The sequence below is a fragment of the Filicampus tigris genome, chromosome 9 (assembly GCF_054856515.1).
Source record: "Filicampus tigris isolate MCC_2025a chromosome 9, RoL_Ftig_1.0, whole genome shotgun sequence".
NCBI lineage: Eukaryota > Metazoa > Chordata > Actinopteri > Syngnathiformes > Syngnathidae > Filicampus > Filicampus tigris.
The window spans coordinates 7,584,362-7,718,866 of NC_141225.1; the positions used below are offsets into that span (position 1 = coordinate 7,584,362).

The window sequence follows — 134,505 nt, forward strand, 5'->3', positions numbered from 1 at the left end:
TCGGGTTGCTGGTGGTGGTCAGTCGAGGTTGGCAGACTGAAAATGCTAACGGAAGACCTTTTAAAATACTAGGCGGACATAGGCGATTACTATTTGGTCCTGCCGGCCAAAAGGCGGATAGACGGACGACGAAAGGGTACCCCAGATTAGTTGTACTTGTGTTTGAATACAGTACTTGAACTGCTTTTTTGTGGAATACCTGATCTGGCCCAGACCATCTCCAGCAGCCCCCATATAAATTATGATTGTGACCCCTGATGAGTCTTTCAGTCTTTTGATTCACCAAAAAAATATGTTTTGGGACTGTGGTTTTGTCTGAGTGCAGATCTGACTTCAAAGTGCTGCTTCCATGAGTGAAAATAGAAAATAAAATGCTTCTCTTTATGAGGGGGCTCGCTTCTCCCTTCAGAGCCACTCACGTTGTCGCAATTTATCTCCACCCTTCGTCAAGGTAACAACGCCGTGCTCAACATTGGTCCTGCTATAGCGGGAGCAGTGTGAGCACTGGCTCATTTGAATGAGACAGGACCGCTCCCCTCAAAACAGGGCTACAACTCATACACTACAGTGTTCTGTGTTGTGTACATGTTCTGCATGTTCTATATTGCTGTTCATCGTTTGTGTATCACTTTTTTTAAGCGATTGTTTTTTTTTTTTTAAAAAGGTAACTAAACCTGGGAGACAGTAAAACACGGACACACCGAGCACACGAAGATGCTGTCAGCACAGCTCACGGCCAGACACTCACACAGACTCACTCACTGCTTTATATTGCAGTGTTTTCCAATTGTGGCCTACAAGTCTTTTTAATGCAAATATTTATTATAATTACGACGAGCCTGGGTTAGTGATCTACTACAGCGTTTTCTGATCCCCTGTGTCAAGACAAAAAAAAAACAGTGAACTTGCATAAAATGTCTCTTTAAGAGTTTTCTATAATGCACAAAAACTTACATTTGGCTCATTGAAAACATATTGTTGGCCTGTAAAGTCAGAATTGCAGATTCTGTCAGAGTTACAAGATGATTGAGCATCTATTCTTTCTTCTCCTCATGTGCAAAACAATAAATTATTGGTTGACATACCCATAACCTGAAGACTAACCACAAAATGGTAAGAATGTAAAGAATTAAGGGGTGATCAGATTTCAGGGTTACAACTTCGAGTGATGGGTCAAGGAGATTTGTTCTCTACAAGAAAGTTGCCAAACCACAACTCCAATTGAACAGCTCCCACCACAACAGGAAAGCACATCAGCTGGCCGAAGCAGATTCCACCACGACATCGTATAAAAAAAAAAAAAACACACCAAACAGAAAAAAAACAATCCAGTTTGCTCTCTATTCAATAAGGTTAGCCAAGTTAATGTGGCCGTGTCGAGTGCCAAAGCCGCAGCGTTGCTTAATCACTCAGTTTGGACCTACACTCTGTTTAGCAGAGAAAAAGCCACAAAGAAGAACCTTCTATCACATTTTTTAAAAACCTATGTGAACCAATGTACCGCAAGCACTCACTTTGGCCTCTCAAATTTGACAGACTATCTAAGCCTCTGCTAAATTATATTAGCTTCATTATGTGAGTTCGTCAAACAAATGCTGAATAAAGTTGCTTTTATTGTAGCAGATTACCCCTAAACCATCTGGTAGGTTCAGAGAGCATTTTCTCAGTGAGACTGTGACCCAGAAGTGGAGAAGTGGAACCAAGAACCAGTCCCGGAAAAGGTCTTAGCGCCGTGGCCACGGACTTTATCTGGAGGTTGACTCTACAGCTGGAAACTTCAGGCATATAGGGATTCGGCTCGAAGGACCAATTTTAATGTCAGGTTCACACCAAGTGAGACATTAGTAAACAAGGCACACAATGAGGAGAGAAGACACTCGAAACAATATTGTCATTTTACTTGCAAGGAGAGCGCAGGGAAGTGTACAATTCCAGTTCCTAAAACCCTCTGCCCGGCTCCTGCGCCACCTCCCTTTTATTTTCTTAGGAGGCCCTGAATACAAAGATGTTCCAGCTCTAAGGGAAAGGGTAGCGAAAGCAGCTGGAACACTCTGAACTTGTTTTGTCTATGTGTGTGTGAGCCTCTATCATACATATGTAGAAGCAAAGCACACCAAGCAAGTTGGGCCTAGATATGGAAAAAAACTAAAGCTAAAACCACAAGCTAATAAAGCTAACAAGCCTAATCGTGAACAATGTAACACATCAATCATGATATACATTATTATTCTTACAAACACTAAATCAAATTAAACTAATCTTTAGGATGTTATTTAATGCACTTGTTCATGTATGAAATGCACCCATAACTCCAATTATCCAGGGTGGGCCATAACTTTACATACACAGGGTTTGTGTACCTATGATACCTGCAACATCAAAGATGGTATCTGAAACATACATTACTGGCATTTTTTGGGGGGGCAATTTGCAGCATGTCTCAGTCCCTATCCAGTCAATAATGGGGAATTTTTGGAAATCACTTTCCACTTCGCCTTTACATTTAATGTTCTAAATACAGTGCATAACTAAAATGTTACTCAGGAGAGTGCAAGCCTCCATCAAGCTCAGAAAAAAGGGGAACATTCAGCACCACTTCCTGGTTTCCAGATGATGACAGGACTACGTAGCTAAATTTCTTATGACGTTATTCCCATTCACATATTCTCTGTTTCTGCTGTCGGACAATGGACCAAGTATGAAATAATAAATATAAATATAAATAAATCCTTACTTGGGTCTGACCAGTCAGTAAATCTAGCAACTAAGTCATATGGAAACAACTGGGCAGCATAACTGTTCTAATGGAATACAAAATTAATAGACATCATTTGATTGGTTGGTAGCGTCATGTAGGGCGCTGTAAAAAAACAGTAAAGACTAAATACTAGTGATGGGACGAAATGGGCCGAGGCTCCGAAGCTTGTGTCGAGTAATGGGAGGGGCGTTTCCATAAAGCTTGTATCGAGGCGCGCGTCATTTCGGCAAAACCTGGAAAGGATGACGTGTGAAGCCTCGCCGGCTGGCTGAGTCGCTATGTCGCTTCGCGAGTGGTCCGACGTTTGGCGCGCATTGCAAACACAGTACAGACTACGGCATTAATTGGTTGCAAAACTGTCTGTTATATCACATTTTGTGGATTTCGGGCTCCTGTCCTTGTTACACCTGTGCGCAACAGGGCAACTAGTGCAATCTTTTTTCGAGCCTTGTCCGTTGCTTGCGATGGAACCTGGGCGAAAAAGCTGATCCTCCCCTGTATGGAAACATTTTGATTTGATTGCTTCCAATAAGGTAAGGGAGAAAAACTACATTAATATAAATGTGACAATGCAGCTTTTCGCTTGTTCTTGTGTCTAACTTTTGTTATTTCACAGGTGAAGTGTCTGTTGTGTGCAAGGGAACTAGTATACAACAATAACACCTCGTCTATGTTGAGGCATTATCAATCAATCAATCAATCAATCAATCACATTTTATTGATATAGCACTTTTCATACATAAAAATGCAACTCAAAGTGCTGTAAAACATCCAAAGCAAAATATTAAAAAAAAAAATAATAAAAAAATAGATAAATAAATAAATAAAAAATCCGTTCATGCCCTCCCTCCCAACAAACCCAAGACAGATATCCATTAGTACATCAGCAATCATTCACACACACCCACACAAAGTGCCCAACCTGATAAAATGTGTTAAAAAGACATGACAAGGCACAGAGAAACCATAAGAGGAAAGGGTACCCAAGGGGAGCTCTCCGCGCCGATGGGAATGACAGCCCACGGCCACAGGGGCGCCACCACCATAGAGACCCCAGCCCAGCATTATAGAGCCTTGCATGAGAGCATCTGTGCCTTGTGAAAGCTGGTGAAATATTGTCCAAAAAAAGAAACCGTTTAAAGGCAGCCACTGTGGGAAAGCTATTATTTCTAAATAATAGCTTTCCCACAGTGGCTACATGTGCAAACAGTTGCTACATGTGCAAACCAATTGGCTGCAAAGCTTCATTTCTTCATGGGGCTTCATTTGGCCATCCTTACTAAATACCATGATTGTAAAAATCACGGCGAGCTGAGTTAGGGATTTTTTTATTAGGGATAGGGTGATTTTTTTTTTATTTTATTTATTTTTTATTTAACAGGTTGCTTCCTTGTATGAAGAGAGTGACGCAACATGAACCAATGATCTGCTATTACATTCTCAGGCACAGAGAATGTTGGCAAGCGGGTTACTTTCTGGAAAAAAGGTAAATGATAACAATTGGACCCATAAAGCAAAGGAAAATAACTTTTGACAATTTTGCTTCTGAAAATGAAAAAAAATAAAAGACTGTCTTCAAGCCTGGAAAGTACACATTTATTTGCGATTCCAGTAAGAGGAGTCATAAATCGACCCAGTATGCCGATGAGCACATAAATCTGACACAACGATAAAATTTAAATGCTAGACAATCTACTTTAAGTCCTTTAATGTTAATGTGCAGTCATTAAGAAGACGTGGCTTTTACCAGAAACAGTTTTTGTCCTATTTGGGCCAGGTATATTCTCTAACCCTTCAATCTGGAGTCCCATTGTTTTAATTTGAACAGTTTAAAAAGCAATCAACAGGGTGGACGAGAAGCATGTGTTAAGCATGTGTTCAGCAGTTTGGCTTCAGTCCTCAGTTTGACAATGACAGTTGATGATGTTGCTTTTCAGCTGCAATGTAGGTCACACCCGTTACACACGTTTGCACGCACACACACAAAAATGTAATATTGCAGGACTATTATGTATATTGCAAGAAATCTAACTTTGAAATGCATGTAAATACCTTAATCTGAGCACATTTGACCTATTGTATCAACAAACCCAGACTATTGACTGGGAAACGAAATTCCTCCGGCATGTATACACTTTCATCCATCGAACAAACTCCAACCTCATAGTAACAGTAGATAGTAACATGGCGGGTTTATTTGGACAAATGGAAAAATCCATGCTATGTCTGCTTTAAGAAGTCAATTTCTTACATTAAAATGGTCTTTGATGGAAGAAAACAAGTTTAGCAAGTGGCCAAGGTTTTGTTTTAAACTGACATGATGACGAAGTAAATCAGTGTTTCTACAGATCAACTGGGCCTATTTTAACACCAAAACTCTTCACTCTTTGATATAATTTTTTTAAATAATTACACTGCTGTAATTATATACAAAAACACAAGATTGTGCTTTTTTTTTTTTTTTAATCTCATGACATTTTTATTTTTCAATATTGTGAGTTTTTATGCAATATAGTGATCTTTTTTCTTGGGTCGGGCTGTCGGGACAAATGATCACTGTGATTGGCTGTTAGGGCCTAGATATTAGCAAATCGGTGCACTGGACAAGAGCGGGAAGTGACAAATGTGGACAAACAAAATTGAAGCTATTCCTCAACAACTAAATCAAATTCGCTCATTTTGTACATCGGGACATAATGGCTAGCTGGACAAAAGAGCGAAAAAAAAAAAAGGCCGCTGTTATTCGACATCATCGTCAAAGGCTACACCGATCGAGTGATGCAAGGCAACCTATGGGAAGTTATTAAGACGCAACTGGTTATACCAGGTAGGGTTTATTTTTATACTTCAGTGCACATTCATACAGAAACCATTTGCAATTGTTTGGTAAATATAAAAACTCGATGGTATGAAGGGGAAGAGGGGTGTGGTTGTTACTACTTCTCACGCGTGCGCAGAAGGTCCGGAGTAGTTGGCGTCTCCGTCGGCTTTTGCATTGTGTTCTTCTGTCATATTCCGGTCCGACGTGCCAACTTCTAGGCCGACGCGACAGTTGGCCACGACGCCAGATGTCAGATTGGTGTGCAGAGGCCTTTGAACCTCTTACCAGATAATAGTTAGCCTAGCTTCTGTCTTTTTCTTTGTATTTTGGGATAGGGTTAGGGTTAGTTATTAAAACTTACACTGTCTGGCCTGCGGCAGAATGCTGCTTCTCACAGGTCAGTCTTGGCACTACCAAAGAGATCTGGTTTTGTCAGTGGTAATATCGTTGTGTATGTGGTGTGTTGAGATGGTCATCTAGAGCAGTGTTTTTCAAACATTTTTGAGTCAAGGCACATGTATTTCATTGAAAAAAATCCAGCGGCACACCACCACCACCAACAATGGAAGTGTTATATTGTTTATATAAGCATTTTTTTAACATTGAAGAATGACGTTATACGTCTTGAATAGGAATTAAATAAAGAATAAAGTATTTTATAATGTTTCATATTGATGCTTACCGTATTTTCCGGACTATAAGTCACAGGTTTTTTTTCATAGTTTGGCCGGGGGTGCGACTTATACTCTGGAGCGACTTATGTGTGAAATTATTAACATATCATATTGTATCTCTTTCCTTTTCAACATCAGCAAACTATACACCAAAAAACCACAGGAGGGCGTTTTAAGGCTGCATATAAACCTGCATTACATATTGACTTTACAACGGGCAGAATAATATGTATAGTGTATATCATTTCACACCTTATTGTAACCCACATAAAAAAACAAAGATAAATCCTAAAAGCTATTAAAATGCATGAATAATTTAAACGGTTAAAATCTAACATTTTGACAAATAAGTAATTAAAATAGTATGATAAAGACAATTTGACTGTCTATCAATATATATCAATACAAAATAGTGTTTTAAGACACTGGCTGGGGTCTTGCATCAGCCACACGTACGCAGCTGAGCACGGGGAAGAGATAGAAGAGATAATTATGACCGAATACATGGAGATTTGGAAAAATTCTACACGGTCGGGGATAAATAAAAGACTTATTTAATCGATCTACGACTGTTTTGGTGAGTTTAAAGTTATCTTACCGTAACTTTCTTGTATGCTACATGTGGGAATGTTCGCTAAAAGTTACCATCGTAGCTTGGTGGAAATGATGTGTACTAAGAGTACGATTAATTTCCTCCAAAAAGGCGACTTATACTCCAGTGCGACTTATATATGTTGTTTTCCTCTTTATTATGCATTTTATGGCTGGTGCGACTTGTACTCCAGAGCGACTTATAGTCCGGAAAATATGGTACTCATGGGCCTGTTTGGATGCGTCACTAATTCGCTTGTCTCTAAACAAAGACAATTAGCTTCCTGATGCTGCTGCCTGCTGGTATGGAAGAGTACTACAATGTAGTAAAGACATGATTACGCTGCCTGGCGCTAGACCGCACAGGCACACAAATTACATAATTTCCCATGGCACACCACAATATCTCACTGAGACACTGATCTAGAGTATACCACCCACTACGACCAGTAAGAACACACTTGCAATTTTTTTCCTCGTCATGTTTGGGATCTCTCACATTTTAAAAAGATATATATATTTTTTTCTGTGTGTTTTCGCTTAAAGGGGAACTCAAACCAGAAAATGTCCACCTCAGGGGGTGGTCATTTTGCCGTCGACTGAAAATGACATCACAGTTGCTCAGGGCTCAACGACCAATCATGGCTCACCTGTTTTTTGAAGATGAGTAATGATTGGTTGTTAGCAGAGCCGTGAGCAACTGTGATGTCATTTTCAGTCGACAGAAGTGACAAAATGGCTGCCCCCTGAGATGGCTAAAACGTGAGTTTTTTTATGCCATGTTTAGACTAGTGAAGACACATAGAACATATTGCAAATATTTTTTCAGGGCTGACTTCCCGTTTAAACACTAGGTTAATTTAACATAAATCAATAAGTCGACAATTAATCAAAGAAAAGCAAAATGTACAGCGTAAAGTCTGCTCTGTTTCAAGGCAGGGCTACCCTCCGAGGCAAAAAAAATCCTTTCCTTCCAATCTCAATGGAAACATTTGTTTAAAAATTTGAACGTGGCTTGTGGTTGACTTCCTGACACGTTTTACAGGTTTATCCAGATCCAATCGACAAATTGGAAATGCTTTCATGAGGCCTAAAAGTCTGCCAAGTGACATTTTCTTTGTCTGTCTTACCTGCATGGGTGTTGATTGGTAGACGTCATCACCGCCGGAGTCCACCAGGTCTTCCTCATCTAGTGTGGCTCTCTTGTATGATGACATCTGCAAAGTCAGATGCACAAGAGAGTCCCTGAGTGCCTCCATGCTGCTTCTTCAACCCCCTTCAGCTGTCTACTCCGCGGCGGCGTTTGGGGGTTCGAGTTTCGCCCCAGCCTCCATCGCAAGTGAACGAGCTGGTCGTTTCGGTCTGGTTGCGCTAATACCAGTGAGTATTTCAAAGGCATTCCCTGCCGGCTCCCATGGCCGCTGACACCGCACGTCACAACACTAACACCTCCCCTAAATCCTTCAGAGTTCTCCTCTTTTACAACATGCCGTTTCCACCTGGTGCGAAGGACGACGGAACCCGTGACAAAACAGGAAGGACTGATGACTGTGACTTGTGTGTCTGCGCACATTCCCAGAAAGTTTTGGACAGACGAAGGCCACACCTCGTCTCTCTCCTATAGGACAAGACACTCTGAGAAGGAGTTGCCCCGAGAAGCGTGTTCCCCTCCCACGACATGCTCCTATCACCATGGTAACCGACACCTGATAGGCTCTGAGGTGGCCTCGTCTCCTCTTTAAAGCGTCACCACCGAACCGGTTCCCCTCTGATGTCTCTTTTTCTTTGCAGTTCAAATTAAAGTAAGCTAAATACACTGTTATGTCAGAATGAGAGTCAGAATCATCTTTAGTGTCCAAGTTTGTTAAAAACACGAAGGAATCTGTCTCAAGTCGTTGGAGTCGCCCGATAATACTCTAGCAAGAAAAAAAATACTAAACCAACATTCAGTACATAAACCTGAGTGTTCTTCAAAAATCTGAAAAACAATGATCTAAATTAAAATTTCACACAATCTAATGAGCTCTACATCATGAGCTTTATCAAATTAGCATAGCCACTTAAATATAATTGCTATCAGTCCTGGTCGTGGTGACAGTAGTATTGTTATTCAATTAGTACAGTTATGCACATAAGTTTACATACCATAGTTGTACAATTTTGTATATCACCATTCACCACTAGATGGCAGACATACTGTTGTGACAACTGTATACGGTATTAAAAATATTTAGAGCAGCAAACAGTGATAAACAGGCCCTCGCAGCCCATTTTTTATGTATACGAGGATATGAGGAGGATGTATACGAGACAAATAAGCAACGCTAAAGTGTGCTTTTTTTTTTTTTTTTTTTTTTTCAACGGATTCACTGTACATTATTTCCTGTGTGAGGAAAAATGCACAAAAGAACTTGTACTTAAGATGTTCCACTGTACTGTAAATGAAGTCTGAGCCATCTCGTCTGGCTCCCATCTGAACAAGCTCGTAACCCAGTAACCCAATATGTTTACTTGACCCAGACAGCTACCTGTAAACCACAAAGGCCATGCGCTCGCACGCCCCTGATTTGTTGTTCTTCCCTACTTGTTTCGCATAAACACAACGGAAAGGCGGTCTTATCCCGCTGTTGGACATTCCAGGCCAAGAAAGAGAGCCACTTAATTGCTTTTCCCTGGAAAGATGAGGCATGTACCAGTAACACCAGGTGGAAGGAGCTTAAAATATTCATGATGCCAAAGGTCAACATGGACGTGCCTCTTCGCAGAACAACAACAACAACAACAACAACTGTAATACTTTTAACTTTGCAGCCAACCACTAAGCCGTTATTGGTTCATGAAAAGTTTATGGATGAGGGCCATTTTGTTGTAAAATGCACATTCCTCGGGACCGCAACGCAGGCACAGCTCACTCCTGACCAGCCACCTTCCTTTGGCTTTACAATGACAAGCACTTTTCTGAGGAAAATATGCTGGTACACAGAAAGACAGCAAACACGGAGATTAAACTACTTCTTTACCTTGGGGACTAATCACTGATGTCATAAACTTGACAAAGTTTTGTCCTAGAACTGGAATATTTTATTTAGAATGAGTTTAGCTACGATTGGCAGGCAACCAGTTCAGGGTTTTCCCCCGCCTGCTGTCCGATAGGCTGGGATAGGCTGTAGCACGGCCCTTGTGAGGATAAGTGGAGATGATGTATGAATGTCTGAGGTTTGGCGTTTTGGGGGTTGGATTGTTTTGTTTCATGGCAGTGTGTTGGTGTGTTGTGGTTATCAAGTCTGCCTCACGGTGAGGCGATCAATTATCCTGTGGTGTGGGGCGTGTTCAGGCAGTTCTGATCTGCGCGTAAAACAGTCGGGAATGACAGTCTGAAATGTTAAACCTGTTCAACATTTGCATGTCACAAATCATTACAATAATGAAATAGCAATCACAAAAATTACAAGGAAAAGAGCCTGCAATCCAGTTACCAGATAAGATAAAAATTTGCCTAGCTTCTTTGATTACATACTTTATTCACTGCTACTTTTTATGTTTACTTTTGCGGCAGTCTGGCATCATGCTGCATCTGCCAAGCAGGTCTTGGTAATATGAGTGGAATTTGAATGTCGTACCTTGTAACGGCCCCAGATTTTGCTGTGTCTACGTAAAAAAGAGGCTTTAAATACAGCTGACAAACGCAAACAAAGACACAGTTTCTTTGTACAGGGAAAATCATTTAAGCAGCAGCACAATGGTGCCCTTAACAATTAGTACCCGCCAACAAGCTTCAGATTATTTCAAACCCTCAGCCATTGGTCTCACACACACACGCATAGTCCAATTCCTGTACAAAGAACTACACTTATACAGTATAGACACGCAAGACGAACCACAAACGAGACAAACGTACACACAAAATAAGACACTAGAGATAGACCGATGTTTTTTTCAGGGCCGCTACCGATTATTAGTAGTCAAGGAGGGAGATAACTGATATTCGGAGCTGATATCCATTTTCGGCAAAAAGGAAAATATTGGCATCAAAATCTAATTGAAAAAAATAAAACTCAACTTTGTTGAAACGTTGATGAAAAAGGTTGTTGAAAAAGAGGGAAATCAACCCAAACAAATTTTTTCAAGAATATGTTCCCAGCAGGCCCACTAGTTGAAACACGATATTCTGATTAATATTGCGTTTGTGGAATGTGAGTTAAGCAGCAAAATCCACCCGTTTTTAGACATCTCAGTGGGGCAGCCATTTTGTAATTTCTGTCGACTGAATATAACATCACAACTACTGAGGACGAGGGGTGGGCGATATGGGCAACAAAAACAAAAAAACATCTCAATATTTTTTCAAAGAACTCAATGATAATTTGACGATATTCTACAAAAAATATTTTAAATCTGCACTTGATTCACAGACTAATTGTGGATAGACAGCTTTTGTGAACAACATCTCTTTTAAATGCTAAATACAGCTTCTGCAAAACATAATCATATTCTACGACAATATCTAACAATAGAAAAACCAAAAAATATGTATAGACTTACATTAATTTTGGGGAATATTTATGTCATTTAAATGTCTTTGCTGTTATTCCATAATGATATGACATATTGAGCTGCAGTAAGTTCTGGTGTACCACTGCCAACTACTAGAGGAGTCAGAAAGAGAAAAATATGTTAACTACAGCCATCAGAATGAGAAAAAATGTATTTGATATGTGACGTGTGACCAAGTGTCACCCAGCGAGAGAAAAAAAAGATGTCGCCATAACAACACACATTCTCATACATTGGCGTATTCAGAATAAAGTTGAATAACAAAACTGCAATTTACCGAAAAGTGCATTTTCCCACTCATTCATCGCTGTGATGTGTAGACTTGTGACTTTATTCATGTTTGGGTGTATGCTGCCGTCACACTAATAAACCGACGTAGTTTGTGCAAAATGGATTAACTCTTATTCCACAAACGCAATATTTATCAGAATGCCTTGTTTCAATTAGTGGACTTGCATAGAACATATTCTTGAAAAAAAATAGGTTTAGGTTGACTTCCACTTTAAGCATATGTTGATTGAACAATTTTTCATATTTGCATAATCTTGATTTTTTTTGTTATTATTATATATGTTTGCCAATATACATTTTTTGTTGTAAAATTCTAACACAAAGGGAGCTCCCAGGGGCATCAGCATGTCTTCAAAAGTTGAATGAAAACTTAAACAATAGCTCCATATAGTTTTCTACAGTAAATAAAGTCCTCCAAAATTTCAAAATGACAGAACTGTTAAAATCCGTCCACTGATAGTGTAGTGGTACACACGCCTGAGTTGTGTGCGGGCAGCGTGGGATCGATTCCCGCTCAGTGACAGTGTCTATGTGTGCCCTGCGACTGGCTGGCGACCAGTTTGGGGTGTAGTCTGCCTTCGCCCATTGACGGCTGGGATAGGCTCCAGCAACTCCCCGCGACCCTCAATAGGATAAGCGGGTTGGAAGATGAGATGACATGACAGAACTGTTAAAATGTCACTTCTTTGTTTTGATTTCAAACAAAAACAAAAAGTGCAGTGCTCCCTGGGTCAGTGGAATCTCTTATAAAGTTAATAGAAAATTTGAATACATAGTTCCTTGAAGTTAGCACAGTTTTAAATTGATTTATTATTGGCCATCAGATTTTTAAAAAAGGCAGATTTTTTTAAATAATCGATAATCGGTCTATCCCTATAGGACACACACACAAGCACACGAAAAACCTCACAAGGACTGTAATGCAAAGTTACACACAACACACAAAACGTCATACATATACGGACACACTTGTACAAAATAGACAACAAGCACACAGACAAACAAAAAGAACGCCACATCCACACAAAAGACGGACACACACAAACATACGTACTCAGAGAGTACGACATATGTCAGAGAGAGACACACTCAAAGAGGCAGTGTTAGTTACATACAACGACAGAAGACACAACACAAAATGATACACACAGGCAAGTGCACTTGCACGCCATGTGCCACTGTACACTCAACATGAGCTAACTTGTTGCCTTTCTTACGCCACATCACGTAATCGCTTGCTGTTTGTTTTCTCTCCCGTACAGAATGGACACAAACAAACTGGGCCCATGACTCAACAGGCAAACACTCGCGCCCGGCCAGTTCTTGCGCTTCACAATTCGCACGGTCGCGGTCGCTCGGCCTTCTCGAGAGCGACAGATAGCGGCGCGCTTGTCCCAGGGGTTTAACTACTGACCTCTGACGTCAACACGGCACAGGAAAAGGTCACTTTTTTCCCCATCCCGCAGCAACGACATTTCCTTTTCGGAGAAGAAAACACCCTGATAATCATGGAAGTGCAGTGGTAGGCAAAATAAAGCCAGCTAAGCTGCTTTCCCATCAGATTGTAAAGTAATTGAAATAAAAAACAAAACAAAAAAAATGTTTCGGTTTATTTTTAGAAGCATTGGCAGAGTAAGCAACTTGTATTGGCAGCCACGTGGTTATTAATGTGCATGCTGCAGCTCAGCAATTCTTTACATTCCTCAGTGCGCAGTTCAGGTACTCTGCGTGTTTTTGTCTGTGTGCGTGGGAGCGGATTTGACAAGAGTAGACACACACGCATGCACACGCACACGGACGAGCAACATTACGTTGAGTCATTATCAATGAAATGAACTGCATTTGCTTGACCGTAAATGTATTGTCAATATCAACAATGGATGACATGAAATGCAGTCAAATAGGTCAAAAATATGGTATGTAATGTGAAAACCGGTAAGTATATGCATGTACATATATTGACAGTATACCTTATATAAACATAAATGCAGGGATTGATCTCATTATTTAAAAAAAAATGGCATTCTTAAAATCAGAATTGGCTAATTCTGTGTCCTAAAAGCATAGAGGTTATACAGCTGCATATCTGGCCATGAAAATGATCATAATATGCTCAATACTGCATTACAGTAGATGTCACACTAATGGCTCTATAAACATCCGTGCACATTTTCTACTAGTGACGTATAAATAAATGGAAACTACTTTTCTTAAAGTTTAATTTAAATGTAGTCGATAAAATATAAATAATCCAGTATGGAAAGAAACAGTGTTATACATTTACTGTATGTATCTCACTCTCCCTCGTGTGTGCAAATGTTCAATAATGTTTCAAATGTTTTTTTCTTATCAAGCATATCCTAATATTTTGAATTAATAACACATTTTTAAAAAATGGAATTTCTTTTGTCAGTTATAATTTTGCTGCTTTTGCTGATTTTAGATTTTGGTCGAGGTACAGTTTCAGTATCAAGGTACTTTATGCAGGTATAGTATCAAAGTCAAAGTTTTGGTATCGTGACACCATTATACTGTAGCAATAAAAATATTTTTCAGTAATTCTATATAATTCTACAATTTCCAGATTGTCCATCGAGCAAGAAGGACCTTCCCACCGCCATTGGCAGAGCAAAAAAAGGAAAATGTACCTTTTTTTATTTTAGCCAATGTGTGGTACCAGAGGAGGGGACAAGGACTATAGCCCGTTCATCGAAAGAGTCTTCTTCCATAATAACAAGGAGAAAATTTGACTGGCATACCCAGCTGTCTTCGGACAGTAGGCAGGTGAGACATCCCGAATTGTTTGCCAGCCATCGCAGGGCACACAGAGAGATAAACAAACATCCGCACTCACAATGACACCTAGGGGCAATTTAGGGTGTCCAATCAACCATGCATGTTTTTGGAATGTGGGAGGAAACCGGAGTACCCGGAGAAAACCCACGCAGGCACGGGGAGAACATGCAAACTCCACACAGGGAGGCCGGAGCCGGGATCGAACCCACGACCTCTGAACTGTGAGGCGGACGAGCTACCACAGTCCCACCCCGGGTAAAGAAATGTGAAGCTATATTTATTTCCGTACAGTATATTACCCTGCTGGGTAATAAAGCAAAACATCAATGATTTTTCAAGACTTTGGCATGGCCGTTTCGAATGATGACTGATTACTCGAGTACAATGGAATAATGGATAGGATAATCGATTCTAAAAAGATTGGTTTGTGATATGCCTATATTTCACCCTACAGTTTAGAGTGCAACCAGTGCGGTAAACATAGATAGTGTGAGGGAGGTGGATAAAAAAAGCAGAGCTTAAGGTTGTTGTTTTTTTTTTTTTAAATGGCTAGTGGAAATTCTGATCGGCTAATAACATTAGAGAGTCTCCTGCCATTTTGTTTGGTGTTCAAAAAAGTAAATTTAAAACCCTGACAACCAATACCCAATTTCATAGCCATGGAATAGCAGTACTTGATTGGCCGGCGAGCTTGCCTGACTTGTAGCCCATTGAAAATTTATGGAGTATTGTCAAGAGGAAAATATTAGTATTTAGTTAGTATTCACAGTGTTTGATGACTGCACATGGTGTCTGATGATACAAAGCTGCAAAAAAGCAGGACAGCAAAAGAAAGAAACTTGGTTTGTTCCGCTAACCAAGGATGCTAATCTAAGATTCAAGACTTTAGCTCTGTTTTTTTTGGTCTGCCCTGGACATTGCCTTGAGATTCAGGACTTGTGTGTGCCCATTGTGTCCTGATGCTCTTCTTTTCCAAGTCACAGAGAGAAGAAGTCTAGGTCATTTAAAATCTGTGTGACATTGAGGACATAGCATTTATAGGCCCTCGCTTTTGTACCAACTGTTTGAATTGTGAAAAACAAAACAAATCCTTCTTTAAAAGGAGCGGTACACACTGTTGCTTTCAGTGGCTTTCGAGTCATAACACAGACACAAATGATAAGAGGCCCTTCCTGCTATATGGCTGTTTGTTGTGGCTCTTTGCCGCGCACTCTCCAGACGCCTCGCTAATGAATAACTGCTGAGCAAACAAGTCACTTACAAGTCACACTGTGTGTGTGTGTGGGGGTGTGTGTGCGTGTGCGTGTGTGTGTTTGTTTGCGTCTATTATAACACTGATAGATCCCTCTGAGTAGGGGAACTTATTTGTGCCATCCTGTTCTGTGTGTTAACAATATTTGTACGGCCTTCCTGCACATGATAAGGAAGCATGAGGAGAATGAAAATAAACCGCAGTGTGGAACCACTATGAACTAGCTGAGAAATACACTGATTGATGAGCCTCATTTTCGAGCTTATCACTTCCCCTCTATGACATAACACATATGCGACTCGTAATGCACTGTGACAGGATGTACAGTGTTAGAATTTAAAACAGTTACTCTGTCAAGGCTAGTTTACTCCAACATGTAAATATAGGGTTGTTTTAGCCTAATTTCACAGCACAGCAACCTTCTTGGATGACAAGTATTTATTTTATTTCCAGTTGAAGTTTACTCTAAAACAAAACATAAAACAAAGACAATTGCAAACTATAATGTAATTAAAAAATATAACCTAAAAAAGCCTAATGATAACACAAAATGCAAAATGCCACAGGCATGCTAAGGGAACAACCATTGATAATACAGTTGTCATAACCCTTAGCAACACATGCAGACAGACAACATAATAGTCACAAGCCTATGTTCTTTATCCTCTGTAAAAACCAACTAACAATGAAGGTTGCTGAGTCACGTAGTTATGAAATTCTTCTTTATTATGAATGTACTGTATTGTACTGCCCCTGGTGGCCAAAAAACATCACTGTGCCAGTGATTGAGTCTGGTGGATAGTCGCATCCAAGTACATTTCTAAGGCGGGGAAATCTTGAGAAAACTGACAGCGAAATGGACCAATCAGCGAAGAGTGGACGTGACATAGAGGGAAAAAAAAAACCCAACACATGTTCTTTTGAAATAAATGATTCCAGAATTTTTTTATGCAGTGCATTACAGTTTAATGCTATTTTTCTTGTTAAACAACAAGTTCCAAAAACATGTTGCTGTTTATGTGGATCTGGAATGGATTAATGCAGGGTTGTCAAACTCATTTTTGTCATGAGCTATCTAGTAGTTATGGTTTTCCTTGGAGGGCCGTTACGTTTTCTTATATCATCAATTATAGACAACAAAATCAAGGAAAACAATGTTTCCAATCATAAGACAGTTAATTGTTTGCTCAACTATTTGTCCATTTATTTTAAAGAGGGGGATTGGTAACAAAAAAAAAATCTTGCAATATCTCATATCTTAGCATAATTAAAAGTTTAGACAATTTGCAAGAAACATTAAGTTGACGCGCATGGTTTGCCTTTTTGGTCCACATAAAATGCTGTCACGGGCTGGATCTAGCACACGGCCATTGAGTTTGACACCTCTGGCATGGCATTTCAATTCATTTCAGTGGGTAAAATTATTTGAGAAATGAGTATTTTGAGTTACAAGTATAGTCAGGGAACAAAATAAACTTGTAAGTCAAGGCACCACTGATGGTTTGGTTGAGCTGATACACAAATGTAATATTTTGATAGTTTACTACTTTTTTTTTTCGAAAATATAAATAAAGAATATTATATATTATAATTTTAAAATACATAGTCCCTTTTTCAAAAATGATGTCAATTCTGCAATGAGCCGTATATGATTTTGACAGTCGCTCGATCTATCAAGGTTGGTTTACTCCAAAACGTAAGCATAGCCCTCATCAGCCCCCTTGCGTACATAAAGTTATAATGCGCAATTTCGCACACAAACACACCGTTTTTCCTGTAATTTACAAAATGAAAAGACGCTTTTCGAGTCAGAAATGAACATTAGCAGACACATGTGATTTCACGTTAGCGCCCCCACCCCGGAAGTTGAAATCCGTGCCGTTTTTTAATAATTTCCATACGGCAAGCCTGAGAAAAGGTTGGAACATTTGTAAAGACACACATACACACAAAGAAAGTGTACTCACTTCGCCGTCAGATGGTCCACTGGTGTGACTCGGTCGGTGGGTCTTTTCTGACCCGAGAGACGGGAGGTGGGGGGGTTAACACACAGACAGCCCCCTCTCGCTATCCAATCCAAGGGTCCTCTCCGCGCCACGGCGTCAAGATAGTTCACGTCCCGCTGTAAAGTCTACCGGAAGTGGTCGAGCACTAGCGGGTAAACACAGACGCACTTATTTTCGGGAAAATAATACCCCATCGTTTACATAAACTGTTTTATAAATGTTATAAGTCAGACCTGTTAAAAGCCCCGCTGTGGACTCCCCAAGTGGATTAACACGCGCTGATTATGTAACGAAATCCATTTTTGTCGACGTGAGACGACGACACTTCGTTAGTTGAACTGCGTTTATTAGTCTTTGGACGATACATTCACTATTTAAATTGGAATAACTTTCAATCGACTACAGTACTTAAAATACTGTACTTAAAAAAAAAAGTATTTAAAAATAATTTAAAATAAAAAGTAAACAAACATGCATAAAGTACTAGAATTTTATATGAATAAAATGTATAATATTTTAACAATGTATTATTCTTTCGAAATTAAAAGTCATTCCTGTTGAAAGGACCACTGTGGACTCCAAACATTACATGTTGATAACAAATAACCAGAAATTAAGTGACTGATTGTTTGATTTAATGTAAATATCATTATTTATATATTTATATATATGTTTTTTTAAATAATTGTAATAATTAATTGTGTATAAAATAGTAAACAAAAATGCTCAGAATACTTGTTTTAATTTTCAAACATAGAATGCAATATGAACCAATTGTGTGTGCCTACAATTAGTATCTGATTTGATTTTTGGTATTTGTTGCGTTTCTTATTTTTATTTGGATTATTCTTTTGAATGTGAATGTGCTTTCCTATTTTATTTCTATTCTTCTTTTTTCAAACTTTATCACTATTACACTTCACTGTCATATTTTCAAGAATAAAAAGACAACAACTTATGCATAAAACATCATGTACACACACAACCCCCCATAAACCTTCCATTAATACCAAGAGAGGAAAAGAAAAATGTTTTTTTTTAAATGCCCCCCCCCCAAAAAAAAAAAAAAACAGAATAATATATAAACTAGCAACGATATTAGACAGCAACACAAATAAATGAATATCACATAACTAAACCTCGTATTTACTATTTTTGTTTCATTTCTGCTTTTGTTTTTATTTGGATATTTTACAATAATATTTTGAATATAATTTATTTTATTTTTGCAATATTTCATTCGTTTGTATGCATTATTTTTTTAATGCATTTAAATGTTGTTGCAATTTATTTCACTTTATTGTTTTTATTTTTATTTGTACTGTATTATGTGATTGTGCAAGTGTAGAAAGTTAGTTAAAAAAAAAAACGTGCAGCAAGCCGTCCTACAGGTGGAGCTCCGAGGCCACATTGCGCCCTCACAGCACTCAGCTAAGCCTGCTCTTTCTATGATTTCCCCCACCTCTATTGGGTTTACAGACCGTAAAAAATCCTTAGGACAACCTCTCTAGGCCTTTAAAAGCACCGAAAGCGACAAGGAGACGCATTTCAAGGCGAAACATTCAAGTGCAACGTTTGATGAGCCACTTTGTGCAGTAAGTGGAACTACAGACCCTTTTTTTGTTAGTTTGGACAATGAACTCGTGTTTTTTGTTGTATTGATTCAACGTTTTGCTTCTTTCTCTTCCTTTGCAACCTTAAATAATATTTATTACATGCAGCGTTTGAAATGTTGGTTGTTTATGTGCAGCTTTTTAAAGCTTTGCACTGGTGACTTTTCTCTAGAGACACATGGTGCTGCATGCCGCTGGTCAATGTGGGGACATATTATATCTAACGGTTCATTTGTATGGCTACAACCAAGTTGGTTCTTTCATGCAGTGCGCACTAATTGCAAAATTATTAAAAACACAGGATTCCCTCGCTCTCTAATGCGCTTTGGTTTTCATGGAGATATTATCAACTGCTATTGTACAGACGTATTCGGAAAGTTTCTTTGCAATGGGGAAAAGACCCAGGGAGAATTCAACACAAGAGTCTACGCACAAGAAGAAAAAGAAGGGTACATTTCACAGACAATACCAGAAGACCTACTTGGTGGCTAATTGCTTCGCTAAGGCTAAAAAAATCATTCAATATCGATGGAAAAAAAATACCCTGTGGATTTGGAAATGGCTGATGTTTGCCGATTGATTTTACCTTCATGTAATCTCACACACACTCGAACACACACTCGAACGAGACTGAACTGCTTCAAACCCGCCCAGAAATAATTAATTGTGCGCGTTCACAAAATAACTGTCGTTCAAAGACCAGAAATACACATTTAGTTCATGTTCACCCAAAATACGAACAAGTTCATGATAGGCTTGTCACGATACTAGAATTTCAACTTCGATACCGATACCCAGTTCAGTATCGATACTCAATACCATTTCGATACCACACGGAACAAATTAAAGCTCAGGCTTTTTTTTTTTTTTTTACTGTAAAACTTTAGCGCCAAAAACTTAAATTCATTAATCATATCATTAATACAATAGTTTTTGGAGGCATGGTGATTGACTGGTTAGCACGTCCGCCTCACAGTACAGAGTTCGTGGGTTCGATCCCGGCTCTGGCCTCCCTGTGTGGAGTTTGCATGTTCTCCCCATGCCTGTGTGGGTTTTCTCCAGGTGCTCCGGTTTCCTCCCACATTACAGACAAACATGCATGGTAAGTTGATTGGACACTCTAAATTGGCCCCATGTGTGATTGTGAGTGCAGATGTTTGTTTGTCTCTGTGTGCCCTGCGATTGGCTGGCAACCAATTCAGGGTGTCCCCCGCCTACTGCCCGAAGACAGCTGGGATAGGCTCCAGCACTGCCCGCGATCGTTGTGAGGATAAGCGGTATAGATAATGGATGGACAATAGTTTTTTTCAGAGGTAGTGCAAAAAAATAGTACAACTTCAGTATTTAACTTCGACAACCCTCTGTACAGTCAATGCCTGGAACCAATGACACCTTTTAAGTTGTCTGAGCCTGGGGTAGTGCAAAACAAAGGAAGAACTAGTGCAAAGAACAAAACACACAAAAAACAATTATCAATCTGTAAGTTGTCTGAACTAGTGCAAAGAAATAACCATACAGTGCAACACCAATGGCACATCATTTTCAAGTTGTTTGAGGTAGTGAAAAAGAATAACACCCACCACTTACAGTAACATAAATTGACAACAAAATCTGTAAGTTGTCTGAGTATCTAGATTCACATGTTTATCTATTAAGGCAAACCAACAAGTCACAGATAATAATAATCGGAATAATAAAAGAATAAAATAAAATAAATTAAGATACTGTCAGTTATTGGCTATCAAGAACAGTAGCAGGTAGGGTTGGGCATCGTTTGAATTTGGACGATTCCGGTTCCGATTCTTAACAAAAAAAGAATAGAAGGATTTATTTTTGGACAAATCACATGAACTTCTCTGTTCTTCAATTTCATGAACCTTTTACTATTTTTGAACTTTACCACGGATTACTCAAAGGGCTGTTTTTAACGAGTATTTATTTTAATTCCTTTTTTTTGCATTATTATCTAGTAGCATTTTTTCACAAGAGCTTTATGTTTGAGAAGTTCAAGACAATAAAATAATACAGCTGTTACTGAAAACATGCTACTGAACACTTGGCCGATTCTGACTTTGGGTCCTGAGACGCAACGCGTCATTCTATGGCTCGGCATCGGACGAATGAGCCAGCCGGGCCGGCAGGATCAGCCGGCCCGAGCACGATCAGCGACCCCGCGATGGGCGACCGCTGCCACAGCGGCGGCTGCTGGGGAGATCCGTGGGAAGGGCCGGGCGCACGCTCAGAGAAGCCGACGCCGCGGCCCGCGCCTCTACGAAGTGAGCGGAGGGGCTGACCGAAAAGACCACGGCAGCTCGAGTCGAGGGGAGCTTCCGTGCTATTGCGACACAGCTTCGGCTGCAGGAGCCCGGGGCGCACACTTTTTTTAAAATCGGTCGTACTTTGTTTGTAGCTCATGCGCGCGGCTAACTAGGGAGTCGACGAGCAGTCTGCACTTGACAGAGCAGGGAGGGAGGGGCGCACGGGGCAGGCTTCGGGAGTGTGTGCGGGGGCAGCAGACCATTAGGAGCACACGTTGGCAAAGCGCTGTTGGTATCGAAGTCAGTGGTTTGGTATCGGCAATATCGATGCCATAGCAAGCTAGTATTGTATCCGTTCAAAATGTTTAGTATCGAGTAAGTACCGAAATATCGATATTTTTGACAAGCCTAGTTCATGAACCACCCCAGGTCTAATTTTACAACAAGTTCCATGGCCCCGTCGTGCGCCGTGGCCGGTCAGTAAGCATCGGACTAATCCAAGACCCGTTCTATTCTTCTCAGTTTAAACAAGCCATAGTTGCCGCGATTCCAGCCTATGCTGTGGTTTAAGTGTAATAACATACTGAAAAAACACATTATATTATGTTAATGTAAACTTCTGTCTAACCACACCCTTGTACTTAGTTCATGTTACCATTAAACCAGCAGCCTTCAAGTCTGAGTCCCCCAGGCAAAAGAAATGTGAGGGGACGCTAACTTGCCTTGAAGGCGGGATCTTGTCAACCCAACCCAAGTGATGTACCTTTGTTGATGATCAAACCCAAACCCAACATCTTAAACCATTAGTTGCGTTAAGAAATCAATGCATTTTTCTTTGTGTTGTGGGCGCAGCAAATTACCCAACAGACGGTTAAATAATTTAGTCCACTTTTAATCCAGTGTTTTGTTAAACTGACCCAACAGCGTTGACCCAACAGAGAGTAAATGAGATATCGTCCGATTAATCGGATGGGTCCTACTAATGAGTGTGAGATCGACTGTCGACCAGTCTAGAGTAAACCCTGCATCTTTCACCAAAAATGAACTGGGATAGGATCCAGCCCACCTGCAACCCCAATAAGGACATGGTTGTTTGTCTACTGTGCCTTGCGATTGGCGGGCGACCGGTCCTGCGTGTACCCAACTAAAAGTGATCTGGAATTGGCTCCGCATCATGTTGTTCTTTCTTTGGACTGTAAACTAGTAAAGACTGAATCATCTGCTGTTGTCTTTGGAGGTCACCTGAGTCAGTGCTCCAAATCCTAATCCCACTTTCAGGATTGAGCCTGAGGGGAGTGAGAACAGTTGATGTTGGTGCTCCATTTTGACACAAACTGGATTTGATAAACGTTGTGGAATGTACGGTGAAGTCATGACGGAAGCGGCCCACCACGTGATCTTAACCACTGCCCTGTCTGCTCTCCTGCTGCTGGCCGTGGTGGCTTTGCTTTGCTTCTTCATGTGCAGGCTGGCTGGATCGCTGCCTCTGGGTGGACCGGGTACCTTCTGAGTGGGCAGGTCGGTGCAGCACTTTAGTTTGTTGTGACATGCTGAGTTGCAGTTGTCGGAAAGAACGTAGAGCAGCTTCCTGTGTTTGTAAAACACTATATAGTGTTGACAACATAACACAATTCTGACTCTGATACTCCACCTGATTAAAGTACCTTCATTCGATACTGAAATTATAACAGGGCAAAAACCTAAAACATCAGAACGCGTTTTAGTTGTCAGATCAAGGAACTTCAAATTCTTGGCATTTTTAATCATTCAAAACAATAATGGGAATTGGATGATATTAAATGAAATCATGATGTGGATATCATTAATTATTTTCATGATGTTATACAGTAGCCAAGGCTTTATGCTGTTTGGACACAAAATTAGCACATTCTTAATATTAGCCTTGTGTTATTTTAAGTAACTCTGTCTAGTCTCATATGAGAAATGATGTCACAAGGGAGTTACTTGAAAGAAATAATTATCCTTATTTAATACTGTAGCTATCCAAGTAATCAGAAAAGACCAGACGAGGACGACTGAAATTCCATCCATCCATTATCTGTACCGCTTATCCTCACAAGGGTCGTGCTGGAGCCTATCCCAGCAGTCTTTGGGCAGTAGGCGGGGGACACCCTGAATTGGTTGCCAGCCAATCGCAGGGCACACAAAGACAAACATCCGCACTCACAATCGCACCTAGGGGCAATTTAGACAGTCCAATCAACTTACCATGCATGTTTTTGGAATGTGGGAGGAAACCGGAGTACCCGGAGAAAACCCACGCAGGCACGGGGAGAACATGCAAACTCCACACAGGGAGGCCGGAGCCGGGATCGAACCCACGACCTCTGAACTGTGAGGCGGATGTGCTAACCAGTCGCCCACCGTGCCGCCACGACTGAAATTCTTACAGCTAATGTGAAGCTCAACGACGCCACTTGTATGCAATGACTATTATTTATTCAGTCTTTTGCTGTGTCCAAATCCATAGGCTGCGTCACCCTTCGCAGCTGGGTTCTTCGAAGGCTCCTCCTCATGTGGCCTCCGCGGACCACATAAACCATGGCGAATTTGGACAGGCCTAGCATAGAAGTAGAGCGGCATAATGTTGGCTACGAAGGTTTGCTCCAAATTAGCCTATGCTCAGGGTCTCCATGGAAACTAAGGTCAGATTTTATGGTTTTGGACAGCACCGTGCATTCGAGGCACACAGGAAGTTATGTCATGCCCTTCAAATTCAACCTTTGGAGGATGCAGCCTATGAATTTGGACACATCTTTTATTTGTGTAGGCATTGAATGGGCTACTACAGTAATTGTTTTATGATGAGCAATGGACAGTGTTTAGTCAGTGTTTTAGGTGTCCGTTTTAAATAAACTTCCAACAGGAGTAGCAGCGTATTGTGGATTCGACTTTTCTTCCATAGCTGCATCATGTGTTGTTCTGTTGAGCCGGACACTGAAAAATGTATGCTTCAGTCTTCCGCAGTGCGCTAATCCATCCTTTGTTGTTCCTACATGCAATGCTGAACATAAATTACAGGAATGGGTAATAAATAGCTTGAAGTGAGCACACTTGACTTCTTTTTGGAGAACTGAGCACAATCTGCCTAACTGCGCAGATGTATTGTTTTGTGAATTGGAGCTCATACCAGCTGAGCCCCTGCGGAAAAGCGAGTTACACCTTTGACTGGTTGCCAACAAATCACAAGGCACATCCAAAAAAAACAACCTTGTCTTCATTAGTGTCGCAAGTGAGCTGGAGCCTATCCTAGCTGACTTTTGGCGAGAGAAGCGAGTTACATTGGTTGCCAGCCAATCGCAGGGCGGATACAAACAGTCACAGTATCCACGGAAGACCCGAGCAACAAGGCCAGAACCGACATACTAAACCATAAACTCAGACCTGTGAGGCAGATGTGCTATCATGTAGCATAAAATGCTATCAGGCCATGCAAAAAAAGAATCATACCCCAGTGTAAGATTTGTTTTGTATGTGTGCAGTCAATCATTGGGTGTTAATCGGCTTTGTTCTGGCCCTTAAACCTCTTGGCGTTATGGAGCTCAATCCCATTAAAACAACCTTGAAAGCTCTAAAGGCCAATGAAGAAAGAGGGAGGGTGTGGATAATCGTATCTGAAAGCCTGACTGAACAGACCCTTTGTAAAAAGCTCCCGTTGTGACCACTTTCCTGCACAGCGAGGTGACTGGAAAGGCTCCTTTGGGGATGAAAAAAGTCTCACATGGGCCCCTAGAGACGTTACATCCTGCCGGTAGGATATCGCAAAAGCAGATGTTCACAACACTTGGCAGCAGAAGGGCATAGGAAGCCCCTTATTATATTCATTACCTCCTTTTGACCGGCTGGTGCCGATTTATCGCTCTCCAAGTGGCTTTTTGAATTGATAGAATTCTTCTCCATGTGAACCTGCCCAGGAAACGTTTTAATGTAGTAACATTCTTAACACTCACACAAGTATAAAGAGATGTAGACTACTACATAATAAAACTAAAAAAAAAGAAAAGTAAAACAACTACACGGCGAGGCAACAGGAATTAGATTGGACAGTGACACCGTCTAGTAGAGGATGTTCAACTGTTTTACATTGTATAGTTCCGATTTTTTGCAAGTGGCTCAATTGGGATACGTCTTATGGAAGCATAAATAGAAAAGCAAGCATGGAACTGGATATCTTCAGAATCGTCCCACATCCAAATGTGAATTAAAATCTGGTACAAATTGAATATCTGCTATTGCAAATGTAAAACAAAACATGCAGATCACAACTAGTGCAACTACTAAGTAGCTAGCTGAACTACATATGACGGTCTCGACATACGATATTTTGAGGTTCCAAATGGTGGGCACTGAACTAGTTTGCCAGGCGGTGTAATAATAATACATAGTGTAAGGCAATGCAAGACAGTTTTATTTATATAGCACATACATGAGGCAACTCTATGTGATCCACACAACCAAAAGCACAACACCTGAAAACATTTACAAACAGCTGAAGACATTCAAACCCAAAGAGAACAAAGTAGCTTACTCAGAATTATTAAAAGAACGTACATTGACAACAATTGAACACATTTACAAACAAAATATTTAAAAGCATTTAAAAACAAAGAAATAAAAAGTGGCTTTATAAAACTACTGACAGTGAAATTGATTTTAATGCTAAAAAGATGTTCATCAGAGGTATGGAAGAGAAAAAAAAGCATAGTTTTTAAACCTGGATTTAAAAGCATTTTCACTTGGGGCTGACTTCCCTTCTGTTGGTTGATTATTCCTCTTGCGTGCAGAATAACAACCAAATGCCGCTTCACCATGTTTGCTTTGAAACCTGGGTTCCACTAATTGATCCGAGTCCGCAGACCGCATAGCCAGACTGAGTTTATATTCATTCAGCATTTATTTTATTGTATTCAGGGCCCAAACCATACAGTGATTTATAGACTAACAGAATTTAAAAATGTATTCTACAGCTGACTGGGAGCCAATTTAAAGCCTTTAGGACTAGAGTAATGTTGGAATACAAGGAGTGTAATGCATGGTCTTTCTTGGAGTGTAAGTGTTTTTCAAACAAATACTGTAATTATGACTTAACTACTTCATTAGACTACAACATGTTCCAACGGAAATCAATCAGTCATAAAGCGAGGACCCAACGTACTATTTTAATTTTGATTTTTTTTTCTTTTTTTAATGAATCACTTTGTGATTAAGTACAAAACAAACAGCAATATAAAAAAGGAAGACATTAAAGACAGCTGACTGGGAGCCAGTTTGAAGCCTTTAGGACTAGAGTAATGTTGGAATACAAGGAGTGTAATGTAGTCTTTATTGGAGTGTAAGTGTTTTTCAAAACAAATACTGTAATTATGACTTAACTACTTCATTAGACTACAACATGTTCCAACGGAAATCAATCAGTCATAAAGCGAGGACCCAACGTACTATTTTAATTTAGATTTTTTTCTTTTTTTTTTTAATGAATCACTTTGTGATTAAATACAAAAGAAACAGCTATATAAAAAAAGAAGACAGTAAAGAGAGTGCAGGCCTTTTTGTATTCCAAGACTTATTCCAAGTGAGTAAGACTGTTTCAGAGTAATTTTGATGAATTTTAATTTAAATTTTTGATATGTAATTTGCCTAAAGTGACAGAAACAAGAACAAAAATTCCAATAAACATCTTATTTGACCTGCAGCATAACAGGACATAACATTACACATTACTCTTAATGTGACTTTTCAAGTTCTGCCCTCCTTGTTTGCAGATAAGCGTACTCACCATCATCGTCAGAGAGAGCAAGAAAGACGAATATGTCACGTCGATGCAACAAGATGGAGGGGATGGTGCAGCTTGTCGTCATCTGTTGCACTTTGTGGGCTGTGCCTTGTTTGGGCCAGGCAACTTTTCCTGGTAAGTTGGGAAATAATTTGCTGTCAATCGCATGATCACTCTCTCAGCTAATAGACATTCGTCCAATTGGATCAGTGATTGCCAACCACTGTGGCGTGGGAAATTCATTTAATTGGTCTGAAAATTATTTACTAAATACAAATAATCTCTCTGTGCATCTGTCTATGCCAGTGACATAGTGACAGGCTGAACAGTTAAGTGTTCTTCAGTTAGATGGCAAAAGGTTCAGTTAATCTGCGTATACACCTGTTGCCATTCATTACTGCCCCCATCGACAGCGGTGTGTGCCAGTGCAAAAATGGCTTTAGTTACCGTGACCACTAGGCATGGAGTGCCAACTGCGAAGAGTAGGGCTGTTCGATTTTCCCAATTATTTTCTCTCAAACCCGATTTTACGATTACGATTAGTATTTCTTTGTAAAATAATGAAAAATGAAGTATTTTGAATGTCTTTTATTGAAAGTGAATTTTTCTTTCTTTGAACTCAAAATACCAGTCAATTTAACTTAATACACACAGAACAATCCATTGGGATTATCAGCACTTCACTTACATAATAGATTTCAGATCGGTTCTTAATTAAACCAATAATGAAAAAAGAAAGTGCATATACCATCTGAAACTAAATCATCAACATGAGAGAAGGTAGACAAGTCAAGTCTGTAAACCAAACAGTCTGTCAGTAAGTCATTTTGCCAACCAGCTAGTGACCAGCATTTCACCTTTCTCCCTGGTCTTACTTAAACATAAATCAATGATTAGTGCAAAATTGTCATTCAATAGTACAATGCACTCTCAATGCACAGGTTGGACGAGAGGTCCGTTGTAGCAGTAATGGAAATTGAAAGGATTTCCCTTTCATTCTTTAACTTATTCCTCCATTTTCTGTCCTTGACTGACTTCACTGTTAGCTCTTTAACCTTCTGATGTATGTACTCCGAACGCATTAGAGCAAGAGAAGGATCCCAATTTCTGGAGATCCTGGGCCCAACGGACCCTGACCAATGCGCTAATGCTGCAGAAACTCAACCAGAACACAGCCAAGAACCTCATCATGTTCCTTGGAGACGGTGAGTTACGACGCCCCACTTTCACAATCATGATCCCATGTCACATGAACAATTACATTCAGCACTTCAATTTTTCGACACCTTCACACGAGGCTCAATAGTAGCTTGAGTGACTAGCACACTAGATAACTACACTCACTAGATAACACAATAGCACAAACTGACATAACAGCACACCCGGGCAAACAAATATGCACACTAGCACTTTACAGAAATAGTGTTATTCATAAAAGTCACATTTTGGCATTCACAAACGAAATAAAATGTTGGCAAAGTAGACTACACCAGCTATTAGTACTGTAGCTGCTTTTGCAAGATAATCAAAACATGCGTTTCCTATGTTTCACTATGACTTTCAAGGCCTGCTACCAAAACAGGAAATCTCAAACGCTGATGAAAAAAATTCCATCAGCGAATACCAATAAACCTAACAACAACACCAATATTCCATGACACTTTGGCCTGAGCACAAAAACATCGAACAGGTTTTGCAGCTTATAATGAATTTGTAAATGCCAGACCGCAAGAGGTTCACTGTACTAATAAAGTAAGAAACGTTTCACTTAAAAATCTGCAGTAAAGTGGGGGAGCGATTTACAGTAGCTTGGGTTCACTGTGTAATAGGGCTGAACAATTAATCAAGTTCAAATTGACATCACAATGTAGTGGAGTTTATTTTATTGTTGTAATCTGACATTACTCATCTATGTTTAAGATACACAGTTGTTTAGTACAATTTTATGAAGTTGTCATAGTGGACGCCTAAAAGACTGCAAGTCAAAGTGTTTAGTAAGTTTTTTGCCATGTAGTGGTGAACTAATAGAATGCAACGTCAAAAATTCATGCATGCACTTTGAAGCACACGCGCTATGGTCTCTCAGAGATACCGCACTTTGCAAGCCTACCACCAATTTCTTCAGCAGAGGCGCAAGAAAAATGTCATCACAAACTACTTCTTGTATTCCCTCAAGTGACGAAATAAATGCAGTGCATTTGTTGCACATGCTGTAGTCATTGACCCTGCAAACTTGTGACCGGATGATTGTCTCCTTCGGGTATGCGTGGCAGAAAGATTGCGGCGAGACATGTCAGCGTCCTGTAGGGTGACCCATGTAATATTATTAACAATTACTAGAACTTCAATTATATATATTTTTAAATGTACTTTGATGTGACAGAACATATTTTTTTGCATAAGGAAATTAGTACTCAGTTTTTGAACGAACTTTGAAAAATCTAACCATTTTACACACTAATTGAAGTCTTATTCATTATCGGTTCATTTGCCTTGATTTTTACGTAAACCTAACCTAGAAGATAAAAATCTGTATATATAATAAACCTTTTTTTTTTTAATTGAATACCGAATAATTTGTTGCTTGTGTTTGTGGAAAAAATACATGGGAAGAGGAGCTTGAAAAAAATAATTATAATCGCAATAGTGAGGGGGGGAAAAAATCACAGAGATTATTTTTCTAAATAGTTCAGCTCTAGATTGGTTAAGCAGTGTAACTCAGCTCAGACGTTGTCATCTGAGTGTGGTGAATGAACACTGGAAAACCAAACAACATCGCACACTCATCAGTAGAACAATAACTCGAGTCTTTCATCGGGGCCCCAGCACTGGGCTTTTTGGATGTGGGCCACATCATAACATTCCTGTCCAGCACGGCGCACACTTATTCACGTGGAACCAATGAGTAGCTGTCATAAGTTTTCCTATTTAAAAACGGCCAATGGGAAAAGTTATGTCACTTCGAAGAATGTGTAGAAAGAGCAAAGTGGTGCAACTGTGGTGATTTATCAATACGCTTGCTTCTGTAATAGTGGTGAATCAGAGTTGAAATAAGCCTGTTGTTTACATGCTGGAAGATCTTTAGTGTGTGACTCAGTTAATGAATCAATGGCACATGGTTAATTGACTGATGAATTGACTTATTGATTTTGAATTCCCCAAACAAGTGCATTCTTAACGGTTGACCTGTTTGTGGCGTTTAAAGGGATGGGCGTTCCCACGGTAACGGCCGCTCGGATATTGAAAGGTCAGCTGAGCGGACAGCCTGGAGAGGAGACCGTGCTGGAGATGGACAAGTTCCCTTTCGTGGCTTTGTCCAAGGTGATTGGTATTATTTTGTCCAAAACAGAAATGTGTATAAACTGGCTTCTCTGGTTAAGATGTGTTAGTTAGCTTCTAATAAATTCCATTTTTGTCTTAATAACGTAGGACAAAAATTAAAAAAAATATATATGTAAATAAAATAAAGAGGAAAATCCAACCTTTAACTTAAGTGCATTTATTCTGTGGGAAAAAAAATCCCACATTAAGAAATAATTATTTTATATCAAATCATGTGCCCTATCTTGGTTGACTGGCGCCCCTGCACTCGGCGTAAAAACAGGTGTAACTTCATTTTGGTGCCAGCGCACGTCTTATCTAGTGTGTTTGGGGACATGTTGCAGCTTTCTGGGCATTCTGGTGCATGGACTTACCTCGCGCTGACAATTTGGTAACAGAAAGTAGTCTACAGTTGACATAAAAACAGCTGTATGGTCATTTTCGTGTCAGGGCAAAAGTCTAGTTCCCCATCTTTGTGAATTTGTGTTACGCCTCACTGGGTGTTACTTTCGCACCCCCGACACATCTCATAATTTGGTGACAAAAAGTAGACAAAATTTGAGACTCGCTAAAAGGAGGTCTATTGTGCAACGCCGGTGGTGTTATTTGATTTTGGTGTAATTGATTTCGGCGCATAGGCAAACAAATTCGGTGCGCAGCAGACATGTGGTGGATGTCACAAAATTTCATTCATAAATATGAGACCAGCGTGTGACAATACCTCTGAATCATTGTAGAAATCAATCGTGTCACTTTTGGGGGACGAGGCGTGGTCACTCACGGACGCACGGTCGTGCAGGTGCAAGGCGGTCTCCAATTGCTCACGTCACATACACAGCTTGTAGTTCACCGCCAATGTCACGCGCAAACTCCAGCAAGTCTATTTCTGTTTCCACAACGTCAGGCACGTTGTACTCAGGCGTACAGCATTTCGACCGCCCTGATTTTAATGCAAATGAGGGATTCCAACACGACTGGTAAAATGCTTGTTCCATCCGGCAAATGCTCCATTAAACCCAATTCCACCAGTACAAAGTCTCGCAAAATATGTGCTAGATTTGTGGCCAGAATGAAAATAGGGTCCCTGATGTTAATACTTTGTGCACCCCCTTTTGTCAACAAAACAGCGCCTAATCTTCTCCAGTAATGTTTCACAAGATGGGAGAATACAGAAAGAGGGCTCTTCAACACAGTCTCTCAATATGATCCAATGACCTGAGTCCTCTACTCTGCACTCCTCTTGAGATCACTCCACAGGTTTTCAATGGAGTTGTGGTCTGGGGACAGAAATTGCCATCTTGATTCTGTGTCTGGTGAACCATTTCTAGTATGCTTCTGCAATAAAAATTGAATTTATTTTAAGGCTTTTAACACATCTTAACCAGGGGTGCCAATAATTATGTTATGTTTAAAGTTTAAATTGAGAAAAAAATAAATCAATTATACAATAACTGATCAAACATGAGAAGTGTGTTTTTCAACCTTTTATGTTCTTTTTTAATTTTTTGTTTATATGTTGTTTATACAATAAGCAGTAATTTGGCAAAGATTGAAGAATTCCTCAAAAAAGCTTCTAAGCTACACCCAGTTGAAGTTCATTGTCATAGTACCGTAAACATAAAACAGAGAATTACACATTCTATATTTAAAACAACCACACAGGCTTGGATTACAGGACAACACAACAACAGGCAATGATTGCCTTTGTAAGATGTATAGTTGAGGTTTTAGAAGTATCAGGCATTTGAACACAAATGGTGGAGCAACACATGTAGGCAGATAATATAACAATACTCACAGGGACATAGTCTTTATCATCTACAAAAAATGAATAATATTGCAGTATTTTCATGAGACAGTAGTCGTAGTAGTAGTAGGTTGCAGTAGTTTAAGTTCTTTTCAACCACACAACTTTTTTTTTAAACGTTCATCTTAATTGAACCTGCTCAGTCTTTTTCCCAATTTTAATATTTTTAACTGTAGTCCTATTAAAAAATATATATACTGTAGTCCTATTTGAACCAAATGTGCCTATTCTGGTATTTTGCATTCGTCTTTTTTTAAATTGCACCCCTTTTTGGAGCTTTTCTGCATGGTTTGGCATGCATTAACATAACATGTCCCACATGATGCTAGTTGTCCAAAAAAAAAATGTTCTTTCGGTGTGGCTTTGCGACTGGGTGTGTGTGAGGCAGGCAAGTGGTGAGGAGAGAATATTTGGCAGGGAATTATAATGCATTCGATACGATTAACCTCTTTGTGAGAGACAAAAATCCACCAAAATGACTTCTCCTAACTGTGATGTGATCTGCGCAGACATACAACACGGACGCGCAGGTGGCTGACAGCGCCGGCACGGCCACAGCCTTCCTGTGTGGCGTCAAGGCCAACGCGGGTACGGTGGGCGTGAACGCGAATGCTGTCCGCTCCCAGTGCAACACCACGCAGGGGAATGAGGTCACCTCCATCCTCAAGTGGGCCAAAGACGCAGGTAGGCTGTTGACATCTAGCGGTGCAATTCACATTCGAGGGGGTTGACTGTGTCACTTGTTAGTAAAACAATGGGGACAAAGGGTTTGTATTGCTAACTGCACTAAGGCCCTGTCTACACGTAGCCGGGGTTTTTGAAAACGCCCGATATTAGCCTGCGGTTAGCCCTATCACCCACACGTCCCCGGAGTTTTTTCAGTGAAAACGCAAAACTCCGAACGCAGTGGAGATTTGCGGATATCTCCTAATATCTCCGTTCCACATTTTGCTGTGGACAGTCGGACACAGAGATTTACGTCGTCATTGTGCGACAACAATGCTTTGACGTCATTGTGTGACTTGTGTTTTCATGCGAGTCAACATGGATTCTCGCGGCGCTGCGTTGGTTGTAGCCATTCTGGATGCGCTTTTTGCTTACTTATTTGTCCGCAACCAACCACTGCTTCTCGTTGAAAGGTTTAAAAGCAATTCTGACCTCTTGTCGGTTCTCCCGAACGAGTTTAGCGCCGTGTTTTTGCTTTCGTAGAAGTGACGTCAAAGGACGGAAGTTACTTCTGAATGGACAGTATTTGGCTAACTACTGCCACCCAGAGGCTTGGCATGGGTTTGAAAACGCACTTCCGCGGTTTCGTGTGGATGCGTTTTTTTAATGTGTATTCCAACGCAGGCGGTGGGGTGATATACGGTTGTTAAAAAACCCCGGCCACGTGTGGACAAGGCCTAAGTGCATATCTCTAAGCCGCTTTCACACTATTGTATCTTCACGACAAGATAAGATAAGATGATCCTTTATTGATCCCTGGAGGCTGGTTCAGGCCAGGGTGTACCCCACCTCTCACCCAAAGTCAGCTGGGATAGACTCCAACTCATGCTGTATCAACATAGTATATCAAATACAGTCTATTGTGTTGTACAATACTTAAGGTAAGTACAGGTATATTTATATGGACTTGTGGTTAGAAAGAGTCTCTGTGCAGTCAGTGAATGGGGTGATAGATCACTGTCAACAGTCTCTCAAAATATCCACACTCCCGTTTATTGTGGGCTGTTTCGACTCTTTGTGGCAATCCACTTCTTTCTTGACAATCGTGCCATGGTTTTATGGCTCAATAAGAAATCTTATAGTACAGTATATTGGATGTGAAGCCTCAAAACACAATACAGGTTGTGTTTTTTTTAGTGTTGTCAAGCGATTAAAATTGTTTTAACTAAATAATCGCCAAATTTTCCATAATTGATCGTGATTAATTCCATTTTTCAACTACAATTTTTACGAAGCTCGTAACAAATATTTACTTCGGTAAAATCTTGGAATTAATGTGGGAAAAAATATTTCAAATCAAAGACTATTCTAATAGCTTTCTTTTATCTTTGAATACAATTCTTTTCCTGTACAATATTGCAAAGAAAATTGCACAAATTATTCTGGATTTCAATTACACCACAATCAATGAGCCGTCCAGCAACTTTTTAAAGTAAAACTATGTAAAAGTCCCATCTTTTTCTGTCTTTGCGCCAGTGTCTCCTCTATGTTTGGCTACAAAGTGAGCAGAGGTCTGCTGTCACAGGAAGTAACTAAAACTGAGTTGATTGAGTTAGTTTTAACGCTTTAGAAAATTTAAATGAATCTCGAGAGTTAACGCTTTATCTTTGACAGGCCTAGTTTTTCCCCTTGCAACGCATCGGTAGGTGTGTCACTTAACTGCTTGGTGTTCTGTAATATGTCGCCAACCATCATTTTTTTTGTTATGATCCTCTTCAGTCGCATTCACCATCAATTGGTGTGCGGCAGGCCTTTTGAACAAGATTTTTGGACAAATCTTGCTTTGATACTATGCTTCAGATTGTGAACAGCGTAAAGATTGAGATCATTAGCTCTTTTATCTTAGACAGTTTTTAGGTTGTCGTTTACTTGACATTTTTTTGGCATCAGTCTTTTGCCTTCTTCAGAGTGTCACATGATGGTGTGTGACTCGTCTTTATCAGCTGATGTTAAATGAAGGTCTGCCCCACCTGTCATGTGTTACGCCGGCCTCTGTCCTGGAGCAGCATCCTGGAGGGGGCCAACCGACAGCACAGGGTGTGACCCACCTCTCAAATTTGACAATCAATCAATCAATCACATTTTATTTATATAGCACTTTTCATACATAAAAATGCAACTCAAAGTGCTTTAAAACATTCAAGACATCAAGACAAGTGGGTCACGCCTTGTCAGGTTCAGTATGTGACACGTCAGGTAAATGGCAACCTCAAAACCTGTCTGAGATAAAAGAACCAATGATTTCAATTATAGATAAGAGACTGAATTACCTTTATTCAAGCGTAAGGATTGTTTGCACCATGCATCACATATTTCAGATATAGCTAGATGTTACACAATGAACATTTTTCAAAAAAATAAAAATCCTCAATTTTTCTGGCATTTGGCAATTAGAAATAATGTAGGTGATCTAATTGACCTAGAAGAGGAAAAGTTCTTCATGACATTTCATCTCAGACAGTAAGGAAAAAACCTTCTTATAGCGTATAGATCTTTTTATCTAGTCAGTGTATGTAAACGTCTTGTTTCAACCAGAGCTGGGCACTTGACCCTTTTTTGCCAGTCCGGCCGCGACCCTCCACCCTTGACCTGGGTACCCTTCCGGCCGCGACCCTCCGACCATATTCATACCCATTGTAGGCCCCCGCCCCGTTATACCCCGTGACCGTCAGTAGATGCCTCTCCCATCTTCAGTTGTGTGAATACTCAGAGGCACTATTTGTGCAAGTATGCTATGTAGACTCTTCAGTAAAGTATCATTCTTAACATACCACATAATATGCTGTGGCCTACATGTAAAGTATGTGGAATTGTTGGTTGCTGTACTTTTTTTGCACAAGCATGCTATGTAGACTCTTCAGTAAGATTTAATTCTTAACATACCACATAATAAGCTGTGAGCTACATAAATGTACATGGAATGGTTGGTTGGTTGCTGCAATTATTTTCAAACTGGTATTGCGCAGGAGAACATACTGCACTCAGAACACATATACTGCGCCACATACTGCATTCCTCACGTGTCCCCTGCAGGCAAGTCGGTGGGCATCGTGACGACGACTCGCATCAACCATGCGACACCCAGCGCCGCCTACGCACACAGCGTAGACCGTGAATGGTACTCGGACAACGAGATGCCAGCTGAGGCGCTGCAGGCTGGCTGCAAAGACATCGCCAGGCAACTGTTTGAAAATATCCCAAACATTGACGTGAGTTTCACAAAAAGAACTCCAGACTGAAAATGCGAACCACAATTATTGATGGATTGAGGCCACACTGTACTCACGCCTGTTATAGTATATGAATTAAATTCCTACCTTTCAACCTTAATACCACCAAAGGCGCATATTGAGGTGGAGAAAAAACAAGTGACTAATTATCTGTACTCTTGGTTATAGTGTGACCGGTTACACAACTTAAATTGTTTAAGTTCAAAGTGCAAAGCGATGAAGTGTCTTTTCAATGTTGTGGCTGTTCAGGTTATGATGGGCGGAGGAAGGAAGTACATGTTCCCTAAAAACACGTTGGATGTGGAGTACCCCACTGTCGAGAGGCACAATGGCACGCGCAACGATGGTCGGAACCTGGTGCAGGAGTGGATCGACAAAACCAAGAACAATGTAAGAAAAGAAAAAATTCCAAATTAAGGTTTTAACTCCGAGTGAGGCTTTTAAAGTAGGGTTAGAAGAAGCCATGTTTGGGGTTTCAAATTAGAATTTCAAGTCTGGGATAGGGTTTCAAAATAAGATTTGTGTTTCAAGTTGGCCATGGTTAGGGTTTCAAAGTAAAGTTTCGAGGGAGGGTCGGGGTTCTAATTAGGGTTTCAAATCTGGGTTAGGTTTTAAATGAGGATTTCAAGTAAACCAGTGTTTTAATTTTGTGTTTCAAGCAAGGGTTTGGGTGGTTGCCTAATTAAGTTTTCTAGCCTGCGTTAAGGCTTCAAAGTAGGGCTGCAAGCCAGTTTTGGGGCTTCACATTAAGTTTTCAAGCTAGTTAGGATTTTTAAGTAGGGTGTCATGTCTGGCTAATTTCAAGCAAGTCTTAAGGTTTCAAGCTTGGGTTAGGGTTTTAAATGAGTGTTTTTATTCATCTCTCATATTGCTTATCCAGTATACAGTGTGTTGGTGCCTACTGCTCACACGCTTGTTCTCATTACGCAGAAAGGCTATTATGTGTGGAACAGGACCCAGCTCTTATCGCTCAACCCCAACAACGTTGATTACTTACTGGGTGAGTTTTTGGGATTTTTTTCCTGTAACATTCCCCGAGGCTTACCATTGCAGTTCAGTAAGTACATCCTGTGTGACCCCCTCTTAGGTCTCTTTGAACCGTCTGATCTTATGTATGACTTGGAGAGGAACGCTGAAAGTGATCCGTCACTCACAGAAATGGTGGATGTGGCCATCAAGATCTTGAAGAGGAACCCCAATGGATTCTTCTTGCTTGTAGAAGGTGTGTTTGTGCAACCTTTTACAATTGCACCATAGTTAGTTTTAATCGAGCCCCTCTGTGTAAATTCATGACACCTGGACTTAAGAGTAACCAAAGTCATTTTTGAAGTTAAAGTTGTGTTCCATAATTTGAGCTACTATTGACAAAAGTCAGCTGGGATACAGTCCAGCTCAACACAGACCCTAATAAGGACAAGCAATCAAAAATGGATGGCTGGATAGAAACATACAAGGAGTTTTCGCCTTTCTCCTTTCCTGACTGGAAAAAGTGTCAACGTAAGTGATGTGATGGCCTGTCCGTCAGGCGGACGTATCGACCACGGCCACCACGGGAGCTTGGCCAAGATGGCTCTGCACGACGCGGTGGAAATGGACAGGGCCATCGGCCGAGCGGGCCTGTTGGCGAGCATCCATGACACAATGACCGTCGTCACCGCCGACCATTCGCACGTGTTCAGCTTTGGAGGTTACACGTTCAGAGGAAACAACATTTTCGGTTGGCCATGAACTTGATATTCATACATGTTCCTATACTGTCTGCACGCGTTGAGGATATTATGATCCCAGTGCTGTGTCTCTTTCTCCAGGCTTGGCCCCAGAGGTGAGCGATGTTGACAAGAAGCCTTTCACCGCCATTACATACGGCAATGGCCCAGGTTACAAGCTGGTTGAAGGTGAAAGGGAGAACATCTCCAATGTTAACTTTGGTAGGTAATGACACCACGGTAGAATATACACTCCTCACAAAAAGTTGACAGGCAAACGTAATTTGACTTTAAGCTTTTGAATGCAATATTTTAGTACTTTTGGCCAGATATTTTGCCGCTCCAGAGTGTTTAGGTTCGGCCTACATTAATTAAAAAGTCAACCCAAACAATTGTTTTTCAAGAATATGTTCTATACAAGCCCACTAGGTGAAACAAGGCATTCTAACGACCAATCACGGCTGACCTGTTTTCTGAAGCTGAGCCATGATTAGTCCTTACCTGAGCCCTGAGCAGTTGTGATGTCATTTTCAGTCAACAAACATGACAAAATGGCCACCCCCAGAGATGGCTAATAAGGGGTGGATTTTGCTGTAAACGCAATATTAATCAGAATGCCGTGTTTCAACTAGTGGGCCTGCTGGGAACATATTCTTGAAAAAATATGTTTGGGTTGATTTCCCCTTTAATAAGTAATGTCAGCCATTTTGTGAAGCACATTTCACATCCTCTTCCTGCTAAAATAAAAAGTGTAGCGCAGCATGGTTTTGTTGTGTTTTGTGCTGGTCTTGCTGGTGTCACCAGCAGGACCAGCAGCAAAAGCAAAACAAAACAAAACAGTCAAAATTCAAACAGCCGGACCTTTGGTCACTGAGGAATCCACTCTGTGAACTGAGCCGCAGCAGCCCACTAGGGACATCAGCAGGGGCCCTGCTAAGAGCTGGTGATAGCTGGGGACCAGTTGGAGTCTTGCTGGTGTCACCAGCTACCAGCAAGGCTACAAGACCATGTTGGACTTGCTGAGTGGCTGTGGCTAAATTGGTAGATTCAAACACCCAAACCTTGGGTGTTTGAATCTTGTTTCGAATCTTTGCTGCTCTTGTTGTTCTTTTACTGCTGGTCTTGCTAGTGACAACAAAAACACAACAAAACCATGCTGTTACATGCTGGGTTTTTTTTTGTTTTTATTTTTTTAGCAGGGCTCGTATTGGGCTAATTGCTAACTTGCTAATTGCATGATGTGTTCTCCCCACGCAGGGGACATGCACTACCAGGCTCAGTCCGCCGTTCCGCTCAGCTCCGAGACCCACGGCGGCGAGGACGTGCCCGTGTTCGCCAAGGGCCCGTTGGCTCACCTGATGCACGGCGTGCATGAGCAGAACTACATTCCGCACGTCATGGCGTATGCGGCCTGCATCGGCAGCAACAAGGCTCACTGCACGCATGGCGGTTCCATCTTTGATGACGCCACACGCCCCGTCCTCTCCAGCATCATCGCCGCGCTGGCAGTCGCACGATTTCTGTTGTGATGGCAATACGCCATTTGGTATTTTATTGCTGTTGCTCTTTTGCTTTACAGCTTTTGATTTGATCTTTATGATAATCCTTGTAGAATTTTGGGGCACTTATGTCAAATATGGCATCATAACGCCACACATCGTGGAGGTTGCCATATAATCTGAGATTCCCTCTTCCTATGGAATAGCTGTGGCATACCCTATAGCAATGTTTCCCAACCTTTACTGAGCCAAGGCATATACTGTATTTTACATTACAAAAAAAAAAAACCCTCACACCAGAGAACAAAAATGTCATAAAAAGTATGCTAAAATAATGATCCACGCACAATTTACTGAAATCTTGTTCTGGACATAAAGCAATTAAGTCACATCAAAGGCGAAAGTGAATCCACTGTTTAATTCTACCTTATGACATTTAGCGCAAGAATATTTTACTGTTTTGTCTGTCACTAGATGTCGCTGGTATAGATAGATGAACAAAGTTAATATCTCACAAAACTGAGTATAAACCTCACATTTATGTATATATTTTATATACCTGTACGTTTTCATGGAACAGCACTGAAGAAATGACACTTTGCAGTAGTTAGGGCACGACTTGCATAACACTGTAAATGTACTGTCCCCTCAAAGTAACTCAACACACAGCCATTAATGTCTAAACCACTGGCAACCAAAATGAGCACAACCCTAAGTGGAAATGTCCAAAGTGTCAAAAGCATACTACGTTTTGTGAGATACTATATATTTGTTGTAAATAGTCTTCGGGACAATTGAGTGAAATGAGATAACCAATGTAACTAATGTGCTGTGGCACAGTGCTTGGGAATCACTGCATTGTCTGGAATTTGACTAGCCAATAGGTTTTGCAAAGATTGCCTTTGCTGTTTTTGTTTTTTAAACAATAACGTCTACCTCATATGTGTTGGGATGATGAAATGTGGTTTGTGCAAAATGTCATTTTAGTCAACCTACTTTGAAGTCTGAAAAGTGCATCACTAGCTTTGTTGTTTTAATTAGTTTTTTTCCCATTTTCAGCCATTTTGACATATAAAGCAGTAGGTAGTCAGGCACATATAGGCCAAAAATGTGAGATAAATACGTACAATCCTGTACATATCATTTCTTTTACTATTGTGTCAGTGAAAGCATCCAAACTCCCAGAATTATAATAGCACAATCCATCTGTTCATCTTCCATGAAACATGAAGTAGCCTACACACATACTGATTTTTAAAATCTCCACTGATTATTTTAAAATGAGAGGGACCCCACACAACAACAAATATAAAACGTTTTTTACTGCACTTATCGTCTGGTGTACTCCAGATGGCCAACATGGCACACCATAGACATAATGATACCTAAACCGACAATCCTGAGTCTCTTCCCCCAAATCAGATCTCCGGTGCAGTACCAAGACGACAAGTCCTAATTGTCTATCTTTCTGTAGCGCAGCCACACTCTGTATTGATGGGAATTGTGATCGTTAATATTAAACAGGTTTAACATTTACAGATGTCTGCCCAGTTTCTGAGAAATCGGGGAGGGAAAAAAAATCAATCCTAACTCACTTCACACCACAGGATAATTACTCAGGACATTCTTCTAGAGACATCTATAATATCTGCCTCGGGAGAAAAATGCTTATATTGTACCCGATTATCGGTATGTTTACCATGCTTGACTAGAAACAAGAAATGTATTTTCAGTTTGGTCATCTGTTTGGCCTCAGTGGAAGAGCAATGCTTCACTGAGTGATGATCTAATCCTAAATGGACATGGCAGCGTCCCTAAAACCTATACTGTAGTGGCTTTTGAACAGTGCTGAAATGATATTGCTAAATTATAGCGACATTATGATTCACTTTGCCCAGATGTTATTTGTAAAGGGCTCAAATGTCATATAAAATTTCTCCTTTGTTGTACTTTTCCATCTGTTCTATTGTTTCTCTGGAAAGAGACAGCGGGGTTTACCAACTGGTGTCCAATAAAAATCATGTGAGTCTGCATGTTCTCACTTCTCCTTTTTTACACAAAATTTCATCAAGACTTTGTGACATTGCCATTTTTTATATGATCATTGTACACAATAATGGTTGAGTAATGGTAGCCAAGCAATGAAGAAAATAATAGTTCAACCATAGGGAAAGATCCACTCCGGTGGTTAGGAAATGTATGAAGTTTGTGCAAGACTAAAAGAAAAAGTGTAAAATACATACACTTATATATCATTGTTCTCCAACACCTACGTATTATTTATTGTATAGGGGATGTACCATATACACTGTATACAAAAGGTGTAATGTCATGTCATCTTCCAAACCGCTTATCCTATAGAAGGTCGCGGGGAGTTGCTGGAGCCTATCCCAGCCGTCAATGGGCGAAGGCAGACTACACCCCGAACTGGTCGCCAGCCAGTCGCAGGGCACACATAGACACTGTCACTGAGCGGGAATCGATCCCACGCTGCCCGCACACAACTCAGGCGTGTGTACCACTACACTATCAGGGATCCTAGAGGGTGTAATAAAAAATGATTTGAAATGGACAATCTCTATTGATTTAAACGATGTGAGTGCATCCAACTGAACCAAATCCAATCACCGGAAATAAGTATCAAATTTGTCTTTTATTTATTGGAGAGATACATCTTTGAAGGTGAATGAGGATAAGCCAATGACACCTCATGCTATACGCTGATACTGCAGATGAGCGATACGAATATTGATACCAAAATATATAAGGTCTGCGTTGTTAGCTGTAGACACCATGTGTTCTAGATTTCAATTATAATTGGATGACTAATCACTGAGTGAATAGAAGTTTGATTATCAACCTGCTAATGTTACTACAACGGTTGGACGTTGTCTGAATAGAAGGCAGCAAATCTTCATTGCTTTCAAGCACCATGTTGCAGTTCTGGTTCAGACACAAGAAATACATTACTTATGACCTACGACGCAGTTGGAGCTGATGACAAGATCTGGGATTACCGGTTCACATGAATTGCAACACAAGACAAATGTCTGACACTTGGTGGACTGCTCTTAGTTTGTCATAAAAGTTAATACCAATACAATACCATACATTCTTGAGTGATCGCCTTGTTTGAATCATGCCAAGGGTGTAGTTGTTGTTGTTGTTAGGTCATTTTAGATGAATGAGAAAACGACACATAAAAACAATATAATAAACCCTTTCCTACTTGCAAATTTTCTTTCAACAGACTTGAGCTAAAATTATTATCTGAAAACCAGCTGGCCGACTTGACCACAAACAGCAGTGTGATGGAAGATTGCCTAAGCCACACACACAGAAAGAGTTTACTTTATTTCATCATTCTCACAATAGTCACTTCCAGTTTCCCCCCTTGGGCTTCCTCTGAGCTCTCATTCCTCTCTCGATTCCAAAGAGCAGCTAACTCCCTGCCCCCATCCACATTCAGCACCAACATCACAGCTGCATGCACACTGCAGTGAATGCCAGCCCTTTCCCCCTCTTTCTTGGACGAACGCCTGTAGTTACGCGCGGATCAGTGGAAGAGGGAGAAGGCACCTGACTCCCCTCTGCATTTTAACTAAAGGGGATCCTCGATTCACAATCAGTGACACAAATAGTCCCGACATACAATCTTACGGGGCATTAGGCGTCTCTCAATGGCAGACCTTGTGGGAACTATACGTCTCTCTGTATTCAGCAGAAAACTCTATAAGAAAAAAAAAAACCTCTATAAATAAGAAAACGTCATTTTTTGCTAGCTTTCCGCAACCGAGCCAAAATGGGCAGCGACCCACTTTTGTGTTCCAACCCAAGAAAGTCTAGCTGCCTGGGCCTTTAGCCTAAAGGTTAGTGAACTCGATTCCTCATCGGTGAGTCGGTTGCGGCACATGCTCGAAGCCCTAATCACTACTGTTACTGTACAATGGTGCAGCAGTTCCAAAGAGCAGACAAGTATTTGCCACTTATCCAAAGCTTATGCTATTAGTTAATTCTAATGTTCCAGCAAAACCATACTTGGTTGTATAATGGTTGGGCGTGCACTCCAGAGACCCAACTATTTGCTTATGAACCATTAAAAAGTTTATTTTGCATTATGTTTCCAATACCGTGGGCTCAGTCAGATTTCAGAATGTGGACGTTCCGAATATACGGGCATTTCTTGTGTCGGTGAAAACAACATACCGTATTGTGTTGCTTTTGCCTGTGACTAGCATAAAAAAGCTTGCAGAAAATCATGCCTGGCTGGAAGTTGTTGTGCAGTTGGGTATCCCAACCATAACATGATGGAAACTAAATTATCATTCCATATTACTGGGTGGACCGTGAACGTCGGAAAAAGTGGGTAAAAGGAGTGAAGAGAGTGGGACTGGACGGTTCGGAATGGATGCTAACCCAGACCGCAGTGCTTTGTGGTGAGCACTTCTTTCATCCATCTAACGTTAGACCAATTACTATGTCCCCAAAGCATATTTTCAGTTTGAATCAGACATATTTGGGATATATAAATGGAAGTGTTACTTGTAAAAATCAAGTTCAAATCTCTGTCTATAAACATATACGAATAGCAGCAATTATTATTTATTCTTCTTCTAATTTAATGAATTCTCAAAATTGTGTTCCACCATGTTAGTTGGGTGTTTCTTGTTTTATAAACAAAAAGCATACAGCTCCCATGATGGCACATTCAGGAAGTGTAATCACTCTTTTGGTGGAAATTTCAAAGAAAAAAGACAAGTAAGCGCCAACTTCCTGTCTGGCCCTCAGAATGATGTCAGCTGGTATGCTGACAATCAGCTCCTGTGCGCCTGACTGAAGAGCCCCAGATCAGAGGAGTTGGACTCTTCTGTTCTGCTATGTCATACTATATGTTCCCAGACAAAACACAGCAGTTTTAAAGTTCCTGCTGTTTATATACAGTTTTATTTCGAACTAATAGGTTCCACAATAGTGGTGTCCCCCTCAAAAATTCATTATTTATGAATTATTGTGTTTAATGTCGTTGTGCGTTTAACAACATTGTTGAAACTCACTGTGTCATTGGTGATCATTCAACCATTTCATTCACTTTAAAAAATAACATACCAACTTTGTTCAATATTTTGCATGTTTTTATATAAATTTGCAGATATGAAAGGAACTGATAGCATAGGCCAACATATATTTTTTTAGCACATCTATCATTTACCCCTTTAGGTACAAAATTGTCATGGTCCTAAACACTGAACACATGTTTTACCAACAATTCTCATTCATGTATTATTCAAAGAAGAAAATAATCTGATATCATTGATTCAGGGACACATAAAGTGCTATAAAATCTACACATTGTTAGTCACATAACTAACAGTTACAGTACACACCAATATGTCCCTAACAGGGTGTAACTCTCTCACAGTCTGAGGTGTTGTTGTTGTTTTTTTTTAATGCAGTCAGGCTTATTTTGATCCCGGCGTTAGAAGGCTGTACAAACATTTTTAAGAACAATTTGTAGTTGAGGACTGACATACAGTAGATGCTATGCCGCGATGACGCACAAATAGGATTGCCAACCGTACCTTGAAAAACGGAATCGCCCTGTATTTAGGAACGTTAAGTCTGCGTCCCGTATTGAGTTGTAAAGGGTCACACTTACACGTCCCGTAATATCGTCAGAGTAAAAATAATCAGTAAAATGTCGATGGAATTAATGAACAACAGTTCCCTTTGTGTGACAATTTACGGTAACCGTCCTAGGCCCTCCCCTACTCTGTGACCAATGAGCTGACAGCACATTCGTGCATATCAGGATACAGAATCCGCTTATCTTAGGTAATGTCGCTTGTCAAAGTAGATAGCAGAAGTCAACAAAGTAGCATGACAAATTTGTTGTCCACGAGGCAACGCCAGAGATAGATATGGTATGTAAAGAATGTTTTTTGGTTTTTTTTTTTTAACTCACTCGGTTATTATGGGAATGTGCAATGAATGTCAACATTGTATGGACAAACATCCATCCATCCATTATCTATACCGCTTATCCTCACAAGGGTCGCGAGGAGTGCTGGAGCCAATCCCAGCTGTCTTCGGGCAGTAGGCGGGGGACACCCTGAATTGGTTGCCAGCCAATCGCAGGGCACACAGAGACAAACATCCGCACTCACAATCACATTTAGAGAGTCCAATCAACTTACTATGCATGTTTTTGGAATGTGGGAGGAAACCGGAGTACCCGGAGAAAACCCACGCAGGCACGGGGAGAACATGCAAACTCCACACAGGGAGGCCGGGGCCGGGATCGAACCCACGACCTCTGAACTGTGAGGTGGACGTGCTAACCAGTTGACCACCGTGCCGCCCCAATATATTATATTGGATTAATTGCAAATACCAATACTTTATCTTGAGGATCGACACTTAAAATTGAGGACTCTGGATCGGAATATTGATATTCTTGATATCGATATGCCCAACCCTAGTTGAAGGCAGTCAGATCGGGCCGCCCCTGCCGATGAGGTGTCCCTTATTTATTTTTCAGGGAGTTGGCAACCCTCCGCACAAACAAGTTTTTTGGTGGATTAAAAACCGTGATCAGACATGCAAATAAGATGTTTCCAGTTGACAGTGTCATAGTCTGCCTTTTGAGTTTGGTTTTTGACTTTAGTTTCACGTTTTTCCTTGTGTTCCTTTGTCTGTCTCTCGTTAAGTTATTGAGTCCGCCTATGCTTGTCATGCCGGTCCCTTGTGTTAGCCAGCCAGCTCCCTCCTACGCTCTGTGTCTCGTCCAGGTGTTCCTCGTTCTATCGTCAACTTGTCCTTATTTAGTTCCCCGCTTTCTTTCCGTCCTTGTTGGCTCGTTGTCATTTGTCTATTGTCAAAGTCCACTCCAGTCCTGGCCTAGTGTTTGTTTGGTTTTCCTTTTGATCCTTGTTGCCCTTTTTGTTTTCTTTTAATTAAATACTTGACTGCACTTCATTTTTTTCCTCCTGTCACCCTGCGTTTGGGTCCTCCTGTACTTGAACCATGACAGACAGGAGTTGCTTTGTAAGATTCTTGCCGACATTTGAAAGTGCACAGTAATGCTTGACTCTTCAAACACTTCAAATTTATTGAAACACACCTAAGGATTCCCTATTATTAACGCCTTAACCCTAAAACACGCCTGGTACTCCCTGCAGTTGAATAAACACCAAAATACCCACGGCCACTACATAACAAAATATGATAATTTGTATCACGTCATGTCAACAATGTCCTTACATGTGAGTCTGCCTGCCAGTGAAAGGCTGTGTATGAGTAACATGTCGGTGACGGTAAGGTGATTAGTGCGCTAATCGCATGCTAGCGAGGTATGCCACACTTCTGGATTAATGTGTAATGTGCATATGACCCATTAGATTCATGCAATGCACTACAACAATCCAATGAGATCATAAAGACTCTACCTATACAAATATTTGGATTGTATTCTTCATTTATGACAATGATCACACGAAAATGGTCACATCAAGCTAAAATGGCAGACTTTGTGTGTCTTTTCAGGTATACCTTCTTGAGACTTTCTTTGTAGGTCTAGACGTGTCCACCAAATTCCATGTTCCAAAGTACCGGTAGAACTGGGGGCTGAATTCAGGGCGCTTCGGTGGCTGAATTTTGGAGAGGAGCTATTAGTTCTTTTTTTTTTTTTTTTTTTTTTAAATAATGGCAATTCATTAAACTTGACATGCTCTTCCCACGCACCAGGGAAAAGTAAAATGTTCTGCAATTTAGCCTTGCCTATCTGTGCAGTAGGCCATTAAATGCTTCAAATTTGGTGGCAATCAGACAAAACATTTTGGGGACAAGTTCGTCTTTGAAGGATCCCTGTAAGTGACCAAAACACCCATTGAAATGGTTGCTTCAACCCCAAATGGCTGACTTGCTTTGTGTTTTTGATCACGGGTATCTCCGCCTGTCACGTAGAAGACCGGGGTTCGATTCCTTGACAAGGAGCCACAAATTATTGTGGCGTCCAAATCAAATTACGCCACGGCAGGCTAAGACGATGGGAGTTGAATATTGGTGACACGCACTCCAACTGTTGCATCAGTTTGGATGTTGCTTATTGAACAGAATCCACAGTATTGGAAACTGACAGGCACTTACTTGAGTTGTGCCGTGCAAGCGTTCTTTCAGTCATAATAGCTCTTTCCACCATATGAAGGTCCGTTGACGTTGTCTTGACTCACAATTGCGTTTACAGTAGCGTTTCACGGTCAACAAAAAAGTTTTTCCCCCGCACTCACCCCACCACAAGGTCCACCAAACACACACTACACACAGGTGAGTGCACCTACTAATAAGTAAAACCACTCTCCCTGATGACACCACCAATCACTTGTCAAAGTGGAGTGTGCACGCTCCCGGCTCGTGCACAACACACAAGAACACTTTCCAATGAGGAACCCATCCTACAACGGTATTTGATGTTTTTTGGTCATGGGTTTACTCATGATAGACGTATCTACCAAATTAGTGACTGTCTTTTGTAGTAAAACTCTGAGGACTGATTAACGCCCCCCAAAGAATAGTTAGATAAATAAAAATCCCAGGTCAAGCTTGACTTTGAAGCACCCCTGGTCAAAGTAGCACTAGAATGGTCACTTCAAACCAAATTGACAGACTTCCTTTGTTTTATAACTATGGCATCTTGAAACTTCTAGATGCATCCCAAAAAGCATAAAATGTGCCATAAAGTTGGTTTGAGGTGAACACTTGATACAGGGCGACGTGCAAAGAATGTTGAAGGCTCACACGAATTCGTACATGAGCCATGATGAGTCATGTCTGACACTTGAGGAATTCTCTATGTTGATAAGAGATCAGTGTCTCTCACATTAAATTGAATGAATTTCTTTGTCTTTTCAGGCATTGTTTCTTTAGACATTGGGCTTGCTGATAAAAAAAAAATTGTTGTCATGTACCTATTCGATGTTCCTTGGAACTAGCTTCAGGTGGTTGTATTTTGGACTGGAATCTAGAGTTGCATGTTTTATTGCAAGTCATTGAACTTTACTGTACTCTCCACTCACATTCTATGAAAACTTTCTGGGTTTTGTCAAACATGATTTCTTTGTGTTTTTTGAGTGTGCACGTGACAGACATGCCTAAGTAAGACTGATTTCAGTGAGCTGAATTTTGAATTGGATTGAGGAGTGATTCGAGTTTTGCCTTTTAGGGTGGATCATCATGACGAAAATTATGACGTTTGGTCATTTTGTGTCATCAACTAAATAGACAAGATTCAAATTTGGGAGCAATTAGTCAACTTGAGAACAAGTGCCTTTTTGAGTGATTCGGTAAATGACGAAAAAGATCCCTTGAATGGTCACTACAAACCAGTGACAGACTTCCTGTGTGTTTTCCAATATGCGATACTTGAGACCATGTGTTCATGTAGTAATAATAGACATGTCTACATTTTATGTTGCTAAGGAAAACCGATCTTGGGTGACATTTTCTTTAAAAATAGATTTATGTGTTTTTATGGCAAATCGTTACATTTGCCAAGATGAACTCTCTAAGTAGATGCTTACATTAGCTTATCCCATTAGAGTGCCTTAGCTCCGGACATTGTACTACTCCGCAGTGTCAGCTTGACTGCGAGGCCCCATTTTCTTGTTGCTTTAAATCTCCTCATGGATAAAGTACAACAAGCACGGGCTTACGCGTTCATATTGGTGATCCCATCTCTTTTCTTCCTCCATTGTTGCTGTTTTTTAAAGTGTTTCATACTGCTTCATTTTTCTTGTTTTTTTTTCTTTTTCAGTTTCTTTAATTCATAAAGAAACACTGTATCATATGTCAGTTTTTGTTGATTATGGCGGCGCCATGTGGACAAAAACGGTAATGTTTTGACAAAAGCCACCAGTGCGTGTAGTGTCGTGAAATCCTGAGCTCTTGCTGGCCTGCAAGTTGGACTGAATTACATTTCTATTTCCAGTGGCTGTGTGAAAGATGAATAGCAATGAGGTAATTAATCTAATTCTATTCAAACAATACTTTTGTTTTTTTTTTTGTTTGTTTTAGTGCTTCTGCCATGACACTAGTAATAGCGTGTAGACATTCGAATCGACTTCCGTCCTTATAGGAAGTGAGTATGCCGTAAAGCAATTCAGGACGTTTGTATTTTTTTGTGTTCCAGGGTTGCTCCCATCCGCTTCAAAGTTGCTTAGTGCCAGTAAACACGATACAGACCCCCCCAGGGCATGACAAAAGTCCCATTCAACTACTTGTAAGTCAAAAGAGTTGTGAAAAAAATTTATTATGGTCGAATTCTTGCCCAGTGCTGCTTTAACGACTGTGTGCAGAATGCGACGACCTAAACTTGAAGCACACGCACTAGAGTGCCTCCGAGAGAGCACACGTCACAAGCCTACCAACCAATTTCTTCAGCAGAGGTGCAAGCAAAATGTCATCACCAACGACCTCTAGTATTCCCTCAAGTCGCGAAGTAAGTCCATTGTATTTGTTACACATGCAATAGTCATGATGCTTAGGAACCACGTTCGCTAAGTTTGTCTCCTTCAGGTACCTGTACCACAAGTTTGCAGCCTCCTGCAGGGGTTGCTATGTAGTATAATTAGCAATTACTAGACCTACGATGGCGGCATGGCGGTTGACTGGATAACATGTCCGCCTCACAGTGCAAAGTCGTGGGCTGTAAATTGTGATTGTGAGTGCGGATGTTTATTTGTCTCTGTGTGCTCTGCGATTTCCTGGCAACCAATTCAGGGTGTCCCCCGCCTACTACCTTAAGACAGCTGGGATAGGCTCCAGCAGTCCTGTGACCCTTGTGAGGATAAGCAGTATAGGTAATGGATAGACCTACGATTATAAAAAGAAAAATAGATGATGTGATAGAACATATTTTTTGCATAATGTTATAAATAATAGTGTTTTTTTTTTTTAATGAATGACAAATGACCATGGAAAAATCAAAACATTCTACACATTGTCCCTTGAAAGGCTTGAAAATGACAAGACTACGAGGGAACTTGGCATGAACTCTCCTTGTATTCTGTATCATACCAAATCTGTAAGCTTCTTGCTGGAGTGATTCTTTAACAGCAAGCTTAAGTGTTCAATTTCATGCATTAGCTTTACATTTGAGGATTTTTAAACATAATATCTTGTGTATAGATATCTTGCTCCAGACATGTTTGCCAAAAAGAAGAAGAATAAAGAACCCTGCCTAAATCTCATGCTGGGGGATTGACCCCTTCAGTGTCACCTCACATGAACTCTTTAACGACTCAAAAAAGAGAGGGGAAAAATCATAGCGCTCTCTTTCCTTCTCACTTGTACACTGTGTATGTGCACCTGAGTGTTATGTTATCGAGAAAAACATCTGCCCAACTTTCAAGGGAAAATGAATTTGAATGTGAAAAGTCTGCAGGGAAGGAAAGCAAACAGTGAGTGTAAACCGATGCCTATTTACTATTTTTGTGCCACGGCTGAGAAATATTAGCAGCTTCACTTCTCAGCCCTCTCGTATTGCATATTTGATTACACGTCGTTATGTATTTAAAGTAACCCAATGACCTCCGCTGCCTTTATGCTAACATACAATGGAAAACACCATAGACACATAAGCTAACAATTAGCATCTATTTGGCGGTGTTAACCATTCAGCAGTGGATATTTGAACACAAACTGTGCAGCAACACATGTTAAGAGACAATGTAACAGTACTCTCTGGCATTATATTCCTTATCCTCCACAAAGAATGACTGACATTACTGCTGTACTGAGAAGCCGAGAGAGGAGATGAGTCTCCAATACAGAACGTGATAAGTGATCTGAACCGGAAGGAATTGTTTTGCCTTGTTTTGCTGCATGCAGAAGTCGAACAAATTGTAAATCGTTATCATGTTCAAACGTGAATCTTGTCCCATTAAAACGTGAAATTTATCACAGTAAATGTGAAATTGATGACATTCTAACACAGAACTCATCGCAGTAAAAGCGATACTGAACTTTTCTTTTCACTAATTTGGAAGCAATGCACTTCTTTATCTATGAATGTAGAGATGACAAGATTAATCGAAAGCTAATTGATTACCATATTTAGTGACAACTATTTCAATAATCATCAAGGTAATCATTTAGAGCTATCCATCCATCCATTATCTATACCGCTTATCCTCACAAGGGTCGCGGGGCGTGCTGGAGCCTATCCCAGCTGTCCTCGGGCAGTAGGCGGGGGACACCCTGAATTGGTTGCCAGCCAATCGCAGGGCACACAGAGACAAACATCCGCACTCACAATCACACCTAGGGGCAATTTAGAGTGTCCAATCAACACTGCATGCAACCATGCATGTTTTTGGATTGTGGGAGGAAACCGGAGCACCCGGAGAAAACCCACGCAGGCACGGGGAGAACATGCAAACTCCACACAGGGAGGCCGGAGCCAGGATCGAACCCACAACGTCTGAACTGTGAGGCGTGCTAACCAGTCGACCGCCCATTTAGAGCTACGTATTGTTTAATTAAAAAAAATTGTACAGATACTCTGATTTCAGCCTCTCAACAATAATTATTCTCTGATTTCTGTAGTCCTTCATGAAAGCAGACTGATTATCTTGTGTGTCTACCCAAAATACGACATTTGCAAACCTATGCTTTTTTTTACTATCACCAAACGATACCTGAATCAGTTTCAAAAATGTTGCTGAGCACATCCCTCCCTCTTCTGTGAACGCAAATTAAAATTGTATCCGAATATTCAGTTAATTGATTGAATAATTGATAAGAATATCCATCCATCCATTATCTGTACCGCTTCTCCTCACAAGGGTCACGGGCGTGCTGGAGCCTATCCCAGCTGTCTTTGGGCAGTAGGCGGGGGACACCCTGAACTGGTTGCCAGCCAATCGCAGGGCACACAGAGACAAACATCTGCACTCACAATCACACCTAGGGGCAATTTAGAGTGTCCAATCAACTTACCATGCATGTTTTTGGAATGTGGGAGGAAACCGGAGTGCCCGGAGAAAACCCACGCAGGCACGGGGAGAACATGCAAACTCCACACAGGGAGGCCGGAGCCGGGATCGAACCCACGACCTCTGAACTGTGAGGCGGACGTGCTAACCAGTCGACCACCGTGCCGCCCCTTGATAAGAATAATCAATTCTAAAAATATTCGATAGTCACAGCCCTATTTGAATTCTTACATCCTTCAGTGTTGCTCAAGATGGTGGTTCTTGAAGTGCCAAGTATTTTTTGAGGTGGTATGTGGTGTACACAGTATGTTGCCTGATTTAGATCTAAAATGCATGTTTGCAAACATGCTGTCCACCAGATTCTGCTCCTTTGCCATTATTTATGCAGTCGCAAACGACAGACAGGATGTCCTGACATTTCAGTTGCTCTCTCCATGCAGCGTGTTTGTCATTCCCTCGGTGGCCAGGCCTGTGCACTGTTCTTGGAAGCCATCCTCACATTTTGACCCTGAACTGGGAAGACAGGGTGACACCGGGAGGTTCTCCCTTATCTAATAACAAAACATGACATTCCTCTTACAAGATGTGCAACTTAGACTTGGGAACTTGTCAGAGACTTCGACAGAATGTCGGAAACTTTGCATGGGAGGTCAAACCGCCCTTCATCTATTTTTGTCTTGCAGTGGGCCAGCATGGGCGTCTAATGGTTGTAAAAGTTTGTTTGTCTATAGGTGCCTGGCGAACAACTTTCTAGGGTGTACCCCAATTTCTTTTCCCAAAAGTCAGATGGGATAGGTTTAAGCTCACCCATAACCATGATAAGGACAAGGTTGATTTTATATAGTGCCCTGTGATTGCTTGGTCAGCAGTCCAAAGCAAACTCTCTCAGGTACTAGTACTAGTACCCAACTTCTCTCATGATCTCATCTGAACCCACAACCCTAATGAGGACAAGACCTATAACTAAATGGATGGATGACTTGTGACAAGCATTATCCTGTTGTTTTATCTTGTTAAGATGGTGCTCAGCAACAAACTCCTCGGTTGGAAGCATGCAAATGAATGAAGAATTTACAGTAAACGCAAATGATGTTGTCGACTCCAGGCCAATAGGAAAAACAAATGAGTCACTCCTGTCCTCTAGTGGTTAAGTAGCGAAATTGAAATACTGTACTCAAAATAAAAGTGCCTGAAACTTACGTCAGGGCCTTTACCTTTATGCCACTTTACCTCAATCCTTGTTGGATAAGTCACCGGGTCAAGGAGGGAGGAAAAAGTGCTTCCTGTACAACATAGGAAAGGACAGCACAGTTTCTAATGAATTCGACTCCACTTTTCCGAACTGACGTCAGTGCGCCACGGGGAACATCTTTTATCTCTAGCTTGCTTTCTTTTCTTTTCGCGCCCTGTCCTCCACGTACTTATGGCTCATCTTGTTTGGAAAGTTATATTGCTAAGAAAAAAGAGCATTTGGCACCTGATGTTAAGCGGCGACCAACGTTGTAAAAACAGACTCTTATGGATAAAAAAAAAACAAAACAAAACAGAATCTTATTTATTAATTTATGTACTTATTCAAAAGATAAAGCTCAAAGTAAAAAATTTGGGCTCGTCCGGGATTTGAACCCGGGACCTCTCGCACCCTAAGCGAGAATCATACCCCTAGACCAACGAGCCACGTGATGCGACAGGCGAAATTTTAGTAGAAAAAGGTACAATTCTGCAGTGGTTTGCCCTCGTGTTTACAAAATGCTCTCAGAAAAGCTACTTCGGTAACAAATCCTGTATTATGCATCTTTCCATTATTCATCCCAGTCCATCCCAGCTGCCTCCAGGTACACCCTGAACTGGTTGCCAGCCAATCGCAGCTAGGACAAACAAACATTCACACCGATCACAATCATACCAAGAGACAATTTTCGCGTGTTCAATTCAACCAAAACTACCATGCATGTTTTTGGAATGTGGGAGGGAACCGGAGTGTCCGGAGAAAACCCACGCAGAGAACATAAAAGTCCGCAGAGAAAGGCTTGTTCGAATCCTCGCCCTCTGCGGTAGACGTTCTAACCAGTCGGCCACTGTGCCACACTTACTGTGTCATATTGTATTATAATGTATTATAGTGGAATACAGACCCGTCAATTAGGGCGGGACATAGGGGGCCGTGCCCACCCACCAAGTTGCTTATGCGCACCCCTAATTTCTGCGCCCCCCTAATTTGAGCCTTGAGTCTCAGAAAGTATTTTTTATTTCAAGTAAATTTTCATTTTATTATATTATTGTAGAAAAGCAGACTCGCCACCAGACTTCAGTCTAACCCACCTCCCTATCCGCGTTATTGGCGGAGCTGGACATTTTACTACAAATTGAGCGTCCGTTATTCGTCATCCCTCTGCAGCATGGGTACCTTCCGTCGTCCGTCATTCGCCTTTTTTTTCCGGGGGTAAGAAAATAGTATATACTACAGGCCGGTCTGCCTCTAATTTTAAACGGGTGTCCATCGGCAATTATGACTAAACTTTCTTAGTTTCTAAACGTTCAATCTTTGTTGTTTACATTCGCCTCGAACGCTTTGAGGTCGGAACTGCGACAATCCGAGTGGGATAAATCCAACTGCCCACCTTTCTCGAATTATTTCGTCAAGCGGTTGCACGAAATAAAGTCATCTGAATCCAGATAGATTTGTTTCAGCAGACTATACATCTCCTTTGAAAATGTATCTGGATACAGATGATTTTATTTTGTGCAACCACTTGACAAAATAAAACTCTGTACAATTCATCCATTATCGACACCGCTTATCCTCACAAGGGTCGCGGGGCGTGCTGGAGCCTATCCCAGCTGTCTTCGGGCAGTAGGCGGGGCAACCTGAATTGGTTGCCAGCCAATCGCAGGGCACACAAAGACAAAGGTCCTCACTCACAATCACACCTAGGGGCAATTTAGAGAGTCCAATCAACTTACCATGCATGTTTTTGGAATGTGGGAGGAAACTGGAGCACCCGGAGAAAACCCACGCAGGCACGGGGAGAACATGCAAACTCCACAAAGGGAGCGCCCACAACCTCTGAACTGTGAGGCGGACGTGCTAACCAGTCGACCACCGTGCCGCCCTCATGCTATTATTTGTGTGTGGATGAAGGTGCAGCATTACGCATAGAATTAAATATTCGGCAGGATGTTTTAGAATTTCCAGAAAATAATCTTTTTGAGTGGTACCGTTTCATGTGACAGTCACATGCATTGAAATAAGTTTCTGTTGAATATTTACAACATTTTATTTCTTCAATTATGTGGTTGCATGAAATATAATCATCTTAATCCAGATACATTTCTTAAGTAGACCATACATCCATCCATCCATTATCTGTACCGCTTCTCCTCACAAGGGTCGCGGGGCGTGCTGGAGCCTATCCCAGCTGTCTTTGGGCAGTAGGCGGGGGACACCCTGAATTGGTTGCCAGCCAGTCGCAGGGCAAGTAGACCATACATCTACTTAAAAAATGTATCCTGCTCCAGTTTATTTTATTTTGTGCAACCACCTGACAAAGTATAATTGAGTAAATTCAACCATCATTTTTTTCAATGTACCCCCATGAGATTATGACGAGGTTTTAACTGTTTGAACAATGTTTTTATATTTCATCAGATGTTAAGTGTGCTTCTCCCCCGTGATTGCACTTAAATGAAATAAATTAAAAGGGGAAAGTAAGCAGTTTTCCTCTGTTATCTTAGTGTGATTGCAAAGGACTTGAAACTTCCGCATATCTTGACCCTAGCAGCTATGTTCTCCCACGCCCCTCCCCCATTGCCATGGTGACTCTGCAAATCGGGGCTCCATTCATGCTGTCTTTTCATAGTCGTGGTGCACGGCTTAACTCCAGGTGAAGGTACTCCGAGTTGAGTAATCTGATTCAAATCAACTGTTCTTATACCGGAAACTCAGAGTTTCTTATCTCAGAGCAGATTAACTCGGACTTCAGGATTGTACTCAAGAGTTTGAACTGAACCTGCTTTGTGAAATAGACCCCTGAAATGGTTCACAGCCAATTGCACGGCACACTAAAACAAACAACAAACATTCACATCTCGCGACAATATAAATGTGTCCAATTAATCTACAATGCTGAAGTAATTATTAGTGTTGCTATTACATAAAAGACAAAGCTTTCACAAAATCCATTTTGTACTGTTGTATTGTTTTATTGGATATAGTAATTCCTACTGTTCAAACAGTTAATACTCATGGCGACAGCCTTCATGCCCTTAAAGGTAAACCAACAATTAATGTTGCACTTTCTTAGAAGGAAAATATGTAGACTGTTCATGTTTCATTTTAAATTAATCCTCATTAAATCGGTTCATGTTCACTGTTCACACAAATAATTGTGATCTTGTTCTCTTGCTGTACCGAATGTGAACCGAACCATAACCTTAGAACCAACTGTTACATCCTTTGCCATTATACTTTTATCTAGATTCATCATTATAAACAGATATAGAATGCACCAAATGCAAGCGAACCTAGAATCGGGTATGCAAAGAAGGCACATTTTATTATCAACATAAGAGTAATGGCAATAAATTAAGAGTCCAACATGAAAACCGAGTTGATCATTAAAAAGAATAATCACAATTCTGGAAACTTCATAAAAAAAAAAAAAAAAAAAAAAAATACATGAAAAGTGTAAATCTTTTCTCGTTGCTTACAGATGATGATTACTTATTGTAAAGTCAGCCTCATTGCAGACAGCCAAAGCAGGAAGGGTTGGCGCATATCTCGCATGGGTCAGAAGAAATTAGGACATTCACTAGAAAAGACAACAAAACAGTCAGAATTTTGTGAGATTATAGTTGTAATTTTACCAGAAAAAAAGTCATTTTTTACTAATGAGGTGATTGTTGTAATTTGAAGATAAAAATTGCATTTTTATATGGAAATAAAGCCATACTTTTCTAGACTAAAGTTGTAATTTTACATTTTTATTTTTACAATTTTACAAGATTTCATTTTTACAATTTTATAAGAAATGAAATTACATAATAGAAATAAATATAAGAAAATCATTTTACTGTGTGAAAAATCATAACTTTTTTTGTTGTGAGAATGTTTTTGAAAGAAAAAAACCAAATAATTTTTATGGAATACTGTTTTAGATTTACACAAGCACACAGATACCAGATATCCATCCATCCATTATTCGGACCACTTATCCTCACAAGCATCATGGGTGTGCTGGAGCCTATCCCAGCTGTCTACAGAGAGTAGGCGGAGTATATATATATATATATATATATATATATATATATATATATATATATATATATATATATATATATATATATACATATATATATATACATATATATATATTAGGGTTGTCAATTTAGCGCGTTATTCTCGGCGTTAATCCAACCCCCTTTTGACGCCGTCAATTTTTTTGATCACGTGATTAAAGTTTCCATAGCAACCAGCGGCTGCATTGATAAAGGCTGCTAGTCACCATGATCTATACATGTATATTTTTTAAAAAAAGCTTTAGAGTAGAGGAGGCGTTACACCTGCTTCAAAATATTGACGATGAGGATGAATTGTTCAGCTGACACATGCACGTGGCTGAGTTTCCCTGCTCCGCGGTGATAGTCGCGAAGTAGGCGGTAGTAATGTAAGTCATTGCCAGAGTGCAGTCAAAGTGACGCGCGTAAAAATGACTGCTCTCGTAAGGTTCTAAATCCAAGCGGCGCTTGAGCACCAAGTCGCTCTCAAGACGAAAAAAACATCTGTCAGAACAACACTAATGTAAATGATTGTGTGGGTGGGTGTGTGCATGAGCGGACGCGTGTGCGTGCGTGCGTGTGTGCGTGCCCGAACATTTTTTTTTCAAGAATATTGCAGGCCCCCTAGTTGAAACAAGGCATTCTGATTAATATTGTGTTTGTGGAATGAGTCAAGCAGCAAAATCTAGCCATCTCAGGGGTCGGCCATTTTATAATTTCTGTCAACTGAAAATGACATCACAGATGCCCTGAGGGCTCAAATAATGACCAAGCTCAGTTTAAGAAAACAGGTGAGCTGTGATTGGTTGTTACCTGAGCTCTGAGTAACTGTGATGTTTTTTCAGTCAACAGACTGATGGCTAAAAACAGGTGGATTAACTCTTATTCCACAAAGGCAATAATTATCAGAATGCCTTGTTTCAACTAGTGGGCCTGCATAAAACATATTCTTGAAAAATATATGTTTGCATTGACTTCCCTTTAATAAAAGATTTGCATAAAAAAAATCAATCCTCTTATTCATGTTAAGGGTATTAAAATTCAAGAAAATGATGGGACAGAAAAATCAAGGGATTTTTTTTTTCCAATAAATAAAATATGCGATTAACTATTAGTTAACTATGAAAAAATTTGATTAACTATTAAATATTTTAATCGCTTGTATATATATATATATATATATATATATTTACAATATTATTATGGATGGAAAAGTCATTTTTCTCATTGTTTTATGTTATGTTTACCTAGTCTGGAGAAGACTCCGGGAGCACCTTGGCCTCGGCACACTGGAAAAAAGACCCGTGGCAGGATTGGGTCAGCGCACACGGCAATCATCGCCCTGCTTCGGGTGAGCTGAGGGCCGAGACGCGCCCCCGCCTCGTCCATCAGTGCCTTTAGCTGCTTCACCGCCTCTAAGGGGAAGCTCCTGTCGCCGTCCTGCGAGGAGAAGAAGAAAGAGAGTTCAGGTTCAAAAGCATTCCTCATACTTCAGGCGCGTGCTTGGACAAACAAAAAAAGGCTAAAGACTTGAACGTGATGGACTTGACGCCTTGTTTGGATGTGGATTGGAATGTCAAGTGAGATTTTGAATAAAGTCTTGAATGCACCATGTAAACATGGCTCGCACAGTTTGTTTTTATTTCACACAAACCTTTGGACCTTGCACTTCTTTTTTAAAAACAGCAAAACATGTTACTGTTCTCTGTATCTCAGTGACCACAACATTAGGTACAATTGCAAAGCAATCATAAAATCATATTTAAGCTCAGTTTCTATCAATATGGTCAATATTGGGGCAGTAATACAAAACTATATATTTTGTCTTTTTTTTGTAATATTTTGGGTACCTCATATATAACTTTCGAAATGATAAATGACATTAACAGTGCAGTAGTATAGAATAATGGCTCTGTGCAAAAAAATTACGCTAAAGGTGTCCAAATTTTAAATGGTAAATGGGAGTGCAATTTTATAGTGCTTTATTTACAACATGTGGTGCCAAAATCACTTCCCGAAAATTGTCATAACATCCCCCCAAAATGTGGCTCTGGAGCTGTGGGTTGCAGACCCCTGTTCTTAACACAGCAACACAGGGCAACCTTTTTACAGGGTCTTAGCAGGAATGAAGCTCTAGGCTGGTAAGTGGCATTGTCTGTGCAGTTGTATGGAATCACATCTCTGAATTAAATGCAAAAAAAATACATACCTTGACCCGGACACACAAGGCAGTGCCGCACATGCACAGCCACAAGACGAGCGCGGCCACAGTTTTCATGGCGGAGAGACAGACGGAGAGATGCTTTCGGACACGGGCTTTTCCTCTTGTGCTTCCTGCAGGGTGGCGTTGATGCATATAAAAGGCGTGTAAAAGCTTAGCAATGATTGATTTATACCAGGAATGAAGATGTGTGTGTGGGGGGGGGGAGTGCGTGTGCGTGTGGGGGTGTGTGTGCGTGTGTGTGTGTGTGTGTGTGTGTGTAAATAAAACTCATTTGGATCCTATTGAGTCCTAAAGAGGATTCTACTACTGCCTTGATGGCATCTCTGTTTGTTCACCCCGTCAAAAGGAAGTTTCACTGTTGACTTTAACTTCCAAAGGGTCACTATCCTCATCACCATAAATGTCAACCCTCTTGCAAAAACTGATGCTGGATAGCATATACAGTGCGTTTTAGGTGGACGGTGTCTGCATGCCAAATGCAAGAGAGAAAAGGAGAAGACACTGGAAAGGCAAATGGCGCCTCAAGTTCACACAGAAACGTGCAAACAACTTGATTGGAAAGACCAAAAATACTCAATTAGAGCGTATTCAAAATGTGGTGCATTTGCAAAAGTACAGCCCAAATATTACGAGTGAGGTTGCAACTAATGATTATTTTGGTAATTGATTAATCTGTCGATTATGTTTTTCATTAATCCATGAATTCGGTAAAAAAACAACAACACTTAAAAAAAAAAATTCAATGAACTAATGAATATATACACACACACACACACACACACACATCCATCCATTATCCAATCCGCTTATCCTCACGAGGGTCGCGGGCGTGCTGGAGCCTATGCCAGCTGTCTTCCGGCAGTGGGCGGGGTACACAAACAACCATACACACTCACAATCACACCTAGGGGCAATTAAGAGTGCCCAATCAACCTACCATGCATGTTTTTGAAATGTGGGAGGAAAACAGAGTACCCGGAGAAAACCCACGCAGGCACGGGGGGGAACATGCAAAATCCACATAGGGAGGCCAGAGCCAGGATCAAACCCACAACCTCTGCACTGTGAGGTGGACATGCTAATATATATAATTTGGACATGTATTTAAGATAAAGCAAAAAAAATGGTTTGTTGCAGACCTGAATTTTATTGTTTTTTTTTGGACGTGTGTATTTATTTTTTGTTTTTCTTATTCAGACCTGATGTATTTGTGACCATAGATGGTGAGGAAAAGAATAAAATGTGTTTATCAGAGTGTGTGTGGGTCTAAGTTGAACACATGAGTCAAGAGAGTGCAAACATTCTCTCGAGATTAAAAAAAAAAAGTGGTTATTCTGGTTCATTCGTCTATTGATGTTTGAAACAAACACACATGCGTATGTGACTTGCAATACACTCATTTTTATTCCAAACAATAACATGGACGAGGACGTTTAAATAGGTACATAGCATGGTAAGATAGAAATGTAACAAAAAACGATTTCAAATATAAAACCAATGACAAAACAAAACGTGGCAATTTTTTTTTTTTTTTTTTAAGTAACAGCTTGCACTTAGAAACTTCTTATTGATTCCTGTTTTCCTTTTGGCCTTTTTTCTTCTTCGACAAATCGTTTTTTTTTTTAAATAAAGGAAAATGAGGACATGAAAAGTACAAATAAGAAGATAAAGCGTGTTTGCGGTGTCGTCTTAGCAGCCGCTGCAGGCAGCAAAGGCACAAATCTCGCAGACGTCCAGCGGCACCATGGCTGCAACAAAGGACAACGGTTAGCATTGACGTTAGCATCTACAACACGTTAGCATGTATAACTGTAGGATATTGTGCAAAATTTCATTCATTTTTCTAGTTCAATTCACAAAGTGAATCTCATGATGTTGATTACTGCACACAGTGTGATATTTTATTATTTGATTTTTATTTACAATTGCGATGGGGTAGCATGGTGACCTAGTGGTAAGCACGCCTGCCTCGCAATTCTGGAGCACAGTGTGATGCGGTGTGGGGGCGTGTGTGCACATTGCACATCCACTACAGTAGGTGGCAGGGGCACTGTCATTTATTTATTTTTTAATTTCAGGCAGACTTCAAATGTTTTCAGTCTAAAAAACATGCTAAAAAGTTATTCTTTGTGGTAAGTTGATCTAACTTGTGTTTTCTTCTTTTGGTGGGTGGATGGTAGAGGTTGGTGTGTAAAAGAAGATAATTGCGAAGCACTGCCTTATTCAATTGCCAGGCAACCAGTCCAGGGGGGACATTGAATTTTCTAAATTGTCCATGGATGTGAATGTGAATGCTTGTTAGTTGATATGTGATTGTGATTGCCTGACAACCAGTCAAGGGGGGGCCCCCAGCTTCTCTTTGCTTAGGTTAACTAAAGGATCAAAACTCTCCATAGGTTTGAATGTGAGCGTGAACGTGAGTGTGAATATGCCCGGCGATTGGCTGGCAACCAGCCCAGGGTGTACCCCTCGTCTCTTGCCAGAAAGTCAGCTGCGGTGCCCCAAATTTGATGTTAACAAATTTGAATATTACACGAGAAAATATCAAATTGATTTTAATTGTAGAAATGAGGTAGACATTTCTGAAGAGTATTTTCCGATGTGTTAAATGAACCTGTATCAAACCCCAGTTTCACTTTTGGAATGGAACTACTGAACATAAATGAACTTTTTCTGCCCATCTTCTCATGTATAGAGATGCAAGGACAAGTGACGAGGATCCTCACCTAATCTGGCGAGTGATGCCGACGCCCCCTTCTGCTTACACAGAGGCAGCAGCTCCTGGGGCAGCATGGGCTCTTCACACATGGACGGTGAGCTGGCCCTCAGCCGCGGGTTCTGCAGCGGAATCCTGACGCTCTCAAACATCTCCTGGAGCCTCTTGACGGCTTCCAGGGAGAAGGACAAGCCGTTCTCCTTTGAGGGAAGACACAAGAAGGCCTTTGAGGTGCTGCTACCTCCTGAGGATGTCTATCCACCTCGCCGTCTGACTTACCTCCACCTGCACAGCATCAGAGCCCAAAAGTAGAACCAGGAGAGCGACGCAAGCGAGTGTGATCTTCATTGTTGCGATGCTGATCTTGGCAGTGTCTGCTTGCACTTCCAGGTTCGAGCTACCTTTTTAAATCCTACTGCGGTCATGTGACTGCAGGTGTGGCCAATGGGAGCAAAGTTTTCTCACGGGTTAATGAGTAGCGCTGTGGTTTTTACGGGCCGTAAAGGGGAATCCATAAATCCTGCTCCGTACGATTACCTTCTTGCGCTCGACATTAGCTAGAAACGCCTCCCCGTGTCAATAATAATGTCTCATCCACTGACGTATTGTATGTCAAAACTTTTTGCAGAGCACACAGGATGTAGTTTATTGCAACTGGTTTTTATGTGAACTTGATGTTTCGCCCCTTAGCTACTGTTGCTGAGTCAGAAAAACTTTCAGCTACAACTGTCGGCAGGGTCCTTGGAGAAGTATGTCTAGCCTGTTTTATTTTTTACAGCTCTTAATAACCTCATTAGATGAACTGGAGCCCATCCAAGCTGATGTTTGGCAATAGAAATGGGGTCCACCCTAAAAGGTCTCCGGACAAAGTCAGTGCTCGTATGGACAAACAAGCGCGCACACCTATGGACAATTTAGAGTCTTCAATTAACCTTAAAGAGGAAGTCAACCCAAACATTTTTTTTCACGAATATGTTCTATATAGGACCACTAGTTGAAACACGGCATTCAGATTAATATTGCGTTGTTGAATATAAATTAGGCAGCAAAATCCATCCGTTTTTAACCATCTCAAGGGGCGGCCATTTTGTCACTTTTGTTGATTGAAAATGACATCACACATGCTCAGGGCTCAGATACTGATCAATTATGGCTCAGCTTCAGAAAACAGGTGAACTGTGATTCATCGGTAGCTGGGCCCTGAGCAACTGTGATGTCATTTTCAGTTGACAGAAGTGACAAAATGAGTATTAACTCTGATTCCACAAACATAATATTCATCAGAATGCCTTATTTTAACTAGTGGGACTACATACAACTGATTTTTGAAAACAAATATGGTAGGGTGACTTCCTCTTTAAGCACGCACACACCGTGACACTTCTGAAACCAACAGAACTGTCGCGAAGTATGTGGGCTTGGGTAACTAGTTTTCATGAGTGGCTAACAGGAGGCCGATTTTGTTGTTATTCAGTTTCCTCTTCTCAGTGTTTATCTTCTTGGTCCTTGATAATCATGCCATGTTTTGTGGTTAGATAAACAAATAATAAATTATGGTATATTTTATGTGCTGCCTCACAACCCAACACAGTGTCTCAGTTTTTCCGTTGGAGCACGTCGGTCAATATGCGGTGAACAATCGCTTTGTGCTTGAAGAGTCGTTGAATGTATATATTTTTTGGCGATGGTCTTCAGTCACTTTTTGTCGTATCACTCAGTGTGCAGCAGCCAGCAGATTTAGCATACAGAGGACCTGGAGAAAAACGTTTTTTTTTTTTTTTTTTCATAAATTAAAATGCGGACAGTACAAATGGTTGCATGGCTTTATTGAGAGTCACTATTTATTGGGGTTAGTTTTTGGTTTTGGAAATAAAATAAGAAATAATACATCACCAACTAAGGGCGCCCCCTGTTGATTTTTGAAGGATTCAAATGACTCTGCCGATGACCAAGTAGCTTTATCCAGAGCCTGCATTGCTTTGGGATTGGGTAATCCAACGACCTACTTTTTTTACTTTTACTTTTAAGATTTTAGTTAATTTGATCTTAATCTTGCAAATAAAATGCTGATTGCTAATGCTATTTTTCTGCTAACAAAAATATTTTCTGTTTATTTTCTCTTTGGTGTATTAAATGTAGTTTAAAACTGTATTTATTGTAAAACTTATAAATCTATTTAATTATTTCAACAAGCCAAAACCTAAATGCTGATAATAGACTAGAAATTGTATACATAATAGTTCCACAGAAAAAGAAGCAACAAGCTAATTATAGATGAATAACACTAACAATAAAAAACAGGACGTCACTTCGTTGGTGTCTTGACCACTTCCTGTGAAAAGCGCAGATATGAATATGATGTGTTCATGAATACATGTCTCGGACTGGACCTCAACACTGATAACGTGGTGTAAGTCAGCACAGATATCTACCGTGGGTTAAGATAATAGCCACTATTGGCTCAGTGATACCTGACCCACCCTCTCTTGCAGACAGGTGGGAGTATATTGTAGTGTGTTTAACAACCGATTGTGTTGAAATGTCGAAGAGGAAATGAGTGTTTACAACATAGTGAAGCGACACATACATGCCCATATCTGATATATCTGGATTTTTTCTTTTTGGGGACTAGATTTCAATCTACTAACAGAAAGGTCACTTTCTTATTGTGGAAATAGCCCACAGTAGGGTGGAATTAAAAGTGTAGCATTCCCCCAGCCTTAAAATGGAGCACTTAAATAGAAACACTTCCGTAATAAAATGCAACCTAGCTCATGATTAATTTATTGTTAGTCATAGCCAAGCCACTGCACCACTGCGCAAAAAACACGAGGAATCTGATCTCGCGATCTGTCTATTTTCCGATGAAAATCAGGCCCCTTCTAAATATGCCTTATGTAAATGTGATCCAAGTTCAGATCTGCACAGTCAACTGAAAATGCTGCACTGTGCACGCCAGGCCACTGGTTGGCGATGTCACAATGTAAAGACATTTTTGGGGAACAACAGCACCATTCCAACGGTAGTGGCGAAACCTGAATTTGTAGAAAGTCGCATGCGCCGTGCTTTACCAACATTAAAGCAGCACTGGGCAAGAAATCGACCTTGATAAAAAAATTTCCACAACTTTTTTGATGAAACATTGACTAACAAGTACAGTAGTTGAATGGGACTTTGATGCCCTGAGGGTGTCTGTATCATTTTTACTGGCACAAAGCAACGTTGAGGAGGATGGGATCAACCCTGGCACACAAAAAAACACAAATGTCCGGAATTTCTTTATGGCATACTCACTTCCTCCTTTCACGATAAGGACGGCTCAGGATTTCACAACACCACGGAAATGTGGTTGATTTTTGTCAAAACACAACCGCTTTTGTCCACATGGCGCCGCCATAATCAACAAAAACTGACATATGACACAGTGTTGCTTTAATGCAGTAATACATTCATAATTACAGTAAAAAAGTGTATGGAAAACACTTCTGGGCCATAAATCTAAAACAATTAAATGAAAACCAGTAAGTACAGTGAGGTGTTTTGTACCAATTGTGCGCTGTTCGGACCCTGGAAATACATGCTGGGAACCGACAAAAACTTGTTTTTGTAATTGTCAAAATAGTTAAGATTGACTACGTTTGGTGAAGTGGTTCTTGGTCTTGCACTGACAGCCTGTTTAATCAGTTAACACTGAAAACAAACATCGCAACTGGAGGCGAGTAAATCATCAGCCTGTACGTGAAAAGAATATATTTTTGATCGTTTATCTGACCTACCCTCCTTGTATTGTTGTGTGGCTTTGTAAACTGTCTTTCTCCCTCGTGAGACGGTGAACCCGTGTTGGTATTTTTAGCCACATGGGAGCGACTTTTTGACATGTATCAGGGCCCAAATAACAAACTAAGCGTTGTTTTTTTTTCCACCGTTGTTCTAGATACAGATGATGGAAATTACTTTTTAAAATTCTTCTCGATTTGTTTTGACAACATGCATCAATTTAAAATGCGCTGTACTGACACCTACTGGACTAAAGCGGAACAATAATGAATTGGAACTGCAGTTCAATGAGAGTGCTTTATTTGTTGTTTAAGAGGTTTTAACACACACACACACACACACACACACACACACACACACACACACACATATATATATATATATATATATATATATATATATATATATATATATATATATGACTTTTTTTCTTATCTGATACTTTCGACATAGTTGTGAAGCCGACTTTTTTTCAGGTCACGTCCGAAGCTATAAAGTAGACACGCTCAAACACATTATATAATAGTCATAAAAAGATTATTTAACACAGTCAAATGCCAACCATTCTCACCCAAAGTTATTGTATTTTTAAATTCTTGATAATCAATATAAACAATGCTATTAGTGCCCATGCTTGTGCTGAACATGGCAAATGCACGCAAAAGGATACAACATAAAAGAGGTGACAACATTAATTTAAGCACAGCTGAAAAATCTATGTGCTGAGTAGAGTTCCATACATTGTGAATGACATTTTAAAGTCCATGGTTATGTAGAAAGTCAATCTTCAAGCTGTGACGTTTGACGTGACAAGGATCAATCCAGCAAGCTTTTATTACAAAGCCATAAAAAGCCAATTAAATTCCTGGATTTTTGTTGTTTTTAATAAATTAGGCGCGTTTATTCCGCACACAGTCAGTGTGACATTCTGGCATAATTGTCACATTATCATAAACCCATAGGAAACACACACAGACATTTGCATTTACAAAAATCAAGACTGCAATAATAACAGTATTAGTATCCCTGTTGTTACCATGGCGACCCTGCAGGACCAACTGTTGTAGCCTTTAATGCTGGCAGAGGCAGAGCAGGTCAGGACATCTGTCGTGCTGTGTTAGCACTAGCGCCTGCGCTAACGTTAGCGTTAAAATTGCCTTGCCTTGTGTCACTAAACAGAATGTTAAACGATTACTAATAGGAGACATATTATGCGTTTCTTTTGCCCAGTAAAATATATTTTTTGTCAAGACATGCAAGGCTCACGAAGAACAGCACACTTTTCACCCTATTTTCTAGCATCTCTGAAATTAGACATTAGAAATTTTAGGGGGTGTTCCCGTCTCATGCAAATGAGCTATTGCTCACCGTGCTTCCCTCTAGAGCAGTTGTGCACCAATGCTAGAATGCTTTTGTTGTGTAATGTAAAATAGTCTTTATTGTTGTGTCACAATCTGGAAAAATTCAGAATAGCTCACTCACAGACACCTTTTGGCAAACAGGCAGCTCACTCAATGTTTTATTTTGGTTGTTTAATTTTACACTAGATGAGTGGGCAGGCACTCCAGAGACCCATCTATATACACCAGTGCTACTCAATTATTTTTTCTTACGCCGCCAAGAAGAAAGCATTACAGTCTCCAATTAATATCATGAGGGCGGCACGTTGGTCGACTGGTTAGCACGTCCGCCTCAGTTCAGACGTCGTGGGTTCGATCCCAGCCCCGGCCTCCCTGTGTGGAGTTTGCATGTTCTCCCCGTGCCTGCGTGGGTTTTCTCCGGGTACTCCGGTTTCCTCCCACATTCCAAAAACATGCAGGGTAAGTTGATTGGACTCTCTAAATTGCCCTTAGTTGTGATTGTGAGTGCGGTTGTTTGTTTGTCTCTGTGTGCCCTGCGATTGGCTGGCCACCAATTCAGGGTGTCCTCTGCCTACTGCCCAAAGACAGCTGGGATAGGCTCCAGCACGCCGCGCGACCCTTGTGAGGATAAGCGGTATCGATAATGGATGGATGGATGGAATAATATCATGTCTGTTATGAGTACACTTTTGCAGAACATTGTATCCTTGAGAATATTAAAGTAAAAAAGAAAAAAGAAAGGAATATAGGTCAATTTACAACAAAGAAGAAATTATTTAACAATACTTTTCACTGCCACCTACTGTAGTGGATGTGCAATTAAACTTTATTCTAATATGACAAAAAACGCATCTCTGCCAGGCTCACATGCGCCCCCCTGGCCAACTATTTGAGTAGGATTGATCCAGTAACTATAAGGCAGCAGCATGTACAGTACCACTCCACTACTAGTGCTTCGAGCTCCTACTGTATTATTATCAAAGATTAATAATCTCCTCGCTTGCTAGATAAACTACACAAAGTTACCGCACAGGCGTGACTGACTTATCTGTTATGGGAAATGAGCCAGAATAGATGCCTTGCCCCAAACAATTAGAGCAGTGTTACTCTAGTTACTTATTATTAGGCGGCTGCATTGATCAGGTTGATATATGTTTGGGTGTTTATGTTGTTTTTTTAATGTGTGTATTTAAACGTTGTATACAAGTCAATACGAATGCATTACATTGTCCAATAATTGCAACTGCATATAACAATTGTACAGACTCGCATGGAACTAACACTTAGTGTGTCAGCGAGTAAATGTATGTTTTTAATTATCAGCAGGTGCGTAAAAAAGCCATTCTAGATTGTGTTGTAAAGCAAGACGGGAGGGGTAAGAAAACAACAACATTTGGCAACATTGAGGCCACCAAGGTAAAATCAAGGAGCATACAGGTGAAAAGTAAATGGACCCACTACAGGTAGGATGGTATTATCTAATTCAAGCATGGGCAGGTCTACTTCATCATAATTGCACCGCATACACCATGTGGTGACAATATAAAAACACCATTATGTAAATAAACTAGCAACATAAAGTGAAGTCGCTTTCCAAATGGAAGTGATTGGACGAAAAAGTGTTCAATCAAGGGAAAGAATGTAGCAACAGCTTGCTAATCTTCTGACAAAAGTGCTGTTATATTAGCCTTGAGCGCTAAACTCATCAGCAGTCCGCCATTGTGGAGACGCTTTCAGCATCAATTTACTTTGTACTACACTGGCATGAAAACCTAGTTTGAAAAAGTAACCTTTGTTTCAAATAATAACCCTGGCCTAAACTCTCATTTTACACCCTATTTAAAAAAACAAAACAATTAACCCTTGCTTGAAACCTTACTTTAAAAGCCTAACCCTGGATTGAATTCCTGCTTTGGAGTCTTTAGTTTGGCTTGCTATCGTTGACAACCACACTTTAAACTCAACTTGGCTGAGCTCAAAATTTTAAGGGAGTTTACAGAACTATTGTTGTATTAACCTAAATATATAAGTAAAAACAACTCAGCAAATTGTTTTGGAGCAACTTATTTCCTTTGATGTGCTAACCAACATAGCTGCCAGAAATGTCAGTAATTTATATTTTGAACTTGTTCCAACTTAAATGACTGTTTTAGCCTAATAAAATACACGTTGTGCTTTTTACAGTGCAGAGTGAATTCAAAACATCAAATTTGGAGTGCATCTACGTAAGACCGAGCGACACGGCCGAATTGTCGCACAGTGTGTGGGGTTCTGCAGCTGGGCCTTATAGTGTAGCTGAGCTCATACTAATCCAATCTGCCTCCTGGAGAATGTCCCATAATGTCACCATACAGTAAATGGAATTCATTTCCACAGCAGAAATGTAAAGCCTGAACCTAGAAGAGATTAAAATGAACTCGTCTTATCCACGTGTAAAGTAGCTCTAAAAATAAACTTAAGGCATAATCATGGTTTGGAATTATCAGAAATACTATATTCAAAATTTAGCTTTCCTTCAATTCATCCTCCCTCTTCAAGCAAAATTGAAGAAATTGGAATGGTACTAATGTTAGACTGTTATTCTTTATTAGTTGATAAGGATGCTTTTGATGAGGATGCTTTCTTTATGACTCATTTCCTAATATTACTTGCTTGTGAAATTTCCCCCATAAAAGGACAGTTTCACAGTGTTTTTCGTCCCATCGCTTTTATTTGGAAAACGACTTCAATTCCTCTTGCAAGTTTATGTCCAGAATCAAATTTGAAATCCAAGCACAAGTTTCAACCCCTAAATTAAAACCTAAACCCTTGCTTGAAACCTGAATTGAAACCCTTCTTTGAAACCATAACCCAAGCTTGAAACCCTACCCGTTGCTTCAAACCCTGCTTTGAATCTCAAACCTTGTTTGAAACCCAAAACTTTGTTTGAAACCCTACCCCAGACTTGAAAACCTGATTTGAAACCCTAAATCTGGCTTTCAAACCTCATGTATAAAAATGTCTGCTGCTTTCAACCCCACATTAAAACCCTAACCCTTACCCTGATAAATTTTGCGTTTGTGGCATATAAATTAGGGGTCGACTGGTTAGCACATCCGCCTCACAGTTCAGAGGTCATGGGTTCGATCCTGGCTCCGGCCTCCCTGAGTGGAGTTTGCATGTTCTCCCCGTGCCTGTGTGGGTTTTCTCCAGGTACTCCGGTTTCCACCTACATTCCAAAAACATGCATGGTAAGTTGACTGGACTCTCTAAATTGCTCCTAGGTGTGATTGTGAGTGCGGATGTTTGTCTCTGTGTGCCCTGCGATTGGCTGGCAACCAATTAAGGGTGTCCCCCGCCTACTGCCCGAAGACAGCTGGGATAGGCTCCAGCACACCCGCGACCCTTGTGAGGACAAGCGGTATAGATAATGGATGGATGCATGGAATATAAATTAAACAGCAAAATGCAGAGATGCAGAGATGGCTAAAACCGAGTGGATTAACACTTATTCCACAAAGGCTATATTTATCAGAATGCCCTGTTTCAACCAGTGGGCTTGTATAGAACATATTCCTGAAAAAAAATGTTTGTGTTGACTTCCCCTTTAATTAAGACCTTAACCCTTCGTTGAAACTGTACTTTGAATACTCCTCTCTTGAAACCGCAATAAAAAAAAAAAAAAAAAAAAAAAAAAAATATATATATATATATATATATATATATATATATATATATATATATGACAGACCACAACTGTCTTTTTTTGTTTATCATAAACAAATAGAAACATCATATTTAAAAGTGTATGCGTAACAAAAAGAACAGAAGCATTGATAGCTGCGACCTGCATCCGCTTTTTTTTTATATTTAGTGTTGTAAAACAGTTGAACTTTGCAAATGTGTTAAAATACTGTATGTCATGTCATCCCATAAAACACGCTCAAGCCTTCATTATCTTGTCGTTGTCAGTAACAGCGCATCGTCCTGGTTACAATCGTAGCAGTCAAAATGACACAAAGTGGTCAAGGTCAGTTGATGTTATGTGAACCAAACAGTCTGCGTTCCCATACGACCGCGTTCACATTTGAATGCTTTTATGGAGGCAACAAAACACACAGCGCTTGGCTTGTTGTATTTTCACACAGGCCTGCATTGTATTTGCCAGTACCGTAAATCATCACTTCCGCGGCCCTTTTACGTCAGAAGAATATTTCATAAGTTGACAGGGACGCTTATGAATGCACATCTGAATGCTGGCAGTATGAGGTTTATATTTTTCGTGTTATTTTTGTAAAAAACTATAGACAAACAACATGTAATGTGATTCAAATAGTACTGAGCCCTTGGTCAAATCTGCCAAGGTAAAACATTGCTGTCCTGTTGCGATTATAATGGCATTTGCAAACAGTGGCATTACATAAAATGTATAGATTTCAACCAAAAATGTCCTAGGAAATGATGTCTCTAAGGTTAAAGAAAACTTGGGAGTTGTGTGACGTCAACCAGTTAAAGCAGCGATTCTCAAACTGTGGCATGAGTACCGCCAGTGGTGTGTGAGCTCCTCTCGTGGTACACGAAACAATCACAAGTTAAATGTAGTTGTTTTTCACATAAACTGTGAGTTCAAAATATTTGCATTCAATTTTAAGCGGACACTTGGACAGGCTGAACATTGGCACTTATATAATAGTTATGCATGTAGAACTGACATCCGTTCAAAAATGTACCCCCCTAAAAGACTCTGTAGTGATTTAAGGGCATTTTAAGGATGAGATTTACGACAAATTGGCATGCCCCTTTTTGGAACTTGGCTTGTCATATTTTTTCCATCTCAGCTGTCTACGTCACAGCAGGGAGGTAAGCATTGTAATAGTGCTCGCTTTGTCAGTTCTGTTGTCGAATACGGCGACCAATTGCCATTAAAATTCAAATGCACATTATTACTCTTGCCTACTTCAACCTGTGAAAATATGAAAGAGTTCTGCACAATATTTTGGATCAAACGTGGGCTCATATGAGCGAAAATTATACAATGACCTCCACTCCCTCCAATCCCTCGCGTGACTCCCACCAACACATGGAGGGAGGAGGGGGAGCGTGGCCATATTCTAATTTCTTGTGGGTGGTTTTAAGGTAATTAGTTTTATAGTGATTTCTGTAAAACAAATGGATGAAATTGAAAATGCAAGATATCCTTGTCCTGATTTAAAAAAAAAAAATACAGAAATTGAGCTTGTTATTGAAAAATGGACCATCCCAGTTGAATGATCCCTTTTTTCAAAATGTTGGTACATTGTGATTTTTATCTTTTTTTGTGCAATACATTTTAATCATTATTTAGATTTAAATTTAAGTGAAGTGTTATTGTTCAAATTGCAAACCCTTACAGTGGCTTGCACTATTTAAGACTTTTTAGTGGTACTTTACTTTTTACTTTGTATCAAGTTGGCACCACTTCGCACTCATTCACATCCCATGTCATGTCATGTCATGTCATCTTCCAAACCGCTTATCCTATATAGGGTCGCGGGGAGTTGCTGGAGCCTATCCCAGCCGTCAATGGGCGAAGGCAGACTACACCCCGAACTGGTCGCCAGCCAGTCGCAGGGCACACATAGACACTGTCACTGAGCGGGAATCGATCCCACGCTGCCCGCACACAACTCAGGCGTGTGTACCACTACACTATCAGCGGACTCATTCACATCCACAGATGTCAATTACATATGTCAAGCAGGAGGAATGTGAGTGATTTTTTTTAATGAATAGCCAAGAATAATCCCTCAGTTTCAAAAAGGCTGATTTGCAGACCAATGAAGTGAATTCCGATCATTTCCCTGATGATGTCTCACAGCACACTAACATGCTGTGGCAAAGTGGTTGGGAATCACCGTCTGTCCACATTGAGCTCACAGCACAATGTCAATAAAGTTTCTCCATTTTGAAACTCAGGACTCATGAATCCTCCAAAATGCCTTCCTTGTTACCGTAACCTTACCTGGGGCATTGTTTGTACAGTACAGTGAACCCCCCGCATATTTGCTGACTTCCTGAGGAAGCTATCCTCACTTCAGTGCTAAAACATTTACCTATTCGCTGTTTTAGTGCTCAGGCCGAAAGCCAAGTCTAATATAAAATATTGCTTCGGTGTCATATTGTGGCAAAAATGAGCCAAGGAGCACTGTTGAAGTGAGAGGAGGAGCTTCATTTAGTCATGCCACAGCCTCGGGGCCATATTGACCAGTGTGCTTAAGTCAGAAAAGACATACAGCTTGCGTGCAAGTTCTTAAGTAAAATGATGGAGGTTTCCACAATTTTACATCAGTGCTACTGGGAGACAGCCACATTGGACTGTGCACTCCCTACTAGATGTATGACAAACATGCTACCTTAATATGGATGAAATGTGCATACGTGCAAAATATATTCTCTTAATATCCTTCAATATTCATAATACATTTCTCAATTTTCAATGCATGTATAAAAGATCCACTATTCTAACCCAAAAAGAAAGGGTTTGAAGCAAACAACAGAAAACCACATACTGTGATTTTTTTCTTAGTGCATAAAAACATTTAGTGCAAGAATTTATTTTGTGCATTTTTCGCAAAAATCAACTAACTCAATTTTTTTTTTAATATTATTGTGGTGCTATGTTAGTCCTGCATATCGTTCCAAAGAAACAAACGTCCAAATTCACTTAACAAGGTCTTGAATTTGTTGTTTCTATGCATGTTTGAGTGCCACATTCTCTAATTTAACTTCAATGAGACACAGTGAGTCACGCTTCACACATTCGAATGGTGCGGCAGAAAGTCATCACGGTAGACTCATTTAGTGTACATTGAAATTCCAAAAGCCAGGCAGTAAAAGAAAAAAAGACTTACACGCTAACAGGAGAATATGACACATTGTTAATAAGAGGCTGCATGACTGCATTCAATACACAATTATTCTTACAATATTAAAGCAGTGTGCATTAACAGTGCATCAGTGGCATCTAATTGCCTGAAAAAAGGTTTTAGCTACTAATGCTATCTTAGCTACTAATACTTAATGTACAAAAACGTGATTGACTGCCACCAACATTTATGTGAACATGTATATGCACAACCTAATCAGAGTCTAAAGATATTAGAACAAAAGTCGCAATATATTTTTAAATTTTATAGATGGGAGTAGCTCCCGTCGTGTCCTCTCCAAAGTCTATAAAATCCCCCAAATTGTGACTTTTGTTCTAATATTTTCAGACTCTGATTGCCTACATGTGCACATAAATGTATCTATCACGGTTTTTGTACATTATGCAAACCAAATGGAACGGATGCACTTCCTGGCTGGCTACGTTTGTTTTTTTTCTCCTTTCTTGAAGGAAAATCTGAAACCTGACATGGGTAGGAGTGCTCTCTAGTGGCGTGCAATACTGACTTTTTTGGCATTGATCCGATACAGAGTAAACAAGGGCCAGTATCGCCGATATCGATACAGATGCTTTACAATAATAAAGGTAGCTGCATCATCGAACTGCCAATCCTGAATTAATGTTCATGAGGTTTGAGTGTTTTTGTGATGTTTACCTTTTAACTATTATACTGTTAAAAGCCAGGACATATAGGGCAAAGTTTATTGATAAATATAATCTACTTTTTTCCCCACACATGTTCAATGGCTAGAATTTTTTTTCTTACATTACAATACATTACAACACAACTTTATTTATGTAGCGCATTTCATGACAGCTATAGCTGTAACAAAGTACTTTACATTACAACAACAAAATAGCAATAATGTAACAAGTGAAAGCAATAAATTGCACATAGTCAGCGCAACAGAGCAGTGTCAGTATCACGTCGGATCAAATGTCAAAGAATAGAAATGTGAAGGAAGGCCAGAATTGGTGTTATGTGCTCCATCTTCCGAGCTCCAGTTAGGAGGCGAGCAGCAGCATTTTGGACCAACTGGAGACGTTAAGAGAGGATTGGCCGACTCCAAAATAAAGTGCGTTACAGCAATCTAGCCGAGATGTAACAAAGGCATGGATGACGGTTTCTAAGTGCTGATGAGAAAGGAGGGGCTTTACCTTAGCCAGCTGTCTAAGATGAAAGAAGCTGGACCTTACAACAGGTCCAATTTAAGATCACTGTCCATTTAAAAACCCAAGTTTGAGACTGTTGGCTTTAGATATGGAGCCAGGGGGCCCAGGTCAACAGGATGGGATGTAGATGAGCCACTGGGACTGAACACCATAATTTCTCTTTTCTTTTCATTGAAATTTAAGAAATTTAGTGACATCCAGGCTTTGATGTCCTCTAGACAGGACAAAAGTGGTCTTAAAGGGAAATTGTCTTTTTTGCTCAGTGGGACATAGACTTGGTAGGATCCCCTGAAGATGTTTTTGATTTATTTTGAGATTTCTCTTACAAATTATGAAAAGATGTTTCTCAGGGCAGCACAGTGGTCGACTGGTTAGCACGTCCGCCTCACAGTTTAGAGGTCGTGGGTTCGATCCCGGCCCCGGCCTACCTGTGTGGAGTTTGCATGTTCTCACCGTGCCTGCGTGGGTTTTTTCCGGGTACTCCGGTTTCCTCCCACATTCCAAAAACATGCATGGTAAATTGATTGGACACCCTAAATTGCCCATAGGTGTGATTGTGAGTGCGTTTGTTTGTTTGTCTCTGTGTGCCTTGCGATTGGCTGGCAACCAATTCAGGGTGTCCTCCGCCTACTGCCCAAAGACAGGAAGGGATAGGCTCCAGCACGCCCGCGAGGATAAGTGGTATAGATAATGGATGGATGGATGTTTCTTTCTCCAGCATGAAACGTTCGAGCGTCCCCATATCGTCTGTAAACTTCATGCAGGGGTGGTGAGTCGCTTTAAATATTTCTGTCGTTAAACAAAAATGAGACTCCAAAGAGGGCCCTAGTCTGGACAGTGACATGCACTGCTTCCATATTATCACCAAGAATGGAGAACTTGGCGAACAATTTGCCGTCAACAAACCATGTGACAATGATTTAACCATTAACAGAGCAGTGGGGTGAGTTCAAAGAATGTCCAGACTTTGTATTCTGTGGCTTTGCCTGTGTGAGACCACACTTTCGTGTCTGTGTGTTTTCTACTGAAATAACTGCAGCTAAAGGTTGAGTCTTGTAAAAAGACACATAACTTTTCAGGACAGTCACGCAGCATCGCATCTCGTCGTCATTAAATGTGCCGCCGGGTCACTCAATTTTTTTTTTTTTTTTATGTGCCACTATGAGAACAGCGTGAGTGCTTCAGAAGGTATTTTTAACATTGCCAAAAAAGGTCATCGACACAATTTCATACAAGGATATTCTGTCATTTCAACACACTTGCACTTTAAAACACACTACTTACTGGTATGTGTGCCGTTCAGACTGACACTGTCATCATGTCATTGGCTACAAAACCAGCATGTACAGATTTACCACAAAGGCCTCTCTTAAGTAAAAATAAATCTGAATGCATTTTGAAAAAGTCAACGAGACGACTTACATGACCTTTCACAACCCTTTACATGTCCATGTATGAACGCACAACCAAAACTTTTTGGTAACCACATTTTGTAGGCACATAGTGTACACTGTAAAACAGTGATTCTCAAACTGTTTGACCAGTACCACTTGTGGCACTTGGGCTCCTTCTAGTGGTACGCGAATGTTCAGTTTAACTTTTAAGTCCAATAAATTTGTGTTCAAGCTTCAAATGCTGTTTATTTAGGTCAAAATGTTATTTACTTTTTATGTGGAATATAATTTGATTGAATTTATAACATTTTGACATGATTCCTGTAAAACCCTGTTTTTTTGATAAATTATGAATTAATTCCCCTAAATTTGAAATGTTTTTTATGTAAGATAACAACATTATTGTTGTTTGGTTTGAATTAGTTTTCTCCTCAATCAAATCTTTTTTATATATTTTGCGGCACCCCACGATATGGATTTTTGCCAATTCTGAATTTTGGCAGAATAAAATTCTGACACCCGATTAATTTAGTCGATAAATAATACTGTAAATAAAATAACTTCTTTTTGGTCCCTTAATGCTTGCAACATAAATATAAGAATTACAGGCTGAAAAGTTGACTGTTTTACTTTGTTCTTTAGTATTTAACTTTAAAAAAGGGAGAAAAATTGGCCTTGCATTGTAATGCTTTAATGTGTTTTAAAAAAATTGGAAAAAAATCATTTTAACTTTATTACTGTAAACCTTTAGGTGTCGTCTTTCGCATAATATCACAACTTTACCATACAATTTGTTTTTTTCCCTCATAATGTTATGACTTCATTTATGTGTAACTGAACGTTTTTTGACGTTCATTCTTGTAAAATTACATCTTTACTTTGATAATATTACAACTTTAGGAATATTTACACCTATTATGCTAGCCGTATTTGGAAGGTTTATTATTTTGGGTGGTGCTTGGTGTAAAATGTTTGCGAACCACTGCTGCAGACAACCAATATACCCTCGTGGAAGTCACAGGTGAGCGGAAGCCTATGGCAGCTGACTTTTAGCCAGACAAGTCGGGGTCCAGTCAACTGTTCGCCAGTCAATTGCTGGACGTAGATAGACAAATACATTCTTTGCCACATTGTCTTCAATGAACAACATGCATGTTTTTGGAGAGGAAGCCACCTGCAGAAACCCCACACAAGAAGAAAGGAGCCCAGATTCAAATCCACAACCTCTTGACTGTGAGGCAAACGGGCCAACCATGTGCAAAGTCACTGTGTAAAGAGTCAATTGAAATGTAAATAAAATGACTTTCCTCAGGCTTCTGCTTGACCTCATTAGAAAGGGTTGTAACACCACCTGTTGCGTGGGCATGTCATTCTGGAGATTGGAGTGCAGTGTACAACACAGTAAAATAAATCTTTTTTCTTGTACTGTACTGTAGTGTCCCCTTTTATCATTTTTGAATAGTGCCCATAAACAAATGAACAAATGACCCTTTCACTGTCTGCTTGTTTTTTTGTTCATGCATCTTTTATGGTTACCTGCATTACATTAACCCCCCCCCCCTTCTTCCTTGGCCCTCTCTCTCCTCTGCACAACATGGTAGGTAGGGAGGATGCACCTCCTCCTCCTCCTGCCACCTACTATTGCACTGTTGCATGTGTGCACTTCAAAGGAAGACGCTTTGCAGAGCGGCAGAAACAGAAGGTGAGTCTTAATTGATGAAACTTACTTAATTTGTGTATATTAGTGCATATCTGGATTATTCTTTTATTGATGCTTAAGGTATTTATCTGGGGGGATTTTTTTTTTTAATGAACATCCCAGTAAGTACCGCCCTTTCATAATTTACTGTAGATTTAATAATCTAAAGCACAATATCTTAACGTTGCAGGTTCAGTTTCACATTTGAAGAGTCAAGGGTCAATCATGTGCTATTCAAATAAGGGAGCATAATTAACCTTGAGGGAGTAAAAGAAGAAGTGATTGACATTCATCAGAGCGCCGCATCTAATTTCAATCATCCTCAGAGCGGCACCAGTTGATAGAACACATTTATAGCTCATTAGTTTGGCGGGGAAAGGTATTCTTACGTTTCTGCATGCGACAGTTTCATTTCTTCCCATTAAGCAGTACCACCAAAAAAAGAGGGAAAACGGCAGCATTGTTTCTTTCTGCCTGCCAGTTGTTTCCTCAATATCCCCGCAAGCTAAGAAGCACATTCATTTGCAACTGCTGCCGTTTCCCAAATGGAACAACATATGCGTTCAACAGTTTCTTGCTTGACTTGCAGGACGAGTGGTTAGGATGTCTATCGCACAGTTCTAAGGTTCTGGGTTTGAATCTCAGATCCCGCCTTCCTGTGTGTGAATGTTCTCCATTCGCATCACAAAAACACGCTTCTTAGGTTTATGGGAGACTTGAAATTGACACAGCAGCAATTACACATTCATCCCTCAATCAATAGTAAGGTTGTAAGGGTATGCCAGAAATCATAACATGAAAACCCAGCAGGCAAGCTTTGTATCCAGAACCTGTCAAGTGTGAGACAGTCAATGTGTTAACCGCAAACTTCACTGTGCTGCCAAAGGTAAAGTCAATGACAGTTTCAAGACTTTTCTTACCATTTGGCATTGCACTGACCAAGATGTTTTATTTATTTTTCTTTTACAACCCGTGGACCATCCTCAACCAATAAACAGGGTTTAAAACGTTTTTAAAAACGGTATTTGTTGATATGTGAATCAATATGACAAAAATGACCTTTTAATCCCCCAGGGAATTATTGTCTCACATGCTTTGTTCCCTTGAAAGGTGCTATACACTAGTACAGAAGTTATTATTTGGCTTGGATTTTTCATCACTGACAACTTTATCCGCGCAGCATCAAAGCCAAGGATGCCAAACAATAAAGAGAAAACGTAAAGGTATGATTAAGTCTGGTGACATCATGCCACTGAATATAGAGACGTTTGAGCCCGTCTGGGACCAAGAGATCACTGAGCTAACATTTCTCTCCGTCATGGACGTCTCCTTCACATCCGTATGACAAATATGATTTCGTCCTCTGTACGACACAGATGTGTCATCATAATATAATACATTGTGTGTGTGCGTGCATATACAGTATATATATATATATATATATATAGTGCTGTCAAGAGATTAAAAAATGAGAGATTAATTAATTACGAACTCTAATTAATTGATCTAATTAATCTATATTTAATTTCACTTAAGAATTGCTGAGAAAAGCCCCAAAGCCCCCATTGTCTGTATGTATATATCTGTATCTATGGTGGATATCTTTTTTCAATGACTCAGTCATTTGCGTCCTTGAAGAACTGTTTGGCGCATATCAGATGCTCCTCACATGCTCCTCCATTTTCACTTCTTCTCTCTGCTCCTGAACTTGGCCTTCCACCTACAATAGGAGCCTATCAGGTTATGCCAAACACAATGAGAGCCAATCAGTGTCCACTTCAGGGTGTGATACTGACCATTGTTTTTATACCTCCAACAACTCAAGCACAAGCCCCATGCATCAAAACGGATCTCATCATCATACAGAAACAGGAAAGTTAGAGATTAATAATTAGATTAAAGTGTTTATCAATGTGTGCCCTGCGACTGGCTGGCGACCAGTTCGGGGTGTAGTCTGCCTTCGCCCATTGACGGCTGGGATAGGCTCCAGCAACTCCCCGTGACCCTATATAGGATAAGCGGTTTGGAAGATGACATGTTTATCAATGCGGGTTGGTTAGTACTGACCCATCGGAGTTGGTGTGGAAAACACAACTTTGCTCCAATTTGGAGGCACACCCTGCCACCACGAATGGTATTATTATTTTGGGATACAAAATGACCATTATTAAATTGCCTAGCAGAGACGCCTCTGTTTGTTAACAAGTCGTTTAGTAAAAAAGATAGAGGAGCTACCTTGCAGTACGGGGACTGTGTTTTTGTTGAAGGCGAAATCATTGAGTCTCTTATGTATCTCTGGATAAAAGGGCAGCATCGTGTGTGGGGGACAGGTGGTGCCGTAAGCCACCTCCTCTGTTTTTAGATGGTCTTTCCACCTTCACCTAAATGGCTTCTCTCACTCCTCTTTCAAACTATTGTTTGCCCTAACCAAGTCTTGTTGCGTGACATGATGAAGCCTTCTCGGATGAGAGAGGAAATGTATTCTAAGACAGACTAACACAGCAGTCCATTTGCAATGGATTCAATACCCTGACTTGGATCAACGAGAATATTCACAAGCATTTTTTTGTGTGTTTCAAACAGTTCCATGTGAGCAACCTGACAAATCACCGATTGCTCCCCAGTATTTCCTCCAGCCGTGAGATGGATTTCTTTTGGCAAGGTCCCTCGTCTAACGTCTCCAGGCCGCTCAGCAATGCTAGCACGCCCCCCAACTCCACCGTGGGCAACACCAGCACCAGCCTCTCCTTTGAAACCAACCTCTTGGACATCCTCGGCCCTAAACGTTCTCCCTTCTTCCTCCCGGTGGCCAGCGCCTACCTGCTCATCTTCGTGGTGGGCTTGAGTGGGAACCTTCTGACATGCGCCGTGGTGGCAAAGCACAAGAAGATGCGCAACCCCACCAACCTGTACCTGGTCAGCTTGGCCGTGTCGGACCTTCTCATGCTGGCCTTCGGGATGCCCATGGAGATCTACGACCTGTGGCAGAACTATCCGTTCCCCTTCGGCGCCGGCGGCTGCTACTTCAAGACGTTCATCTTTGAGACTGTCTGCTTCGCGTCCATCCTTAACGTCACGGCCTTGAGCGTGGAGCGTTACATTGCCGTGGTGCACCCGCTCAAGACTCGCTACCTCACCACCAAGAGGCACGCCAAGCGGGTCATCGGTGCCGTGTGGGCAGCGTCCATGGTGTGCGCTGTACCCAACACGTCCCTGCACGGTATCTTCTACCTCCCGGGCCTCGTGAGGGAGTCTGCCATTTGCACCGTGCTGAAGCCGCTGTGGATGTACCAAACTCTCATGCAGATCACGACCGTCTGCTTCTTCTTCATCCCCATGATGGTGATAAGCGTGCTCTACCTGGTGATGGGCCTGCACCTGGGCACGGAAAGAAGGCAGAGGCGGGGCTACTTCGGGAAGAAATTGGGCAGCAACACTCGTGTGAGCGTCCACGGTGAGGGCGGTCGCCGGACGCAGGTTGTCAAGATGCTCTGTGAGTTTTCTTTCAATCCTTCTTCGTAAAACGCTGGGGAATAGGAAATACACTACTGTAAGCAGCACTTTGGCAGATAGTAAACAATTCCTCTAAAAAGGGGCTTCAAGCCCTTTCATGCCACTCCCAGTTGAAGTTAACTGTCTTTTACACGCTCTGTATTTAAAAAAAAAACAACAACCTTGCCTTAAGAATGTCCCTGCAATGCCAACACATGATGAAAAATGACAATGACGGGCTAACGCTTATCATCAGTACTAGTGTTGGTGTTTCAACCCCTTAAGGTGGAAATCAAGTCAAATGATTTCTTTGTAATAATATTTCATCCGTGCCCCCACTAGTCTAACCACAGTACTTTGATTAATATTGCATTTTTGGAATAAAAAATAATCGGAATAATCCCCTTGCTTGCTAACATCACGGCTCACCAGTTTTCTGAGTTTGGTCACGGTACGTTGGCAAGATGAGCCCTTGAGCACTTTTCAGTCGATAGCAAGAGGCAGTACAGGACAAAATAGCAGCCCCCTGAGATGGATAAAAACTAGTGGCTTATTCATTTTAATTCTTATTCCACAAATACAGTATTATTCCAAATAATGTGTTTAGACTAGAAGGGATACACACAACATATTATTGCAAAGAAACATTTTGGCTTGACTTTTGATTTAAGTCATGGATATTTTAACACAAACGGTGGAGAAACACATGTAGACAAACAATATCACAATACTCACAAGCTTTACTTTTTGCAAAATACGAATATTACCTGAGTTTATTCTGTTCATTTGTGTATGTATACTGTAATGCAATGACTGTATTATACTGACCCCGTGTAGCCAAGGCAGGCAAACCAGGAGCGTTACAATTAATTTAATTGAATAAATCATGATGCACAAACTGTACCGATAAAAAGGTTTGGCATATTGGGCTGTCGCGTGAAATTTCCCAATGAACCTAACATGCACTATAACCTTTACAGGTGAGCTTAATTTGACACACAGCAAGTGCGTGTTCAACACACTCTACTATCCATCCATCTATTTTCTATACCCTAGCTCAGGTGGCTTTGGGTCGGATGCAGGGTACACCCTGGACTGGTCGCCAGCCTTTCGCAGGGCACATACACTACTACTACAACACTACTAAAAAGTTTGGAACACTTTCGGCTGAAACTGACGGAGTGCCAGGATTTTATCTTGTAATCCACACCTCTGTTGCCAAGGCATGCGCCCAAAAGACAAAAACATTAGGAAAAGCACATTGCCCGTTTCTTACACGGATCATTGCTATTTGCGGAAGTGTCTCTACCGAGCTTAAAGAGACTTCAGGTAACGTTCGTACCAAAGCCCCATCTGGTTTTGAGCCCACAGCAAAGACAGTGTACTTAATAAAATAGAAAGGCAAAGACCTTTGTGACGGCAACATGTTTTAGAAATTTCCTCTCAGGCTAACTGTTGTCTTCATCCTTCAGCCATCGTGGTTGCGGTGTTTGGCGTGTGCTGGGCGCCCTTCCACATGGAGCGTCTGCTGTGGAGCTCCGTGCGCCAGTGGACCGACCTAATGCACAACATCTACCAGTATGTCCACATCCTGTCGGGGGTCCTCTTCTACCTCAGTTCTGCCGTCAACCCGGTCATCTACAGCCTGGTCTCCACACGCTTCCGCGAGTGCTTCCGCGAGTGCTTCCGCGACCTTGTGTGCTCACGGGCCGACGAACTGGACTCTCCACCGCCCCCGAAGAGTTCGCTGGTACTCTCCGCCTCCAAGGTCCAGACAGGAGGTCAAGACTCGTTGATCCGCTTACTTCCTCCGCCAACGGCACGGGGGCTGGATGCCGCATTACTCTCAAGTGCTTGCCAAGGGGCGGCTTACAAGACTTCGGTGTTCTGAGGTTGGATACGACGTTGTCTTATGGAACTAAAACAAAAAATATCCTTACAACAATTTTATGTCATGCCACCTGGACTAGTTGCCTGTCAATCCTATGATTGACACAAAGAGACAACACGGATGACAATTTAGGGCATAACGGTCAGTACAAGGCAATTCAAACCATGCTGGATGTTTCGGTGTGCAATTGCTTCTGTATCTGTTACAGCGCTACAACTTTTGGGACCCAGATTTTTTGTGGTTCTACTTATTTCTATTTCAAGGAAGTGGTTATCATGAAGAACTGGCGAGAGGAGTCATCACGTTAATTATATGTCGCATACATGTGCCCGTTTTTGTGGCCTTTTTCTTTAGACTATGGAAAATTTCAAGTCACTTTATTTATTTCCATTTTGCTAAGTGGCAGTTATTATGACCAACTAGCAAACAGAGCTATATCATTAATTAAAATATGTAACATGTCCATGCTGTGGCTTATTATTAGTTTCTACCATAGGTCATTATAATCATTATGTTCATTTCTATTGTTCAAGATGGTACTTCATGAATCACCGTGCCCGTGCCATGGGCTTTTCTTCTTCGTCACGGTGGAGGAATTTTCAGTTGCTATTTATTTATATTGTGCAAAGTGGTGCTTCTAAGCACCTGTCAAGGGCAGCGATCACAACAATCTTAACATGTAAATGGGGTATGCCTGTGAAATTGATTACATCTTATTGTTATTATTATTTATTTAACCATGGATCATATCTAATCATTGTTTATCTCTAATGTACAAAGTGGCACTTGTTGCTGACAAACCTCTTGCCCTGCGATTGGCTGGCAACCAGTTCAGGGTGTACCCCGCCTACTGCCCGAAGACAGCTGGGATGGGCTCCAACACACACACGACCCTCGTGAGGATAAGCGGTTCGGATAATGGATGGATGGACTGTTGGAGAAATGTCTACCCCACTTTTCAGCCCATTTATCAGTAATAAAGTGAAAATGAGTTGGACAAATATTTACTTTGCAAGTCCATTGACAGTGTGTTCCCCCTAAATCTTCTACTTGTGCCTCTACAATTTCAGGTTAGGGCCACTGTGCACATAATAAAAAGAAAAAAATAAATATGCACATGCCTGTGCTGTTGATTTTCTTCTAAGCTTCTCATCCTTTTTTCAATCGCGCAAGGTGGTTATTAATAATTGTGGAGAGGTGAAATCTCACACAGATTGCAGTGCTTTCAGTCAGTGTTTATTTGACTCTGTGTGTCTAGCCTCTCTGGCCGTTAATCAAGCCTCCTAACCTGTTTCTGCAACGTCATCACAGCCAAAGCTGACGCAGACTGAACTCAATTAACGCTACTAATGTAGCTCTGCACTCTAAAAGGAGACTGGAGGACATCTAGGGAAGACGGCATTGGGACAAGGGCAGATTTTTTGTGTGTGTGTAAATGCTGATGTAAAATCAAATGTGGTCGCCATGATCCTGCTCGCTATTCATGTTTGACTCTCCCGGACAATCACTTAGATGTGGGTGTGTGGGGCAATTTTATTTGCCTAATGTAATTGGTTTTGTCCAAACGCTCCTTGCATATTCCACCAGCTCATCTTAGATTCCACCTGCTGCTCCCAGGCTAAAACCACCAGCAGACGGAAAGGAGCGGCATTGGATCAGATTGGAATAATGTCATCCTTTTGGTGGAAAAGAAAATGTCCAAGAATGGATGTTTTTCCTGTGAACTTGTGTTTTGAATGGTCATGATCGCTCTACAGTAATATGTTAAAGGGAATCGTGTAATTCAAAGGCTTCATCAATAAATGTCAACATAGCCTCAAAGGGGCTATTAAGTTGTCACGGCTGTATGATTTTGTTTTTGCTGCAGTCATTACCCATCAATTCTGTTTAAGCAGGGTACATACGGTACATGCAATATCGGAGGTCAGTCTGGTACTACGCTAGAGATTTGCTTCTCTCGGTCTCATATGATGCAAACCACATTGAATAGTATGTCACTTTCTATTGTAGTTTCAACACACTTCACATTTCCATCAGATGACATTTTCAGTATCTTCTTTTTTATTTCCCGGTAGCCGAAGCGGGCAGCAGAAAAGAAAAGGGTAAATGTAAGCATTTGCATTATGAGAGTTATTTCTGTCCTCTCGGTGTGCCAGCGCCCGCAGCAGCATCGACCTGCGCGACAGCGTATTATATGAATAATCCCTAGCCGTGTCGGGGGTCACAGTGAATTGGAGTCCATTTTCAGGGATTACGCTGCAAAGAGCCAGAAGAGCATAGGCAGAAGCCTCTCTGTTCATGTCAAAAATATTTCACACGAGGCTGTTTGGAGAGTAATTTAGCGTTTAAATACTCTTACAGAAGTCATAAACACGTGAGATGAGCCGGCCACAAATAAAACAAACACTCACTGGGCCACAACATTTGGTATATGCAATCTAAAAGATGTAGCAAAAATGATCTATTTACAAAGATAATAATTCTAAATTTTGAATTACTGTAAGAGTTATTGCTTTAACAATAGATTTTGGTGTATGATGTCAAACAACCTCAAGATTCAAAACATTTTTGGGAACAAACACATAATTGAAATGGCACTGAAACATCGATTTGCAATTAAAGTGCTGTGCACATCTTTTCCAGGCTCTTCAGTACATGGTGGCTGAAGTGACAATAATAGTAATTCAAGTTGTGAGCAATGATACCACTTTTTCTTGGCCAACCCCTTGAAATGATGATTGCGCCGCTTATCTCTCTTGGATTCTTGCTTTTATTTGCGGCTCGTTTGGATGAAAGTATTCAGAGAGGTTCACTTTTTCCACATCTGGGTTTTACAGCCTTATTGCAAATGGTTTAGGGGTCTAAAATATATGAAAATGGCTGACCACAGATGCTCCCCATTCAATCTCATGGATCTTAAGAGGTGTTGCAAGAGAGCAATGGGCAATAAAAAATCTTCACACCGCTGTTTAAAAGGTTAGGATTTTGTGATAAAAAACAAAACAAAACAACAACAACAACATCCGACCAATAGATAAAATTTCATAACTTTTCCACCATTAACATGACCAATAATATAATGTGCAATCGAAATGAAAAATAAAATGTTAAGTAAAAATAAATAACAGATATTCTGGTTGCTTAGTGTGCATACGTTGACAGAGCTGGGCATTTAAAAATTTCCCGGTCCTTTTACCACCTTCCGCCTGCAGCCGGGGTATCCTTCTGCCATCCGTCTATCCACCTTTTTGTCCGGCCTGACCAAATAGTAATCGCCTATAGGCCGGTCCGCCTAGCATTTAATCGGGTTTCTGTTAACATTTCCATCGACCAACTTCGACCAACTTCCACTATAGTATAACTGCCATTTCGTAGCTGTCAAGTGAAAAACATGTTAGGCATCAGAAGACCAAATTATTTATCAAAAGAGAGGAAAGAAATGGGATTGTAATTAGCGGCAACTGTCCAAGAATGTGATATACACAGAGCTGGGCAGTCCGGCCCGGCCGGATGCCCATTTTTGGGGCGGAGGGGTTGGGGGTGACAAATTAAAAAAAATGGCTGGACTAAGCATGGCCGGAAGTGGATTTTAGTCCGGCCCACTAATCGGCCCTCATGCGTGTGACGTGCTCGCGGGGCGGCCAAATTTCATCTCAGCCTACTCGGTGAAAGGCTTCTTTTTAGGCTTCTTTCAAAACAAATTGTGTCCGGGAGGAAAATCAAGCTGCGCGCAGCACTCAAGTATGACACTGGCACATCGAGCACTTCCCTACTTCCGGAAATACGCTGTGGCAAACCTGCTTTGTAGTGGTTTGCTGGCGTGCTTTTATTATGAAGGCAGGGAAGTGTGAAGTAGGGGAGTGTGTAAAATAGGTAACTTGTTGCTTGCAGACTTGTCGTCTGTTGGACAAATAAATTATACAATACGACAAAACCAAGCCCATGGCTCGCAATTGAAGTAAGTACACGCAGCTGGGTTGTTGTGTCTTTCACAACTTAATAACTTGGAGAAGTCTCGGAGCTCAGCTTCTTTTTATTGCGTAAACGGCATTCATTTACAGATGTGTTGAATCACCGATAACACTTAAAATTATATCACTCCGCGCACGTCGCGGTGCACTGAGGAAATCACAGGGCGGTGGTCGGAACGGGGTGGGGACCGACAATGTTTACGAATATGGCCGGGGGGTCGCGGCAGGAAGGGTACCCAGGTCAAGGGTGGAGGGTCGCGGCCGGGCAAAAAAGGGTCAAGTGCCCAGCTCTGGATATACAGTGAACCCCCACCTATTGTATTCCGGAATAACCATTTGCAAATTCACCTATTCACAATTTTTTCAAGGCCAGCAATTTGAGCACATATGAGATTATACCTTATGGTAATTTGGTAAAAGGTGTTCCAAAAATCACTTTTTTCTATTTAATTTGCGCAATATTGGCTTTGAAGTTTTTGCCAGCATACCATTCCCTTGCTTCTGACTCGCCAATTGACATTGAAACAGCATTGCAAATTTACTGCCTGGCAAGCAGTCTTTCTGTTCCTGACTGCATTTCAGTGTCAGTTTGAGAATCTTTATGGCTGTCAAACTGCTCCAATGTGTAATATATCGTACGCTATCCAAAAACTCACACAGATTTTCGCTATCCAAGGCTTATGCTGCAGTCAGACCGAACGCGAGCTGAGCATTTCTGGTGGAGCGTTTCCATATATAGTTAATGCAGTTCGCATGGTTGTGTGCCGGGAAGCGTGGATGAAGCTTTTGAAGCAAACATTTTGCTCTTTCGCCCATTCCACCATGGAGGCTGATGTGAACCTTTGCCGGCGTTGCATCGCCGACAGACAATCAACGTTGAGAATGTACCCCTGGACCTCACATACAGCAGCAGCCGTACACGCACAGACACACAGCCAAATAAAGTAAAAAAAAAAAAAAAAACAGACACACAGCGTGGAGAAATAAAAACAATGAGGGACAACATCATTGCGGTCTGTGGGACCGGCAGCTATACAACAAAGCCGGCTTCCCATAGCGGCCGGGATCAAGCCAAAAAGAGAATGGGGTGCAAGGAGGATGGCGTTTCTGGTAAGTGGATTGACTTGTTTATAGCTGTTGTACTGTCAACCAATTAGCAGCCAAAGTTCATGTTCAAACGTGTAGCAAGAGCACCTCCTCTTCTCTGCTCGAAGTAACCCGTGTAGTCACCCCTGGAGCAAACACACGAGAGACAAGCGGTGCGATGTGATATTTCATGTTCGTCTCAACCTTAGCATAGACAGTAACTCCTGTGAATCGCGAGGGTTCACTGGAAAATATGTAGTTAGTGGTGGGAAAAAATGGGAAAAAAAGACACGATGACTCAAAAGGGTTAAAGGAGAGTGGATGAAAAGTGTGAAAAACAAAATAAATGGCGTGTCGAGAGCAGGAGACAAAGTGAGTTATTTTCACAAAATGTCCTCATCCGCATTATCCCCTTCGTTTGTAACAACCCCCTCAAGGCCAGAATGCTAACAAGTCCGCTTTAGATAGCCACGACTCAGCTGGAGAATGACGGCTTGCGTGCTATCCTGACCACATTGTACGTGTTCAGTCCCGGCGCATCGAATCCAGGGGACATGCCGCGCTTGTCGTATTCGTAGAAGTTGAACAATTGTCCGTCCTGCGCCTCCAGGGACACGGAGGCCGAGCCCACCCTGAGGACGCAGGGGTACTCCCTTTCGAAGACCACCTTGAAGACGCGCTCCACCAGGTAGTTGAGCTTTATGGTCCGGTACGTTTGCGGAATCAGCTCTTCGATTTGAGGGCCGAATTGCTGCATGGTGAGAACGCCGTCCGAGCCGGCTTTGATTTCGTAGAAGGTGATGTTGCTGTATGTGAAGAAGCCCGCGTAGGCCTCCGGGTTCGGGGGTGCGGAGAGCACCCTCCGTGCCTCCCTGAAGGCGTTTTCTAAGGCAGGGACAATGTGCCGGTAAGCTTTGGCCACCACGTCCTGCTTCTGGGACCGACCTCCGGCCATGAGCACCACCAGGCCAAGCTTGAGTCGCGGCACCAGGGAGAAGGTGGCCGAGTAGCCGTCCAAATCACCGTCTTTGCGCACCATCTCGTAGCCCAACAGCTCATTCACCTCCCACGGTGTCCCCGTGCGGTTGGCGAAGTAGTCCTTGTCGCACCTAAACAGTGGCGTGAGCATGATCTTCAAGGAATCGGGGTCCAGAAGCTTGCGGTGATAGGCGCCCAGCAGCATCATGGCCAGCTTGGCTAGGTCTGCCGCTGTGGAGAACATCTGACCCGACGGGCGATACCAGCCCAGATCATAGAGCGGCGCGGGCTTCCCGTTGGAGTACACGCCCACGGCCACCTGGCCCTGGAGGCCTGGCGTGATGTCAAAGCCCGTGTCCTCCATACCCAGGCGGTCCAGGATGTTGTCCGAGACCCAACGCTGGTAGTCCACGTTGACCACGCGCTCGGACATCACGTGTGCCAGCAGTGAGAAGGCGAGGTTGCTGTAGTGACATCTGGAAAGAGAGACGTTAAATTGAATTACATCAAAAGTCCATTTAGCTAAATGCTAATAAACAATGCAAAATGCCAAACAAGGAATAATGAATAGCTGTTTTGTTATAAGTACAACCCTTTAAGAAATGGATTTTTAAACACAAACCATCAAGCAATACATACAGACAGATTATATAACAAAACTCAGAGACATATATTCTTTATCCTCTGAAAAGCTTACTGAGGACCTGTGACTGTTTCCACAATTCATGAATGTTTTGTAACCCTGGGTGGATATGGTTAGTGGATTAGACGTTGTTTATTAGAGCTGGGCAATTTTTCTGCAAATATATGCATATTACCTTGTGCAAATAACGCTTGACACATTCTGCTTGTCAACGCAGTTAGTAAAGCATTTCGCCATCTGCATGTGCTTTGTGAATTAGATACTATGTGTTTGCTCCATTTGTACCGGTCAGCGCCACAAAAAAGCCATGTAATCCTTTTGGGTGAATTTGGACCTCTGTAAATATTATATGTGTCATGTCCTAAATGTTTTTTTTGTTATAGTTGCTCGTTACTGCAATACCAGTGTGCCTCATACTACTGGAGAAGCATTCCTTACGTGTTTTACATACTTTTGTGGGAACTCTGGGTGAGAATCGTTATTGCATAGCCTACATGGACTGGGTTAGTGCTCAACATTAAGCTACCGGTATGTTATTTACGTGGCATGCATAAAACTTGCCAGGGAATGCAAAAAATAAAACCAGAATTAGAGTGTGTATGTATGTGTGCGTGCGTGCATCGGCTTTGAGGGGAGGTTATAACCTCCACGCTTCCAAGTAAACCTTCTGCCATCCCCCTCACCAGCCCAGGTAACACTGTCTAGAAGTGCCAGTGAGAATAACTAAAGCTTACTTGGTTCCCGGATCTGCGACAAGGACATCATCCTGCAGAAGTTTGATTGCTGACTGAGTCTTTCCTTTCCAGAGAAGGTTTGTTGCCCTGAGTCTCCTGGGCAGGCCTAGCGTTGAAAATGAACCAAGGTTGACCAGATATCAGAACGCTTACACAAACACGTACGCTGCAGCCTGTCAATATGTTGCCCTTCTCCACTTGTTATTCTTCCACCGATTAGTTCTCCCACTCAATGCAGTCATTAAATAACTATCATTCCTATCACGCAAGCTCTGGTAGAACACAAGCTGCTGTTTCGATTATGTCAAATTTGTCGCTGTAGTTATGCCCTTAGGGCTCCCCCTATTATGGTAAATGCTACAATCATTAGAATGAGTCAGAGTAACATGTAGTAAACACATGCTCTTGTCATATTGTTGCTGTCCAATCAATGTCCAAATTATGACCCAAAAAAATTTGCCCAAAAAAAAAAAAGAAAAGGAAAATTTGGATAAAAGTAGAAAAAACCTGTATAACTAGGAGGTACAGTACATATTTCATCATATCGTTGCTGACCGATAAAAAAGAGGATGTTACGATGGTTGCCCTATGTTATGTCAATTAGTGAAACTGGTGTTGGGGGCTAAATACTTTTGAGGAAATGCGACTGAGAAAAACGTTATGTTTGGGACTCCTAAAATACACTTTCAACAGGAAATGTACATTTGCCAAAAATGTTTTCGGCATGTTGACCCCCCGAAAAGGTGATTTAATCATCGAAAGAATGATAATAATAAACTGCAATTTTAAGAAGGCCTTCATATACTGCATGGTACAGTACATGGGCCTGCCCTCATAATGATGATGGTGATGATGATGGTGATGGTGATGGTGATGATGATGATGATGATGAATAAATAGCTCAAGAAAAAATTGCCACAAAAGTTGTAATGAAATGATTATGTTTTTCAATACCGGGATTTGAACAACACTGGTTAAACTGAGGAATCGGGTTCTATTGGTAAAGCAGTTAACATGACAGCAGTTACATGACTAAAATGATCGGTGGAAAAAAAATACCTTAGACTAAATCAGCACTTCACCAGGCCCAAGGAAAAACAACTAATCAGAAAAAGAAGATTCAATCATTTTTTACTCTCAGAACAAGCACACCTCTGTGACCTTTGTTTTCAGGAACTTTGTTAAAATTATGGCAGAATATCTACCTCCGAAAAATAAAAACAAAACAACTGTCAATAAGATTTGCAAACAGAAGCAGAGCGAAGAAACCTGAGACTGTTGAGAGGATTCAGAAGCGATGGGGAATCAGTGACATTTCTGCTCCACACGTATTCTTAATTGACTGAACATTCCAAAAATAAACCAAGACAAGATTCCAACATAAACCTCTGAACTGTGCGGCAGACAGGCAAACCAGTAGTCTACCATGATTACCTTTTATGTTACATATAGTATCTCCAAAGCTATTACACATCAATGAGTTTGATGTTAAAAGTACCAGAGAGCTGGCTGGCCATCCTGCGTAGCGTCACCGAGGAGGAGCGAATGGGCACTTCGCCGCTGTCCAGAAAGATCAGACCGTCCGTCACGTATTTCAGCTCCGACTCGCGCGTCCTCCCCATGGGGTTCTTGATGGTGAAGTTTTCCACATACTTCTCCAGCGGGTCGTCCAGCGAGCCGATCTTCCCCTCCTCCCACAGTCGGTACAGCATCAGCGTGGGAAAGATTTTGGACAGGCTGGCGATTCTGTAAACAAGATAAAGCAAAGTTACTCAACGAGCATCTAAAGCTTTTGTCACGGGCCGAAGCCTGATAACAAGCCAATTCATTTGAGTCAGGAGTGTTGAAGGGTGGAAACATGTCAAACAGGCTGAATAGGGGCTCTCGAGGATCCGAGATGAGCGCCCACTCCTGCCTTGAACTTTAGTAACCCCAGGAGTAACTTGTCACCTGACCTGAAGCAGCAGGCAGTGGCAGAGGGATGGACCAGGCCAACACTGTAATGCGCGGTGAGACAAAACAAATAGCAGGATCTATAGATGAATTCCCAAGTGCACAGGCCACCCGTGAAAGGTGGCCAGGACAGCAGTTCTAAGATGTTTCTCACACATTCCATTTCTGAAGGCATGGATTACTGATTCAAAGTGCCGGTGTGTAACAAAAGGCTTCACCTTTCGATGTCAAAAGCTGAACTTAACTCCCACACAGTTATGTTTATCTAGTTGAAAATCACTGCCAAACTTAAAACTCAAGTCTGAGACAGTTGGCTTCACAAAGTGTGCTCAGGGACCCAAGTCAGCAGGGAGGGATTTACAAAAGATACTGAGATCAAATACCATTCTTTAGCTTGCTTTTCATGAAAGATTAAACAAATCCAAGTCTACCCAAAGGCACAATAAAAGCAGTTGTAAGAAGAAACCTTTCTTAAGTGGCTCATAAATCTACAGTAATTGTCAACAGCGTAGCAATGGAATGAAAACTCTCTAGACTAGAGAGACCACAATTTTATTTCATTAAGTGGTTGCGCAAAATAAAATCCCCAGGATCCAGATTCATTTTTTAAGTAGATGTATAGAATACTTCAAAAATGCATCTGGATCCAGATGATTTTATATCACGCAACCAATTGACAAAATAGAATTTAGTAAATTAAAAACTTTGGGTTTTAGGTTATTATCAGTGAGGGGAAAAAAAATGTGATTTGAAAAAAGCCTTTTTGAGTGACTCCCAACCTTTCAACAAATCAACAAACTGAATTTGTTCAGTTTGGGACAGATTTGCATCCATTTAGCACAAAACATGAAGAGGACACACTATTTGCTTCATTGGGCCACATTAAACGATTAGTGTGCTGAATCTGTCCCCTAAGACCCCCATTTTACATGAGTAAAATCTCACAGAACACCCAAAAACAAAAATGCCACAAAAATTAAGAATAAAATAATTATGATCTTCTCTCAGTTTACTCAGAAATTGACTTCTTAATTGAACACAAAACTGATATACTTGCAGGAAGCCATGACTTATTCTGCTGTATGAACAGCAAGATGAGGACACTCAGGTTTATTGTACCTTCTGACATCTTATGGAAGAGCATCTAACGTTCTTCCTTTTAAACAGAGGTACATCATCAGGTTTTCTGTGCTAGCTGGTTGCTATTGGCAGCAGCGGCTTGACACATGTCCAAGTAATAACACTGCCACACTCTAAAAACAGTTGGGTTATTTCATTAAGTCGATTTTTGGATTGTTTGTGTTGGGTCAAAACTCTTGGTTATTTCTTATAAATTAACCCAATTTTTGGTTCAAATTAACTATATATTGGGTTATATGCCTGTAATGTTTTATGTTGGGTCAAAAATCAACCTTAAAGGCGCATACACAGGTGCCAGATGTACACTTGAATTAAGTATGACCGGCGGCCATGACAACCACCGACATACTGTTCATGTCTACACACGCAGCATCGTGGTCAAGTCAACGACACTCTTGACATTTGGATTTTTTCATTTAGCACACTGTTTTGGTAAGTACTACAGACATTGTAATCTTTTGAAAACGAGTTGCTTGTAAATGAGCGTGTGTGTTGGACAGGACGAGTGCTGGAATCGTTAAAAGAAAAAAAAGGCATTGGTCTGCCGCTAATGTAGTATGTGATACCACACAAGAACTGTGCGTTCTCCAAATAATGTTCCATATTAACTTTATGTTTACTGTAATCCACAGGAACATTTCTATGATTACCAGAGTGGTTCTGGTTACCTTGCCTGGAGATTGAAAACTGTTGAGCGCAACTCTCCTCAAGAAGTCAATATATCTCAACACACTTTTCAAAATGGACTAAATAAAGTAAGGACAAAAAATGTTCACTAGTTGCATTGTACATCAAAAACACGCTTTCAGACCGATCACTTAAGAGAAGCCTGCGGTATTTCGTTCCAAAGTGTCAAAAAAATTCTCTGTCGTGTTTTCTTAAATGGGTACAAGTAAAGTATGCCTTTCTTCTCACAGAAGTGAAAAAGGAAATTGATTTCCTCTGACCCGCTATTATCCGCCATTGGTTCACGCACGGTGATACAAGAACTGGGGCAAGGCGTCATTGAAATGCGACAACTACTTATCATTCCAGGAAAATATGCGAATGTGCTGTCCACACTGAAACACAAGAGGTGACGGTTTGAGATATATCCACTGTGGGGCCCGATTATAAAACATGATTATTTTCTAAATGCCACCTCCAAGTGGAAATGGCCAAATAACTTGGTCAGATTCCCACTTGGAACACATTTTTGTGTGGACGGGGCCCTAAATGCTAACTTAATAAGGAACTAATGAGACAACACTTGGACAAGACGCAAGTGGTTGAGGGGGCTGAACGGAAAACACAAGGGACCGAGTTGATGAGCACAGGTGGATACAAAAACAAAAAGCAAATCAAAATCAAAATAAACAATAAACAAGAGCATTACAGGAACCTGGGCAGGATGTAATTGGTCTTGTTATGGTAATCTGATGATGATTTGGACCGTTACGCCTTTTCGTGATTGTTAGCTACCATGCTTAACTAGCTTGGACTCGTTTCCATCATTTTTGTGTTTTTTTTTTTTTTTAAAGATGGCACTATTTAGCCTAGCCTGCTTTCGCCTAAAGTTAGCAAGTTGGGCTTTTTGTCATCCCAACATAAACATCCAATATAAATGTTGTTGGTTCACAAGTGCTTCCATTCTATTTTTACACTTGAGTTTAAATATCAATTTATATTCCGTGTACCATAGATTGGTAATTAACTAATGCACGATTAACCATTAATTAAGATTGGAATGCAGCACTATATGTTTGAGCTAATAAAGAAAAACCTAACTTTCAATAAAATGATTTAATGTTCTCATTCAAATGTACCTTGGAGCACCTCCCAAAGTCAATAAAAGCAGGGAAACTTGGTCTCAAAATTAGGCACTCAATATGGTTTCACCACTAAAATGAAATTTGGGGTATAATTTTGTTCTTTTTGTCTAGGACCCACAGAAAAGTCTTAGTGACCCAAACATCCAAAAAGGAGCTAAGAGGGGATCATGGTTGTTTGAAGTAGCCACCTTGGGCGAATTTCGGGGCTTGTGCTTTGACAAACTCCCGTTAAGGGAATCTACTCAAATGAGCCACGAGTAGGTACTCTCGATACATGCGCGTTGCTACATTTTGAAGCTTTTCCCCCTAGACCTATTAACATGGATGGCAAATGGCATCAAAGCTTGATGAACATTTGGAGGATTTGTTATGAAAAAGGCGGTGCAAGGCCCATTCATTGCTGCTTTCAACTTTAATTTGTCTTTTGTTAGCTCAGCACAATAAATAATTGCATCATTATGTTTGCGGCCATGACCATAAATTCCCATTTTCTCTAATTAAACATCTCATTACGATAGCTATCGATCAAAAAATGCAAATGCTTCCCCCAAAAAACAAACAAACAAAAAACAAGATTTAAACATAATGTAGAAACACTATTTCACTGTTAAGTCACCTGTAGATGGTGTACTCATTAGGGGGTCCCGAGAATGCATCTGAGCTGTTCCTTTTGCCAAAATTGCCAGTCCATAAAACAGTGTCGTTCAGGATGACTATGGCGGAGAGAGCCGGCAGACTAATTGGATTGATGCTCTGGCGAAGCAAAATGTCCACCTGCAGGGGCAAATGACAACACATTCAGGGATGGGAAAAACAACATGCATGTTGGAATGGTAAAATAATGCCGGAAGACGCAACTGGTCGACGCTTCCTTTTGCAACATATGTTCACGTGTCATATGTTCAGCGCGTTCTGAAACCTGCACGATGACATCATCAGCGTCCGTATGGCGCGTCTCGCGCGACTGGCATCAAACATGGACGGAAGTAATGATCGGATGTTCAAGTGCAAGCACGCAAGCTGTGTCTTTTTCCTTTAGGGATGCACATGGCAGGATGAGAAATTTAAGCCCTTGTGTGTTTTTAGAACCGAAAATAATGCAGAGTGGAGGGAAGTGATGTTTAGACTGTGCTGAAGCACTTTTTAATATGTTTTTCCCCCTGAATTTTTTGCTTCTTGGCAGGATTTTTCAAATGCTTACAGCTCTGGACCCAAATCGTGCTCCTGTACAGGAGCCTTTAGAGTGACAGTTACATTGTTATTCGTCCCAAAATGCACACGATAAGGGCATCCAAACATCTTATGTTATACCACATGAACGGACAAATGGCAAAACAAAGAAAAATACAGCATTCGAGAATGTTTTCTACTTCTGTACTGTGTTTGTTTCAAGCCCCTCCTTTCCCATCAGCACTTAGAAACAGTCATCCATGCCTTTGTTACATCTCGGCTAGATTACTGTAATGCACTTTATTTTGGAGTCAACCAGTCCTCCCTCAAACATCTCCAGTTGGTCCAAAATGCTGCTGCCCGCCTACTAACTGAAGCTCGTTAGATGGAGCATATAACACCAATTCTGGCTTCCCTTCACTGGCTCCCAGTGCATTTCAGGGTTCGATTTAAGATTCTCCTATTCGTCTATAAATCATTGAATGGCCTGGCCCTGACGTATCTCTCTGAGCTCCTCCACTCCTACGCACCTTGAGATTTGCCCATAAATGTTAAGTGCGTGATAAATTAATTAATATGTATTATTATCCTTATTATTTGCTGTCACAATCTAAGCGTCACCCCCCCACCTTAAAATTCAAATGGTATACTGTAGTCCTGTCCGTCCAATGCAAGCGTTTTACCGCCCAATGACAAAGAAAGTAGCCCGCTAACTAGCAAACAGACAAACAAACAAAAATGTAGCACTCTAGAACATTTTCAGATTCTGTAAATTTATTTTCCCTTTTTGCTGTCACAATGGAAGCATCCACCCTGTACCATGCAAATGGAAGTCCCAACCATCTAAATGTCTTACGATATCCCGCATGAATGGGAAAGTAGCCTGCTAACTAAACTGACAAACCAAAAAATTACTTTTTTTCAGCATCTGTGAATTTATTTTCCATTTTTGCTGTCACAATTTCAGTATAACTCCTACGCTAAATGAGTCCTGTCCCTTTAATCTGGTGCTTCTCAATTGTCGATAAAACCATTACTGTACACTTCTGCATAGAATTATATCATTATTAACATTAAAGAAAACTATATATATACATATATATATATATATATATATATATATATATATATATATATATATATATATATATATATATATATATATATATACACACACCACACACATATATATATATATCCATCCATCCATTTTCTATACCGCTTATCCTCACATGGGTCGCAGGGAGTGCTGGAGCCTATCCCAGCTGTCTTCGGGCAGTGGGCGGGGGACACCCTGAATCGTTTGCCAGCCAATCGCAGGGCACACAGAAACAAACAAACATTCACACTCACAATCACACCTAGGGGCAATTTAGAGTGTTCAATTAAGCTGCCATGCATGTTTTTGGAATGTGGGAGGAAACCGGAGTACCCGGAGAAAACCCACGCAGGCACGGGGAGAACATGCAAACTCCACACAGGGAGGCCGGAGCCGGGATCGAATCCACGACCTCTGAACTGTGAGGCAGACGTGCTAACCAGTCGACCACCGTGCCGCCATAAACTTACAACAAAGGATAATTGATCAATTTTCCTGAACTAAAAAAACAAAAGTAAACGACAGTGCGTCTGCCGCCTACTGTAGTGGATGTGCAATTACAACGCATTCTCCCCGGCTTCGCACAATCCCCCCAAGCCTCCACCTGGCATAGAACAAGCACCCCACTCTTTGCGAAGGATTTCTTTAATCTTAAACTTAACTTCTTACATCATCCTCTTGAACCTCAACTAACAAAAGAGAGCATCAAGAAATGTTTTCCTTTTTGCCTCACTCTCTTTCGATTGCAACAATTGCTTGCTTTCCACACAGTTTTTCTCTTAACTTCTGCTCCCAATATGACAATACGTTACTAATTTGTCTTATTATCTTGATATTCTTTGATTGCAGAGATGGCACTGCTGAAAGCTCTGACACTTTGCACATTTAATCTTTTTCCGTGCTCTATATCCCCTCAGGATTAGCAGTGTAGCTGTACTGTACAATCTAACACAGATACACCCGCTGACTTGAATCTCTCGCTCTCGTACCTTTTCCAAGGCCTCTTTCAGACCGGGAATGGGATGCCGCAGTGGAACAGGCTCGGGGAAGCGGGGACACCTCATCTCGGATTTGGCATTGTCACCCAGTCCTTCATCTGGCCATCAGAATGGAAATTGAGAGCAGGAGGGAGAAGACAATGAGTATAGGGAGCATGTAGGGACACTTCACCTGATACAGAGAAAAATCGGTATGAAATGCTGCGGCGAATGGGGGATGTCAATTCTTTCCCGGAGTGCTTGCATAATACGTGGCAGTCAGTGCTCAAGATATCATTTATAATTTGAACCTGAAGATGTGGTCATCGAATTGTGACACGTAGAGCTCATTTTTCCCCAATGACGCATGAAGAGCCACATGGAGAGAGGAGTTGGCATATTTGCGAGGAGTGCTTTTGGCAGTTCCAAACCTGATACTTATCATTTGCGAAGTATCAATCCTGCTTAGTTTTAAATCTTGGGCAAAAAGTATTTCATGAAATTACATTTTCTGTCAGCTTTAAACCAGTCACAATTATAGGAATGTGTTGAAGGGGGGGAGGCACGGTGATCGACTGGTAAGCACGTTTGCCTCACAGTGCAAAGATCGTGGGTTCGAATCAGGCCTCGGCCTACCGGTGTGGAGTTTGCGTGTTCTCCCGGTGCCTGTGTCAGGGGCGGAGCCATGGATGAGCCTGTGTGTGCACACCCAGGCCCACCCAGATTGACAGACTGCCCACCCAGTGGGATTCATGAAAAACATATATACTTTAAAATTTTTAGTAAATTATTAATAAATTGTTTTTGAATTTGTGTTTCGTTGTACTTTTTATTTGACTGAATATTAAGAATAGCATAATTGTGGTTGTCTAAGGAAGATCTGAACTTCATATTATTTAGAATATACAATGTGTTGGGATAGGAGGATTGTGCTCAGTGAGAGAAATATTCAGATTCACCCTGATTTTTCCAGGCGCACTCATTAGCCACGTTCTGGTTCCGCCCCTGGCCTGCGTGAGTCTTCTCCAGGTACTCCGTTTTCCTCCCGCATTGCAAAAACATACATGGTAGGTTGATTGGACTGTCTAAATTGCCCCTAGGTATGATTGTGAGGGTGAATGTTTGTTTGTCTCTCTGTGCCCAGCGATTGGCTGGCACCCAGTTCAGTGTGTACCCCGCCTGCTGCCTGTAGACTGCTGGGATAGGCTCCAGCACGCCCGCGACCCTCATGAGGATAAGTGGTTTCGATAATGGTTGGATGGATGTTTAAAATGGGCAGCACAGTGGTCTGGTGGTCTGCCTTACATACTGTAGTTCGGGGTTTGACTGTTCGTTGTGGGGATGGCTTGGTTGGGTTTTTGCCGGGTTCTCCAGCTTCCTCCCACATTAAAAAAAAGCCTGTTAGGTACATTGAAGACTCTAAATTGTACATTGGTGTGAATGTGACTTTGATAGCTGTTTGTTTGTCTATACAGTATGTGCCCTACAATTAACTGGCAATTAGTCCAGGGTGCACTGTGAAAAAAGAAATGGTTGGATGAATATTATGGTAAAAGTTGGGTCACTGGAGTGTGTGCCCAGTTCAAGTTAATTGCTATTTGGACTATGTGTCCCCAAGTAGACGTTGCTCGCTTTGGCGCAACACCTTAACTCCCTCGTCATTATACTAAAGGAAGACCTGCAGTAAAAGGGGCAGGGTCAACTTTACCTAATTTGCATGACAGAGGGTAAAAAGCGTGGTATAATGAATCATCTCTGGGTTATTTTGACAAAATTATGTCACAGACATGTTACTGATTCACCTTGGAACTTTTTTTAAATTGGGAAGAAAATGCATGTCTTATTAAGTTTGTTTTTGAGATAATACAGTATGTTCATGGCTCTAACTCGACGATTCAAGTTGGTTAAATTCAAGATTTTAAAGGATATTTTGTAATATCAAGCCCTTTCAGTAGGGATGTAATGATTCATCGAAAATTGATTTAAAATCAATTTAAACTGCTTAAAATATGCATCTATATAAAAAAAAATAACCGACTCACAACGCCATGTTAACCACTCTCTCACGTCTCTGCAAACTGCAAACGCACATCAAATTCAATGCAAAATCGTTGACAATTCATTTTAATAGTCGATGCGTTTTTTATTTATGTATCTAATTATTATGCATTGTCACCTGGAATTTTTTTGTTTACATGGCTGTCAGGAGTGTTATAAATCGTTACTGTCCTGCGAAAAACACGTATGTGCAATTTTGTAATTTATTTTCATTTTCACGTTAATGGGATGTCTGTAACGCAGAAACCCCATTCACGTAAATAATAAATGGATATGTTTTTTTCACAGGACAGCGTCGAAATATTATATTCACCCGCCTTTTTTTTCCCCTTAGCATTAGACTTATGATATTCAGACGACAGAAATTCCTTCCTCTTTATTTGTTTTAAATGTTGTAAACAGTTTGAGGACTCTGAAACCCTCTGAAACGGTGAAAAAGCACTCACCTGGCTGCACCTTTGGAAGTTGATATTGCCAGAAGAAGCATCCCGTCATCACCATGGACAACACGAGAAAGAACACCAAACCCACTTGGGTCCATTTCACCTTCATCTTCTTGGTTTTTGTGACTCCTTGGAACTGGACGGTGGGAGCAGGTGGAGGAGGAGCTGGAGGGACAGCGGCAGCGGCGGGAGGAGTTGTCTTCAATGGAAGCACACATGAGTCACTCATAAAAATCGCGCTGAAAAATGACTCGAATCCAAAACACAAGTGATCCACTTGGCACTCCACACAGTACTCACCCCCAGAGCAGGACGGACGAGATTAACGGTGACACAGCAATCTTCTTACCACTCAATCAACCACCTAAACATCATTCCGCTTTAGGCAATGGTGGTGTCCCATGTTGACAAAAGGCACAAAAGCAGACCGCCATGTCTGATTTTGCTGGGACTCCGCTGTAATCTGACGGCCAGCGCCCCTCTTTCCTCATCACAATTCAATTTCCTTTCCTGTAGCTCCAGCCTGTTGACATCATAATCCCTAGATTTACTCCACCAAAGCGGTCTGGCAGGGGGGAAATCTTAATCCCTAATCCCTGTGAATCACTTCGCTTCAGTCCTGTCTGTCGAGTGTATCCCGCGAGATGGGCGCCTTCCGCCCCACGCAGGTTCAGACGGCGCAGAATTGGGCCCCTGAGGCAAGCTGCGATGTTTCGCCGTGGTGCGGCCATTGTGGTTCAAATGAGGAAATCAAAGCAAGGCAAGGCAGCTTTATCTAATTATCACATTTCATACACAAGGTAACTCAATGGGCTTCACACAAGCAAAGACAACACCTACAAGCATTTACAAACACAACAGTTAACGACATTCAGAAGCAAAGCAGGAAAAACAAAAGTAGTTTACTAAAGAGCATGCAACGGCAACATTTAAAAACATTAACAGAAAACTTTAAAAACATTTGAAATCAATGGTATGGGAAAAAGATACATTTTGAACCTGGATTTAAAAGCATTTAAACTTGGGGCTGACTTCACTTCTGTTGGCAATTTTGTGTGCAGCATAACGGCCAAATGCAGCTTCACCATGTTTACTTTGAACCCTGAGCTTCAATAATTGACTACAGATCTCAGTGACCTACTGGTCTTATATTCAATCAGCATTTCTATTAATGTATTCAGGACCCAAAATATTTAGTGAATTATAGACCAGTAGCGGGATTTTAAAATCTATTCTACAGTTAATTGGTAGCCAGAGTAAAGCCTGGAGGACTGGAGTAATATGTTCTGATCTCTTTGTTCTGGTTAAAATCTGAGCTGCAGTTTTTTTTAATGAGCTGCAACTGTTTGATGCTCTTTTGAGGGAGTCCAGTAAGAAGACCATAACAATATTCAAATCTACCGGAGATAAAAGCATGGATGAGTTTCTACTGGTTTGCTTGAAGTATGCAAACCTTTAGTCCGGATGTTTTTCAGCTGGTACAAGTGCTGTTTTAGTCAATGATTTCATATGATTATTGAAAGTCAGGTCTGAGTCTTTCAGCACCACAAGATTTTGGACTTTGGTTTTTAAGGACAGTGACTCCAGGTGTTTTCTAAAAGAAATCCTCTTTTCTTTATTGGCGAAAAAAATTAACACCGTTTTGGTTTCGCTGAAGAAAATATTGGTTCCTCCAGTTGTTAATTTGCCCCCTCGAGGGCCGGTACCCTAGGTGTTTTTTTATGTCACGCTGCTGCAGCCCACCTGATTCAAATGATCAGGATCGTCCTCCTCAGACCTTGTTGATTATATGATCATTTGAATCAGGAGTGTTGTAACAGGGAGGGATAGAAAACAGGCAGGACAGCGGCCGTCGAGGACTGGAATGGCCCACCCCTGCTCTAAACAGTGACACAATATGTCAATTTTGATAAATATAGCTGTGTGTCATCTGCATAACTATGATAGCCAACATTGGCGTTCAGAAGCATTTGACCCAAAGAAAGCATAAACAGATAGAAAAAATGCGTCCAAGGGCTGACCCTTGAGGGACCCCACACGTCAAGGCCATTCGGTCAGATTCAAAATTTCCAATGGTCACAAAGTAACTCCGCATCTTTGGATGGCAAAAAGTACAAAAACCTGTGTATCATTTCAGCATTTATACTTTTAAGTATTTTTGTTTGCTGGATACCCAAGAAAAGTCATGTCATGTCATGTCATGTTCCACACCGCTTATCCTGTACAGGGTCGCGGGGAGGTGCTGGAGCCTATCCCAGCTGACAACGGGCGAGCGGCAGACTACACCCTGAACTGGTTGCCAGCCCGTCGCAGGGCACACACAGACACCGTCCCTGAGCGGGAACCGATCCCACTCTGCCCGCACTCAGGCGTGTGTACCACTTCCCATGAAAAGTTTCTAATGTAAAACAGGTGCCTTGGCTCAACAAAGCAATACCCTTCTACATAAACGCCCGAGTTATTAAATAAGTCTTAATGCTGCACATAGGCTGACTCGTTTATATAGACGTATAGTGATTTCAAGCAAGCTGTAATCTCTCAATCATACCTAGGGGCAATTTAAAGTGTTCAATTAACCTACCATGCATGTTTTTGGAATGTGGGACAAAACCCACGCAGGCACGGGGAGAACATGCAAACTCCACACAGGAAGGCCGGGGCCCGATTCAAACCCATCACCTCTGCACTGTGAGGCGGACGTTCTAACCAGTCAACCAACATGCCGCCCCAAATATTAAGATAAAATATAAATATAGAAACAACAAACAAGTAGTAGAATACAGAAAAAAATCAAATCAAACATCACTGGAACACATGCATAAAAAAGATGTTTTTAATTGCTTTTTACAAGTATGCAAAGAAGGGGCAGCTCTCAGCTCATATGGAAGAGCATTGCTCCAGGCGCAACCGACTCAAAAGCTCTGTCGCCTACCTACAACCAATAGAAGGTGGTCAGTCGACCGCAGTGACCTGACAGGACAGTGAAAAGACAGAAGATCTCTTCACTATTCAGGTGTTTGACCATGAAGGGCTCTGGAAGTGACAGTTAGAATTTTGTATTTGATCCTAAAATGAACTGGCAGCCAGTGCAAATTGGCAAAAACAGGAGTGATATGATTGAATGTATGAGATTTTGTCAGAATCCCGGCAGCAGCATTTTGAATTCATTGGAGACGGTCTAATGAAGTTTTGTTGAGGCAGGAGAAGAGAGAGTTACAGTAGTCAAGACATGAAGAAACAAAAGCAGGGATGATTATGTCTAGCTCGACATGTGATACCATGGATCTGAGTTTGGAAATGTTTTTGAGATGAAAAAAAAGCAGTCCTACCACTTGCATTCAGTCAGAATCAAACAATAACATCCAACGAACCAGTTTAGTTTAGTTTTGTTTCTTATTTTGTGTCAAGCACAATTATAAGTGCCCAGATGGCAGATATTCACAAATACAGAATATCAAACAAGGAGAGTGCCCTTGCATAGTACTGTATCCACACACATAACAGAAAGTGAGCCAAATAAAATGACTTACAAATAAACAGATAATAGAGTCTTTCGCCCTCGGATATTGCAAACATCCGTATCCTACAATTTACAGAATAATTTCCTCCTCAAATCATGAGACAGAGGACAATCAAATAAAAAATGCTTTTCATTTTCAATATCACTTCAGTGACTCAAAAAACGTCTGCTCCTCATGAAGTAGAAACACCCTGCTTCCAGAGCATAGCTGTAATGTTTACGTACAACATTTAAAAACAGATTGTGCTCAAATTGGGAAGTTGAAGTTGACATATGCATCACGACCAAAATGATCTTTAAATAAAATCTAAGTTCTTATCTTCAGTTTACATAAAACTTCATTTGACCAAGAGCGTTTATACCTTTCGAAATAAAGTCTTTGATGTGTACTATACAATACACGATATGGTTTTCACTGGGGAATTCCTGTTTTTCATATCTCTAAGCTAGATTCAATAGAACCAAATGCTCATGCTCAAACAACGAAATCCTACCCATACAAATAGTACTGACATGGGACCCAAATGCCCAACGGCAGATGACAGACCTAATTGGAATTGACTTTAATAGTTTTGTACTAACTGCGACTAGTGCAGCAACACACAGGTAAAAACGCAAGACAGTTAATGTCAAAGTCCAGATAAAGAATTCTTAAATATAGGAAAGGAGTCCTTGGGGGCCCAGATAAAGAGTCTTTGAAGATTGGGGAACTGGATTCAGAGAGCAGGATGGGGAGAGTTACACTAGTGGCAAAACACTTAACAGCCATGGGGGCAGGCAAACATGCTAAGGTGAAGCTCAGGGGCAGACAGTGTTGCGACAAAAGATCACTCCACAGAAATACACTGAAGCAAATTGCAACAGCGTGTATCCAAACAATCTGGCATCGAGTGAATTGTCAGCAGATCTTTGAATAGGAGGGCGCGACTGACTGGCAGGAGTGGGCGTGGCTGACTGGCTGTGACAGACTGATTGTTTTCTTTGAGGAATTCCCATTGTTTATGTCTCTAAAGGCCTACATAGACCAATCCGACGTTAGCCGACTGTGACCGATGCTTACCCCCTGTGGCGTCGGGCCGGCTGTCTGCACATCACGTTGGAAAAATCCACCGCAATGACAGACAGCGACGCTGATCATTAAAGTACCTTCTGCGCATGCGTAAGATGCAATACCCTTCCATACCATCGGCGGCAGTCATTGTTCCTCATGGTTAGAAAAATCAAACCGGAAATCTATTGCCCGGGGGCGGATTATAAAAACGTAAACAATGCACTCAGCTATATATTTTCGCTCATGATGAACTCCCACACGAAGTAAACACTCACGTTCTTGACACAGTATCACGAAATACAGTACCTACCAGAGCTGGGCACTTGACCCCTTTTTGCCGGTCCGGCCACGACCCTCCACCCTTGACCTGGGTTCCCTTCCGGCCGCGACCCTTCGGCCATATTCATAAACATTGTCGGCCCCCGCCCCGTTATGCTATCCGCCCCCTCAACCCCAAAGAAAAGCGTTGACGTTGCCGCGGGAGAGATGCTAACGGAAGAGGCTTTTTAAAGCTAATTAGCTGGCTAATTTACAATTCGAACCTGTCACCAACAGCACAATGCGTCGGTCATGTGAATCAATGCGGCAGTTGTCGCTCTCGCCGTTGCGGGAGTAGAAAGAAGCCTAAAAAGAAGCCTTTCACCGAGTAGGCTGAGATGAAATTTCGCTAGCACGTCAAACGCATGAGGGCCGATTAGTGGGCCGGACTAAAATCCACTTCCAGCCATGCTTAGTCCAGCCCTTTTTTAAAATTTGTCAGCCCCCACCCGCCGCCCCAAAAATGGGCATCCGGCTGAAAACTCTGACCGGTCCGGCCCAGGGACGGACTGCCCAGCTCTGATACTTACATTGTCAACCCTCGCTCTTCTACTTGTAAGATTAAGGCAGCAAAGGCATGCTCACTGTTTATCCGCATGTACACTTCCCATTGGTGCTCCGAGCGCTGATTTGCTAGCTAACAACCAATCAGAGTGACCAAATGTCCCGACTCACGACGCTGATTCAACATGCTGAAACGCCCACCAGAGACTTCCTGACAGGGTCCAACGTCTCTACACCAATCAGACGCCGCAATCAGACGCCACGACGCTTCCCGACCTCCGACGTTGGATTGCTGTATCTAAGCCCTAAGGCGGATACCTAGTGTCGAACACAAGACAGTCTGTGCTGTATGCACTGAAGCAATCAAGTCATATGCCTTACATGTGGTTAGTTATGATCAAACAATCAAATCCTAACTATACAAACGGCCAGATGGTTTTCACTGAGGGATTCCCGTTATGTCTCTAATCCGGATTTAGTTTAGCAGCCTCACCGTGGGCTGCAATGATCATATCTTCCTTAAAGATGACTTTCGTGGCCCTCTCCTCACGGATGTGATAAAAAAAAAAAAAAATACACGTGACCTCGTCATGTAATCAATTCACAAAAGGGATATCGGCTCACTACTATATTGAATTTTCTGTTCCTGAGGTTTGGCTGGAGCTTTATCACAATATATTAGTAGTTTGTGGAAAATCTTACGCCCATAAGGAATAGTGTGCATGCGCTGATCCGGGTTATATAACTTGTGATAAAGCGCACACAAACGCACACATGTGCACACGCACGCCTTTTTACCTGCACTTGTATCCCATCCATAGTGGCTTCCCTGAGGACTTTACTCCCGGCCTTGCCCATGCTTCCAACACACCGGCTGTGACCTGACACAGAAACACACAAATGGGGCCTCATTTGCATTTGTAAATGTATTCATATTCACATTCTGTATTCGTGCAACGTGGCGGTTTTCACAGTATCAGGCACATGCAAGTGAGAGACCCCCCCCCCAAAGTCATGTGATGTATAACAAGGTAACAACTGCAATAGAAAAACACAACCAGATCAGTCACTGCAACTACATGAGACACTGTAAATATGGCCCAGTGTGAAAAGTAACATTTGATGACCTGACACACAAAAACACTATGCAACAAAATATTAAAGAAGCTCTTTAAAACACATCCTGGTTCTCAAATGGCAGTAATCTGCCACTCTGAAGTCAGCATATTCCAGTTATTACAACTCCAATATGAGACAATATGGGCTGGTGGCAGATGCCCATTATTAAATTTTTACCTTTATTGACCACTTATTTGATTGCTGAGAATAACAAATGCACCATAGAAATAATGCTGGCTGATACTTTTGATGAAGACATCACATAAGCCCAAGGATATGAATCAATTTTAAAGTGTCATGCTATTTAACATATGACAGCATGTCAGATCAATTTCCAGAAGCCATATGTATCAAAACCCCATATGATCTAAAACTGTGATCGCAGATTAAGTCAGATAAAAAAAAAAAATCCTGCATGATTTCCGCTTACTGGGCATTAATTTACAAGGTGTTACGTGTTCTCTTGAGCTTTCAATACCAATGGGAGAGTAGTTTAATCAGAATCAGAATTCCCTTTATTGTCATTATACCTGTAATTGAGTTGACAGGGTTATACTAGGGCGCGACCAATTATTCAGCCAGCCAATTAAATTGGCCGATTATGGCTCTTCAAACATCGGCCAAAAGAATCGGACTTTAAGCTGCTGCCGATTGCATTTATTTTATGTACTCCAACCATTTGTTGTACAAAAATAACACTGGCATTATTATTTACTACACATAAATCTATTTCTATACACTTGCATCCTCAATTATGTTTAAAGAATTTAGTTTATAAGGTAATTGTTTAGATCTATCACTTAACTTTAGAGCTATCACTTGACGCAACACAACTTTTACAAACATCGCTTGGGTGAGCAATGCAAGTTGAAATAGGACCTGACCTGAATGTTACTATTTTACATGCAACCTAAAGTCATGGTTTGTTAAAACCCCCCGAATATAAATAAGTTAAAAAAAATAAAATAAAGAAATTAATAAAAATACAGTGCAACATAAATCAAACCTAAATGTTTGCATGCATTCTTGAAACATCCATCCATCCATCCATTATCTGTACCGCTTCTCCTCACAAGGGTCGCGGGGCGTGCTGGAGCCTATCCCAGCTGTCTTTGGGCAGTAGGCGGGGGACACCCTGAACTGGTTGCCAGCCAATCGCAGGGCACACAGAGACAAACAACCGCACTCACAATCACACCTAGGGGCAATTTAGAGTATCCAATCAACTTACCATGCATGTTTTTGGAATGTGGGAGGAAACCGGAGTAGCCGGAGAAAACCCACGCAGGCACGGGGAGAACATGCAAACTCCACACAGGGAGGCCGGGGCCGGGATCGAACCCACGACCTCTGAACTGTGAGGCGGACGTGCTAACCAGTCGACCACCGTGCCGCCATTCTTGAAACAATAGATATGCAAAATAGGTTGATATGACACACCTGTAAAGAGACGTTAAAAGCTCACACGGCAAAGTGTTAACATGGGTTCCACTTTCCTGCATTCTTTATTTATTCATTTTATTTACAACTTAGCAGTCAGCACTCAATGCTACAGTATTCATTCAACATTCTTCGTTGTGGCTTTTCTTCTTCTGCTGTCTAGTCATGTACGTCATCATGTGGGCGCCACCCAGTGTTCAGACTAAGACACCACAGTTTAATCAAATGGTGACAAACTTATATTCCTAATCGTAAATGCTACATGACGCACTGTTGTAGTCAATGTAATTTCGTGCACTTGCCTTGAAAAGTTGCAATACCATAAAGTTTGATTGGAACTTTTTTGGGCAACTAGATATTTGTTTCATTTTATTTATTTCATTCTAAAAAATTAATTGAATTGTGTCTTCTACAGGGTGTCCATAAAGTCTAGACCAGGGGTCACCAACTCCGGTCCTCGAGGGCACCTGTCCAGCTCATCAGCAAGCTCTTGAGAAGCCTGATAACGATCCTGATCATTTTAACAGGTGTGTTATAGCACGGAGAGATTGAAAACCTGCAGGACAGGTGCCCACGAGGAGTTAGTGACCCCTGGTCTAGACATAGAGGTAAAAAATAACTTCAAACAACATAACATTTTCAAAATACATGTTTTTAATGGTAATTAATTATTTTTTTAAAATCATAATAAGGTTGGTCTTAAATCAGGGCCAGTGCTGGTTCTGGCAGAGCTCATTGTCTGGCCACCACCCAAAAAATCTTAGTGTTGGACTCTGCAATATAGTTATCGTTGAACCCCACTGTTCGCAGAGAATATAGTGACCAGGCCAGGGCACGAATAGTGAAAATCAGAGTATAATTGATGCTCACTGAAATGTATTGGGTAGAAAAATGTTATCTTATACATTACATAAATTAATCAGCCGATTCATCGGTAGTCAGTATTTTTATTTTCTACCAAAAGTCAGCACGGGCCTAAAAAAATCTGTATCGGTCCAGCGCAATAATATAATTACAATAATTTACCCTATTGCTGTCTTGGTTTTGATTGAGGGTTTTTTTTCCTGTTTTTAGCACCAGATGGAGGGGAGGCCGTTCCCTTCAGCGTCGCATCTGTTTCGCATTGTAATCACCAGTGTTTAAAAGGACTCTTTCTGCTACCATGCCTCGTCGGACTGTTGATCATGCTCGCTGTTATTGCCCAAGAGTTATTTTACCAGACCTCTCGTTCATGTTCATAGTCGCTTCTCTCTGATAGATTTTGGTGTTGTATTTTTGGTTTGTTCATCATTTTAGACAGATTTTTGTTTACATGTAATTGTATCAAACCATGTCGTTTTTGTACTTTCGGGTATAATATTTAACTTGCCGTTGCCAGGCGCTTTTTGTTTTTATTCAGTTATTACTGGCTTTGTTCTGACAGCAATTTCTGTTATACTTTGTCGGCCCACGTTTATTTTGTGTGGCTCCGGGGGTGTCTCTGTGGTGGTGGTGCTCTGGGTGGCCATGGGCTGTCATTCCTCTCAGATTGGATTAGCTCCCCTTGGGTACGCCTTCCTCATATGGTTTCTCTGTTTCTTGCCATGTGTGGAAAATTCCTATATACTGTAAATAAAATTTGATTTTGGTGGACCTATTTGCAAGTCATGGCATGAGGACAATAGAAGAAGCCTTGATAAATAAAGTGCATTTACTGTATTAACACTGAAAGATACATCTTGTCTCCTCTTGATTTTCCTTTTTAAAACGAGCAAAGACTGGACTTTCTTTTTTAACAATGAAACATACATTTTGTGAACCAGTGGGGAAAGCCTCACTTTTTACTTCATGGTCGGCTGCTATGGCAGCACTTCCAAATATGGACACGCTGTTGCGCGTAGGTCTTTTCTGAACGTGCCGATTGAACATATGACATTGAGCAAGCGAGGTACCAGCTATGTGCATCACACGCATGCAGTTTAACAAATGAGATTGAGGGGAAAAACGTTGAGTAGTGTTGCCAACCAAGTTCACTCTCAAAATGGGAGGGAAAAAATATTAGAGCGTAACAAAAATTTTAAGTTCAACACAGGACGTTTTCACACATTTTTTGTTGAATGTAATGGCAACTCCACTAAAAAAAACAAAAAAAACAACAACCAGCAACTACACAGCAAATTTAGCATATTTTGTGCGCGAGCTAGGTAGTGCGGGGACCCGATGGAGCAGTTTATGTGCGCCCATTTGTATAATGTGGCTCTTTGCAGGAACAAATTGTGGCTCCAGTTTTAATAAATTAATGCTTTAACGTGATGACAGTCATTCTTATTGGAAGTCTTAACTTAAACTATGTTCCCTGTAAAAGTAACTGAGTCAATTGAATTTACAGAATACATGCACATCATGGCGCTTGGTCGGATCGTACCACCTCTGCCTCAATTTCAGCCAGGAAAAACCATGCCATGTACTATACAACTACTCTATTGAGACCAGGTTTTGGTGCCATTATGTGGCAACGTAGCGTGTTTTGGAAACAAAACAAAATTAGCAGAGTTTTTCAATGAATAGTCGTGGATAGGTTCCAGAGGAGAAAAAATCAAATTGGTGAAAATATGAAGAACGAGTGGCAATTGTGGGAAAACTGTATTACAACATTGCTTTGTCGCGTTTAGCGTCAGGTTGAGGAGGCAAATGTTGAGAAGCAGGGAGGTGAGGTGCACACAAAAAAAATGGTTAAAGAGAACGAAAAGACATACAAGATACTTGGGTGAATCAAAAATAATACGGTACATAAACAGAAGTCCAAACGAACAAAAGTTCAAAGCACAAAAAAACAAACAGTTGGAAAAACACTTGACTCGAATCAAGACAGCAAACAAACAACAGGAAACAAAACATGACTAGGACAATGAAGCGGCTAAGACTGAAAGGAAGCGGTGAACAAAATAAAGTATAAAGAAAGTGCAAGAGACAACACCCGGGGAACACTTGGACAAGACACAAGTGGCTGCGAGTGTTGATGGGTTGACACAATGGAGTGGGTTGATAGGTGGACACAATAACCTAACGAGACAGACACAGACAAAAAGGGACAAAACTAAAATGGAATCGTTGCACACCATCTTATATAACACCAATCTACCTCTGCATCGCAGTCAGGAACGGAACACATTTGGTGCAAGTAGTATCAGGGCCAACTTTGAACAAAGTGCAGCAATATTGTTGAGTCTCCAAGTCCCAGAGCATTGTGAGCTGAAACCGCCAAGAATGCTAATTTGCTCTGATGGCTTATTCCGATTTTCAACTTGCTGTCCAAACTGCTTATACTGCACTATGTCATGGTTCCAAGTCTTTTATCATATGAGGACCTCCTCACTCATACGTGTTGGCGATTCTCAACGGAACACAACTGGTAATTAAATAAAAATGAGTTTAATTCATCTTCATTACATTTATTTATCACGCATTGTCTTCTTTTTAACTTAAAAATGAGAAGTTGTTGACTTGAAAACGAGTAACAAAAATATCAAAAATGATATAGTTACCTTTGTTATATATAACTCATTTTTTACTTTTTTACTTTTTTTTAACTTTAATTTACTACAAACTAATGGGGCTGCTTTGAACAAGTTCCCTTTTAACAGGCATTTAAACTTTGAATATACTGTAACTTAAAATATCTTTTGAGTATTTTCCATGAAGACAAGTGTGCTGTTAACTGCTTAATGAGTGTTTTTTTCCTCTACTAGAGCAAAAGCATTAATTATACATTCACTTATCATCTTAGAAATAAATGAATAAATGTTTCCACGTCGTATCCCCTGCAATGTGTTTGTGGACCCCTAGTTGGGAAACACTGTTCTAATAGGCAAGGAAGTTTTATTTCTATAGCACATTTCATACACAAGGTAATGAAATTGTGCTTTACATAATTAAAAGCACAACATTTGAAAGCATTTACAAACAAAAGAAGTGAAGACATAAGAAAAGAAATAAAATCCGTCTGTTTGGTTGACACTTTGTAAGCATGTTTTCTCCAGTCAAAGCAGAACTTAATGGGGCCATGTTACGGAAACTGACTTTTCTTTTGGCTTAAAGACGGAGTTTAAGAGATGCGACCTGCTGGCGTGTTGTGTGAGTGTTTGGGTGTGAGCTGTGGCTGATAGCAGCTCCGGGCTTTCGAAACAGAGTTTCTAAAGCACAAATGCAAGCATAAATAGCATTAGTTTAAAGCCCAATAAAATAATAAAATCGATAAAATATGGCACATCTGAGTGTGTCGCAGCAGGTCCACTGAATCATTAACACATCAATTAGAATGAACAGATAACATGATAAGACTGCTAGATTTGCTCTATTGCCCCACAGAACGAAGAGGGTTCTCCCATATTCCAAAAATATTCATGAAAAGATCATAATTGTCTTTACTTTAGACAAAAATATTGAGCTCCAAATTATTCTTGCCCTGACCAGATTTTGAATAAAAGTGTATTGTTTGTTCGCGCGGATACCAGTTGTGTTTAGTTTGATTTGTTTTAAATCAATTTCAAACTTTGGATATGCTTGTATCGGGAATTTTGTACATTTAAACTTAGACTATTGTCACTGTCCTGTGAAAAACACTTATCTCCAATTTTGGAAACTTTTTTTAATGTTCACTTTAATGCGATGTCCGTAACGCGGAAACATGATTCATGTAAAAATAAGAAAATGAAAAAAAACGGAGATAAGTGTTTTTCACATGACAGCGACGATATGTCAAAATGAAAGAAGCAAATATTTTGTGCTTTAATGTAACGGTCTTCAGTACGGTACACAGTAACACATACCAATATTGTCCCAAATTTGACCATTTTTGCCTCTTATGATCAAAGCTGGCAAAAGGCCTGATTGGTGGATGCCTGCAAAAGATTAACCTGACTGATTATCCTGTTGGTCAGGTATGTTTTAATAGTGATTTTTTCCTCATGATGAAATTTATGGGAGTGGTCAGGGCTCAATGGTAAATGTTAAACCTGTTCATATATTTACAATGGCAAATCCTCAACCGCAGTTCAGTCAATCCGACTTTGTGATTGTGACATGAACTGGAATAATTATGACGGCACTGGTCAAGGTACCTCTGTGTATGTGCGCAAACCACTCCCAAAACCCATTTGCCGCATGTACTCGCATAATTTCAACGCCGGTGGCGCAGTTGTCCTCAAATTGTGCCACGAGTACCACTAGTGGTACATGGTCTCTCTCTAGTGGTACCTGAAAGAATTACTGTTCAAGTACAGGTCCGTTATATTTAACTTTTAAGTTCAATACAGTTGCATTTACAGATTAAGAACTATTTGTTTTTATTTTTTTAGGGTAGTGTATATCAAGAAATTATTATGATGATAAGTAAAAAATACTCAGCAGTGCATTGTATTTTGCACAGAATTTTCCACACAGGGGACCAAAACAGTCTGATCTCCACTGATGACACCATTAACAACTTGGTCTCATATTTGGACCGAGCACAATGCAAGTATTATTCTCATCCTTTGCAGCCCGATGATTATGCACAAACCCGTTGAACTTTGTGATTCACAAGTATCATTCGATTTTAATGCACCATTAAACATTTATAGCAAGTGTGTGTCGGAATTCTTGCCCTTGATGAGGCCACGACGGAGCGTCGGTCAATCAATATGATGAGTTATGTAATAATTCAGCTCAGCATCATAATAACATACGCTGTAAAAAAACAACCTAAAATTTACTCAACAAATGTAGGGTAACACTTTGTATCCACTTTAATTGGGATTAATCATGCATTATGGGTAAAGAGTAACCTTAATGCAAAAGCTATGATATTGAGTAAAGTTTACTTTATCTTTACTACATTCCAGAACTAACTAACTCATTAAAATTAAGGTAAATACACAAATGTACCCAGAAATGTGAGGTAAAACTTACTCAAATATTCTTTACCGAAAATATATGATTTACATTTACTCAATTAAAGTGGCTGCAAATTTTGACATTATGAGGTAGATTCTCTAGGTTGTTGGTTTTTTTAAAGTGTAGGATCATTTTACTAAATTTTTCAAGGTGACGCTAAGTTGTTACTGATATAAAATAGGTTGTGTAGGCAGGGGCGCCCCAAGGTTTCTTGGTCCCCAGGAGATGCACAGATGGACAGACTTAAAAACAATACAATACTGTGTAAAAGTTTAAAGTTACCCCAAGTGTTGTTTCAGCCTGTTTTTTAGTACGGTACACAAACACGGGTCACTGTGTGACCTTAGCGTCTCCTCCTGCCTGCCTCACCAAGATACATTGAAATAACATTTAATTATTAACTGATCAAGATAGAGGCAAATGACATGACTTTGGCTCACAGCACAATAACCGTTTGCTTCCAAATACTTTTGAAATCACCGAGATTAAAATTCGGTGCATATGTGACAAAATGGGTTGAAGGGAAATATTACTGAATGACTTAAATAATCAAGCAATATTAAAGTGTGAATACTTGGAAGTGCAGATTAAAAAGTATTCTTTTACCCATGTTTATGATTGAGGTCTTTCATCCGTCCATCCATTTTCCAAATCGCTTAATCCTCACAAGGGTCGCGGGTGTGCTGGAGCCTGTCCCACCTGTCTTCAGCCGGTTACACCCCGAACTGGTTGCCACCCAATCGCAGGGCACACATAGATAAACAAGCATTTATACTCACAGTCACACCTAGGGAAACGCAAAACTCACGCAGGCACGGGGAGAATATGCCAACTCCACAGAGGAAGGCCAGGGACGGATTTGAACCCATGACATCTGCATTGAGGCAGATTTGCTAACCAGTCGGGCTGAGGTCTTATAGTTTTTTTTTTCAAATTATTTTTCTTGTTTGTAATTTTCATTTCTCAAATGTAAAGGTTTATTTGTGGACTTTGTTTTCAAGTGTGTCTTTAGTTACTTAGTTTTTACTTTTAGATATTGTACTTTTAATTTTGTAACGTAGATTGAGTTACCTTGTGCATGAAACCTGCTATGTAGTTACCTTAAAGTAAATATCTCCACTTTCTGTTCATTACTGTCCTTGTTTTTAAATGCGTCTTGACTGACATGTTTCATATTCATAATTATTAAATCATATTGATTTTTATATGATCTCTAGATTGCATCACAAATTGATTTTTTTTCTCTCGTAGTAGGGGGGCACTCTCTTCCTATTGGTCAATGCAGAAGAACCAATCGAAGGATGACTTAGGACATGTCGCACTATGCGGCAAGACGAACACAAAAACTGACATTCCAGTTTCTTCGTCATGGTCTTAAGCATCCCAGATGCCAGACGAGCAATCGTTGATTATGTCACATTACACGGGCTATGACGCATTAAGACAACTCAAAATCAACTAGACAGACGTGTCATATAAGACACGACACATCTGTCTGCGACATATCTGTCCCCTCAAAATCGTACTAGATTTGTGTAGTCTGATGTTGGCTTTATTGTACCATCGCTACCAGCAGTGACGAAAACTTACTTTCTTCAAAAACTTTCATATATCCATGATTCTTCAGGTTATTTTCCTCCCCCTCTCTTCTAGCAAGATATGCATCTGGGGGCATTTTCGCCCGTGTGCTTAAGCCAGAAGAGGTGCGCTACTACGCACTTTTTTGGCAGCGCAGATTCTTCCATCGATTTAAGTAGGCCCGATCCCAATAGCCACACTTGACCATGCGGTCCTCATTGAAGTTTTGAAGTGCACGTAGTGTTTGAGAGCGCAGGTTACAAGCGTACGAAAATTGCAGAATTAGGACAGTGCGTGTGATGTTATCGACTTACACCACTGCGTCATCAATCATGGCGGCACCAGTGGTTCTTTTGGCAATTTTGCTGCTTAAAATGATATTAAAACTGCAGTAAAATAATAGTAAAGTAAAAACTCGTGCTTGGGCTTCCGGTCATTGACAGCTATGGCTCCATTATTTGTACTATTTGTGGCCCTTGCACGATCTGCGGTGAATGCATAGAAGGTCGCAGATACGCTAGGACAAAATATGCAGGTGACTTTAAAAATACGTAGGTGACTTTAAAACATCGATGGAAATGAAACAAATTCAAAGTATAAAGTAGGGTTCGGCATCGATAACCGGGAATCGAGTGGAATCAGACCATCGTTTCGATTCTCCCAGAATTGTTCAGATTTTAGAATGTCGGTGCTAAATTTCTATTCCTAGTTAGCTGCGCGGAAAAACAATGAGTGAAGAAGGACGGATAAAAAAATGTGTGCGCCGTGCGCAGCCCCTCCTTCCACCATAGTATAACAGGTAGTTAGCACTGTAAATATGATGGTACGTGGGCTGTGGGTTTGGAACTTGGGATATAGTTGGTATAATGTTTAGAAACAAAACCGGTTAATGGAGTATTGGTTTACAGGACTCACGGGAATCGAGATTAATATTGTTAGTGATTGGTGAATACTGAACTAAGGATAGGATTAAATAAATTTTACTTTTCCTACCCCTTTTCGGCATGTTGAAAAGGAATTATGTAATATGTGGTGTATTGATACCGTATGTGTGTATTCCTACAGTATATTGTTTGTAATGTTTTGGTCATGTGGTTCTTGACATGTCTGGAACTAATTAAAGAAAGAAAGAATTACTGTAATGGCAGTCCATCCTTCACATCATTTTCCTCATGCTGCGTTTAGTCGGCAGACTCCTACTCAGACGCTAACAGATGCACGTACCACTGCAAAAATGGTAGCAGTGAAAACATGGACTAATGACTAATGAGGACATTTTCCGTATGATTAAGTGAAGTGGATTGGATAATGACGCATGACAAGCACTACCTTACACTAGTAAGTAGAGGTGGGCGATGTATATCGTCATCGATGTCATCGTCAATCTTGCTTTAACGATGTGTAATTTTACATTATCGAGTATTAATACTTCCTCTGACTCGAGTCAGTGGACGGCCGCAAAGTATGAGGAAATTCTGAAAAAATCAGTGCGCATTGACGGCAGAGAAGGAGGAAGTGATAATCATTGGCTGAATCGGCGGGCAGGACCCGGTCACGTGACTCTGTCCGCAATACAGCGGAGCTGTTTCCTCCTCATTTCAGGGAGGAGTGTCTAGCGGGGATTTATAGCGAGGCGCGAGTCCACGTTGTCCGTACAGTCTGTAAATGGTTTGGAGTTGACAAGACTGACGTCGGTGGGAATAACATAGTTAGATGTGCCAAAACGATCACCGTGAAGGGCAATTCTGTTGCACCACCAGCCATATGGATTACGAAGAAAACTTGGTGACCGCGCAAACACGCTAAACAAAAGGTTAAACACACACACACACACACACACACACACACACACACACACACACACACACACACACACACACACACACACACACACACACACACACACACACACACACACACACACACACACACACACACACACACACACAACACACACACACACACACACACACACAAAACAGTCGCTGAGTTGAACCAACAAATATAAATGCACGCACCCACCCACGCACACAGACACTCAGCACTTAAGCGAGCAAGGCAAACGTGACATCCTGGTTAACATTCAGTTTACACGCTTTTAGTCCGCATCATTCATAACTAGCCTGTATTCCCGAGGCATGTTGCACAAACTACGACGGTTTATTAGTGTGACGCCAGCATACACACCAACATGAATAAAGCCACAAATCTACACATCACAGCGATGAATGAGTGGGAAAATGCACTTTTCTGTAAATTGCAGTTTTTTTTATTCAACTTTATTCTGAATACGTTGGCCAATGTATGAGAAATGGGTGTTGTCATGACGACGTCTTTTTTCTCTCTCGCTGGGTGACACTTGGTCACACGTCACATATCAAATACATTTTTTCTCATTCTGATTACTGTAGTTAACACCCTTTTCTCTTTCTGACTCCTCTAGTAGTTGGCAGTGGTACACCAGTACCTCCTGCAGCTCAAAATGTCACATTTATGGAATAATAGCACAGACATTTAAATGACATAAATATTCCCAAAAATCAATGTAAATCTATACATAATTTTTTGTTTTGTATTGTTAAATATTGTCGTAGAATATCATTATGTTTTGCAGAAGCTGTATTTAGCAATTTAAAAGAGGTGTTGTTCACAAATGCTGTCTATCCACAAATGGTCTGTGAAGCAAGTGCAGATTTAACATATTTTTTGTAGAATATCATCAAATTATCATTATGGAGTTTTGTGAAAAAATATCGATTTTTTTTTTTTTTGCCCATATCGCCCACCCCTACTAGTAAGTAAAGAGAAACCCCACAGATGTATGATTATTTTTGCATGGACAATGATAGGTAATTATAAAAATACATATATATATATATATATATATATATATATATATATATATATATATATATATATATATATATAAAATGCAACCCAATCATTTTAAGAACATTCTAGGGAGGCTTCAGCCCACCCCTAAAATCGGCATAACAGCACCACAAAGTGTAGGTATAAATTACTCTTTATTCTATAATTCCTTTACTGCCTAAAATAAACCGGTAAATTTCATACAATTTTCATGATGGGTAATATTTACCACTCTCCAAAATAGCTTTTTTTTTTTACAGTGTATGGTTTCTAGACGCAGACTCATCACTCTTCTAGATATACTTGTAAATTCCAATAAAACAATAACAACCAACACTTTGACTGTGACAGTCAGTGTTCCAGCAATATTATAAGCAGGACTGCACACAAGCATGTTATATAAGCACCGTAATGAGTCAAACGGCTTTTTTTTAGGCCACGACATGCCCCGCGGTCATTCGCTCCTTGTCCACTTACCTCAGGATCTATCGGTCACGCTTCTTTTGGGTCTTTATTGACACAGAGACGTGAACAAAAAAATAAATATTCCGCTTTCCTTCTGTTCCGACTTTGGGAGCTCGGATGGTCTCCTGACAGATGTTGGTATCATAGTTATGACTAAATCCGACTTGTATCAAACCCAGCATTCTGGATTAAGCAGCACAGCCAATGGCCACATCTGCCATTGCACTTTACTGTGCGTGTTTGTGTGTGTGTGTGTGTGTTTTCATTTTATATTTTGGGATCACAAGTTGACTGAATGAAAAAAAAACAAAAAAACAACATACCCACATGCAGGTTACCAGCCAGGCAGTGATTATGTTACATTAAGGATGTGAATTTGCTTGGTGGCGTACTGCAAAACATGGCAGGAAATCTTAGGTGCATCAGATCAATCTTGTTTCTCAGTCTGGAGTCATACTTATACACACACTCAAACACTGGAGGGTACTTTAAACCCCCTTGTTACCTGAGCAACTGTGATGTAATTTTCAGCAGACAGCAAGTGACAAAATGGACAAAAATGGGTGGATTTTGCTGCTCAATTCAAATCCACAAACACAATATTAAGCAGAATGCTGTGTTTCGACTCGTGAAGGCGCATAGAACATATTCTTGTAAAGGACATTTTTGGGTTGACTTCCTCTTTAAGGTTTCAAGCCTAGGAAAAGTTTCAAACAAAGCTTTCTAGCCAGAGTTTGGGTTCCAAGTATGTGTGTTTCAAACCAGGATTAGGGTTTTGAATTTTCATTTCATTTCGCTTCAAATTTGGAATGAACGCCATGTTAGGACTTCAAGGTTTCAAGACTCGTTTGGGGTTCCAAATTAAGTTTTAAAATCAGAGTTACAGTTTTAATTTGGGATTCTTATACTTGGTTAGGATTTCAAATTTAGATTTCAAGCCAGGGATAGGGGTTCAAACAAAATGTTAAGGTTTCAAATAAGGATTTTTTTAAATGGTGCAGATTTCAAGCCTGAGTTAGGATTCCAAAATAGGGTTAAGGTTTGAAGTCAAGGTTAGGGTTTCAGAGCAGATTTTGAATTTTAAATTAGGTATTCAGGACAGAAATGAGGCATTCAAGCAAAGGTTAGGTCCTCAAAGTCGGGCTTCAAGCCAAGGTTAGGTCTCAAAGTATGGTTTGAAGCCAGGGTTAGGGTCTCAAAGTAGGGTGTCAAGCTAAGGTTAGGGTTTCAAATTAGGGTTAAGAGCAAAGGTTGTGGTGCCAAAATAGAGTTCAAACCAAGGTTATGGTTTCAAATTAGGGGTTCAGGCCTGGGTTAAAATCTCAAAGTAGGGTTTGAAGCTAAGGTTAGGGTCTCAAAGTAGGGTTTCAAGCTAAGGTTGGGGTTTCAAGTTAGGGTTAAGAGCAAAGGTTGGGGTTCCAAAGTAGGGTTAAAACAAGGTTAGGATTGAAAATTAGGGTTTCAAGCCAAGATGGGGGTTTCAAATTAGCATCCCAAAGTGATGTAAGACGAGGTGTTAGACTAGTCTCAAAGAAAGGATTTTTTTTAAGAGAAGGTTAGGATTTCAAAGTAGTGTTTCAAGCCAAGGTAATGGTTTGGTGTTTTCATCAGGTATCTGACTGGATTCCTGTGCTGAGTCTTTGAGAACAAGCCCCCAACTCAACATCAGGTCAGACCGACGCATGCAGGGTGAGTTCAGTGGGGTCGGACTGGCAGGTTGCCCGTGGCAGCAGCGCGCATTCGTGACCGACACGCCACGGAGCCTCGGCTGGAATCATTTTCAGAGCGTGACGCTGTGAATTTAATCTACAAAAAAACCTAATTGACTGCTCTTGTGCACTTTCACCAGAGAATTAATATGCAGGCTAGGCTACACACTTAAGTGCATGTGGCAGCTTAGTGTGCAGAGGCTCGGGCTTAACGCAAGCTGTCGCGTTCATTGGCTCTCATGCGCAAGATCTGTCCACTCCAACATGTGTGCGTTTGCGTGCATGTGTGTGATGCAATGAAACTGATAGCCTAGTTCATTGTACATTCTTACAGTGTCATTATTTATTCAGTGCATACAACGAACACGTGTAATGGGCAAAGTGCAATAAATCCCCTTCTCATTTTCTCCTCACTTCATTGTCCCCACGCTGATACCATCTCCATTTAATTAATACTGCATAATGTATGCTCACGTGCTCTATATATAAAACCTTTTCCATTATTACGCTAGCTCACTCATTGGTAATCCTGACATGAACAGGGCAAAGCTACTTGAAAACGTTTCAATGCTTTGCGCTTGTTGACCAACAAATGACAGTATCTGCCCACTGTGCCTCTCATGACATCATCTTGGCAAAATAAAAAAAACAGGAGAGACCTGACTCGCGAGGTTAATGAGATACGAGCAGTCTTTTTTTTTTTTGCTTGGCTTGGGAGTAACTTGAAATATGAAGGCTGTACTGCGACAGTGAACTCATAACATCCTGCAGCGTTTTTGCAGAAAATGAACAATTGTTGAAGTTTACTGTCAAACTAAATACATAACATTGAGATTTACATATTTGGAATTTGAAATGTAGAGGCTTGTAAATATTTATGCATATGCAAAAGGTGTTCAAACGAAACTTTGGGTAAAATAAAATAGAAACAGGCACTCATACATTTTTTAATTTTATTATTTCATTTATTTTTCTGTAATTTACATGTAATGCATTTGCTTCCATTATAACTCATTTGAGTTGGGTGCTGACCGCGAGATGGCACATGTCGCACAATGGTAGAGAGTAGGCTTACGCACTGAGGAAGAACAATAACGGCATGAAATGTGTGCTCTGCCTATTTTCATCCACACGTTTGCTGGATTTACATGCACCTATACGCTGTCTCCGCTTGGACTGCTACCAGGGGGAGCAACAAAAACATCCAAACAACGTTGCCTGAAGAATGGCCCATGAGCGTAATGCTAACACCCATCCATCCATCCATTATCTATACCGCTTCTCCTCACAAGGGTCGCGGGGAGTGATGGAGCCTATCCCAGCAGTCTTCGGGCAGTAGGTGGGGGACACCCTGAATTGGTTGCCAGCCAATCGCAGGGCACACAGAGACAAACAAACATCCGCACTCACAATCACACCTAGGGGCAATTTAGAGTGTCCAATTAACCTACCAAGCATGTTTTTGGAATGTGGGAGGAAACCGGAGTAGCCGGAGAAAACCCACGCAGGCACGGGGAGAACATGCAAACTCCACACAGGGAGGCCGGGGCCGGGATCGAACCCACGACCTCTGAACTGTGAGGCGGACGTACTAACCAGTCGACCACCGCCCTAATGCTAACACATAATGGAAAATGCCATTGACATGCTAATGCTAACAGTTGCCATCGACAGTCATGGTTTTAGAAGAGCTATTTGAACACGACAGTGGAGCAGCACAAGTAGACAAAATATAACAATACACAGGCATATATTCTCGATCCTCTATGAAAAATGACTAATATTACAGAAAAATGATAGAAGTATTTTTTTTTGGAGCATCGTGTTTAAAAAAAATTAACACATTTCAAAGTAAGCTTACAATTGAAACGCAAAAGGAGTAGGTTTCCTGAATGAAACTGAGAAGCAGGTTGCAATAGCATACATTTCTCATTTATGGTCATACAATTTTTAATGCTGAAACAGAATGCAACAGAAAAGCAGGCCGTACAGTTATTAATGATAAAAGAAAATGCAACGGAATGCAAATGCAGCTGGTTGCAACATCTTTTTTCTTTTTTTTCATTTATGGTTAAACAAATAATATTGATGATGAAACAAGACAAAGTGAAAAGCAGGTTGTTACAAGCTGCTGTTTTTTTTTTTTAAACATTTTATTTTACTTCTTCCTCTGCATATTTAAAGTCATTTTTTTTATAAAGATTTTAAATTGCACCACGTTTTGTCAGCTTTGATTTCTCCACCAAGACAATTCCATAAATTTACACCACATCTTGTACACACAGAATTTTTAATGGTTCGGGAGTATGTTTTTTTTAAAAATTCATTTCCCCCTCAGATTGTGGATTCCTTCTCTTCTGCTGAACATTTTTGGGATATTTACTGTAAGATTTTTTTGTGTATTTTTAACATGAACTGATTTGTTTTAAATTCTACAAGGTCCTTAAATTTTAGAATATTTGCCCGAAGGAAAAGGGCATTACGTTAGTATGATCCCAATATCCTGCAAAGCTGGTATTTCAAGTATTACACAAGATTGTTTTCTTCTCAGGCGGCACGGTGGTCGACTGGTTAGCACGTCAGCCTCACAGTTCAGAGGTCGTGGGTTTGATCCCGGCCCCGGCCTCCCTGTGTGGAGTTTGCATGTTCTGCCAGTGCCTGCGTGGGTTTTCTCCGGGTATTCCGGTTTCCTCCCACATTCCAAAAACATGCATGGTAAGCTGATTGGACTCTCTAAAATTGCCCCTAGGTGTGATTGTGAGTGCGCATGTTTGTCTTTGTGTGCCCTGCTGGCCTGTTGGCTGGCAACCAATTCAGGGTGTCCCCCACCTATTGCCCGAAGACAGCTGGTAGTATGCCCCGCGACCCTTGTGAGGATAAGCGGTATAGATAATGGATGGATGTTTTCTTCTCCTGGACTGTGTAAGTTCATGTGTATAGATAATGCTATCCACTTCATGTGTGTACATTAGCTGATTGGCAAAGTTAAGTCTATGTCATGTTGTGAACGGTGGCATGTGACTGCAAAACACAACACAAAAAGCTAAACACAACGGCAAATCAAAAAACACAACAATATATAACGAAACAAAACAACAACGTCATAAAAATAACCACAAACCAAAACAGAAAAAAACATGAAAAACTAAACAACAAAAAACAGCAATTGAAAAAAAAGACAAAAACAAATTACAAATCAAAACTCAAAAAGTAAGGCCAGGCCATCATTGTATATGAGAAATGGTTCTCAATTGACCTTACTTGTTAAATAAAGCTTAAATACAGTTTTATAAAAATCTAAACAAAAACCTCCCCCCAAAATAATAAAAAAAACAGCAAATGAAAAACCAACAAAATAAAAAAAAACAACAACAGAAAGCTAAACATGACGGTAAATCAAAAAATACAATTGCAAATGAAACACTCTCAATGACATCAACCTACCAGAAGAGATCGGTATGTGGGGGAGGTCAGCCTCATTGCTGCTTGCACGAGAGGGACAGATTGCTTGACTGGCTGTGCCTCCCGTCCAAAAACCTGTTGGTACAGTAGCTTGTCGAAGTTGGTAGTCAAAAACGCTAACGGAGGCCTGTTTAAAATGATAGACGGACCGGTCTATAGGCGATTGCTATTTGGCCCAGCCGGATAAAACACCAAAGTTATGTGCTTACATGCTAAGTTTGGTGCTACATTAGTTTAGTGAGTGCTATGATTTAGGTCTGTTAGTAGGGCTCCGAATGTATCTGATAACATGTATCCAGGTTACTGAGCTATATGCAACTGATGAATGTAACTAATAAAGAAACTTGTAATCGAACTTTTGAAATAAAGTGATCTGCAAATGAACTGAATCTGAATCTGTAAAGTTACTTCCAAAGGGGTAGTCGGATTACTTTTTTAAAAGTAACTGTGGCAACACCGTTTCTATTAGTTTTGGTTACTTATAAATACATGTGAAAATCAGTATGATACAGTACAGTTATACAGTGATCATTATAATCTCTGGTAAAGCAGATTTTTAAAAATTCCTTGTTGAGTTTCTTTGAGTAGGAAGTACTGACCTCTAGTGGACAAAAAAAATAATACAGCAGTGCCAATGTGACTCCCCCAGTGGTCCCACCCCCATACAAAACATAGATTTGGAATTAAATGTCAGATGATGACGAAACAGAGGCCTTTTGGATATTCTATTGACAAATTCACAAGAGCCTCCATTAAAGTGTTTCATTTGCATGTTTTTTTCTCATCTGACTTCATGGTAGATGGTATTTATCACAAGTCACAACTAATGGATTGAAAGTAGTTGTGTGTCATTTTCGGTGAGAATACTAATGTATTCTGCTGCACTCATGTCAATTAAAATGCTTTTTTCCTGAGAACTTTTCACAGAGAATAATAAACTCCTCAAAAATGTTGTGATAATTCAAAAATCACCTAATAGTGATGTCACAATTTAGCAAATTTCGAAATTAGGCAGATAACAAAATATGTACTTGGGTTGTTTTCATTCACTCCAGAGACCCAACTATTTGTATATAAACAATTGAAGAGTCAAATTACCATCACATGATCCCCACATACCATTTGACCTTGGGTGAGACAAATTTGAAGAAATTAACTGACATGGCAGTGTCATGTCATCGCCACTAGATGACGTCAGAATTGCATCAAGGTTTTTAAACTGAGGCAGGAGAAAAGAGCTTCTGACAATTTCTATCAAGTGGACTGTTGGGGGAAGCCTAAATCACAAGATTTAGGCGAATGGGAGTATAAAACATGATACTGTGTCAGAAAACTCTCTGTATAATAAACATTTTTACAGAATGAGAGCTATGAAGCACATTGCTGGGATATGAAGTAAATACTAAACTTAACTACAATGTAATCCAACTTGCCAACTTTTCTCTCTGAGGGCAGCATACAAAAAAAATCAAAGGAAGCTATATGAAGATTAAACATTTTGAAACAATTATTATTACAACTTCATCCATTTCATGGGCTGAACCGGGTATATCGCTAAGGCGAGCAGTTAAAAGCAGTTACTTGAGGATCGTTAATGTGATGCATTATAGCCACAAAATTGAACATGGCACTGAGCATAAAGTGTAACATTTTTTGTTTCTGCAAAGCAAAAATTGGAGTGTGTAAATTCCAGAGTTTAATATTTGGGAGTTGATTTTAACTACAAGTGTAATTTTAACATTTTCAGATTTCAATGTGTCCAGAGTAGGTGTTACTTGACAAAGTTGATCACGTATAACAGCTGTTTCTCAATTTGTGTTGCTGTCCGTTCTTAGGTTTTTGTGATCTCGTGACACGTCATTGAAAAATGAGAACAATATATATGTTACAAAGCATTGTTTGTTGCTAGGAATGAACAGTAAATTTGTCCATATGTGGAGCTAAGCATCTCGTAAATTAGCAAGATATGGTGAAAATTAGCCTTGTTAGCTTACTGTTAATTAGCCTGAAACACAACTGCCTCTGCATGAAAATGGTTGTGTAGATCTACTGCTATGTAATTTATGTATGACCTTACTAGTTTATATATTTTTAAAGGCTGCCAAAAGCAGTAAAAAAATCTCACAAGCAAAGCAAATATTAGCTTATCACGGTCATCAACTATAATGCTTTGGGGTGGCCTTTTTACAACTCTTTCCAGCAGCTTTTAATACAGCACAAGTGCCTGCTTGCATTATGTTGTGTTCTGGCCATACATATGATCCACATAAAAAGTCCCTTGATGTGATATGGTGCAACATACACTGTAAACAAAACCACCTTGTATCGACCGATGTTTTGGTTCTGAATTCAATACAATTAATTGTTGGCTCAGGAATGGCATTTGTTGGCATTCACGTGACATTTCTGAGAATTGCAAACTCTGGTAGATTGTAATCATATGTACGTCAGGAGTTAGAGGCTTGCAGCCAAAGCATGTCGTAGAGTACTTATGTCAAAGTCATGGCCCGCGGGCCACATCCGGCCCGCAAGAAGGTTTTCTATGGCCCCTGGGATGATATTGCTTTATTATTACATCCGGCCCGCAGCCCGCAGCAAGCCGGTGTGGGTAGCAGATGTGATCGGGTCCTTCACGCCTGCCGATGACGTCACGCTTTAAAATATATTGCAGCGTCTTTCAAGAACACAGACGTAGTTTAATTATCACGTTTTTATTAGTCCAACCGGCTACTGTGGGCCGCAGCCAATGCCAATAGAGTACGACAACTGTTCAGTCAAAAAAGAGCAATGGCTCTTCTTTTCGTCCTCCGCTACTCTCGCTCATATGTCCTTCAATCCAGCCGCACGATGCATTCAATAACCTCGGAAACAAAACAACTTAGCAAGAAAAAAATTCGACCACAACACAGATAACCCAATTTGTTCCACTATTTTTGTAATATATATCTTTGCATCTATGTTTGCCTTCCCCCTGGCTGTTGTTATAAAAAACATTAGCGCTACTTTTGCGAGGATCGTCCTTCGGTCGTCTACGTGCCAACTGAAGACTTCACGTCACTTTTCGTGGCTTTCAGAATCGGATTGTGGTGAAAGGTTATTTGGAGTAAAACACTTTATTAAGAAATACTTCATGTTAGAAAGCTCACGTTTTATTATTAGTAATTGTTGGCATTTGATAAATTCATTGAGTTTCGATGTAGTGGTGAGATGTCCCACACTGTGAGCAGGCATTTCCTTCTTTGACCCAGGCTCGTAATTTGTTCGTGCCAGCAAACTCAGTAGTTGCAGATTTCCCGTGTTTCACGACGTTTGTTGAGTGTGAATGTTAAAAGGTGAGTTTGATAATTTAGGTTCGTGTCAGGTAACTGCTGTACATAATAGCCCAGATATGTTCTCGTGAGTGATGTCACGTTGATGAACACAAGTTAGTTATTTCGGCTAGTATGCTAACTATTCTAGTAATGAAACGTGTGAATGTGTATTGGATGTATTGTTTGGCTATTTCATTTCTTAATACAGTGAATTGTAATGTTTAGGCATGTTGTTAACAAATAGATATGCATTGGAGGATGTTGCTAGGTTATTCTTTGTCTGGTCTGTTGCAGACCACAACAAATAGACGTGTCAAGTGTAATAAGGGCCTGTGTTTTCTGACAGGAGCACCCACATTCACTCTTGCCACTCTAAAATAGTCAGCTGGAGACATCATACCAATCATATGATCCTCTCCGTTTTACTTCACATTATGTACAGTTCACACAATCTTGCAGCCCGAGTCAACCAGAAAATTGTTTCCAGTTTGGCAGGAGAAACACAAACGGAAGTGATGTACGAGCTGCCTCGCAAACGTAGCAGTAATGCACTTTATTTTATTTTTTATTTAGTAACTATGAAGATAAAAACACAACAGCCGGGGGGTGACAAACATAGAGGCAAACAAATATATTACAGTATTATAAAGCGTGACATCATCAGCAGGTGCGAAGGACCCAATCCAATCTGGACATTTTTAAAAATTTCAACGAACATTCTATCAGTCCGGCCCTCGGGTTGTTGCAAATGTTTTTATTTGCCCTCCGTCCATTTGACTTTGACACCCCTGTCATAGAGAGTGGCACAAAAAGGACACTCTGAACCACTACCACTATGACTCTGAACTTTCTGTGACGAGCGAGCAGCCATGTTGCAGCAGACATTGAGAGTGGGATATGAACAAGGCAACAAAAAAAAAACATGTTGCCATGTGTTATACAATTATAACAGCACTCTAATCCTCCATGTTTTTCTCATTTGCTTTTTTGGAACTCCGCAAACGCTCTCGGGTATCCAACGAAGGTCAGATAGGATAATATAACTAGCAGTGCAGTTGGAGGCCTGTTATTAGGGCAAACACGCTTAAGCTTTTCAGACCTCAAGTTCCAGAGTTTTCTTTCTTTCTTTCTTTCAGCTATCACTACAGAGGAGGTGGAATTTCCCGATGTCAGATGATGAAGAACACATTCGAATGTTTTCTCTTTGTCAAAAGTGTCTTCGTTTTTTTATGCTTACATTGCAATCATCTTGGTCCAATTCAGGTCAATGCGATAGTAGTACAAGCCAAGGTAAAGTGAACCCGTACAAGGTAAAGTGACCCCATATACAACGGGCATGGGTAAAGGAAACTTCTCCATACACTGACCATGTACCAAATTGAGACCAGTAGGTTAGGCGTAAAAGACACATTTTCTCAGTTGACCAGTCAATAGACACCAACCATAAAAGGTACTTTTGAGACTTACCCATTTCACCCAGTTATTTTCATTGAACTTCATATTCATTGTATTGAATAGATATGCATGTTGGTCAAGCTCCCACACCTTATCTTTTTTTCTTTCTATGAATTAACTGCAGCCAAACAATGTGGCTATCAGAAAACAGCAAAATAAGTGAGCCTGCAGACACGACAGGGTGGACACTGTTAGCTAATGTAATTAATTAACCCGATAACTATCTATCTATCTATCTATCTATCTATCTATCTATCTATCTATCTATCTATCTATCTATCTATCTATCTATCTATCTATCTATCTATCTATCTATCTATCTATCTTATATGTTGGAGACTTCAAAGGTCATTTGCACACTACGCAAATGACTAAATTCAAATACCATGGTAGTTCTCAGAGGAAAATACCCTGATCGAGTTACCTCCATGGGAGTCTAGCAAATCCACACTGCTGGAGTGGGGTGCTTGTGGGCAAGACTAAACCTGCGGGGGAGTTTTGAGAATTGTTTCTGTGAGAAGACCATAAGAAAGATGCCTGGAAGCTGGGTCAGTTTTGATCATTTTGTTCAACAGTTGCATTTAGAACAGTCTTTGAAACTAAATGGAAAATGGGCTGTCACTTGTATAGCGCTTTTCTACTTTGGGTATTCAAAGCGCTTCACATTGTACCTCATCTACCTCCTGATGACGCGGCATTTAGGAGCAACTGAGGATTCAATATCTTGCTCAAGGATACTTTGACATGGTCACAATGGCTGGGGTTTGAACCCACAACCTCTGGGTTGGGAGATGACCAATCTACCACTGAGCCATGCCACCCCGAAACTAAACATTCTTTCTGATGAATGATTTTGAATTAATTCCTAGATTTTACTCGAGCAAATATTTGCTATAATCTACAAGTAGAAGCAGAAAATGTGATTAATTGCGATTGGTTAAAAAAAATGAAATAATAATTTTAGCAATAGTAGCAATAATTTTTAATATTTTACTCAGTAGGCTATGTGTATTTTTTGACTAATACTTTAATTTTGTACTTCTTCCTAATTAATTGTGTACATTTGGTTTTAGACTTTTGCATATTGTTTAAAAAAAGGCAAATATTTTTGAATATTCTTTTAATATAGTATTATTTTCAGTTGTAATTGAAAATCTAATATTCTTGCCAATATTTCCATTATACTGAACTATTTTTATCCAATATTATGCATTGGTGTCAAAATATATTTTACGTATTGTATTTTTGTATCTTTATAAATTAACGTTTCCAATTTCTGTGTATCGATCGTCTAATATTTGTCAATTTTCACCAAATATTTAAAAACATTTAAAGGGGAATTTTTAAATATACATTTTATATATTTGATATTTTTGCTTAGCTACAGCCTGCACAGGTAAACTATACTGTACTATTGCAGCCAGTAATCCAACAAAATTCGAAGCCAACGAAATTAGTCTGGAGTGTACCGAACTGAACCAAGCTGTACTGCTCGGTGGAAATGGGGCGCTATAGGATAATACAGTATGTGTAATATGTGACGTGCTAGGATACCCTCCTATAGAGTATGAGCCCGTTACGTGTGGTTTCCCTTCATGTGTGTGTGTGTGACATCGATGGGTCACTCGTTGACGGTGTCATACACAATCAGCGGGTGCTGTTACGTTGTGGTGTGAAAAATCTTGTCTCTTGTCGCTTCTCCTCGACCTCTGACCTATTTGCACTCTTAGGGAGAGCGTTAGGGGCATGTGGATACGTCGCACTCAACCAACCCCCGTCTATGTAGGTCAGCGAATGGCCCTTGGTGTCACCGCGCCATGTAAGAATACGACTAATTGTGTTTCACGGAATGTTGCCTCGACGGGGGCAAACTCCATCTGTTGCCAAAGCCTCTTCATGCTTCATGCCTATTTAGTCATTCATATGGTTTTCATTCGTTACTCGTTTTCTGACAGGCCTTACATGACAGGCACGCAACTCAACACACTTAAGGGTGAAATGACAACACAAGCACTTTCGAATTCTCAAACTTCCCAAACTTGGGAAAAACACTCACTACAGGGATGGGGAAATCTGACTGGACACCGAACTAAATGCTATGTTTTTCCAGTCAGCCATCGCCATGCCTGGGTAAGGTACAGGATTCCTTGATTTACAATGATGTAACCCGACTTTACATGCAAGTCGAAAGTGCCAAAACTATCACTAATCTATGCTAACAGTAGTAGGAGTAGTAAAGTCTAAATCACGGTGAAAGAAAAACACTAGGCCATTGATGAAGAAACCAATGAAAAAACAGGTATGGCGCTAACTGAAAGTAATTCCTGCGTGTGTGACCATATATTCTTACATGTTCGTCATGACACGCTGTTTGTTACCATAAAAATGCCAATACCGCAATAAACTGAGGAACCCCTATTATGTTTACATTACGTTCCAAGGTAGCCTCAGTTATGTTTTCCCCCCTTTTTTAAAATTTTTTGAAGAGAAGACCTACGAAACTAAAATACGGAGGAAAAAATAACCAAAATATTACAGTTTTGTAAAGATCTTCGAAAGTTGATTGGTCTCATGTCGGGACAAGCAGTGACTGAACGTGCCAAAATGGCTAACATACAAAATAAGCTTGCAGTAAGAACGGTGACAAAATGTGGCAAAATGCCCGCCAAACATAGCAGAATATGACGGACTATCTCCAAGTTTTGTTATGGCCTATCATATACTGTCCCGTTTTGTGATATCCATCCAGGTTGCTACGGCTGGCTAGATTTCTCATCCACACTGTGACCGACGCGGTAATTGTATTGAGCCAAGGCACATATTTCACATCGGAAAAACCACACCATACCACTTAACAAAATGATTTACAAAACGTGTATATACAGCGCACACAGTCAGTCATTTAGTAGAAGAGCATGTCATTGTTTTGCCTGTTACTATATGTGGTTGGCATAGATAAATTAACAAAAAAAAAAGTCTCACAAGTCTTTCATCACAGTAAAAATGAAAAAGAAAATAGTTTTTGGCATTCTGGATGTCCTGTGACACAGTCCTGCCTCTCACAGGTCAGCCTTGGTACTACGACCGACATGTCGTTTACATGTGGTTTGCGGAAGGACTCTTGCAAATATC

The 134,505-nt window shown here is 40.7% G+C and overlaps 6 protein-coding genes and 1 non-coding gene across 13 annotated transcripts in view; 2 read left to right on the forward strand and 5 right to left on the reverse strand.

The window, feature by feature from the left end:
• Positions 1-17,856, reverse strand: part of ece1 (endothelin converting enzyme 1) — a 37,212-nt gene extending 19,356 nt beyond the window's left edge. Inside the window, exons 1-2 of one of the 2 annotated variants that reach the window (XM_086039833.1) lie at positions 17,705-17,856; positions 7,975-8,061 (exon numbers count right to left, since the gene is read on the reverse strand). In XM_086039833.1, the coding sequence (XP_085895959.1) occupies positions 7,975-8,061 (87 nt within the window). In that variant the 5' untranslated portion in view covers positions 17,705-17,856. Of the gene's footprint in view, positions 1-7,974; positions 8,409-17,704 lie in introns of those variants that run through there. The other variant, XM_086039832.1, reaches the window with a different exon arrangement.
• A 1,326-nt stretch (positions 17,857-19,182) lies between these two features.
• alpl (alkaline phosphatase, biomineralization associated) lies at positions 19,183-41,728 on the forward strand. Of its 4 annotated transcripts, none has more exons than XM_086039836.1 (12): positions 19,183-19,338; positions 27,398-27,543; positions 28,494-28,613; positions 30,614-30,729; positions 33,046-33,220; positions 36,296-36,471; positions 36,742-36,882; positions 37,423-37,492; positions 37,580-37,714; positions 38,018-38,209; positions 38,301-38,420; positions 39,456-41,728. In XM_086039836.1, exons 2-12 carry the CDS (start codon positions 27,444-27,446, stop codon positions 39,725-39,727), a joined length of 1,617 nt encoding a protein of 538 aa, XP_085895962.1. In that variant the 5' UTR covers positions 19,183-19,338; positions 27,398-27,443; the 3' UTR covers positions 39,728-41,728. The 4 variants fall into 4 exon arrangements, with proteins under 4 accessions (XP_085895962.1, XP_085895961.1, XP_085895963.1 ...); XM_086039835.1 differs by lacking the exon at positions 19,183-19,338 and adding an exon at positions 22,899-23,132; XM_086039837.1 differs by lacking the exon at positions 19,183-19,338 and adding an exon at positions 26,892-26,967.
• A 12,563-nt stretch (positions 41,729-54,291) lies between these two features.
• Positions 54,292-54,363, reverse strand: trnap-agg (transfer RNA proline (anticodon AGG)). Its single transcript has one exon. It is a non-coding gene; the product is annotated as a tRNA-Pro (tRNA).
• A 2,501-nt stretch (positions 54,364-56,864) lies between these two features.
• On the reverse strand, positions 56,865-60,338 carry LOC147141790 (guanylin-like). Its single transcript, XM_086040950.1, has 3 exons — positions 60,173-60,338; positions 59,211-59,403; positions 56,865-57,497 (listed from the first exon to the last, which is right to left on the reverse strand). Exons 1-3 carry the CDS (start codon positions 60,317-60,319, stop codon positions 57,427-57,429), a joined length of 411 nt encoding a protein of 136 aa, XP_085897076.1. The 5' UTR covers positions 60,320-60,338; the 3' UTR covers positions 56,865-57,426.
• Positions 60,339-61,725: 1,387 nt separating this feature from the next.
• LOC147141791 (guanylate cyclase activator 2B) lies at positions 61,726-63,266 on the reverse strand. Its single transcript, XM_086041162.1, has 3 exons — positions 63,183-63,266; positions 62,914-63,103; positions 61,726-61,935 (listed from the first exon to the last, which is right to left on the reverse strand). Exons 1-3 carry the CDS (start codon positions 63,249-63,251, stop codon positions 61,877-61,879), a joined length of 318 nt encoding a protein of 105 aa, XP_085897288.1. The 5' UTR covers positions 63,252-63,266; the 3' UTR covers positions 61,726-61,876.
• An 18,588-nt stretch (positions 63,267-81,854) lies between these two features.
• Positions 81,855-85,102, forward strand: nmur3 (neuromedin U receptor 3). Its single transcript, XM_086040954.1, has 2 exons — positions 81,855-82,704; positions 84,176-85,102. Exons 1-2 carry the CDS (start codon positions 81,855-81,857, stop codon positions 84,592-84,594), a joined length of 1,269 nt encoding a protein of 422 aa, XP_085897080.1. The 3' UTR covers positions 84,595-85,102.
• A 1,530-nt stretch (positions 85,103-86,632) lies between these two features.
• lactbl1b (lactamase, beta-like 1b) lies at positions 86,633-121,588 on the reverse strand. 3 transcript variants are annotated; one of them, XM_086041715.1, is made up of 9 exons: positions 121,449-121,541; positions 117,129-117,247; positions 108,849-108,931; positions 102,661-102,856; positions 100,169-100,275; positions 97,527-97,684; positions 93,505-93,752; positions 92,007-92,112; positions 86,633-91,105 (listed from the first exon to the last, which is right to left on the reverse strand). In XM_086041715.1, the coding sequence occupies exons 2-9, from the start codon at positions 117,130-117,132 to the stop codon at positions 90,127-90,129; spliced, it is 1,881 nt and encodes a 626-aa protein (XP_085897841.1). In that variant the 5' UTR covers positions 117,133-117,247; positions 121,449-121,541; the 3' UTR covers positions 86,633-90,126. The 3 variants fall into 3 exon arrangements, with proteins under 3 accessions (XP_085897841.1, XP_085897842.1, XP_085897843.1); XM_086041716.1 differs by lacking the exon at positions 117,129-117,247 and having other exon boundaries at positions 121,449-121,588; XM_086041717.1 differs by lacking the exons at positions 108,849-108,931; positions 117,129-117,247; positions 121,449-121,541 and adding an exon at positions 102,958-103,876.
• Between the last annotated feature and the right edge of the window lie 12,917 nt (positions 121,589-134,505).

Bases quoted from the DNA above. Each gene is read 5' to 3' on its own strand.
- alpl (XM_086039836.1), top strand. From the start codon at position 27,444: ATGTCACGTCGATGCAACAAGATGGAGGGGATGGTGCAGCTTGTCGTC. The intron at 28,614-30,613 runs GTGAGTTACGAC...TGGCGTTTAAAG, and splicing joins CATCATGTTCCTTGGAGACG to GGATGGGCGTTCCCACGGTA. The intron at 37,493-37,579 runs GTGAGTTTTTGG...ACCCCCTCTTAG, and splicing joins CAACGTTGATTACTTACTGG to GTCTCTTTGAACCGTCTGAT.
- LOC147141790 (XM_086040950.1), bottom strand. From the start codon at position 60,319: ATGCATCAACGCCACCCTGCAGGAAGCACAAGAGGAAAAGCCCGTGTC. The intron at 59,404-60,172 runs GTATGTATTTTT...TTCTCCTCGCAG, and splicing joins CCTTGTGTGTCCGGGTCAAG to GACGGCGACAGGAGCTTCCC. The intron at 57,498-59,210 runs GTAAACATAACA...TGTCTTTTCTAG, and splicing joins CGGAGTCTTCTCCAGACTAG to TGAATGTCCTAATTTCTTCT.
- LOC147141791 (XM_086041162.1), bottom strand. From the start codon at position 63,251: ATGAAGATCACACTCGCTTGCGTCGCTCTCCTGGTTCTACTTTTGGGC. The intron at 63,104-63,182 runs GTAAGTCAGACG...CTTCCCTCAAAG, and splicing joins CTGATGCTGTGCAGGTGGAG to GAGAACGGCTTGTCCTTCTC. The intron at 61,936-62,913 runs GTGAGGATCCTC...CCTTTGTTGCAG, and splicing joins GGCATCACTCGCCAGATTAG to CCATGGTGCCGCTGGACGTC.
- nmur3 (XM_086040954.1), top strand. From the start codon at position 81,855: ATGGATTTCTTTTGGCAAGGTCCCTCGTCTAACGTCTCCAGGCCGCTC. The intron at 82,705-84,175 runs GTGAGTTTTCTT...TTCATCCTTCAG, and splicing joins GCAGGTTGTCAAGATGCTCT to CCATCGTGGTTGCGGTGTTT.
- lactbl1b (XM_086041715.1), bottom strand. The intron at 100,276-102,660 runs GTGAGTGCTTTT...TCTGATGGCCAG, and splicing joins ACTTCCAAAGGTGCAGCCAG to ATGAAGGACTGGGTGACAAT. The intron at 97,685-100,168 runs GTACGAGAGCGA...TTGCCCCTGCAG, and splicing joins TGAAAGAGGCCTTGGAAAAG to GTGGACATTTTGCTTCGCCA.